The sequence below is a fragment of the Myxine glutinosa genome, chromosome 2 (assembly GCF_964187855.1).
Source record: "Myxine glutinosa chromosome 2, kmMyxGlut1.1, whole genome shotgun sequence".
In the NCBI taxonomy this organism is placed as follows: Eukaryota; Metazoa; Chordata; class Myxini; order Myxiniformes; family Myxinidae; genus Myxine; species Myxine glutinosa.
This window is the reverse complement of record NC_136262.1, coordinates 150,209,017-150,353,195: the sequence shown is the minus strand read 5'-3', so window position 1 is coordinate 150,353,195 and position 144,179 is coordinate 150,209,017. Positions and strand designations below refer to the sequence as shown.

The 144,179-nt window shown below is 46.0% G+C and overlaps 4 protein-coding genes across 14 annotated transcripts in view; 2 read left to right on the top strand and 2 right to left on the bottom strand.

Moving 5' to 3' along the window:
• The window catches only part of LOC144890668 (uncharacterized), a 42,505-nt gene extending 42,325 nt beyond the window's left edge, over positions 1 to 180 (top strand). For both annotated transcript variants that reach the window (XM_078771807.1, XM_078771808.1), the window contains one exon: positions 1 to 180. This exon is cut by the window's left edge and continues 8,104 nt beyond it. The gene's annotated coding sequence lies outside the window, so the exon portion shown is untranslated.
• A 31,717-nt stretch (positions 181 to 31,897) lies between these two features.
• On the bottom strand, positions 31,898 to 35,153 carry LOC144890918 (uncharacterized). The gene is made up of 2 exons (XM_078772813.1): positions 33,514 to 35,153; positions 31,898 to 32,887 (listed from the first exon to the last, which is right to left on the bottom strand). Exons 1-2 carry the CDS (start codon positions 35,134 to 35,136, stop codon positions 32,030 to 32,032), a joined length of 2,481 nt encoding a protein of 826 aa, XP_078628939.1. The 5' UTR covers positions 35,137 to 35,153; the 3' UTR covers positions 31,898 to 32,029.
• A 3,529-nt stretch (positions 35,154 to 38,682) lies between these two features.
• CHMP3 (charged multivesicular body protein 3) lies at positions 38,683 to 59,422 on the top strand. 2 transcript variants are annotated; one of them, XM_068104920.1, is made up of 6 exons: positions 38,683 to 38,804; positions 47,243 to 47,303; positions 51,253 to 51,432; positions 51,629 to 51,750; positions 56,250 to 56,367; positions 58,980 to 59,422. In XM_068104920.1, the coding sequence occupies exons 1-6, from the start codon at positions 38,760 to 38,762 to the stop codon at positions 59,126 to 59,128; spliced, it is 675 nt and encodes a 224-aa protein (XP_067961021.1). In that variant the 5' UTR covers positions 38,683 to 38,759; the 3' UTR covers positions 59,129 to 59,422. The 2 variants fall into 2 exon arrangements, with proteins under 2 accessions (XP_067961021.1, XP_067961022.1); XM_068104921.2 differs by lacking the exon at positions 38,683 to 38,804 and adding an exon at positions 38,890 to 39,071.
• Positions 59,423 to 59,639: 217 nt separating this feature from the next.
• Positions 59,640 to 121,455, bottom strand: LOC137417662 (cyclic AMP-dependent transcription factor ATF-6 alpha-like). 9 transcript variants are annotated; one of them, XM_078771800.1, is made up of 19 exons: positions 121,325 to 121,455; positions 121,142 to 121,234; positions 110,223 to 110,356; positions 108,571 to 108,644; positions 105,945 to 106,032; positions 105,544 to 105,587; positions 99,361 to 99,472; positions 89,992 to 90,306; positions 89,721 to 89,902; positions 65,343 to 65,429; positions 65,103 to 65,201; positions 64,569 to 64,657; positions 64,228 to 64,365; positions 61,881 to 61,988; positions 61,406 to 61,493; positions 61,000 to 61,046; positions 60,721 to 60,823; positions 60,520 to 60,601; positions 59,640 to 60,370 (listed from the first exon to the last, which is right to left on the bottom strand). In XM_078771800.1, exons 3-19 carry the CDS (start codon positions 110,293 to 110,295, stop codon positions 60,186 to 60,188), a joined length of 1,914 nt encoding a protein of 637 aa, XP_078627926.1. In that variant the 5' UTR covers positions 110,296 to 110,356; positions 121,142 to 121,234; positions 121,325 to 121,455; the 3' UTR covers positions 59,640 to 60,185. The 9 variants fall into 9 exon arrangements, with proteins under 9 accessions (XP_078627926.1, XP_078627924.1, XP_078627925.1 ...); XM_078771798.1 differs by having other exon boundaries at positions 89,992 to 90,366; positions 121,325 to 121,406; XM_078771799.1 differs by lacking the exon at positions 121,142 to 121,234 and having other exon boundaries at positions 89,992 to 90,366; positions 121,325 to 121,408.
• Positions 121,456 to 144,179: the final 22,724 nt, after the last annotated feature.

Sequence of the window (144,179 nt, the reverse complement as noted above, 5' to 3'; positions counted from 1 at the left end):
GGAGTTAAGGAAAAGGGCATGCGTGGGGTCTACCAGCGGCAGATTTGATTGGTCATGCTGACGTAAAATACCATATTTTGTCCGAATACCGCTCAATAGAAGTTTTGAATGTGTCAAAAAGGCGATTGGTGTTCAAGTACCGGTGTATAATTCAATTGAAATAAAATTAAAATGTCTGTAGTCCCATTGGCTCTGCCTCCAAAGATATCTTGACACTCCCAAACGATGCACCGCAACCTGACCTCTCCAACATCCTCCAGTCCATACAAGCACTGAAGAGTGTGGCAGCCAGTACACACCCCTGCCAAACTCCAGTAACAACTGGAAATAAGTCAGAGATGGAGCCAGCACACCGCAGCACTCTCAGTACCAGAGTATAGTTCAGAGATCAGATTGATCAGCATTGGTGGCACCCCACAAAGACCAATAATCCTCCAGAGGGCATCCCGATTCACCGAATCAAATGCTTTGCGGAGATCAACGTAGGCTGCAAGCAGCCCCTGACGAAGCGCTCGCTTGCGTTCGGTGAGGACCTGAAGCGCAAGGATACGGTCAATCGTTGACCTCTTTGGTGTAAAGCCCAACTGCTCTGGTCGCTGGTGCTCGAGCAGATGGCGGCGAACCCTCTCAAGAATGATCCAAGCAAAAACCTTGCCCCGGCACCGAGAGTAGCGTCACCCCTCGGTAGTTGTTGCAGTCCTGGTGATCACACTTCTCTTTCCAGAGAGGACAACAAGACCCCTCTTCCAGTCAGTTGGAATGATGCCTGCTGTAATGAAATGGAAGCCTCATTTTGTTGCATCAAGGTGGGCTTTATTTCACTCAATTGATTCTACCTATCCGACACACACATACACGCGAAAATACAGTCATTAATATACTTCAATGAACCAGGATTACATTTCCAAAGTGGGATTATAAGTATAGGATCGTATTTTATCCAAAGCATTCCTTACCCATTCAGACTACGCCGTCTAATCCACCTCGTGCTGTGCAGAGCCCTGACCGCACGTGCGATCACGTGTTAAATACGCTTCCGGGTCAAGCGCCGATGACATCACATACGACATCTTCATAATGATCACATTCCGCCCCACTCGAAAAATTGAACACGATCTTTAAATTACTTCATACTAATACCCTTAAATTACAAATCAATACTAATATTCCCAAGACATGCCATATAACATGACTATATAGCAACATCATCTTTCCATATTAATCAGGAGTAATATTCCTAGCATCATTTGTAACTAGGGCATGCCCGTACTATATATATATCTAAAATTATATCCCCCCCCTCTATTTACATGAAATAGTTTGGTCCATTCGCAAAGCCAAAGCGAACGGCTTGCGAGTACGGTGACAATCCCCCCCCTCTATTTACATGAAATGGTTTGGTCCAAAGCAAACGGCTTGCAAGTACGGTGACAATCCCCCCCCCCCCCCTCTATTTACATGAAATGGTTTGGTCCAAAGCGAACGGCTTGCGGAGTTTGGTAAAGAAATCGCCATAGCGTGCACAAACGCGCAGGAAAGCGAAAGAATCGCAAATTAGTTTTAATTAGTTTTAAAACATAGTTTAACGCCAACATAGCGGCAACATAGTTTGCCAACGTGAAATAAATGAATACGCTCTCAAATGTGCCGTCCGAGGCAGAGTCTGTTCGCCACGTTCGGCACACGTGATAACTCGCTGCTCTCTGATTGGTTGAATCGTTTTTTGGACATAGCTCGGTAAGTAATTGTCCGATTAATATGAAACCTTGAAAAGGCACATCCTCGGGTCCCCAGCAATATACCTGGCAAGTTAAAAGTATATCGGACCCGTGGTTGTCGAGAAACAGCGGTCACAGACACACAGACATACATACAGACATACAGAGATTACTGGAATTATAGATAGATGAGTCTCCTCACAAGTTCAATCGACTAGGCGGTCTGCTCATACGACCACTCCATGTTTGGTATGCTCTTGGTTCGGGCGAACCCTCCACCTCGGTCCTCGAATGTCGAGAGATGGTTCGGGGACGAAGATGCAGGAGATGGTGATACATCTGACAAGATTGGCGAAAAAGTATTCCTACCGCCTTTCTGATTCTTGATCAAGCTCTGCGTTTGTCTATCTATTCCCAACTGAATTTCACTTGGTAAAATTGCCGCGCAGACTTGTTGGCTGTGCTTCCCTGTGATCTCACCACGTGGTGCGAGAATACGAACTGACACCATGGTCTCCCTCCCATCCGCCATTCAAAATGTGCATATTCCTAGTTAGCCTCGAGTTCCACTTCATCTACTAACGGTTCTACTTGCTTTGTCGCACTGACCGACGCAACAAATCAGGTCCAGGTTTGGTTTTTTTTTTGTTGTTTTGGTATCCAAGATCGAAGTTGTGGAAGAGCTAACATTAATCACAAAAAAAAAACTGACATAAAATATATGATAAAGGGAGTGGGAGACGATGGGGAGAGAGGGAAGCGCATAAGTACAACAGTGGAGAACAGGGACATCGGGAGATCTGTGGGAGGGAGAAAGCTTGGGGGGGGGGGGGTGGGTGGGAGAGGTATAAAACACATGGACACTGCAAGGACTTCCAGGAAAGAAGTCGGTATTTCAAAAAAGTGGATCTGGGGTGAATTAACGGGAATATAAATGATCAAGGTTTTGGATGGGGGAAGATAAGAGATGGTGGTGAACAGCTGTTTTAAAGACCTGGAGGGAGGAATGGGATTGAAGAGAGTGAGGGAGTTTGTTCCAGAGGTGGGAGAAAAGAGGATTGAAAGAGTGAAGGTGAGCAGAGAGTCTTGATTTTGGCAGTTTAACCATAAGAGGGTTGCTGACAGATCTTGTGTGACCTGTAGGAATATTTGGGGGACAAAGCTGAGGGAGCAAGGCCGGGGAGGAGTCGGTTGAAGACAAAAAGACCACCAACCTGCCTGCGGCGAGTGAGTGAAAGCCCTCGGAGTTAGCTTCATCGCGGGAGATTCCAATGATTCTGAAAAATCCAGTTAGCCACGATGGTAACGAACGTCTACTAGGACTCCGGCGATGGTATGCAAACAATCTTTCGTGTGTTGTCATATTAGTGGCCGTACACAGTAATGATCGAATTGAATGTTGTGCGTCCGGCAACACAATCTCCCACTGTCCGACAGACAGAGCTCGAGATTTGAGACACAAAGTTACTGCACACCATACGATTCCGTTGTATCGCTCCACCAAACCATTTCTCTGGGGATTATAGCTAGTCGTCCTACTGGAAGCAATGCCTCGTTCTTGGAAAAACTGTTTAATTTCTCGAGACATAAATGCAGTCCCACAATCTGAGTGAATGTTTGAGGGCGTACCAAAAATCATAAACAACTTCGTAAGACATTTTATCACGGTTGTCGTGACAAGTCCTCACATGGGAAGGCGAACAGGCATCGTGAATCCTAATTTTCTCGTTCTTAATTTTCTGGCTATGATGCCCATTAAGTAGTTCCTTGATCATAGATCACTGACAGATAGAGTTAACCAATACAGTACGAATGATAAGTGAGACCTTTTGTGCGTGTGGTGTGTGTATGTCTTTACACCTTACACCGATTCGGTTCTCCTCGGCGGGCACTTTTAACCTGCCGTTACTAGCGAGATGTCTCTGATCCTAATTGTATTTTAAACATAATTCTCAGTATTTAGATGACAGAGTGGAAATTTCAAAATAGTTAAGAAGAAGAAGACGTCTGGCAGAGCACGACACTTGTAAAATCCACCCCTCCCCAACATAAAAAGTTGCCATTGATGCATCAAATTGTCCATTTGATTACGATTAAAATTGATGATCTTAATCAAAGCTCGGGTCAATCGGATTTAAATTAATGATATTTTCAGATGAAAATTGATATTAGAAGTTTGACCTCGGGTTGACCTTTGACCCCAAAAAGTTTGTTTTCCAATTCCATGACAACACAGTTGCTCTTTAATTTCAAGTTAATAGGATGAAAATTGATGATTGTTCAGATGAAAAGTGATGATTTTAGAAACTGTATGACCTTGAGTTGACCTTAAAATAGTTCGTTTCCAAATTCAATGAGGCAGTTTGCAATTGCTGTTTGATTTTGAAATCAAGCGGATGAAAAATGACATATGACATATGAAAAATGACATATCATAGGTTCATGTGGCCGGGAACCAGGTCAATGTGGGGTTCATGGTGCCGAGAACCAGGTCAATGTGGGGTTCATGGTTCCGAGAACCAGGTCAATGTGGGGTTCATGGTGCCGAGAACCAGGTCAATGTGGGGTCATGGTGCCGAGAACCAGGTCAATGTGGGGTCATGGTGCCGAGAACCAGGTCAATGTGGGGTGCATGGTGCCGAGAACCAGGTCAATGTGGGCTGCATGGTGCCGAGAACCAGGTCAATGTGGGGTCATGGTGCTGAGAACCAGGTCAATGTGGGGTCATGGTGCCGAGAACCAGGTCAATGTGGGGTCATGGTGCCGAAAACCAGGTCAATGTGGGGTCATGGTGCCGAGAACCAGGTCAATGTGGGGTTCATGGTGCCGAGAACCAGGTCAATGTGGGGTCATGGTGCCGATAACCAGGTCAATGTGGGGTTCATGGTGCCGAGAACCAGGTCAATGTGGGGTTCATGGTGCCGAGAACCAGGTCAATGTGGGGTTCATGGTGCCGAGAACCAGGTCAATGTGGGATCATGGGGCCGAGAACCAGGTCAATGTGGGGTCATGGTGCCGAGAACCAGGTCAATGTGGGGTCATGGTGCCGAGAACCAGGTCAATGTGGGGTCATGGTGCCAAAAACCAGGTCAATGTGGGGTCATGGTGCCGAGAACCAGGTCAATGTGGGGTTCATGGTGCCGAGAACCAGGTCAATGTGGGGTCATGGTGCCAATAACCAGGTCAATGTGGGGTTCATGGTGCCGATAACCAGGTCAATGTGGGGTTCATGGTGCCGAGAACCAGGTCAATGTGGGGTTCATGGTGCCGAGAACCAGGTCAATGTGGGGTCATGGGGCCGAGAACCAGGTCAATGTGGGGTTCATGGTGCCGAGAACCAGGTCAATGTGGGGTTCATGGTGCCGAGAACCAGGTCAATGTGGGGGCATGGTGCCGATAACCAGGTCAATGTGGGGTTCATGGTGCCGAGAACCAGGTCAATGTGGGGTTCATGGTTCCGAGAACCAGGTCAATGTGGGGTTCATGGTGCCGAGAACCAGGTCAATGTGGGTCATGGTGCCGAGAACCAGGTCAATGTGGGGTCATGGTGCCGAGAATCAGGTCAATGTGGGGTGCATGGTGCTGAGAACCAGGTCAATGTGGGGTGCATGGTGCCGAGAACCAGGTCAATGTGGGGTCATGGTGCTGAGAACCAGGTCAATGTGGGGTCATGGTGCTGAGAACCAGGTCAATGTGGGGTCATGGTGCCGAGAACCAGGTCAATGTGGGGTCATGGTGCCGAGAACCAGGTCAATGTGAGGTCATGGTGCCGAGAACCAGGTCAATGTGGGGTTCATGGTGCCAAGAACCAGGTCAATGTGGGGTCATGGTGCCGAGAACCAGGTCAATGTGGGGTTCATGGTGCCGAGAACCAGGTCAATGTGGGGTTCATGGTGCCGAGAACCAGGTCAATGTGGGGTCATGGTGCCGAGAACCAGGTCAATGTGGGGTGCATGGTGCCGAGAACCCGGTCAATGTGGGGTCATGGTGCCGAGAACCAGGTCAATGTGAGGCCACGGTACCGAGAACCAGGTAAATGTGGGGTCACGGTGCCGAGAACCATGACCATCTCTCCGAGAGATGGCTGAGAACCATCTCTCCGTTCTCAGGACCGAACTCTCTTATCTGTCTCCCTCTTCCAAATCCTGGTGGCGTCTGGTCAAATCTGCTTCTGGTGTTTGTTCCCCCTCCATCCCCTCCCTCTAGACTGGTTCAATTTCCAGCAAATGTGATTGCATGAGGCATTTTTGAGGAAAAGCAAACAAATAGGTTTTTCTTAAAGGGAATTTTGTGCTGAATATGAATATCTTGTTTGTGTTCCCCAAAATTGCCTAATTTGGTCATTAATTAAGGTCAAAGGTCAATAAGTGCAAAATTCAAGTTTTCACAGAAATTGTTTTATTTTTAATATTGAATACAGTGGTAAAAAAGATTTTCCAATATCTATCATATTAAGCCATACATTGCATGTCAAAGATTTGAGTTTAATGGAAAATGTGAAAGATTTTCACTTCTATGGAGAATATCTCCGTAACGGTTGACCTTTCTACGGAGTGCCATGTCAGTCGATTTCCCTTTGATGTTTCATGTCAAAATGCACCAGTGAAAAGAATATATGGCATAGCATCATTGTCTAGGTTCAGGGGAATGAGACTTTGTTGTTTGTTTTGCGAAATTTGCATAATTAGCCACCAATTAGGGTCAAGGGTTAATTAATACAAAATGCGAATTTTTATGAAATTTTCGTAAGGTCCTATTTGACGTCCCCTAGATGAATTTACAAGAATTTTCTACATATCATTCAAATTAAACGTCATATGTGCCGAATATTCAAATTAAATGAAAAATATGATAGGAATTCTTGATTCTATCGCCAATATCTCAATAACGGTTCAATTGCCAATATCTCAATAACAGTTCAATTTTGGTCGCATGGATTTGTCTCTTTTCCAACTTAGGCCACCAAAACTGATTTTGGTTTCCTCTCTATATATGACAACAATATATCTAACAATATATTAGAAAGGAATATGTCACCTTTTTTATATTTCTATATTTATATTTCACCCCCTTAAACCAACACTGATGAAGTGTCAAATAACCGTATTGTGGCAATATCCTAGCATTGGCGTTATTTAGTCTTGTTTTTGCATGTTACAGTCACTGCATTTGCATGCGTCCGTACACTTCAAATCCCATTTCTTGCACGAACACCTATCACTGGTGTGCAACCCCTTGGTACAGCCACACTGTACAATGTCCTTGCATGCTTTTGGGATCGGGGGTAAAGATGTGAGCACCCGTGAGAGAAGACCATCAGCCAGCTTCCATCCAGCAGAGTCCATTGGGGAAGGAATTACTGGGTTTGGATTGCACGCTTCTCTCCATATGAAGCTCTGGTAATTTGCACGCTGTATATGGTGATGTGCAGCATCACTGGATGGTGGCATTGATTCTGGTGCCTGACATTTACTGAACAGCTTTACACGGGCCTGGTCACAGTTCTTGGATGATGTCTTATATATGCGACATATAAATCTCTCAGCATCATTGGACACTTCATTGGACAGACTCAGAGACTTGCCAAGACCCCTTTGTAGATGATGGTGTTCCAAGAATACATCCCATGTTGACTTCTTTGAGTGTCCAGAGAAGTATGATACCGTATCACACCCTGTGATTGCATGGAATGCTGGGATTGTTTCAAATGTGTGGTCATCGAGGGCGAGTTGTTTCCTGATATCATGAACTGGAACATACTTCGGTTTCTTAGAGGTGCCAGCCTTGAGCCATAACTGTGAGCAAACCATCTTGTCAAAATGCGCTAGAAGTAGAACAAGGATATCCGTATCATGGGCTGACACCACAATAGTTGGTGCATCACTTTGAATACAGTGGAGTATAATTCGGGTATCCGCTGCTTCATTATTGCCTTCCAACAACTCCATGTTCATGTCAGGATCAGTACTTTGCACATCTGTCTCGCTAACGAACCCTCCACCCACAACAACTGTCTTCTCACTTGGAGCGGATGCAATGAGTGCATTGGACAGAAAAAGAGAAAGGTCTCTCTTGTTGTCAGTGGATGCCAGGAAGTCTGTCCATTTGCTTGGGAGGGGGACATCTCGATTTTCAATCAATCGTTGAATTGGCCTGGACTTTTTTGTCCGTTTTTCCCTTGTTCCAGTTTTGATTGAGAGCTCTTGGTATCGATCGAAAGTCACATCAATCCTATCATATGCTCTACCTTGCTTGAAAATTAGTTTGACAAACACATCAGCATAATCGCCAAAGGTTTTCACATCACATGGCTTTCCCAATGACATAATCGTGGCTTGTCCATCTATGATAAGACAAGCAGGTTTTCTGGGGGTGTCACATCTTTCGTCAACACATCAAATAGAATGGATTTGGTACCGGTCCGTAGTGAGCCAGATGTGTCGGCAATGCTCACTGGTACGTTCATCAATTCATGGTTTAAGATCTTGCTCAAATCAACTGGTCTACCCGCCCGATATGCTGTGATGAGTCTCTGCGTAAAGTTCCTGTCAGCTTTCAAAGTTTCCATCTTTCCTTTGGAAGTGTTTGTCGCTGTGTGCACTTCATCCAAGGATGAAAAAGTAAGAGGTTTTACCTTTGGCAACTTATCCCTGAAATCGACCTTCGCATCAATACACCTGTCTTTTACGAAGGTGTCCAACTGGTTCTGCCCCAGCTGCTTTGCATTCAACAGTGACTTCTCTATTTCAATGGTGGCCATGTCCTTTGTGGCAATATTCAGAAGGGGTTTGGGCTGATCTACAGTGTCTACATGCAACACTTTGAACCTCATCAAGACATTCAAAATGTTTGCTTCGTCATTGTTGTCTCGTGAAATTCTAGCTGATGTTGCTTCATTCGGGGTCCACTCAGTATCCAAACCAACATTCATCATCTCGTATGTCTGATTTGAAATGCTTGCTCTTTGGTTGTATGACAACGTCCACCTTGCAAGGGCCATATTTGTTTTAGTTATCCCTACAATGCCACCACTTCTCTTTCCAATACCATTGAGCCATTCCAAGCTGTGATCAGGGGACACCTGATTGAATCTTTGGTTCGATCCCTTCACCACGAAATTGCCTTGTTGAAACTCCGCCCTCTATCTCCTGTGGTAACTGCTTCATCTGAGATAAGTACACACATCCCCATCTTGCATAATTGGTGTGATCATATGTGTGGAAAAACGACATCATTTCACGAAATGCTGCAAGGTGGAGTTCCCATATTCCGTCACGCTGTGCTCTGATGAAAGAGAGTAAGACAGACACCATACTCATGTAATCCCACCAGTACTTGAAGTTTTTGTCGTTTTGCTTGGTCTCCGTGAAAACAGCCACATGCTGTCGAAATTCTGGGGAATGTGTGATCGCCAGAAGAGTATTGTGGTCTTCAGTCTCAATGGCTTTGACCAGTTCTTGGGATATTTCAGTGTCTTTGTCCTCAATATACCTTCGTACCTGTGGAATCAATAATTGCCAAAGAGCTTGCCAGGTTAACTTATGTGCCTTAACTGCCTTAGCATACGCTTTGCCATCTTTTACCTTTTCAGCTGTGTTTGGACCAAGAAGCCCACTTTCAACCCACAGTTCTACTAATCCAATGTCTCCCGTATGCTGTCCAATAACTTTCAAAAAGATCATGGAGGTATGGAAGCCACCTCGCCTTGGTATCAAAGTGTCCTTGAATTCTGGGACTGTCCATTTCAATTCCATCAGCTGTGGGAACAAGCCCTGATCCACTGTGACTACAGCGTAGTTATTCCCCAGGGACCTGGCAACATGAAGTGCCCTCAGCACAAGGGTGTTCAGGGTTGACAATTCATGAGCTAGAGCAAGAATGATGGGCATGTAACCAATTGTACTTTTTAATGGTTCGTCATGGCTGGGGTTTGATTGGTTGAAACTTGTCCATGAAGGCTTTTGCTCAACGTCCTGACGAGTAAGCAGAAATGCCATGTCACGTGCATAACCAGCTTCGAGGTTGTTTTGATATTCTTCTGTTGGATGAAACCAATTTATTTCTACGTCACCGAAGTCTGGACGAGTGCCACCTCTGGTAGCATTAGTTTCGTGAATTTCTTCCAATGATGCTGGAATCTTTAGAGTCGTAGTCTTTGATGGTTGAATATTCTCAAGTGCACTGTCGCCAGCAGGTCCCCTCTGCCATGCATCAAGTTGGGTTGCATGAAATGTGTTTTTACCATCCAAGGTACAATCATTAATGTCAAGATTGTCCGCAGAAAAATGAACAAACCTACCAGCAACCAAATTTGTTGGAACTACTGCCCCAGATTGTGGATCAAGTTGTTGTAATGTGGTCTCTGCCATCGCTGTATCAAACTGAAGAATCCTGCTGTAACTAACAATGTGACAAGCATTGTGGAATAGGTTGACAAGTTTCGTTGATCGTGTTGCTTGATGCAAAGTAAGACCTAAACCAACATGCTTAGGTGGGGCTTTCTTGTCGCCCTAAACGCCATAAACCATGTCTTGCCCAATGCTAAGGACTCTTGCCTTCTTGATTGCATCGACTTCGTTGCTGTCATGATCATTAAAATCCTGATCAATATGATTCTGGCCACCAAGTAAGATATTAACAAACATATTTACAGATGGAGGGATACTAGCTACTTCAGCTTTTTCAGTGACATTTGCACCCTTGAAGGCTGGGTGTGACAATATATCACTTCGAAGTTTCAGTGCTACATGAACTATGGACCTAAACTCATCATCATCTGGTTTGAAAATAGGAATAGTTTCTTGGACAGGCTCATTTACTGTCTCTGACACAGGTACATGATAGAATATTGTTGGAACTAAGAGGGTTTGTCTCTCGGATGGTATTGCATTGCGCATGACTACAAATTCATAACTGTTACTAACAAACCTCACTAAAGTATCTTTGAAAGTTGTAATCCTGCTAAGAAACGACAATGGTATTTCGCAGTTTGCTTCGCTGGAAAGATCTTTGTATCTTTCAAGCACAGAGGAAAGTTCAAGAACATGACCTTTCACGGCAGAATGTTTCAGTTCTTGACAGCCAAACTATGGCCAGTCAGTCGATTTGTTATCACTTTTGGCTCTATTAGCATCTCTATAGAATTTATTCAGGCAGTTTGAATGATAATATCCTTCAGCTGCAACCAAGTCATTTGTATCTGCAATGCGTACAAATACCTCATGAACATATTTTGCATTATTATATATGTTTGAACTCATATTCATAGTAGATACGTTACTCGTTGTCTTCTTGCTTTTTGGGTCTTGACAGAAAATGCATAACTTCCAGTCCATTTTGTTACAACAGCTGCGCAAGTATCGTTCTGGTCTACCTTCATCAGTAGGCCTACTGTTCATTACACGCTGTTCATTGGATAGTTTAGCATTAATATTGTTCTTATGTGTGTACTTTGAATAACACACTCTGTGCCACTTGAGTTCTGGCGCAGGTTCTGAATTTTCTGCGAAGACCGATGTCAGCCTGTCAACGGCAGCCCTGTAGTCATCATTCCGTAGCTTCTTCCTCATCTCCGTTGCTTCTTTTACGGTAGTTAAGCCCCGTTCGGTCTGGTTAAACGGCTCATCTTCAGCTCGACCACTCAGCTGACATATGATACACAGCTCAAAGGATACCTCTCTCTGGCGCTTCAGGCTTATAACTGGTTCCATAGTAATTCACCTTTGGAGAAAAAAAGAAGAAGCCAGAATTTAGAAGCCAGGAAAACCATTTCACTAGTGCATTGACATATCAAAGGTAGAAGGGGTTAAGCCCATATGGTAATGCATGAAAAGTTCAACTGTTACGGAGATATTGTCTTCAGAAGCAAACATTTCTTTCACATTTTCCATTAAATTCAAATCTTTGACATACGATATATGGCTTAATATGATAGATACTCGATAAACTTTTTCACCACTGTATTGGATATTAAAAATAAAATAATTTCTGTGAAAACTTGAATTTTGCACTTATTGACCTTTGACCTTAATTAATGACCTAATTAGGCAATTTTGGGAAGCACAAACAAGATATTCATATTCAGCACGAAAATCCCTTTCAGAAAAACCTATTTGTTTGCTTTTCCTCAAAAATGCCTCATGCAGCTTAAATAAGCACATTTTTGAATTTCTTGCCTAGACTACTCACCTCAAATGGCCACACGGCTGACTCCACACGTGAAAAAGCTGAATGCCTCAACTCTGTGTTTGCCTCTAAATCTTGTGTCCCAAACCCATCCCTCTCTGTACCCACCGTACCCAGTCGTACCCAGCTGCTCCTGGACTCTGTGTCCTTTCCTCCTGACAAGGTGGAAAAGTTTCTGTCAACCCTCGACTCTGATTCTGCAACTGGACCTGACGGCATCAGCCCACGGGTCCTAAAATCCTGTTCTTCCGCTCTTTCACTCCCTCTCTCTGTTCTCTTCACCCTCTCTTTTGCTCAAGGTCATCTTCCATCTGCTTGGAAATCTGCCAACATCACCGCTTTGCACAAAAAGGTGCAAAAACAGATCCCAGCAACTACAGACCAATCAGCCTGCTCCCAATTATCAGTAAAGTCATGGAATCCATCATTGCCTCGGATATGAAATCTTTCCTCTTCTCCAATGGCTTGATTCTGATCATCAATTTGGTTTCAGACCAGGTCACTCTACTCTGGACATGCTGCTTCTGCTGTCTCAACAATGGATGGAGGTCCTCAATGCCAAACAGGAAATCAGAGCCGTCTCCCTTGACATATCATGTGCCTTCGATACGGTCTGGCACCCAGCTCTGCTCACCAAACTCTCCTCCGATGGTATCCATGGAAATCTCCATGCATGGCTTGCGGACTTCCTCTCTGGTCATAGTCAACGTGTGGCCCTGAATGGATTTCTCTCATCTCCCCTTCCTGTTCAGGCTGGAGTTCCCCAAGGCAGTGTTCTGGGCCCTGTGCTTTTTCTGGTCTTTATCAATGATCTCTCCGACTCTCTGGAAAATCCTCTCTATCTCTCTGCTGATGACTCCACTCTCTGCCGCTCCATACCTCTTTCCTCAGATCGGCAGTCTGCAGCTTCCTCACTCTCTGCAGACCTGGACAAAATCACAGACTGGTCAAACAAGTGGAACATGTCTTTCAATCCTGACAAATCTCACACTCTTACTATGTCTCTCCGAAAAGATCGACTGGACAACCCTCCCATCTACTTTCTCAACAATCCTCTCCAAGAAGTTCTGTCGCTCAAGCTTTTGGGTCTCACTATCTGCCATGATCTTTCTTGGGAAAACCACATTTCCAGGCTGGCCTCCAAAGCCAGTCGCCGACTGGGCATCCTCCGTCGTGCGAAGTCCTTCCTCGGTACACCTGAGCTCCTCACCACATACAAGGCTTTCATCCGCAGCTCACTGGAATACTGTTCTCCCCTATGGGCCGGTGTTCCTGCCTCACACCTAGCTCGGCTTCACGCTGTTGAAACCAAAGCTTTCAGAATTATTGGAATCTCCCGCGATGAAGCTATCTCTGAGGGCCTTTCACTCACTCACCGCAGGCAGGTAGGTGGTCTTTCTGTCTTCTTCCGACTCCTCTCCGGCCTTGCACCCCCAGCTCTCTCTGTGCTCTGTCCCCCAAATATTCCTACAGGTCGCACAAGATCTGCCAGCAACCCTCTGATGGTTAAACTGCCGAAATCTCGGCTGTCTGCTCACCTTCACTCTTTCATTCCTCTTTTCTCCCGCCTCTGGAACAAACTCCCTCACTCCCTTCAATCCCATGCCTCCCTCCAGGTCTTTAAAACAGCTGTTCACCACCATCTCTTATCTTCCCCCATCCAAAACCTTGATCTTTTCTACCCCCGCTAATTCACCCCAGATCCACCTTGTTTGAAATTCCAACTTCTTTCCTGGAAGTCCTGGCAGTGTCCATATGTTTTATACCTCTCCCACCCCCCCTTCCCATGCCCCCCCTTCCCATGCCCCACTCCCCCAAAGCCCTCTCCCTCTCACAGATCTCTTGATGTCTCCATGTCTCTCGGTCCCTGCTCTCAAATGTTGTGTTTGTGTCCTTCCCCCTCTCTCCCCATCTTGTCTACCGCTCCCGGTGTTATATGTTTTATGTGTCGGTTTGTCTTTCTGTGTGATTAATTTTCGCTCTTTCACGAGCCTCGATCTTGTATACAAAAAAAGAAAAAAGAAAAAAAAAGCGCAATCAATCCTAGCAAGGCTTGTCACCGCGCGTCTCTCCCTCTCGTAACTCAACTCCCGAACTCAACAAGCGCCTCTCCCATAACTCAACTCAATTCAGCGCATCTCCTCTCGTACACATTCAGCAGAGGACCCCGGCTCATAACTGAGGTGGGGGCCTCGCGCAAAGGGTTATATTGCCACGCCCAGCGAACCCTCTGGAATGTCCAGCCACACCCTGTCAGGCGATGTCGCCTCAGCCCTGATTGGCTGTTGAGGGCTTACCGGCTCCGCCTTTGACAGCTGCTTGATGTGGCCACACCCCCACTCTTGCGCTCCGCCCCCTTTTCGGGCCTTACCTCTTGGCATTTGGGCTGGTTCGAGCGGAAGCCCAACGAGTTCGCCCAACGAGGTCGATTTGGAGTGAGGCTGCAAATGGACGAATGGGGCCTACTCTTATTTGTTTTACACAACGCAGATGCAACTATTGGGAATGGCCTTATCCTAAACACATACTATGAAATAACTAACGTCCTAAGGTGACCTACGTGTTGCTTGTGGCCTAAGTATGGGGTCCAACCTTTAACCTTTAATGGTGTTACCTGTGTGGGTTCTCAAAACCGCAACAATATATATATATATATATAAAAAGTTGGACAGATTGGGAATAGACAAGGTTGTTTGGAATGGCTAAGAAGAGGTAAGCTCAACTGGGATGGAGAATGAGTCATTAATGATGCCCAAGACCAAGGACACCAACACCAATGGCTTGAAGTAAATGGTGGGATTGATTCAATGGGACAAGTGTAGATTCCTTCCTTGCAAGTGCTGCTTCATCAGGACGAAGATTACCGCACTGCAGTTCTGCGCAGGTAGAAACAGAAAGTACGAACGACCTCCCATCGGGACGTAAAACACTCATGTCAGAGCAGCTGTGCACCCAAAGGCACATCTGCAAAAGTCTCAATATTCTAGTTCCAGAAAAACAATAATTGAAAACAATAAACATGGAAGTAATGCTCACGTATGACAGAATGTTCATATCAAGCGTGAACATGGAAAACAAAACATTGCGACTGACCGGATACACACAGCGCCTTCAGAAAGTATTCACACCCCTTGACTTTTTCACATTTTGCTGTTACAGCCCAAATTTAAAATGGATTAAATTGAGATTTTTAGGCACTGATCTACACGTAATACCCCATAATGAGAAAGTGAAAACATGTTTTTGGAGTTTAAATTTTTTTTATTGGTGTTTGCAGGTCATCTCTTTTTTACAAGTTGCAGGGATGAAGTACGGCAAAGAATGAAAACAAGCCCGAAGAAATCTCAGAAGTTTAGCACAACAAGCTCACTGTTCATATTCCAGAACAAGGAAGGGAGTCAAGACACTCTAACTTTATCCCTGCAAAATCCATGCAGTGCAACAGTTACTGGAGCCAGATAAAGAGAAACGTGTAGCCTCCTGTGAGTGGCTCCAGAGAATGGTAAGGGAACAAGACAATGTTTGGATGTTATGCTTACCCTGCGTGAAGCGAAAAGTGGGGTTAAGCAATCGGTTTAGTACGTGTGCTGTATATGTGCTGTGTGCCGTACTTGTCTGCATTTTATAAATTCATTTTCTCGGCAACCGTTTGTTCGATTGACATGAATTTTTTTTACCGTAGGAGCGCCTCTGCCTGTAGATTTTTTTTGCTGATAATTATGACGTCATAGGTCACGTGGTACGGACGCCATCTTGGAAAAACGTTACACCTCCATATCTCAAACCGTTTAATGGCAAAAATTGAAACATGGCTCATTGTCAAGTACACCCCATGGGGAATAAGATATTGTTGTGGTTTTGAGAACCCACACTTGTAAATATGACATTATTAAAGGGTTAAAGGTAGCACCCCATAGTTAGGCCACAAGCAACACGTAGGTCACCATAGGACTTCAGTTATTTCATTAGTATGTGTATAGATAAGGCCATGTTCCCAATAGTTGAATCTGTGTTGTGTCAATCAAATAAGGAGTAGGTCCCCATCCATCCATTTTGGCAGCCTCCCTCTCCAAGCGACGCCATTAAGCGCGCCCTCCAGTCTGTGCCCCATGGCCCCTCCCAATTTGGTACACTCCTCGGCCAGCAGCAGCAGCCTTCGCTGCCCGTGAGCTTGCTCAACGCCACCAGAAGCCACGAGGTGAGGCCCAGAAAAAGGGGGGGCAGAGCGCCAGGAAGAAGGTGTGGCCACGTCACCCAGCCGTCAAAGGCGGGGCCAGTAAGCGATGACCAGCCAACCAGGGCTGAGGTAAGATCGCCTGCTAGGCATGGCTTTTGGGCTCGCGGAGCGATCGCTGCTTGAGTTATAAAAGTGCGAACGCAAAGCCCTTTCACAGGACTTATACAGCAGCGCTCGTGAAAGAGGACTTACCCGGAGAACTCGCGAGTAAAAGGACTGGTTTGAAATGTGCATTGAGAAGGACTTATGAGAAGCATTGGTGTTGAAAGAGCTTGTTGGAAGCGCGCTTGTGAAAGGACTCTTGTTGGAACATTGTGCTAAAGCAGGACATTGGAGAGAGGGGCCGTTTGGCACGAGTGTGTACTTATTACATACGCCGCTAGGACACCAGCCTTCCCCCCGTTATATAATTGTCCGTTCGCGTTCCACTATACGCGGAGCTGCCTGCCGGGTTTCGTCCGCTGGACCGGAGCCTGGATCGGAGCCTGGACCGGAGCCGGGCTGGAGCCTGGGCGCGCTGGTGACCATCAACCATCTACAATCCCCGTGTGAGTGTGTATGTGAGACGGGCCCGTTTGTCTGGGGAATAGAGTAAGACTGTTTAAGGCTGCCCTGTGTGCTTCTTCTTCCTCTTCCTATCCTGTACATTTCTTTCGTTTCCTCTTCTCCTTCTTGTAAATTGTTAATAAATTGCTTTGTTCTTCCTATTTTCTGGGTTTCCTCTCCATCCGATCGCATCAGTGTTTTCTCCATTGGGTAAATGTGGCACGATCGGAACCGCCATAATTGGGTTTAGTCATTTGTTAACAGCTCGGATCGCGGATTGCTATCCGCTCGGCATTTTCCATCATATCCGTGGTTCGAGCGGGAGTTATTCCCTCGTTTCCGGTCGGCGTTAGTAATTAGGTAGTCGTGAACCCCTAGGCCTAACAAACCCTACCTAACGCCGCGCCGGGAAGGACGTTATAACTTCCAGGACTCGCGTCGGCAAGATAAAAGGACAAGGGGATTAACCCCCCCTTGATAAGGGGAGAGCCGACGTTCGAGATCCGTAACAATATGTTGCTGACGATGTCATCGGTGCCTTCATTATGACGTCACAATTCGACAAGTACAACGCTTGATCTGTTCAGTATGAAAAAAAAAATTCCTCTGCAACTGTTAGTTCTATGGACACGAAATTTTCAGAATATGAGCGGCTTCTCCTGTGGATTTTAAAAATGATAATTATGACGTCATATGTCACGTGGCACAGGCGCCATCTTGGGAAAAATAAAAACAATTCCACCTCCATATCTCTGAAACTGCCCCATGGAAAAAATTGAATCAAGGCTCATTGTCAAGTACTCCCCTTGGGGAATAAGATATGTTAATGAGGACATCATAATTAAGGTACAGATGCCGTCATAATTCGACAAGTACAATGCTTTAATTGATCAGTATGAATTTTTTTTCTCTGTAATTCTTGGTCTGATTGACACTAAATTTTCACCATAGGAGCGCCTCCTCCTGTGGAATATTTTAATGATAATTATAACATCATAGGTCACGTGATACAGGCGCCATCTTGGAAAAACTTCGCACCTCTATATCTCTGAAACCACTCAATGGAGAAAATTGAGACCTGGCTCTTTGTCAACTACTCCCCATGGGGAAAAAGATAGATTAATGATTATGTCATCGGTAACTTCGTTATGACGTCATAATTCAACAAGTACAACACTTATCCAATAATTATGATTTTTTTCTCAGCAAATGTTGATCTGATGGACACGAAATTTTCACCATAGGAGCCCCTCCTCCTGTAAAATATTTTAATGATAATCATGACGTCATAGGTCATGTGGTACAGGCACCATCTTGGAAAACCGAAAAACGTTGCACGTGGCTCATTGTAAAGAACTCCATATGGGAAATAGGTGTTGTTAACGATGACGTCATTGGTGTCATAGTTATGACGTCAGTCAACAGGGGCAATGCTTAGTCTGATCAGGTTGAAATTTATTGAGCGTGATCTATGCAACAATTACATTAGTGAATATAAATTTATGATGTCATTGCTCACGTGGTTTGGCAGTCAATTTGGATCAAAGAAAAAAAAGAAACGTTCAAAAACAGAAGAGTTTGCTTGCACCATGTTGACTGCGCAGGGTAAGTATTCTATGAATACCATCTAGTTTTACATTATGTTTTCGGGTTGTCCGTCCATCCGTACGGGCTAAACTTCGTTTTTCTCAGCAACCACATGTCCGATTGAGACGAAACTTTCAGGGTAGGAGTGACACCCAGACAACAACAACAACATGCATTTTAAGGCCATTTTCCCTGCTAGAGCGGGGGTTAGCCTTGCGGTCCCCATGACAATCTTCTCCATTTTGCCCTATTTTCTGCATCTCTCCTTGTTAACCCCCTTGCCCGCATTTCTTCTTCCACCATCTTTAGCCAAGTCTTTCTCGGTCTTCCCCGTCCTCTACTTCCTTCTACATTAACTTCCATCACTCTTCTCAACCAGTCACTTTCATCCTTCCTCAATACATGACCAAACCATCTCAACCTGTTCCTCTTCACAGCATCAATCACAGGCAATATTCCCATCATCTTTCGCAATTCATCATTTTTCTTCCTCTCTCTCAACGATACTCCGCACATCCATCGAACCATTCGCATTTCCACCCTTTCCAGCCTTCGTTGCTGCTCTACGTTCATTACCCATGTCTCGCTCCCATAAATCATAACACTTCTCACACATGCAGCATACACCTTTCCCTTCAGCTTCAGCGACACTCTCCTCCTCATCAGCACGCCACTCAGTTCCCGAAACTTCTTCCATGCACATCTCACTCGAGCAACCGTTGCCGAGTCTGATCCACCTTCTCCATTCAGCATGTCTCCGAGGTAGCAAAATGTTTTCACACCTTCCAGCTTAACGCCGTCTCCAAGATCCAACTCAACATTTCCTCCATCTGCAGCTCCCTCTGTGTACACCTTACATTTGAATGTAGCTGCCACACTGGTAAATGACCCTCTCAGACCACTACATTTTTGATGAACCCACTCAGCACACATTGTACATTGAATGGAGTTCACTCCGACACCCTTCCTGCACACAGCACACGGCCACTTCCCAGTTCTTTCCACCTCACCACATGCTTTACCACTTGCCATCACCTTCGTCTTTCTGATATTCACCTTCAGACCTTTTGTCTCCATACATTCCTTCCACTTGTTCATCTTTTCCTTCAGTCCATCCATACTTTCCGCAATCAACACCAGATCATCTGCATACAACAACTCCCACGGTAAACCCTCCTTTACGTTCTGAGCCAGCATCTCCATCACAGCTACAAATAGTAGTGGACTTAGTACCGACCCCTGATGCACTCCCACCTTCACCTCAAACTCACCACTGTTCCCGTCCTTCGTCCTTACAGCTGTGCGCGCTCTTTTGTACATTGCCGTCACTACTCTAATCAACCATTCCTCCACTCCTAACTTCCTGTGTCGCCATGCAGAATGGCGGAGTGACACAATAAGGAGTGACACCCATGCAGAATGTTATTATTACAATTGTGACGTGATAGGTCACGTAGGCAGCCATCTTGGATTAAAAGCAAATAATAAAAAATATATTCATCGGAAACCGCTGAATGGACAAATTTCAAACTTGTCAAGTACTCCCAATGGGGAACAAAAGCATGATAATTATGACATCATAGGTGATGTGGTATACCAGCCAAAAATGTTTATTTAAATAAATCTCTTCTCTGAAACTGCTTCACCAATCGATGTGAAACCTGTCATGGCTGGTGAAAGTATGATAATTGAAAACAGCTGAAGGGATTTAAATCAAACTTGTTTATTTTTAGGACAGTGAACGATGGCATTCATCCGTTGTGGGACTATGCGGAGACATATTGGCGACACAGTCGCAATGTTCTAGTTATTATTATTATGTAGTACGATGCTACGCGCATGACTTGCTTACCAAGAAGGGAAGCGGACAACGCAGGTAACAAGAAAGAGTCTTTATTGGAAGAGCTCCACTGTAGCACTACGGAGCTCGGGGCTGCGAGGCCCGTGTATATCCCGAGGCCACGCCTACCCCTCGGGCATGGCCGACGCCCACGTGGTGCGCGGGATGATGCCATCACGCCAGTGAGCTTTCGTGTCCGCCACATGCGCCCCCCCAGAATTCCCGCGCACCTGGAGGGTCAAATTTGCGGGGCAAACGGATGACCCGGCCGAAGCGCCCCCTGGCGACTGGCGGCGTCCGGGGTGCAGGGATGCCAGCTGGGATGCCTCCGGCTGTACCCGGGATGGGTGCAGGACCGGGGGGCGGCGTTCCGGCGGGGCTGGGCGGTGCCGGGGGTCCACTCGAAGGGGGGCGGCACCGACGCGGGGGCCGAGCGACCGGCGGTGGGTGGTCCACGTCGAGGTGGGCCGGCTTGAGGCGATCCGCTGAGACGCGGTCAGGCGTACCGCCGATGTCCAAGGTGAAATGTTTCACCCCGGTCTCCAGCACGCGGAAAGGCCCGTCGTACGGGGGCCGCAGTGGCGTCCGGTGGGCGTCGTGCTGGACGAAGACATACTCCGCGGTGCGAAGCTCCGGGGCGACGTGCGTAGGTGGGTGCCCGTGGTGCGCCGTCGGCACCGGGGCGAACCTCTGGGCAGTCTCCTGCAGTGCGGAACGCTCCTGCGCCGCGGACCATGGTGCCTTGGGGCCGGGGAGGAACTCGCCCGGCACCCGCAGCGGTTGTCCGAAGACCAACTCTGCCGCGGATGCGCTGCGCGCAGGTCGTCCTTGGGCGCCGTCCGAAGGCCCAGCAGGACCCAGTGGAGCCTGTCGACCCAGCCGCCGTCACGGAGGGTGGCCCGGAGCGCGGCCTTCAACGAGCGGTGGAAGCGCTCGCACAGGCCGTTGGCCTGGGGGTGGTAGGCCGTGGTTCGGTGCAGCTGGACCCCGAGCCCCCGCGCGACCGCCCCCCAGAGCTCCGAGGTGAACTGGGGGCCGCGGTCGGACGAGATGTCCGAGGGGGCGCCGAACCGGGCGACCCAGGTGGCGATGAACGCCTGCGCGACGTCCGCTGCCGTCGTCGCCGCCAAAGGCACGGCCTCCGGCCACCGGGTGGTGCGGTCCACCATTGTGAGGACATGGGTGAAACCCCGCAAGGGGGGCAGAGGTCCCACCAGGTGCACGTGAACGTGGTCGAACCTACGTTCCGGCACCGTAAACGGGGCCAACGGGGCCTGGGTGTGGCGGTGCACCTTCGCGCGCTGGCACGCGAGGCACGTCCTGGTCCAACCGTGGACGGCCTTCCGGAGGCCATGCCAGATGAACTTGTCGGCGACTAACCTCAGGGAGGCCCTCGTGCCCGGGTGGGACAGGCCGTGGATGGCGTCAAAAACCCGGCGCTGCCAGCCCGCGGGCACGACGGGGCGGGGCCGCCCAAGGGAGACGTTGCACAAGAGGACCGTGCCCGCGCGGCCGAACGGCACCTCGGCGACGCGGAGGCCCGTGATGGCGGACCGCAAGGCCTGGACGGCGGGGTCGGCGGTCTGGTCCGCCGCCATCTGGGCATAGTCGATGCCGAGGTGGACTGCGTGGACGACGGACCGGGAAAGGCAATCCGCCACTTGGTTGTCCTTCCCCGTGACGTGCCGGATGTCCGTCGTGTACTCGGACACGGCCGAGAGGTGACGCTGCTGCCGGGCCGACCACGGCTCGGCGACCTTGGCCATTGCGAAGACCAGGGGCTTGTGGTCGACGAAGGCCGTGAACGCACGGCCCTCAAGAAGATGGCGGAAGTGCCTGACCGCCAGGTGAAGCCCGAGCAACTCGCGGTCGAAGGTACTATAGTGGCGTTCGGGTGGGCGAAGCTGCCGGCTGAAGAACGCCAGCGGTTGCCAAGCACCACGCACCCATTGCTCGTGCACCGCGCCCACCGCGTAATCCGACGCGTCGGTGGTGAGGGCGATCGGTGCATCGGGCGCCGGGTGCGCGAGCATGGTGGCGTTAGCCAAGGCGAGCTTCGCGCCCGCGAACGCCGCGTCCATCTGCTCGGTCCAAGCAACGTCACCTTTGCCCGGCTTCCCCCGGAGGGCCTCGTGCAGGGGGCGCAGGAGCTGGGCGATGCGGGGCAGGAACCGATGGTAGAGGTTCACCATGCCCAGGAACTCCTGGAGCCCCCTGATCGTGCGGGGGCGCGGAAACCCCTTCACCGCCTCCACCTTGGCCGGCAGGGGGACGGCCCCGTGCCTGGTGACGCGGTGCCCCAAAAAGTCGATTTCGGCGATGCCGAACCGGCACTTGGCGGGGTTCATGATGAGGCCATGCTGGCCCAGGCGCTCGAAGAGCGTGCGGAGATGGCGGAGATGCTCTTCGCGGGACGCGCTTGCGACGAGGATGTCGTCCAGGTAGACGTAGACAAATTCCAAGTCGCGCAAGACGCTGTCCGTTAACCGCTGGAACGCCTGAGCTGCATTTTTCAGCCCGAAGGGCATCCGAAGGAACTCGAACAGGCCGAATGGCATGATGACCGCCGTCTTCGGGATGTCCTCCGGCCTGACGGGGACCTGGTGGTATCCGCGTATGAGGTCCACCTTCGAGAAGAAGGACATATTCGCCAAACGGGCGGAAAAGTCCTGAATGTGGGGGACGGGGTAGCGGTCGGGGGTGGTGGCGTCATTGAGACGGCGATAGTCCCCGCACGGTCGCCATCCCCCGCCGGGCTTTGGCACGATGTGGAGCGGTGACGCCCAAGCACTCTCGGAGCGCCGCACGATGCCGAGCTGCTCCAGCGTAGCGAACTCTGCCTTAGCTACCGCGAGCTTCGTTGGCTCGAGGCGGCGTGCCCGGGCGTAGACCGGTGGCCCGGCGGTGGGATGTGGTGTTCCACCCCGTGCTTGACGGTCCCCGCCGAGAAGGTGGGCCGCGTGAGGGCCGGGAAGCTGGCGAGGAGGCGGGCGAACTCGTCCGCTGCCGGAAGCGTACAGATCAACCTCGCCGGCACCGAACCGTTCAGCAAGCCGCTTGGCGAGCCGCTCGGTGAGCTGCTCAACGAGCTAGGCAGCGCGCAAGCGAGCGAGCTGAATAGTCCGTGGGCTGAGTAGGGTTTACATGCACCCCCCCCCCCCCCCCACAACTTAACTTCCCGGGTATGTCCATGTACTCCCCACCCTAGGGGTTAGGAAAAACCATGTTAACAGAAAAAAAACTCATTCCCAAGGTACCTCCCACGCATATTTTGATGTTACCCCCCCTGTGTCAGTGATTTCCGAAAATTAGGGGTAGGCGAAATTCAAATGGCCATAACGTTTTACCTCGTCATCCTATGGTTGCATATGACCCCTCAAAATGTTTGTCATGGGACACTCTTTACAATGATATGTGTTATATGCAAATGAGGTCACTAATGAGGTCACCAGAGGTCAAACTATGAGGGAATGAGTTTTTTTCTGTTAACATGGTTTTTCCTAACCCCTAGGGTGGGGGGTACATAGACATACCCGGGAAGTTAAGTTGTGGGGGGGGGGAGGGGGGGGTGCATGTAAACCCTACTCAGCCCACGGACTAGAACGTTTCAGCCTGGATGAGGCGTCTGTGCTTTACGTCGACCAACAGCCCATTTGCACACAGGAAGTCCACGCCAAGCAATGCCATGGGCACGTCGGCGGTGACGAATGACCACCGGAAAACTTGCCCTCCGAACCGCAGGGAGAGGCAACGTTTGCCATATGTGCGTACGGACGTACCGTTGGCGGCAAGCAGCGCGGGGCCCCGGCCCGCAGTTTGCTTGTCCGACTTACCGGCAGGGACGACGCTCACCTGCGCTGCTGTGTCGCATAGGTAATGGTGCCCGGACAAGGTGTCCTTGATGAATAGTAGGCTGTTTGACCGGCCGGCGCTCAGGGACGCTACCGAGCGCCGGCCCGGGCATTTCCCGACCTGCTGAAGGAGCACGGCGGGCGACACTGCCGAGCCTCGTGGCCGAACTTGGTGTGAAACCGGCACCAGGCTTGCGGTTTTTTCCGCGGTGGCGGAGGTGGGCGTGGCGTGGCGGCCGCCACGAGGCGCCCCTCGGAGTAGGGGTGGTCACCCGCAGGAGGTTCAGCGGCCATGCGGTGCGTCGCGTAGTAGGGGTGGTCACCCACAGGAGGTTCAGCGGCCACGCGGTGCGTCGCGTAGTAGGGGTGGTCACCCGCAGCAGTGTCGGGCTCGGAGTAGGGGCGTGCAGCCGCAGCCGCCGCAGCCCCGGGAGCCGCGACGGCCGCACCGAAACTCACCCGCGTGGCCAAAGCCGCAAAGAACTTGTCGGCCTCGGCAGCGAGAGCTCGGGGTTCCGTTATCATGGAACCGGCCAACGCGAGGCGTACTCGTGCCGGCAGCTGGCGTCGAAATAGCGCTCGGAATAGAAAATCCGGGGTTTCGTCGCCCAGCAGCGACAGCATATGGTCCATTCGGACCGACGGTCGCGTGTCGCCGAGCTCGGGGAGGTCCAGGAGGCGGTCGGCTCTTGCGTCCTGCGTGAGGCCGAACGTGGCGAGGAGGAGACGCTTGATCGCCTCGTACCTGTGGTCGGCTGGTGGGTTCCTCAGGACAGACACGACGCGGGCGGCTGTGCCGGGCCCGAGGGAGGCGACCACGTGGAAGTACATGGTCTCGTCGCTCGTGATGCGCCGAAGCCGAAATTGGGCCTCGGCCTGAACGAACCAGACCTCGGCCTGAGCCTCCCAGAACTCAGGGAGTTTGACCACAATTGCGTTGTTTACCATTGCTATGGCGTGTTCGGTTGGTCAGCTACGGCTGAGCCAACATCGGGGTCACCAATGTAGTGCGATGCTACGCGCACGACTTGCTAACCAAGAAGGGAAGCGGATAACGCAGGTAACAAGAAAGAGTCTTTATTGGAAGAGCTCCACTGTAGCACTACGGAGCTCGGGGCTGCGAGCCCCGTGTATATCCCGAGGCCACGCCTACCCCTCGGGCGTGGCCGACGCCCACGTGGTGCGTGGGATGATGCCATCACGCCAGTGAGCTTTCGTGTCCGCCACAATTACACACTTTTATTTAACTTCATCTGAACTTTGTTTGTTTGTCCTGTAGCGGCTACCGCTGGGTATACACAATCGCCTTGCACCTACCGAGGACGCGGAGCGATCACCATGCCGGGCTCGCCCAGGACGCCCGGGCATGCCCGCTCTCGACTTGCCAGGCCTCGTCCGGGACACCCGGGCATGCCCGCTCTCGGCTTGCCAGGCCTCGTCCAGGACGCCCGGGCACGCCCCCTCTCGCCTTTCCCGGGCAAACGCTCCGGGATAATGTGTATATATATTGCTGCCCGATAAACGGGCTTTTCAGAGTACCCGAGTTGATTTGACACAATAAAGAAACTCGGACGAATTCCAGCTTTTTGTCGCGTCCATTCTTTCGATTTACGTTGGAGCATAGCTCCTACATTGGTGACCCGACATGGACACGGCAGTTGCCCTCAAACTGCCTACCTTCTGGGAGGCTCACGCGGCTGTTTGGTTCGCCCAGGCGGACTCCCGGTTCACTCTGCGAGGCATCACGGCCGATGACACCCGCTTCCACCATGTGGTAGCAGCACTCGGCTCAGCCACCGCGGCCCGCGCCCTGAGCCTCCTCGAGCGCCCGCCAGCCGCTGACAAATACGACGCGATTAAAAAGCTCCTCCTCGACGCTTTCGCCCTCTCATCAGCGGAACGCGCACGGCACCTGCTCGACCTGCCCGAGCTCGGCGACACGCGCCCGTCCGAGCGAATGGACTACATGCTTTCGCTGCTCGGCGAGCACTCTCCGGCATTCCTGTTCCGGGAGCTGTTCCTCCATCAGCTGCCTAGCCCGGTACGCCTCGCCCTGGCAAGCACGACGATCACGGATCCCCGCGCCCTTGCCAGGGAAGCCGACAAGATCTCCGCGGCAGGCCAACGCATTGGAGCAGCGACCTGGAGCCCACCGCCATCCGAAGCAACGCCAATGGCGCCCGAGCACCCGGCACGGTCGATGACCGAACTGCCGACGCAATTGGCGGCCGCTACGCCGCGCCGACCACCTCCAGCACGACGACCGGAGCCGCCACCTGACCAGGCGTGGTGTTATTATCATGCCAGGTTCGGACAGAAGGCCCGGACATGCCGACCCCCGTCCACCTTCGGCAAGCCGGGAAACGCCCGGGCCGGCGTTCATTACCAGCCATGAGCGCCGGCCACACGGGCAACTTACTTTTCATCACGGACAAAGCATCCGGACGGCGCTTCCTGTGTGACACCGGCGCCCAACTGAGAGTCATACCCGCCTCCGATCAGGACAGGCAGTCCGCGGTTTGCGGCCCCTCCTTGGATGCAGCCAACGGATCGGCCATCCGCACCTTCGGCCCGCGCAACGTCACCCTCTGCTTCGGCGGCCAACGCTTTAATTGGACTTTTGTAACCGCAAGCGTGCCCATGGCTCTGCTAGGCGCCGACTTCCTCTGCGCACACGGACTGCTGGTGGACATCCAACGGCGTCGCCTCATCAACGCCGAGACCTTCAGCTCCCTGGCATGCGCATTGAGCAGCTCCGCTCCGACCGAGCTGGCATGCGCCCTCCCAGCGGCGAATGAGTTTGCTCGCCTGCTCACGGAGTTCCCGGCCCTCACACGGCTGACGTTTTCGGCCGTAGCAGTACGACATGGGATCGAGCACCACATACCAACCACGGGCCCGCCGGTCTACGCCAGAGCCCGCCGCCTCGACCCAGCCAAGCTCGCCGTGGCCAAAGCCGAGTTCGACGTTTTGGAACACCTCGGCATTGTGCGGCGCTCCGATAGCGCGTGGGCTTCGCCACTACACATCGTCCCAAAACCAGGGGGCGGCTGGCGCCCATGTGCCTTAACGACGCTACCACCCCCGACAGGTATCCGATCCCGCACATCCAAGACTTCTCTGCCCGTTTGGCAGGACGGGTCATTTTTTCAAAGATCGATTAAATACGGGGATATCACCAGGTACCTGTCAGGGCGGCCGACATCCCAAAAACGGCCGTCATCACGCCGTTCGGCTTATTCAAATTCCTGCGAATGCCGTTTGGCCTCAAGAACGCGGCTCAGGCGTTCCAGCGCTTGATGGACGGCGTGCTGCGCGACCTGCCGTTCCTCTTCGTTTACCTGGACGATATCCTCGTCGCCAGCACGTCCCGGGCCGAGCACCTCCTCCACCTCCGAACACTGTTCGGGCGCCTCAGCGAGCACGGCCTCATCGTCAACCCGGCCAAATGCCACTTCGGCACGACGGCCGTTGATTTTTTGGGCCACCACATCACCAAGAACGGGGCCGTGCCGCTGCCAACCAAGGTCGAGGCCATCACCACGTTTCCGCGTCCCCGCTCCATAAAGGCCCTGCAGGAATTCCTGGGAATGGTGAATTTCTATCACTGCTTCGTGCCCCGCGCTGCTCAACTCATGCGGCCCCTTTATGAAGCCCTCCGGGGCAAGCCAGCCAAGCACGACGTCGTCTGGTCCGCAGCAATGGACGCGGCCTTTAAAAGCTCAAAGCGGGCCCTCACCGACGCAACACTGCTCGCTCACCCGGTGCTCAACACTCCCATCGCCCTCACCACGGATGCCTCCGACTACGCGGTGGGCGCCGTACATGAGCAATGGGTGAACGGGGTTTGGCAGCCACTGGCTTTTTTCAGCCGGCAACTCCGGCCGAACGAGCTCAAATATAGCACGTTTGACCGTGAGCTCCTCGGTCTACACCTGGCCGTTCGCCATTTCCACCACCTCCTGGAGGGCCGACCCTTCACGGCGTTCGTCGACCACAAGCCGTTGGTTTACGCAGTGGCCAAGGTCACGGAGCCGTCGTCGGCCCGCCAACAGCGCCACCTCTCCGCCGTGTCGGAGTTTACCACGGACATCCGGCACGTCGCCGGCAAAGACAACGCCGTGGCCGACTGTCTTTCTCGGGCCAGCGCGAACGCGGTCCACCTCGGCGTGGACTTCGCGCTTATGGCGGCGGACCAAACCACCGACACCACGGTGCAAGCCCCCCGGGCGGCGGACACGGGCCTCCGCCTGGCCGACATCCCCTTCGCGGACACTGTCCTGTCTCCCAAGGCCAGCCTCGCCCCATCGTGCCCGTTACCTGGCAACGCCGCATCTTCGCCTCCCTCCACGGCCTTTCCCACCCGGGCCGGAAAGCTTCCCAGAAGCTGGTGTCGGCGCGATTCGTCTGGCACGGCCTTCGACGGGACGTCCGCGATTGGACGAGCACCTGCACAGCCTGCCAACAGGCCAAGGTCCACCGACACACCCAGGCCCCGCTGGCACCTTTCACCGTGCCCGAACGACGTTTCGACCACGTCAATGTGGACCTGGTGGGCCCCTCCCCCCATCACGGGGTTTCACACACCTGCTCACCATGGTGGACAGGACCACCAGGTGGCCGGAGGCCGTTCCCCTCGTCTCCACCACCACCGCCGACGTGGCGCAGGCTTTCATCGCCACCTGGGTCGCCCGCTTCGGCGCACCGGCGGACATCTCATCGGACCGCGGACCGCAGTTCACCTCCGAGCTGTGGGGCGCGGTCGCCTGCAACCTGGGGGTCAAGCTCCACCGTACTACGGCCTACCACCCCCAAGCCAACGGGTTGTGCGAGCGATTCCACCGCTCCATGAAGGCCGCGCTCATGGCCGGCCTTCAGGACGGCGGTTGGGCCGACCGGCTGCCGTGGGTCCTTTTGGGCCTCCGCACGGCCCCCAATGAGGACCCCCGGGCGTCCACCGCCGAGCTTGTCTACGGCCAGGCGCTACGTGTCCCGGGCGAATTCGTGCCCGACGCTACCAGTCCCTGGTCCGCAGCTCACCAGCGCTCGGACCTCCAGGAGACCGCCCGACGGTTTGCCCCCGTGCCAACGTCCCAACACGGTGACCCCCAGTCCTACGTCCCCCCAGCGCTTCGCACAGCGGAGTACGTTTTTGTGCGTCATGACGCACATCGGGGGCCACTCCGGCCGCCGTACGACGGGCCCTTCCGGGTCCTGTGACGGGACGACAAGTCGTTCGTCATCGACATCGGCAGCAGGTCGGACCGGATTGCGGTGGACCACCTCAAGCCGGCGCACGTGGACATCGACCAACCGCCACGGTTGGCCCTTCCGCCGCGGCGAGGCCGCCCCCCGTCCACGGTACCCCCCACTCGACCGCCCACCACCACACCGGACCCCCCCCCCCCACGACCCGCCAGGGGTCGCTTCGGCCGGGTCATCAGGACCCCCCTTAAATTGACCCTGCCGGTGCAAGTCGATTCTGGGGGGACGTGTGTAGCGGCTACCGCTGGGTATACACAATCGCCTTGCACCTACCGAGGACGCGGAGCGATCACCATGCCGGGCTCGCCCAGGACGCCCCCGGCATGCCCGCTCTCGACTTGCCAGGCCTCGTCCGGGACGCCCGGGCATGCCCACTCTCGACTTGCCAGGCCTCGTCCAGGACGCCCGGGCACGCCCCCTCTCGCCTTTCCCGGGCAAACGCTCCGGGATAATGTGTATATATATATATTGCTGCCCGATAAACGGGCTTTTCAGAGTACCCGAGTTGATTTGACACAATAAAGAAACTCGGACGAATTCCAGCTTTTTGTCGCGTCCATTCTTTCGCTTTACGTTGGAGCATAGCTCCTACAGTCCCATTTTAAAATCTTTGAGCCATTCGTTTTCACGGTTCCATACGTCCTAGAGAGCTGAAATTCGGCCCACGGTCCTCTTTTCTGGTACATTTTCATCTATCAAAATTTAAGAAACTAGGGCGTGCCCGCACGTACGTGCTTGCCCGTACGTGCGTGCAAAAAAACATGCGTGCAAACAACAACAACAAAAAAAAACTTTGAAACCACGTGGCAGTAACGACCACAGAACCCCCCCCCCCGCTCCATTTACTTGAAATGGTTTGGTCCATTCGCAAAGCCAAAGCGAACGGCTTGCGAGTACGGTGACCATACCTTGGGAACCACTTGTCCGATTAATTTCAAACCTTGAAAAGGCACATCCTCGGGTCCACAGCAATATACCTGGCAAGTTTCAAGTATATCGGACCGGTAGTTGTCGAGAAACAGCGGTCGCATACAGACAGACACACACACACACACACACACAGAGATTGCTGGAATTATATAGAGACTAGGGCATGCCCGTACGTGGGTGCAATGCCCGTACGTGGGTACGTGGGTACGTGGGTGCGAGTACGGTGACAATCCCCCCCCTCTATTTACATGAAATGGTTTGGTTCATGAAATGTTTTGGTCCATTCGCAACGCCAAAGCGAACGGCGAACGCTTTACATTAAATGGTTTGGTCCATGAAATGTTTTGGTCCATTCGCAACGCCAAAGCGAACGGCGAACGGCTTGCGAGTACAGTGACAATCCCCCCCCTCTATTTACATGAAATGGTTTTAATTAGTTTTAAAACATAGTTTAACGCCAACATAGCGGCAACATAGTTTGCCAACGTGAAATAAATGAATACGCTCTCAAATGTGCCGTCCGAGGCAGAGTGTGTTCGCCACGTTCGGCACACGCGATAGCTCGCTGCTCTCTGATTGGTTGAATCGTTTTTTGGACATAGCTCGGTAAGTAATTGTCCGATTAATATGAAACCTTGAAAAGGCACATCCTCGGGTCCCCAGCAATATACCTGGCAAGTTTAAAGTATATCGGACCCGTGGTTGTCGAGAAACAGCGGTCACAGACAAACAAACAAACGTACAAACAAACACACATACAGAGATTACTGGAATTATAGATAGACTAGGGCATGCCCGTACTATATATAAGCTAGGACGTGCCCGTACGTGGGTGCCCGTTCCTTGCCAAAAAAAAAAAAAAAAAAAAATTTGTGTAGGGGTGTGTGTGTGTAAACATCCTAGGGCGTGCCCGTACGTGGGTGCAAAAAAACATGCGTGCAAACAACAACAACAAAAAAAAACTTTGAAACCACGTGGCAGTAACGACCACAGAACCCCCCCCCCTCTATTTACATGAATGGTTTGGTCCATTCGCAACGACCACAGAACCCCCCCCTCTATTTACATGCAATGGTTTGGTCCATTCGCAACGCCAAAGCGAACGGCGAACGGCTAAATCGCCATAGCTCGGTAAGTACTTGTCCGATTAATTTCAAACCTTGAAAAGGCACATCCTCGGGTCCCCAGCAATATACCTGGCAAGTTTAAAGTATATCGGACCCGTGGTTGTCGAGAAACAGCGGTCACAGACAAACAAACAAACGTACAAACGTACAAACGTACAAACAAACACACAGAGATTACTGGAATTATAGATAGACTAGGGCATGCCCGTATAGTGCAGCGGCATAGCAAACCAATTGTGCATTTTGTGATGGAAGCACCAAATTTGGCAGAATGATAGAATATTATATGGAGAACATTTTCAGATATGGAACCACTTTGGAATTCACCCCAATGTGGCCGCCATATTGGATTTCAAAATGGCGGCTTAAAAATCTTTAATTACAAATATTTCTGGTTCTATACCAGCTACAGCCTTGATTTTAGTGTCTGGATGTACAAACTTGAGGTCAAGGAATTGAATGGTTCTACTTAGAAGTTGATTTACTGACGCCATATTGGATTCCAAGATGGCGGCTTCCGAAAATCTGCTGACCGATATCTCTGGTTCTATGCCAGCTAGATACTTGATTCTGGTGTCTAGATGTACATTTCTGAGGTCAATGAATTGAATGGTTGTATTGAAATATGTTTTAATGCACATAAGCAACTGATAATCCCATATTACGTACATTGTATACACACGTTCAGCAAGAGAACTAGCGAGCGTATTGCATCAAGTCATGCCAAGTGTCACAGTTCCAACTCAATGTGAGCAGTCACCATCACAGGCACACAGTGCTGTGCATTTCAGAGCCGCTTTCTTGCACTTGCATCTCCCACTGCAACCGTTTTCGCACCCACAACAGATGAGTTCATAGCAGGATTTGGCAGCTTCTGGTAGTGTTGTCCACAGAGGATCGAACTGTCCGTCATTGTCCACCCACCCCCAGTCGCATGGTGATGGGAGATAGCAGTGTGGGACAAGAGACTGTCCCCAACAATGTCCACCCTGGTAAGTTGCTCTCTTCACGTGTTGTACTAGGGCGGCCTGTGTTGGAGGTATTGCTTCAATGGATCGAGATTTCTTTGCAAAGAGTTTCTTTCTTGCCAGATTCACCTCAGAACATGTGCATGTGCGGTCGTACAGAAGCACTACGTATCTCTCCAGGGTTGCCAGTGTATCCTCAGAGATCTCACTTGGTGCAGATGCCAGGTCCAGGAATGCATTGGTCACTTCTGGAAAAGTTTCCCATACTGCCCATGCTGTTTTCTTGCCACGACCTGCAAAGCTCGAGACGGTATCACACCCTGTGATTGCATGGAAGATTGGCAGTGCCTTGGCTTTGTCTGGTCCCAGGGTAGCAGACAGCTCGTGTGCTGCTATGTAGCGGAAGTTCTTTCCGGTTCCAAGCGCTAACCAGAGTTCGTCCACTACCTCATTAAGCTCCTGGGCCATCCACACAGCGAGAACCACCACATCTGTGTCCACGGTGCGGATGAGTACTCTGCGGTGTCCAGATTTCATAGCAGCTGCTGCGTGGAGCATCATGCGCGTGTCTGCTTCCTCGTGATTGCACGGGGCCAAAGCGGCTGTGTCTGCACATGGTGGTACAGCAATGACCTGTTGGTGTAAGCATGAACAATACCGTGATGTAAATTAAATGTGAATTCCTTTGGTGTAGGTGGTCACGAATAAAACCTGACATGAATCTGCATAACATTTATTAATTTATTTCAGTACATTATTTCAAGTACATAAATACAGGGCAATTATTATTATTATTATTATTATTATTATTGTTATTTACTTGGCATCAAACACATGAAATCATACAATATGACATTGCACATATAACAGTAGCCTGTTCATGTACACTCCCCCAAGATGCCAGGAAAGAAAAAAGCAATTCAAGAACACTATGGCCAATAGGCCTTTCTTAACAATTTGAGGGAGTGTACCGTGGACAGCTAAAGATTATATATACAATACAAAATATTATTCCGAATAGATAATACAAATCGGGATTATATAATCAAAATTAAATTATATGAAAAGAATACACATATGTGGGTAAGAATTTACTCTACAACAGCATAAATCAATAATACATTGTATAATATGTACTGAAACCACAGAAGATTGTACACACACTCTCAAACACACAAGCAGGCACGCACCCACTCTCACCACCCAGACACATACACACACTTTCACTAACACACACTAACATACATCATGCACATTACCTGTTCACCGTCAGTAGCAATCAGCTGTTTGTCTGGCACATCGATGGACTCCGTGACCTGCTTAGACAGAAAGCTGAAGAGTTCCTCCTTGTTCTCGTCGACACGGAGGAAACTGTGCCAGTTGCCTGGTAGGAGGGCAGAGCCAGTGACACGTCTGCGTATTCCCTTGCCTCTGTTGGTCCTTGCAGTTGCCTTCAGGCTGCCTGACTTTGCATAGCGGTCCCACACTAGATCGAGACGAGATCGATGTTGAAGCTGTGACATAATGTATGGAACGAATACTTTTGTGGCATAGTCAAGAAATGTTTTGGTCTGGCCTGGGCTCAGCATTTGAACTATTACAGCTCCATCGAGGATCACAGAAGATACTTGTGGTGGGTCCGACTTTGTTTCGACAAGCTGTTCTAAGGGCTGCAACAAGTCAGCTTTGGAACCAAAGCGGAGCTGTCCATTTTGCGAGAGTGCTGGCGGATGTGCGCTGTTCTCATGTTTGAAGAACTGCTCGAGACCCCCATCTCTGGTTTGGCATGCGATGTATAGTCTGGAGAAGAGCTCTGAATCACTCTTTGCAGAGGCTACTTGTTGTTTGCTCTTCTGGGCAGCTTTGACCTTGATGGATGAAAACAACGGGAGTTTGTTGCGTTTGATGACATCATTGAGTGGCTTGGATCTGTCTGCCAGACGTTCCTTCGCAAATGAATGGAACTGATCTCTCCCAATCTGTACAGCTGTACGCACAGTATCTACAACAGCTGGGCCCAAGATCTCCAGTGTGCCCAGGACCAGCAAATCTGTGCTTTCTTCTTCAAAGGGGCTGCCCATCTCTTCGATGACTGTTGTCAGTGCACGGACATCTTGGACGAACTTCTTCTGCACACTGTCGGTTTGCTCATGGTGGTGGGTGTGCTCTCCCCTTTGGCGCAGTTGCTGTGAGGTCTCAAATTCTGTGATGACCCGAGCAACTTCGGGGCCAGCCACCATCCACCGTCGAAGGGCACTTGGATTTTCAGTTAGGCCCACTGCCCCGCCATCGCCTTTGACCGTGGCATTGTTTTGTTCATGAGCCTGGTCTAGGGAGATGGCGGAGAAAGCATGCCTAGTCTTCTTGGATGTGAAGTGCCCCGCATGGAACTTGGCAGCAACATCTGGGTGTTTCTCTGCAATGCCAACCATGTCCCTGATGTGGACTGGTAACCAGCGAGCATAGTGGATATGGTCCAATGCAGCGAACCATGTAGCTAGCTCTGGTAGGGTGTCCATGTACAGCGTGAAGTTGGACTCTCTCAGTGAACATATGTAGAGGAGTATACAGAGCTCCAGGTTAAGTACAGTGGCCCAGTACTGAAACTGTGGACATGCCGCTGCTCTCTGGTCACACCATGCCTCGAACTCCAATGGTTCCTCATCTCTTGCAGTTGCTCTTTCGTTGTATATGTCATATGCACGATGCTGCAGTATGTGTAGGGCAGCAACAGTTACTTGGTGGGCGCGTCTTGTACGGCTGACGTGAGCTGCACGCAAGAAGGAGCCTGCTGTGCCAGCTGTTGCTATCTCTGCCTGAACCAATGCCTGTGTCCAACCGCTGTCTTGCAGCCAGTCTCCTGCTGTCTTCAAAGCTGCCATCTCTGTGTGTAGACCACCCAGCATGACCACAAAGAGATCTTCACCATGTGTGTCTGGCCAGTTCTATTGCACCTGCTTGGCGATCGCATAAAGTGGTTGGTCCAGTGTGACGACGGGTATCTGTCCAGGGTTTAGCTCATTGATCGCTGCTTTCACGACATCCATGGCATGGCGGATCATTGGCACTGAGTGGGCTTGGTCATGGAAGAGGGGAAGCAAGGCAGTGGGTGTGACTGTGATACTAGTATCCTTGGCCGATTGGTTCTCTGCGTGATGTGCAGCCCAAGAAATGTTTCCTGGATTCTGTGTGTCACCACTGTCACATGCATCCTTCACAGTCTGGAGCCACCTCTTCTCTTTATCCAGTTCAGCTTGTGCAGGATTCCTCTGCAGCGACGCCTGGGTTCCAGCTGGTACAGGGTGGCTTTTGGCAAGTGAACTAAATGGTTGTACATCTGTGTAATACCGTGGAAGGTCCTCCACAGTCTTGACATTTGAGACACCCCCGATGATGACAATACCTCGGTCTGTGCCTTGATTGTCATAGTCTGGATGTTGTATCAATGAAATACCAGTTCCGTGGAAGGAGTCGTGTGCTGTCGTGGAACTGGGATTGTGGTCTATATTATCCACAGCTGATGTGGTGAACACTCCACCGCGGAGCTTTGGGGGACAGACCACCTTCTCCGCCCGAAAGCGCTGACAGACCCCGTTCCCCAGCTCTGCAGAGATCCGTAGCACTCTATCATAGGCAATGCTGATCCCTAGTCCAGATAATGTGTCAACCAGTTCCCTCTTTCTCGTATGGGCTTGAAGCATCAAGCCAAGATATATTGGCAAAGGAGTCTCTTGACTAATGCTGCGTCGTACGTCTGTGCCTGCACCTCTCCTCTCATGCTTCACACTGTTGTATTTGAGAAGTTGAGCTATTGTCACAGACGCCGATGCTGATGACTGACATGCCTGATCTTTGATGCCTGCGCCCTCTAAAATCATGGAGACCATTGTCAGCAGCAGTTGTGGCACAGACTCTTCTTGACATTTGTTTGAGAAGGACCCATTGAAAGGCTGAGATGACTGGAACATATCCTTCCTTATAATCCCTGCAGCTCGTGCCAGGTGCACAACATCACTGTCAATATCATGTTGACATGCCTTGGCTAATGCACTGCCAATGTCTTCCTGAAACACCAGCAGGACATCTCTTCCCTGCCTGTGCTCCTGCAGATCAGGGAAGTGTGCCAGGATACGCTCCTTGAGTCTGGTTGTATGGACTCGTGTTTCCAGCACAACTCCGAACTGTTCCATTCTCATTGTGTAGAGCTTGGTGAGGTCTGCCATCTTGAATACAGGAGCAGTGTCTTCTTCTTTAGCAGTTTCCTCTATGTACGTTACCAGTTCAGCAAGGACTATTGCTGAAATGACATCTACCGTGCTCTGGCTTTGCTCAGCAAGCTTTTTTGCTGCCCTCACGCGGTTGTATAGGGATGTCAAACATTTCTTATGGTACTTGGCCTCTCTTGCGACCATGTCCCCAGCACTCAGTTGGGCTAACAAAGTGGTATCCTGAAGAAACTCTGCAGCCTTGCGAACGTGTTTATCTAGTTCCAATGTCGCTGCTTGATGAAACTCCAAACCAAGCTCTTGCTGGCAGAAGAAGCACAAATTGTCGCATATGCTATCAACACAAGCTGCCTGAGACCTAGTAAGCTTGTACTTATCTGTGATTGTACTGGGGATAGGGCTTCCCTCTGAATGACTTCTCTTCTGTACCCGCTGTAGCTTGGTAGTGTTATATTTCACCCTGCATGACTTGTGCCACTTGGCTTGGTGGGCAGCTAGAGTGGCAGCTATCCCTTGGCCTTCATCCAGTCGTTGCAAGTCCACGTCTTGTGGCAGCTTGCCTAGTTTATTGAATGCTGATAGATTGTCTTCAAGTGTCTTGTATCCAGCACCTGCATCAGTTCTTTTCGTGACAGCAGGACACTGTAGGGACTCTCCTATATCAACTTGACACAGAACACAGAGTTCCCAGTCCAGTGGCGTCTTTGGCGTTGAAGTTACATGCTTGGTAACATGAACTAACTTGAACTGCTTCGACATGATTGAAACCTGGATGGAGCAAACAAACAAAAAAGTCGTTTAATTAGGGGTTAATCAACGGACCAGCATGTTTTATCTACAGGACAATACATGACCCCCCCTGAAATTTGACACCAAATGACCTCTTTTAGGGGTATTTTTGGCCGAAATTTTCAAACTTTTCACTCCCCAGACCCCTAGATGTTCCCTTGAGCTCAGAATCGCCGCTGTAATGTGTCTACTGATGTTAGAAAAGATATAGGGTGAATGGGGCAATAATTGTGCCTGTAGGATTTGTTTCCGCCACCCCCCCTAAGGGTTACAGATTTTTAAAGCCGCCATTTTTAAATCCAATATGGCGGCGACCTTGGGTGAATTTCAAAGTGGTTCCATATCTGAAAATGTTCTAAATATAACATTCTATCATTGTGCCAAATTTGGTGCTTCCATCACAAAATGCACAATTCTTCTTAAATTTTTGCTATGCCGCTGCACTAGTACTATATCTATATCTAAAATTATATCCCCCCCCTCTATTTACATGAAATGGTTTGGTCCAAAGCGAACGGCTTGCGAGTGGTGACAATCCCCCCCCTCTATTTACATGCAATGGTTTGGTCCAAAGCGAACGGCTTCCGGAGTTTGGTAAAGAAATCGCCATCGCGTGCACAAACGCGCAGGAAAGCGAATGAATCGCAAATTCGTTTTTATTAGTTGTAAAACGTAGTTTAACGCCAACATAGTTTGCAAACGTGAAATAAATGAATACGCTCTCAAATGTGCCATCCGAGGCAGAGTGTGCCCGCCACGTTCGGCACACGCGATCGTTCGCTGCTCTCTGATTGGTTGAATCGTTTTTTGGACATAGCTCGGTAAGTAATTGTCCGATTAATATGAAACCTTGAAAAGGCACATCCTCGGGTCCCCAGCAATATACCTGGCAAGTTAAAAGTATATCGGACCCGTGGTTGTCGAGAAACAGCGGTCACAGACAAACAAACGTACAGACAGACAGACAGAGATTACTGGAATTATAGATATATAAAGAGAAAAATCAAAAAATAAAAATAAATAAATACGTTTTAAAACTTAAAAAAAAAAAAATTCAGTGTGTAGCCCTAAAACATGTTTTTTCGTTTACCTGTTTACAGACGAAGCATGGTTTCATCTTTACGAGCATGTAAATTCACCAAACACTCGTTTATGGTGTTTGGTGTGCTCCAAGTTCACACACTGCCTTGCAATCCTCTATCCTCTTGGGGTGTCTCCAAAATATATTGCTAACGTAACTTGTATCTTCCTTTTCCATCGTTTTCCATCCCGAGCAAGTACCGGATATGATAAAGTAAATGTGCATTTAAACGAGATTTTAGGATACGCGCCTATATTTACCATCAGAAAGTGGTTTAAAAAATCCTTAAAACAACAACAACACGAGCGATCGACAGTCTACCGGAAGTTAGTTTTATCTTAGCGTCATGCGAGCAATGAGCCAATGAGGAGCCAGTGCGGATGAGAACTTGTGTGGACTGTGGTAAAATATGGGTCTGTTTGGGAAGCACCATCAGCAGCCGCCGAAAGAACTTGTGAGATGGCATTTCTATTTTTATTTATGTTCATAACGTGACGTTAGTCTCTAAATTCGGACTTGTACGGCGACGTGTTCTGTTTACTGTGCCGATGTTAGTTGTTATGTTTGACGTTAAAGATCTCACGGGGTCCTTCACGAAGAGTAGGCGAGCTATCACCGGCACCACGAACAAATTACGAATTCCTCCACTAACTGACTTCGTCGAACGTCAGGCTGGGCCAGCCGGTTCGTGAAAGACTCGACAGACAAACGTTTTCATGAGGTGGGAGTAATTACTAATTGTGTCCGTCAAAGACTCGTGCAAACGGTAAAATGCGTTGCGGTATTTCTCCATCGAGGTATTTCTTAAATTGGTTTTCGATTAGTCTGAAGCGACATGTTGTGGTTCGTGGATTGCTTCAGACCTGTCCTTGCCGTCGTCAATGGCCGTGTCTTGTCCTGTGTGACAACAGGGACAAGTACCAGGACAAGCACCTGTACCGGTACTGTCCCCGTTGTGGAACCAACTATCCTTGATCCTTGTGGAACCCTTTCTTGTGGAACCAACTTTCCTTGTGGGACCCTTCCTTGTGGGACCCTTCCTTGTGGGACCCTTTCTTGTGGGACCCTTTCTTGTGGGACCCTTTCTTGTGGGACCCTTTCTTGTGGGACCCTTTCTTGTGGGACCCTTTCTTGTGGGACCCTTTCTTGTGGGACCCTTTCTTGTGGGACCCTTTCTTGTGGGACCAACTACCCTTGATCCACCCTTCCTTGTGGAACCAACTACCCTTGATTGTGCTGCTCTCTTCAGTGGAGAAATCGCAGCACCGTACTCTAAATTCACCGAGTATCGTAATGTGTACAAGTTGTGCCCCAGCATCGCGATTCCTTCAGTGACTTACATTCTGCATTCTTGTGTTTGTGCTTGAAGACCGAATATGTTATGTATAGGGGGGGGCCTGGGGCATCAGTCACTTCAAGTTTTTGAAAAAGTTTGATTTTTGGTACCATTTTGAAGCTTAGGGTCTAAGTAAGAATTTTGGTCCGAGTGGACAAAGATCACATGGAGTCTTCATACATTCCCGCCATTTTCCAAGATGGCCGCCATCAAAATCTAATACTGACAATATCTCGGAAACTAATCAACCTAGAAACATGAATTTGGTGTCTATACCTAGGTTTTCATGGTCAAGGAATCAAATAAAACCATTTCTGACTACATCAGAGTATTTATTTGTCCCGAAATGGTAAATTGCACAACAAACGTTATAGCAGAATTTAGCAGAATTATGCATGTTAACAATTAAGCACATACGAACGTAAATTCTATAAAATACCATGAATATAAACCGAACATTCTATTTTCATTGTTCTTAGTGATATTTGATTGATTAGGTAAGTGCAACTAAAAAATCATTACTCATTCTCACAACCATCATGGTCATTTAGTTGGGACATGTGCACTTGCATAAACGTGAGCACTTCAAGTCAGCTTTTTTGCACTTGCATGACGAGCAAGGTTTTGTGCACGCGCATTTTACGTCTAGATCAAACACATCCCTGGCAAGGGGCAACGTGGTCCAGATGGGAACCAGTTGGCCATCTTTTTCCATCCATCCATGATTGCTTGGGCTTGGGACTAGTGCCAGTGGCTCGTGCGCTGTAGTCCAGATGCTCGCCTGGAAGACACTCCTTTTGAGATGTTGGTCCAGCGCATCACTTGTAGGGGGTATTCTTTCCACATCCCTAGTCCTGTGACAGAAAACCCTCATTCGAACAAGGTCAACGTTGGTGTCATCAGTGATAGGTTCGTTGGAGTACATTTTGCAAACAAAGTGACTCACCACTTCCCTCAACTCTGGCGATGTAAGAAACGGGGTGCTAGCAATTGTCGCAAACTCACTCAAGAGGGGTGGAACCTCATCTTTCCGCTTGAAGCAGTATCGCTTGCCCTTGAATTTGAAAGCTGACGTGCTGTCTGATCCAGTGAATGCATGAAAGAGAGCCAAGGCTTTGCACGTTGTCACACCCAAACTTGAGGCAATGTTGTTGAGGGAGATCATTTTGACTGTCTTTCCTGCTTTGAAAGAAATCCAGATATCTGACTCCGGATTCACCGCCTTGATGTGGTGGAAGTTACACAGAAGTATTACGACAACGTCTGTGTCGCCAGTATAGACCATTCCCAGTGATGAATATTGGAGGGCATGAAGAAGATGTACCAGGACACGAGTGTCTGCCTCCTCATGATTACATCGTCCCATGGGCGGTCCATTCCCTGCATTGAGGACTTGGTCACCAGAAGTGATATAAACCTGTTTGCCATCTTGGAATGGTGTTTGCACAATGCTTGTTGACAGGAATGAGAAGAGCTCTTTTTTATTTTCGGCATTAGCCAAAAAGTTTTGCCAGTTTCCAGGCACTTTGGCAGAACCAGATACTCGCTGTCGTGTGCCTGTTCCTCGCTTTTCTCTTGTGGTCGCTTTGATTGACATTGTGCGATACTGATCCCATACAATATCCACTCTCGCTGCTCTTTTCAACTCATGCTGGATTCTTGGGCAGAATACTTTGGTGAAATATTCATCAAATGTTTTGCCTTGGACAGTTGTGCCAGGAAGAGAGTGGATCAGTGCACCACCATCAATAACGATGACCCCATAATCATCTGGTGCGACGAGCTCCTCATCCGCGGATAGTCCGGTACTTGCACTTGCTTCCATAATGCACGCCAATAAATCTGACTTGGTGCAAGAGTTGATGGACCCATCAGAAGCCAGTGCATCTGGTGATGAGGAGGATTCGTGACGGAAAAATTCCTCCAAATTTCCACCCCGGCTATCAACCATAATGAATGCTTGTCCATACAGCTCTGTATGTTGTTTGAAGTGCTGCACCTTCTTCTGAAGTGCTGTCTTTTTTCGAGTTTTCTCCTCATGGAACAGCAGCAAGTTGTTTTTCTTGATCGGAGCTGCCAGAGGTACATCATTTGAGTCCATGTACATCTCATGCTGTCCCAACCTTTCCGTCATCATATCTGTCAAATCTTGGAGAGCAAAGATTCTACGTCCTCCAGCAATTTCTTCACTGACGAATTGTAGTAGCTCATTTTCTACTGTGATTTCAGTGTCTTGGGTGACTTGACCTTGTTTTGTACTGATTAGCATTTCATAATGCCGACGGTTTTTTTTTTTTTTTTTTTTTTTTTTTTTTTGTATACAAGGTCGAGGCTCGTGAAAGAGCGAACATTAATCACACAGAAAGACAAACCGACACATAAAACATATAACATAGGGAGCGGTAGACAAGATGGGGAGAGAGGGGGAAGGACACAAACACAACATTTGAGAGCAGGGACCGAGAGACATGGAGACATCGAGAGATCTGAGAGAGGGCGAGGGCTTTGGGGGGGGGGGGGGGGCGTGGGAAGGGGGCGGTGGGAGAGGTATAAAACATATGGACACTGCCAGGACTTCCAGGAAAGAAGTTGGAATTCCAAACAAGGTGGATCTGGGGTGAATTAGCGGGGGTAGAAAAGATCAAGGTTTTGGATGGGGGAAGATAAGAGATGGTGGTGAACAGCTGTTTTAAAGACCTGGAGGGAGGAGTGGGATTGAAGGGAGTGAGGGAGTTTGTTCCAGAGGCGGGAGAAAAGAGGAATGAAAGAGTGAAGGTGAGCAGAGAGCCGAGATTTCGGCAGTTTAACCATCAGAGGGTTGCTGGCAGATCTTGTGCGACCTGTAGGAATATTTGGGGGACAGAGCACAGAGAGAGCTGGGGGTGCAAGGCCGGAGAGGAGTCGGTAGAAGACAGAAAGACCACCTACCTGCCTGCGGTGAGTGAGTGAAAGGCCCTCAGAGATAGCTTCATCGCGGGAGATTCCAATAATTCTGAAAGCTTTGGTTTCAACAGCGTGAAGCCGAGCTAGGTGTGAGGCAGGAGCACCGGCCCATAGGGGAGAACAGTATTCCATTGAGCTGCGGATGAAAGCCTTGTATGTGGTGAGGAGCTCAGGTGTGCCGAGGAAGGACTTCGCACGACGGAGGATGCCCAGTCGGCGACTGGCTTTGGAGGCCAGCTTGGAAATGTGGTTTTCCCAAGAAAGATCATGGCAGATAGTGAGACCCAAAATCTTGAGCGACAGAACTTCTTGGAGAGGATTGTTGAGAAAGTAGATGGGAGGGTTGTCCAGTCGATCTTTTCGGAGAGACATAGTAAGAGTGTGAGATTTGTCAGGATTGAAAGACATGTTCCACTTGTTTGACCAGTCTGTGATTTTGTCCAGGTCTTCAGAGAGTGAGGAGGCAGCAGACTGCCGATCTGAGGGAAGAGGAATGGAGCGGCAGAGAGTGGAGTCATCAGCAAGGAGATAGAGAGGATTTTCGAGAGAGTCAGAGAGATCATTGATGAAGACCAGAAAAAGCACGGGGCCCAGAACACTGCCTTGGGGAACTCCAGCCTGAACAGGAAGAGGAGATGAGAGAAACCCATTCAGGGCCACACGTTGACGACGACTAGAGAGGAAGTCCGCCAGCCATGCGTGGAGATTTCCATGGATACCAAAGGAGGAGAGTTTGGTGAGCAGAGCGGGGTGCCAGACCGTGTCGAAGGCACATGATATGTCGAGGGAGACAGCTCTAATTTCCTGTTTGGCATTGAGGACCTCCATCCATTGTTGAGACAGCAGAAGCAGCATGTCCAGAGTAGAGTGACCTGGTCTGAAACCAAATTGATGATCAGAGATCAAGCCATTGGAGAAGAGGAAAGATTTCATATCCGAAGCAATGATGGATTCCATGACTTTGCTGATAATTGGGAGAAGGCTGATTGGTCTGTAGTTGCTAGGATCTGTTTTTGCACCTTTTTTGTGCAAAGCGGTGATGTTGGCTGATTTCCAAGCAGATGGCAGTTGACCTTGAGCAAAAGAGAGGGTGAAGAGAACAGAGAGAGGGTGAGATAGAGCAGCAGAGCAGGATTTTAGGACCCGTGGGCTGATGCCGTCGGGTCCAGTTGCAGAATCAGAGTCGAGGGTTGACAGAAGCTTTTCCACCTTGTCAGGAGGAAAGGACACGGAGTCCAGGAGCAGCAGGGTACGACTGGGTATGGTGGGTACAGAGAGGGATGGGTTTGGGACACAAGATTTAGAGGCAAACACAGAGTTGAGGCATTCAGCTTTTTCACGTGCGGAGTCAGCTGTGTAGCCGTTTGAGGTAAGGGAGGGGATGGAGGGGGAACAAACACCAGAAACGGATTTGACCAGACGCCACCAGGATTTGGAAGAGGGAGACAGATAAGAGAGTTCGGTCTTGAGAACGGAGAGATATTGTTTCCTGGCTCTCCTGAGGGTGGACACACACTTGTTTCGGGCTTTGTGAAAGGAAATGAGATTTCCTTCCGTTGGATTTGCTTTCCAGGAGACGAAGGCAAGTTGTTTCTGGGCAACAGCCTCACCACAAGATTCCGTGTACCATGGACGGGAGGAAGGGTATGACAACTGAAGACGAGATGGGATAAATCTGTGCATGAGAGAGAGCAATTTACTTTGGAAGAATTCCCAGGATGAGTTGATGTCAGAGGTGGTAGAGATGGGAGACCAGTCCAGATGATTGATGGCTGCTTGAAGACCGTGCCAGTTGGCCTGAGTGAAATGCCAGACTCGTCGACGCTGAGCAGGCTCCCTGAGGATGGTCAGAGAGATGTCCACTTTAACAAGGACATGATCAGATGATCCGATCGGAGCAGAAGAAGAGCAGCAGACATTTTCAGGGAAAATTGAATTGAATTTAGTGAATTGAATTTAGTGTAGCAATATCGATGATAGTTAGCTTCAATAGCTACCAGATCTCCTTCTGCAAGCCATGCTACAATGCGATCCTCTCCCAATGAAACTGCTTTGTCATGGATGTTCTCGGTGAGGGAAACTTTTTGGAATGAATGGTCATCTTTACTCGTTTCTTCATTACAGAAGAGACATAAATTTCGATTAGTTTCTGTGCTAGATCTTCTTGGTCGTTTTCGTAGAGGTGGCAAGCCTTTGGAAGAACGTGTTTTTGCCCGGTCAAGTGCTGATCCCTTGTACAACTGACGACATGTTTTGTGCCAGGATGCTCGATTTGCTTGCATAGATCCTTCATCTGGAAGTTCCAAGTTTGGGTGAGGTGCAGCATCAACATCTCGGAATTGATTTACAAGGCTGATAATATCTTTGTATGCCTCCGCCCTACGTACACCAACTGGGTTGTCAAGAGGACAGACAAGTTCTTCGTTTGTTTTTTCTTGGCAGAGGACACACAACTCACAGTTCGTTGTCTCAGCCATCACACTAGCCTGGAACGAAAAGAAAATACATGTAAGTATATAATAACCAAGCATAATCAAGTATACATGGACATAACATAACACAAAAATCTGACAAGTAGGGATTCAGCAGAAGCAGTTGCACATACATATGAATTATCCAAACCGATTTCCAAATATACAAAATGTATTCATGTGTGCTGACTTATATAACACAATGGCTATTGTATTTAGATATTTGGATACATACTGATATATCAACAGATATATAATGCGACTAGAAAATGTGCTAATGAGTTCGTGTACTGCACAGATATTCCAGCAAACAACCTAAGCTGATTCCATGATCACAAAGGATAAATGTGAGATCCTAATTGCCATGGTTATTTTTCTACTTTTGGGGAACAGAGATACACCTACTGATTTAGAGACATAACTGTTTGCTTCCCTGGCCATAAAATTCTAGGCATGGACACCAACAGCATGACTGAAGGTTTAGTGGTTTTGGAAGTATAGCCGATATAGGATTTTGGTGGCGGCCATCTTGAATTTTACCATTTCGGGACAAATAAATACTCTGATGTAGTCAGAAATGGTTTTATTTGATTCCTTGACCATGAAAACCTAGGTATAGACACCAAATTCATGTTTCTAGGTTGATTAGTTTCCGAGATATTGTCAGTATTAGATTTTGATGGTGGCCATCTTGGAAAATGGCGGGAATGTATGAAGACTCCATGTGATCTTTGTCCACTCGGACCAAAATTGTTACTTAGACCCTAAGCTTCGACCTGGTACCAAAAACTAAACTTTTTCAAAAACTTGAAGTGAAAATGAAAATTTGTTCATGGTGGGAACCCCACTAGTAGTGATTTGTGTTCAATGACTTGTATTCTAGCACTTAGCAGGTGAAATGTACTCATGAGTGTTACCATCTTCTGGATTTGGTAACGTGCACTTGGCCACAAAGTCTCTTATTAAGTTGTTGTGGTATGAAGTGGTTGTGCCTTTCATGTGTTAGTTAGTGATGCAAGTTCCAGTGTTATTTAGTGATGCAAGTTCCAGTGTTATTTAGTGATGCAAGTTCCAGTGTTATTTAGTGATGCAAGTTCCAGTGTTATTTAGTGATGCAAGTTCCAGTGTTATTTAGTGATGCAAGTTCCAGTGTTATTTAGTGATGCAAGTTCCAGTGTTATTTAGTGATGCAAGTTCCAGTGTTAGTTAGTGATGCAAGTTCCAGTGTTAGTTAGTGATGCAAGTTCCAGTGTTATTTAGTGATGCAAGTTCCAGTGTTATTTAGTGATGCAAGTTCCAGTGTTATTTAGTGATGCAAGTTCCAGTGTTAGTTAGTGATGCAAGTTCCAGTGTTAGTTAGTGATGCAAGTTCCAGTGTTAGTTAGTGATGCAAGTTCCAGTGTTAGTTAGTGATGCAAGTTCCAGTGTTATTTAGTGATGCAAGTTCCAGTGTTATTTAGTGATGCAAGTTCCAGTGTTATTTAGTGATGCAAGTTCCAGTGTTATTTAGTGATGCAAGTTCCAGTGTTATTTAGTGATGCAAGTTCCAGTGTTATTTAGTGATGCAAGTTCCAGTGTTAGTTAGTGATGCAAGTTCCAGTGTTATTTAGTGATGCAAGTTCCAGTGTTAGTTAGTGATGCAAGTTCCAGTGTTAGTTACTGATGCAAGTTCCAGTGTTATTTAGTGATGCAAGTTCCAGTGTTATTTAGTGATGCAAGTTCCAGTGTTATTTAGTGATGCAAGTTCCAGTGTTATTTAGTGATGCAAGTTCCAGTGTTATTTAGTGATGCAAGTTCCAGTGTTATTTAGTGATGCAAGTTCCAGTGTTATTTAGTGATGCAAGTTCCAGTGTTATTTAGTGATGCAAGTTCCAGTGTTATTTAGTGATGCAAGTTCCAGTGTTATTTAGTGATGCAAGTTCCAGTGTTATTTAGTGATGCAAGTTCCAGTGTTATTTAGTGATGCAAGTTCCAGTGTTATTTAGTGATGCAAGTTCCAGTGTTAGTTAGTGATGCAAGTTCCAGTGTTATTTAGTGATGCAAGTTCCAGTGTTAGTTAGTGATGCAAGTTCCAGTGTTATTTATCTGAGGTGTTGTAAAAATAATAGTTGCTTTTAAAAGGTAAATGATGCACTTGCACAGGTGGCCGAATGGACGCAGAAGCTGCGACGTGAGATGAGAGGCTTGGACCGTCAAATCAGAGGTAAGTTGATGCTGCTGCCCTTAAAATACCTTTTTTTACTTGGCATGCAAAAAGGGCAAACGCCTCTCCATTTAGTATCAACATTTCTCAACCAAATGTTGAGAGAGGGATGCTAACCGACGTGAAAAAAATAGAAAATAGGTGAAATAGGTGAAACGACATTTTGCGTGTGAACCTTCAAAGAAAGAGCCCTCTTGTTTTGAAGCACGGCTTGCGCTCGGAACATTGCTTCATTATTTTAAACTATCATTTGACGCTGGGAAGGATACAATTTAAATAATGATAATTAAAAATTAAAATACAGCGCAGCAGTCCTTGATAAATTAGAACGGCCCTCAGTCGATAAAGGGCGAAGCTTCGCGCGCTCATTCTGAACAAAAATCATTAACTGAACACGCTACTGTTATGACCCAGTGCTGTTATTTCCCATTTACCCGTATTATCCGTGCAGCTTATTATGTTACATACATTGCCTTCATTTGTAGTTTTATTGATTATTTATTTATTAATCAGGATATTTAACAACCACTTTTGTGCACATTAAGGCTAAATTGCATCAATAAAGGTGGATATGAAAAAAAACCAAGGCAAGCGACATTCCCCATGGCTGGTCGATCATATGTATGGAGTTTCACATCGATCTGTTAAACGGTTCTGGAGAAGAAACATTTTTTTCAACCCAATATGGCCACCAGTCCACGTGACCGATAATGTCATAAATTTAATTATCCACTCTTATTGGGTCATAGATCAGATATATAAAGTTTGAGATTTTTCACATATGGAATTCGAGTCATCCAATTATGGCTGGAATACCACTTCACCGATGGCATCATCGATATTACCCGATATTCCCCAAAGGGCAGTTTGGCATATGCTATATTAAAAAAATTATCTTTCAGCGGTTTCAGAGAAAAATATGTCCAATATTCTTCCGTTAATCCAATATGGCTGCCATACCATGTGACCTACGATGCCAGAGTTATCAATAATATATTCTCCATGGAGAGTCCCTCTAATGTTTAAAGTTTCATATCGATCAGAAAGCGGCTGCAGATACTTTTTTTTTTTAAAAGCAAAAGTTAAATGGACGCACACGAGCACGCACACGCATTCCCAACAAGACAAACACTTAACACTTTATCTTGATTGAAGCACGAACGCCACAAGCCTGGTGACGACACAGGAGGGGTAGGGATTGGGGGACTTGCAAGTTGTAAAATAACTCAAGTGGAGACAGATAAAAGATAACGGGAGAAAATTGAGGGGAACATCGGCGTTGCCAGCACGTCCAACGCAGGTGCGGACAGACGGATCCAGATTGTGGTGAGTGGCTCATCGCCCCAGTGGCCTTTCGGTACTTGTCATTCTTCCAAAGTCGCCAAACCCTCCGGCATGCAATGGCACATCGAGAGACTGATCTTTTCTCTGTTCTTCCACTCTCAACACCTGACCCTTGGTTCTCTTATTAGTCCCCTACCGGTGTACACTGGAGGTTTGGAATTTGCATGCCGTTTTTGGAATTTTTGAATTTGCATGCCGAAACTATAGGTTTGCATGCCGTCCGTCCGTCCGTCCGTCAGTCCGTCACGCAAAGAACAGTTTTCCGAACTTTTTTTTTCTAAAATCTTAATGCTAATGATTTCAAACTTGGTACATGGTTTCCTCATAAGTTACAGATCAAGTTCGAACTTCACGACGTTTCGATCATTTTTGACAAAGTTATGGCACTTTGTTTATTCTCGAGTTCTCCTCAAGCCGCACCGCGCGCCCTCAGCCTCGTCTCGCGAACGTCAACAGCGCGACACAGCGCGCGCTTTCGGGAGGGGCGGAGCCAAGCCGAGCAACATTTATATACATATACACATCGATCATTGATCGTGAACCGGAAAATATAATAAATTACTGATATTTAGCGACTCGAAAGGTTCTTTAACAACTTTTTTCTCGTGCTTCTGCTGACCTGTCTGCAAGGTGTATAAATCGAAGTCCCGAGCGCGAATCACAGGTGAGCCCGTCCTGAGGTAATTAGCGATTGGGAACGATTCAGAACCTGTGGATAAATAACCCTTGGTAATTTCCCCAACAGTTTTCCGGACGACAGACTGCCGGTAGGGGACACGTATCGCAGCGCAATACTCAGAATGCTTGTTTAATATATATTTGTGCATTCTGCCTCCAATGCCAGTAACCGTTGCTTTTGGCATTACCTCACCATAATAAAAGAATGAACATGTGCCAATATTTTCAGCAGTTTGTCAAGTGCTTGCTGTATTTGCTTTGTAGCATTATTAGCAAAGAGGGTTTTTTTAACAAACATTCATACTTGGTTCATTCTTGAAATAATTAGGACTTTGAATCATAAAGTAGAATTTTTCTGCTGCAAACAGTGGTTGTGTTTCACTGGACTTGTGATTTGTTTAATCTATATATTTTACAGGAGGTTGACTATTGAGAGGGTGGCAGCAGCATTTGGGGAAGGGGAGGGGTGGCGGCAGCATTTGGGGAAAGGGAGGGGTGGCGGCAGCATTTGGGGAAAGGGAGAGGTGGCGGCAGCATTTGGGGGAAAGGGAGAGGTGGCGGCAGCATTTGGGGAAAGGGAGAGGTGGCGGCAGCATTTGGGGAAGGGAAGGGGAGAGGTGGCGGCAGCATTTGGGGAAGGGGAGGGGTGGCGGCAGCATTTGGGGAAAGGGAGGGGTGGCGGCAGCATTTGGGGAAAGGGAGGGGTGGCGGCAGCATTTGGGGAAAGGGAGGGGTGGCGGCAGCATTTGGGGAAAGGGAGAGGTGGCGGCAGCATTTGGGGAAAGGGAGGGGTGGCGGCAGCATTTGGGGAAGGGAAGGGGAGAGGTGGCGGCAGCATTTGGGGAAGGGGAGGGGTGGCCGCAGCATTTGGGGAAGGGGAGGGGTGGCGGCAGCATTTGGGGAAAGGGAGAGGTGGCGGCAGCATTTGGGGAAAGGGAGAGGTGGCGGCAGCATTTGGGGAAGGGAAGGGGAGAGGTGGCGGCAGCATTTGGGGAAGGGGAGGGGTGGCGGCAGCATTTGGGGAAAGGGAGGGGTGGCGGCAGCATTTGGGGAAAGGAAGGGGAGAGGTGGCGGCAGCATTTGGGGAAGGGGAGGGGTGGCGGCAGCATTTGGGGAAAGGGAAGGGTGGCGGCAGCATTTGGCGAAAGGGAGAGGTGGCGGCAGCATTTGGGGAAGGGAAGGGGAGAGGTGGCAGCAGCATTTGGGGAAGGGGAGGGGTGGCGGCAGCATTTGGGGAAAGGGAGGGGTGGCGGCAGCATTTGGGGAAAGGGAGGGGTGGCGGCAGCATTTGGGGAAGGGGAGAGGTGGCGGCAGCATTTGGGGAAGGGGAGGGGTGGCGGCAGCATTTGGGGAAAGGGAGGGGTGACGGCAGCATTTGGGGAAAGGGAGAGGTGGCGGCAGCATTTGGGGAAAGGGAGGGGTGGCGGCAGCATTTGGGGAAGAGGAGGAGTGGGGGCAACATTTGGGGAAGAGGAGGGGTGGCGGCAGCATTTGGGGAAGAGGAGAGTGGCGGCGGCATTTGGGGAAGGGGAGGGGTGGCGGCAGCATTTTGGGAAGAGGAGGGATGGCGGCAGCATTTGGGGAAGAGGAGGGGGGGGGCGGCAGCATTTGGGGAAGAGGAGGGGTGGCGGCAGCATTTGGGGAAGAGGGGTGGCGGCGGCAGCATTTGGGGAAGAGGAGGGGTGGCGGCAGCATTTGGGGAAGAGGAGAGTGGCGGCGGCATTTGGGGAAGGGGAGGGGTGGCGGCAGCATTTGGGGAAAGGGAGGGGTGGCGGCAGCATTTGGGGAAAGGGAGGGGTGGCGGCAGCATTTGGGGAAAGGGAGGGGTGGCGGCAGCCTTGCAAACTCCCAGTGATGCATCACTGCCTATTCAGTGATGAATATTTAATCGAAAGCTTCCTCTTTCCCTCCTTGATCAATTTTAAAGGAATTGAGCGTGAGGAGGCTCGAGCTGTTGCCTACCTGCGGGCCACAGCAAAGAATGGAGATCGTGGTGCGGCTGCTGTTTTGGCACGTGAAGTGCACGGTGCACGACGAGCTGTCTCTCGTCTGCACGTCACCAAGGCTCACATCAACTCTGCTACAATGGGCATGAAGAACCAGCTTGGTATGACATGGATTTTGTAACGAGCTAAAGACTTTTAGTAAAAACCTGAGCTTTGTTCAGGTAGCTCGTACTTTGCTTTGGAAGAGTCACGTGTGAGATTCCATGTTTTGGTTTGTGGTGTTCTCTGTATTGGCATATTGGACCTTTGGGTTTGACCTTGGATGCTGAAACGAAAAACCCGTTTGTTTTTCCTCAGCAATGATAAGAGTAACAGGGGAAATCGGGAAAAGTGCAGAAGTCATGGCTGCGGTACAGCAACTGTGCAAGGTTTCTGAGCTGCAAAGCGTCATGGGGGAGATGTCCCGTGAGATGTGCAAGGTTGGTATGGAAACTCCGCCATTGTTACCTCCATTACCGAAAGTGTGCGGAGGTTATGTTTTCACCCCTGTCTGTCTGTTTCTCTGTGAACAGGATATCTCAAAAAGTTGTGGACGGATTCAGACAAAATTTGGTGGAGAGGTTGGGTGTGTGACAAGGACAAAATCATTAGATTTTGGTGAAGATCTGGATCTGGATCCGGATCTGAGAATTTTAAAATAGTTCTTCCCCATTGAGAGACATGGCCAAAAACGATATACAGAACAGAATGATATTTCAAAAAGTTGTGGACAGGTTATGACAAAACTAGGTAGATGAGTGGGGTATGTGACAAGAACAAGGCAATTAGATTATGGTTAAGGTACAGATACAGATCCAGCCTATAAGTAAGATATAAAACGTAATCTGTTCAGTCTGGTGGAGGTAGTCCCCCCTGCTAGAGTGGGGGACCGCAAGGCTAACCCCCACTCTAGCAGGGAAAATGGCCTTAAAATGCCTGTTGTTGTTTGTCGTTTTATGTCTGCTTTGTCGCTCGTTACCGTCTTAAAATATATGCATCTTTTTGTGCTCTGACATGATTTGTCTATTTTGTTATGAATGGAACAGTTCAAGTCAGAAACAAATCTACCTTCATAATAATGAGAAATACATTTTAAAAATACACTTGTAATTTATAGAATTGGTGGCAAAGATAGAAAATAATCGCAGCTTATCTATATTATAATAGGCGTAGGTGATCCGTCTGTCCGGGGGTGTGGCTTAGTCCGTTTGCAGAGTAGCTCCACCTATAGCTCCACCCATTCTTGAAGAGGCTTCATGTAAACAAATATCCACCATTTTATTAACTCGAATAGCTTTGAGGCTTGTTTAGTTAGGCCCGTGCTGTCTTTCTCTCTCACACAGGTTTATTTCAACTCAAATTCGATATATCATTTCATTTTTAACAGTCGCTAACATAGTTTTAGACTCGGTTGAAAAATAACGGGAAGAAAATCCGATGAAAGTGTCCGTTTATAGAACGAAATGAATTCTCAAAGGCCTGTAAAATAAAGCCCATTCATTGAGTCACCGTCACGATTTTATCTCGAATTCACCATCTGATTTAATTTTTATCGATGGTTTTAGACTCGGTGTCAGAAATAATTGAGAACATTCACGCACACACGGGAAAATGCAGAGATATATTTTTTTAAATCGCGCCATGATGATACACGAAAATACACCGCCTAAAATAACAGTCGAGGACAATGTCGACATCTATTAAAAATTCGCTTTTTCTTTTCCGTTAAGATATATAAGATATATTACTTTTCCGTTTGATGACAGTCGTCACAAATACGTCAACAATGATGCCGACATATATTTCTTCGTTCTTATTTCATTCAACATTATTATCCGGAAGTAAAGGTTCACATATGAAAAAACAAACTCCATTTCACGTGTGCATGGATGTGTAATTCACATTTGTAAAATATATAAATTAACAGATGGGAAATTGCTGAGAGATATTTCTTCGTTTTTATTTTATTAGTTACGAGCAGAAGTACCTGGCGTTGCCAGGAGGGAGGAGGGAAGGAGGGAGGAGGGGAGGAGGGAGGGAAGGGCACGTACACTTTAAACATGTATATACATGTGGGATGTGGGATGTGTGTGTGTGTGTGTGTGTGTGTGTGTGTGTGTGTGTGTGTGTGTGTGTGTGTGTGTGTGTGTGTGTGTGTGTGTGTGTGTGTGTGTGTGTGTGTGTGTGTGTGTGTGTGTGTGTGGATGTATATATGTGCATATATATATATACTAGCAGAAGTACCCGGCATTGCCGGGCGGGGGAGGGGAGGGGGAAGGGGAAGGGGGGGGGGAGCCCCTTGGCAGAGCGAGCGATTTTTTTTTTCATAGCGTCATAGCGATTTTTTTTTTTCATAGCGTCATAGCGTTCATAGCGTTCGTAGCGTTCATATCGTCATAGCGATTTTTTTTTCATAGCGTCATATCGTTCATAGCGTCATCACGTGATCGCTCTGAGCGAATCAGCGCCCACCTGCTCTGATTCCGTTGACTCCGTGCGCTGAGGTAAATATGAATAAAAAATATGGATCGTCAAATATTTTGAGTTCGGCCATGTTCGTCCCAGGCTCACTGGCCATGTCTATGCCAAATATCAAGCACGTAAGCCTCTCCGTTTAGGAGTCTATCGGTAACATTACACACACACACACACACACACACACAAACTGTTTTATATATATATATATATATATATATATATATATATATATATATATATATAGATATGTGTGTGTATATATATATATATACAGTATATATATATATATATATATATATATATATATATATATATATATATGTGTGTGTGTGTGTGTGTGTGTGTGTGTGTGTGTGTGTGTGTGTCTGTGAATAAGAGAGAGACAAAATTGTGAGGAACAAATGAAAAAACAAGGTGTGTGTGTGTGCGTGCGTGCGTGCGCACGCCGCACGCACATGCATTCACATGTTATCAGAAGTAAATACATTGTGTAGATTACATCATTTGTGCATCTGATAAATTGGCAGTAACCATTTTGTGAAACTGAATGTGCAGGTGCAGCATCTAACTCAATATGTCGAAATGTCACACACGTCCATGCCCGTGGGATTCCCACGGGTGACCCCACTAGTCTTATTATAATTCACCAAATGTCCGTCTGTCCGTTTGAAGGTACCGCAAAAACAGCTGAACCGATCGCAACGATATTTTGGGTGGGTAATTCTGGGACCTCTGGGAGTAAAATAGTCTATTTAGTTTTCCCAATTTTTCCAAACACGATGGAATAATATTTACCGATATGAACAGTGATGTGGCCTTTATTGAAATTCTACAAATACTGTTTAGATTTTGATGACAATTATGAACCTGCTGCGAATGTGGAAGTGGACAAATGACGATGCGCGGGTTTGATAATATCCCAATACAAACGTCATTCAATCGTAATGTTAAATCGTTAAACGTTAATCATGTAAATCGTTTTGTTAAATTATCAATGGATGATTGGAATTGAGTGAATACAATTACGATTTTGAATTCGTAATTGTATTCACCCACCCGTATGAAACTTCACATCAGGATTTAAATATTTGTTTTTATTTTTTTTTTTTTTATTTTTTGTAAAATAAGTTTTTTTTTATATTGATGTTATTTCATTTGTGATTGGAGTTATGCTGTTTGGAATGAAAAGAGATATCGAGTTCAAGTGAATGATGAAATGCCGTGATGGTTTCTACTTTCTAAACGTGAAATTCACGGATCGCCATATGCAGATTCGCCACGGACCCACGATCGATGTTTCTATACGTGAACGTACCCATTTGTTTGCGAACGGGTAGGTTTTTCATGGAAGTCCTTCACGAACTTGCTGTCCATGTCTGACGTGCGACTGAAGGTGCTACAGGAATGTGGAATTTATTGGTTTCATGCTTTAGCATTCGCTGTTTCTGCATTGTCTGTTTGCTTCTGGCCTCTCACCCGTGCGTAGCACGGGTACCTCACTCGTTTTTATAATATATGTTTTACATACTGTATTTTAGAGACTCGATCTGCAACACTTTCTGTAAATCCAACAAGTCTGGTTGGCAGCAAATACAATTTTCCTACCCGATTGATTTATCGGTTTTGCTAATGTTGTACATTGCCAAAAACAATGGATTATTTGATAAGGAACTTTCCTCTTCAACAAGCCTTGCACCATTTAAAAGTTTATTTGTGTGCGAATCCTGGTCGGATATATTGGTCTTCTTTGGGTGACATTTACCAGCAAAATTAAGATCCAGTGTCCATGAATGTGGATGTTAGCATCCAGTGTCCATTAATGTGGATGATGTTAGCATGCAGTGTCCATGAATGTGGATGATGTTAGCATCCAGTGTCCATGATTGTGGATGATGTTAACATCCAGTGTCCATGAATGTGGATGCTTTTTCACATCCAGTGTCCATGATTGCGTGTTAAGATTACTAATACTTCTCACAGTAATATAAAATATATATATAATACCACTACGACACGGAAGGAGCACCCAACCAACAACCGCAGCCAGCACAATAGCAGGAAAAACAATAAGTACGTGTTCTAAAAGATCCTCTTTCATGGGTTGAACTCTATTTTATATCCTCATTGATTCTCACAGATAGACATGCAATACCTTTTCGAAGGGGAACATTCTGTCTTTTGATTAAACTCATCGGCGAAGTGAAGGCCAAGAACGCCCAGTCGTACCTAAAATGAAGCAACTCAGTCACACGCGAGATGCTTTCCCCTCATCGAGTCGGGTCGAGCTGAGCCGAGTTCTCCGTCTGTTGAAACTGAAGTTTTAGAAATTATAAACTCATCCAGGATGTTCCCAACAATAAGCGCCGCATCTCCTTGGGAGCTTGTGCTTTTGTGCTTGCTCTGTTCATCCGTGTCTTCATAAAATTTAGTTGTAATGACTTTTCGTGTCTGTCTTCACCAGGCTGGCATTATAGAGGAAATGATGGACGATACGATATCCGGCCTGGTTGGAGATGAGGATGAAATTGATGAAGATGTGGATGAAGAGGTTGAAAAGATTTTGTTTGAACTGACTGCAGGTCTGTATGCTTTTACTCTCAATATTCCTCCATCACGTATTTTTCTTCGTATTTTTTTCCGCTGAATCCGCTTGCTCTGTTGACCATTTATCACTTCACTTCCTGCTTTTATTTGAGTACTTTTCCCTCCCGTTTTCCCAGATTGCTTCAACAGTTGTTGTTGGTCTTCATTATCGAGTAATAGTAAACTGCAGTTGGTGGGAGCTCTGGAGTGGTTATTCATTTTTAGTCCACCTGGAACGTAGTTCCGGGGAGCTTATGTGATGGCTCGTCGTCCGTCTGTAAACACTTGAAACGTCTTCTCCGAAACCGCTGATGGGATTGCGACCAACTTATATTTGTTGTGTTGTGACTAAAGTTTGTCCATGGCGTTAAAAGAAAGAAAAAAAAATCAGGGGTCAAAGTGGATCCAGGTTTGACCCCCCCGCCGCCCCCCCCCCCAAAATAGGAATTTGTTGTTGTGTCTGAAACTACACACACAATATTTTGATGAAACTTTACCACAACAATCATCACCCGTGATGTACCAGAGTTTGGTTTGGGAGGGTTGGGGGGGTCCAGGTTTCCACCAAAACTCAAATGTTTGTTTGGCCGATCGAAACAAAAGATAGCCGAGAACAAGGCACATCCATATTTTACATCATATCCTATGACTTACATCTTAGCATTTCTCTACTGTCCTCCGCTATACTAAGGTGTCCGGGACTTCTGGTGTCCCAAACTGTGTGGGAGTCAAACATCTGTGGGCTCCATTCCGACCTAACAGATATCTCACTCTCCCAATCAGTACACAGAACACATCCCTCATGCTCTTTCCTCTCCTCACCCCTCCTGCTCTTTCCTCTCCTTACCCCTCCCCCTTGGATCTTGTTCTCCCCCCCACCTGCTCCCATTCTTCATCATACCACTACCCAGTCTCATCTACCTTCCCCATGGCCTCATCTTCTCTCATCGTTTCCCCTTCCTCTCAACACTTCCCTCTCACCCTCCCTTTCAAATCAGATGCCTCTTCCCTCCTCAAAGCAAACTTATCTTCCCCCTCAAATCTCCTCACCCTTCTCCCTCTAATCCGTGTCCCCTCTCCCCCTCCATTTTCAAAGTAACTCCCCCCCCCCCCTCACATCCACAAAGCTGTCTCCTTCCCCCACCCTCTATCTTCCAACTCATTCCTCCACCTCCAATCTTTTCCTTCCTTCTGCCCTCTCTCATATTACTCTTCACTGTGCCTCATCCCATCACCATCTAGCATTTTGTTCTCCTTCCCCTCATCCTGCCCTCTCTTCTAGCTCTTCTGCAATCTCCTACTCATTGTCAACAGCTCTCGCTACCTCCCCCTCTCCTCCATCTTACTCTCTCCTTCCCCTCCCCTCTCTTCGACCCAAAGCCTTCTGCCTTCCCTCTTAATGGTGTGGACCTCAACCATCCGGGGCCTTCGCTCTAACCTGACCTCTCCATACAGGTTTCAACCGACAAACCAGACAATTTGCTTAACAAACTCCTCCTTTTGGACGACTGACTCCTCTGTATATATCCCAGGTTGCTCACTCCTCCGGTATGATGGACCTGAGCTAGAGATGGGGTTTTTAATCAAAAACTCTTCCTCACTCTCCCTGCACTGCCCTCTCTCCACCACACCACCTGGAGTACCTCTGGCTACGGCTTCCCCTTCGCTCCCACCTTTTGTTCATCTGTGTGCTGCAGCACCCTCCAAACAGTGATTACTCCATCTACGTCTCGCTGTGTGACAACATGGACCAACTTATATCCACTCATCCCAACTCTCTCTTCTTCATATGTGGTGACTTCAACTGTCATCATGCCAGTTGGCTGGGTGTGGGTTCATCTCACACCAGCAGCCATGGCATCTCAGCAAAGGACTTCTGCGACTCACTGGGACTGACTCGATCTGTCAATTTCCCGACCCGGACCGCAGTCAATGGCACATCATCTCTTCTTGACTTGGTTATGACAAACTTCCCTGCAAATATCTGCTGCTCTTCTTCTGCTCCAATCAGTTAAACTGATCATGTGCTTGTTAAAGTGGACATCTCTCTGGCCATTATCAGAGAGCCTCCTCAGCGTCGAGGAGTCTGGCATTTCACTCAGGCTGACTGGCACGGTCTTCAAGTAACCATCAATCATCTAGACTGGTCTCCCATCTCTACTGTCTGTTTATACTGTCAGGTGAACCCCCATCGGTGACAATAGCCTGCCTTGGTGACTCAAAGCCATACAGTAACGCAGATCCGGCAGTGGGTCTTAGAACGACTGCACCAGTCACCCACTTCAAACAGGGCAACTGGAACAAACTGGACGACCATAACAACAACATGCATTTTAAGGCCATTTTCCCTGCTAGAGCGGGGGTTAGCCTTGCGGTCCTTGTGGTGTTATGGACGACCATAACAATATTTCGTATTATTTATTTATTTAAAATGCTCGTGGTTAGTTTAATCACCGTCATATTATTTGTCCTCAAGTCTAGTTCGTAACACATCACAGTAAAGCTCAAGTGTATATATATATATAACTGTTTGAACCCTGTCAGCTTGAATGAAAAATGGCAAAGGAAGTTTTTTTTTTTTTTTTTTTTTTTTTTTTTTTTTCATTAGGTGCATTGGGAAAAGCTCCTGCAACAGTGACAGAACCGTTACCAGTAGCAGCAGCTGCAGGGAAGCATGCAGTACAAGAGCCAGAAGAGGAAGAGGAAGAGGAAGACGTGGAAATTATGAAGCACAGACTGGCAGCTTTGAGGAGTTAAACGTGTCAGTGAGTTGTGCGGATGTAAGAAAATGAGGAACGTGAACCGTTTATACAAAATATTATACCGAGGTCAGGTTCAAGTAATGGTTTCATCGTAAATATCTTGGTTGTTGTTTTAGTAGTAGAGATCTATCATAATCGCTTACCATCCAATTTATCATTTATTAACCATCTCAAGAAAGATGTAAAAAAGAATAGGGAAATGTTAAACATTTGTTTTTGGTGGTGGTGGTGGTGGTGTTTTTGAAAATGTAAAGGAGAGAAAAGCTTTGATAAAGTGAATTTTCATTGACCTCTTTCTGTTAAGTCTTGGTTCATTGAAGTAAATGGGATGGAGAGGGTGCACGGGTTAGGAGGAAACAGGAAGTGGGTGAGGAATGTTTGCTGTTGGCGAGGTTCGCTCCAACGGATGCACAAGATTTGTAAATAAAGCCGCGGTGCATTGTTGCTGCGGACGCCAAGTACCGGTAGGAGTGTATTCCGTGTTGAACGGCTCGGGTCAAAAGATGTTGCACTTTCACTGTTTTAATGTCATCATGAAGAGAATGTTGCCGTGAAGTATAAATTCTATAAATGTAACAAAACAAAAAAAAAGGCAATCAAAATATCTCTATACAATACAATTGTGTTTGTTCCCATCAGAATCCCACATCCACATTACAGAGACCCCGTGGTGCAAATCCCACGTTTATCCACTGCCTATCAGTCTCCTGAATGAATGTGCAAACTTATCCACAATCACGAGAAAGAGAACCCAAGGTTTGTAATCTGGAACGAGCAAACAAATAATAATTTATTACAATACAGTATTCATAAACTCCGACAGTGTATCGACACCAGCGCCAAATATGTTTGAGCGGCTTGGATTATAAAGATATTAAACAAATGGGACATGCCACAAGGTCATTTCATGAAAGTTTCCTGTTCTGAACCCATCAGGAGGCTAGTGTGACGTCACGAGCTTCAAATTAAAGCTGCTGCTTCACCCAAAACAGTTCCGTGACGTCACGGCCTACGTTAACCATTTCCATCTCTATCTACGGAGTCTAACCAAGCTAGAGGCCTTCCTCTCTTCTAATCTCACCCCAAACTCCACCACCAGCGGTCTCTCCCTCCGCGGCGGCACCGCGAAGCGATGCCGGCACGGAGGCGGATCGCACAAAGAGAAGGCGAGCGTCGGTGACTTCGCATTCCACACGCACCATGGGCTCGTACGGAGGTGCAGTTGGTGGACGAGAGGCTGCAGAGAAATGGAGAATCCATACAAAGTTAAAAGGGAAATACATCAGAATACCATCAAGGCTGAGATTTTGATGATGTATTTGGCTCGGCCTGCAGTGTACGATCTCCAAATCCTAAAGTCAGCCATGTTGGTTTGTCACTTCTCACCGTTTCTTGAAGCAGGAACCATTATCGCCATACGAGGGCGGCGAGTTTTGTTATGCGAGGAGGCAGGAAGCAGTAAATGGTCCTGAGGAATGAGGGAAGATAAGGAATCAAAAGTAGGAAAGCAAAATGCATCGGGGAGAGGCCTGGATGCGTATACCGAGCGAGATGAGAAAAGTGGAGATTTAATCCCGATTGACATACCCTGTGAAAGGACACAAAGTAGAAGGTGTCCGACTCTGTCCCAACAAGGTCAAGAAAGTCATAATGACTGCTACCTGAGCCTTGGTACACTTGTAGCTGGGTCCTAAATAAAATAGGAACGGGGAGGAAATGGGGGCAGTGGGATGTAAAAGGTGGAATAAAAGTGCCATGATTGTATTTTGTGTTTCAATGATCAATTTTATTGGGGGGGGGAAAAAAAAACCGCACAAGGAGAATAAAATAAAATATTCAACAAGATTTAAAAGGGAAGTGTTTTACCTTTCAGAAGTATGCACGCTGTTAAAGTATTTCCTCATCACCTTCCGCTGTGTGAAAAGTAAAGGAAGTTGATTTACAACCGGGATCATCAAAAGAGCTCATTCTTAATGACAATTACCTTCAGGTGGTCCATAAAAGTACAAAACAGATACACGACACACAACCAAGGGCTGGGAGCCTATCCACAAGGGGGAACATGACCCTGACCCCCTCAACCCCCAAATCCCCCCACCCACCCCATCAAATGTGGAGGCAGTGGAAAATTGACATTTTAGTGGAAATCTGGTACACTAATTAACGCACCAATTAATTAATTAATCAATCAACGCACGAATTAACTGTTTGATTAATTAATTAAACGCACTAATTATGCTGTGGAAATGCTGAATGGGTTAAATGCAAGTACCATGGGATGTCGGAAAGGACGCCTGTTTTCCGTCTGGTTCCTCCTCTTATCCTGCTGCGCTGCCAAGCCACGCAACACACCCGCCACTCTGTGTCGAATGGAAACCAGGGATGGAAAAGGGCACGGAAATAGTGCAATCACATTAAACCACGTAGAAACAGCAATTGCTACGTTATAGTCTGTTCAACATATTGGTGGAGATGAATATCTGGATGGAGCGGGTCATCTCGGGCAGTCATCTCGGGCAGTGGATGGGAATGAGGTGGAGTTGGAGGTTGAGGAGGAGGAAGCGTGTGTTACGGAGGAGAAAGAGCAGGTGCTACGCAAATTTGAAATGCACGTGGTTGTGAAGAAGAGGAGGGTTGTTGGTTGTGAAGAAGAGGAGGGTTGTTGGTTGTGCGAGTGGTTGTGTGGACACCTCAATGTGAACGGTAGTGCCTCAACAAATCGGTGCAAGTGGTCATGCGAGAGATACCTGAGAGAGTGCGAGTGGTTGTGGGGAGGACATGCTGCTGGAGGAATGACCAGCGATAACTTCTCTTCCACATGCCTTTTTGGTGCTCTGTGAACCACCAAGCCCCTCCTGGTAAGGCAAAAACACAAACGTCACAAAAATAACAAACTTTAAAAAAAGTAAACGTGATGTCATAGGTCACACGGTACGGGCGCCATTTTGGAAAAAAATAATAAAATCTTTCGACCATCTCTGAAACCAAACATCTCTGAAGGAAAAAATTGAAACATGGCTCATTGTAAAGCACTGCACATGGGGAATAAGTGTTGTTAACAATGACGTCATAGGTCACATGGTGGCAGCCATATTGGAATGAACATAACTTTAAAAATCATCTTCTCCAGAACAGATGATGAAAGTTTGATGTGAAAGTTCATGCACATAATCTATTGAACTTAGAGACTATAGGGTATAGGGTGATCATGAATAAATCATCGGTCATATGCTCTGGCGGGTATGATGCGATTCTGGCAGGTCTTTTGAAGACTAAACCATTCAAAATCAACTCCCCCTGAACGACTGGACAGATCAAGTGGAAACTTCACACACGTTCCCCAAACCTTGGGGATACCAGGGTGTTCACAAATAAATCATAGGTCACTTGGTCTGACAGTCATGTTGGATCAAATAAAACGAAATAAAGAAGTAATTATTTATCTGAAACCAACATAAGGATTGAAGTCAAACTTTGCAAGCACGATCTAGTCGTCAAGTGGCGTACATGATAAAAATTTCAACATGATCGGTCGCACGGTCTGGCAGCCAGAATTTTATATTTTTTATTTTAAGAAGAAAAAGAAGAGGACATCATGGGCCACATGTCCGATGAAAGCGGGGTTGTATCAAAGCGGGGCAGCTTGGAACCCGGTCATAACTACCCACAGTTATAAAGTGGCCCATCATAGGTGGCCTATCATAGGAGGCCCATCTAATTATCCTCGCCACGGAGAGGGTATTGCATTCGGAGAGGGTATTGCATTCGAGTCAGTTTGTTTGTCCACACAAAATAAATATGATTTTCTCTGCAACTGTTGGTTCGATTGACAGGAAATCTTCACCATAGGTGCACCACCACCTGTAGCATTTTAAAATGATAATTATGACATCATAGGTCACGTGGTACGGGCGCCATCTTGGAGAAATTTTGCACCTCTATCTACAAAAGCACTGCATAGAAAAAAATTGAGACATGGCTCATTGTAAAGAACTCTCCATGCGGAAAGACATATGTTAATGATGATGTCAGGTGCCTCTATTATGACGTCATAATTCGACAAGTACAAAACTTCATCCCATAAATATGAAATTTGTTGAGCGCAATCTTGGGATAAATTGGTGGAGAGAAAAAATAAAATAATGAGGACGTCATCGGTCACATGGTTCGGCCGCCATATTTGTTTTAACACAAAAGCATTAAAAACCACTAAAAACATGGCTTGGCGAGGGTCTGCAATCTCCGATAGCTCTTTCTTGTTATTATTTGCATCACTGCCGGACCAAATTCTCATACTGGTGGTGATGTTGCATACTATGTCAGGAATTCCCTTTCCATAATCCGGGCTCCCCCTCCGATCACTATGTAATAATATCTGGATCACTGACGCTCTCCATAGTAACGCCTTGTTGATGTATAACACCCTCCCAACTGTGATGACTGCAAAATGTTCTAAGCCAACTCTCAGAGTTGCAATAGCCAGACATCGTCGACAGCCGGAGGAATTGTCATAGGCAGGGACAAATACCACCCACCATGTGCTCCAATTGGAGCAATTTTCTCACAAAAAAAAAATAAATCAGCAACGGTAGCATAAGTCCGGCTATTGCAAGTCTCCTTATTGAGATACCACTCCCTTTTTCTCTTTTTGGTAAAGTCGTACATTTTTTGGCCTTGCTAACGAGGGAAATTGTGAACATTGAAGACATTTTTGTGACCCCGGGGCAAAGGTCAGGGAAGGCAAGCATCCCTTTGGTATAGAATAAAGGTGAACTACAATGAAATGCAAAATAAATAGATGTGGCTACATCTCAGCTTACATTTTAGACCAAAATCATCTTATGTGTCAAAGGTTAGAGCAAAACGTATTGAGACAACAAAGGTAGCATTATTGGTCAAACATGCAGCACCAACACACCTGACATCTTGCTACCGTAAACCGTTAAACAAACCAAAATGAATGTGCCAGATGTCATCAAAATCTGAGGATGTCGAGAACATCACCAGCCGATTTGACGTGGAACGCCCAAAAAATTTATCCACCGCAGCAGTAGGGAAGGAGAAATACGAGAACGGTTGCTCCACACTTCACACCTGTAATCTTCATCTGAAGAGGATGACCGGACGATGCTTTCCACAATGTTTTGTCCATCTTCTGAGGAATAACCCAGTAATCGGCGTCCTGGGTGGAGAACCATGACCTCCGACCTGGAACCACCCGGATCAATCAATCTGAAAATGGAAAGGTGACCAAATTTATTGGAAAGGTAACTAGACGGCATGTGGAAAGGTACAAGGTATAGAGACGACTTGATGATGATCACACACGGTGAGGATAAAGCATTCAGAAGGGTGATGCGTAGTAAAAAAAGGAACGTAAGGCAAAAGGAAGAGGATAAGGCAGAATTAGTCACATTATGTTGGAGGTGACCCACCCAAACGGTTTACACGTGATGAGAACACAGAGCAGGAAGACTGCCAGACAAACACCTTTCTTCATACTGCCTTCTTTCAATTGCCCATTCTGTAAATAAATAAACCCGCCAAAAAGGTTACACATGCCCGGAATACAATATTTCCAATAAAAAGGCTTCCGAAGCAATACCCTGCACAGTAGGCCTCATTTAACATTCTGGAACGATTTAAAGACGTGTGGTGCATAACCAGTCATTTTGATCCGAAAAAATAAATAAAAAAAATAACCCGACCGTCTTGCGCAGCGGACAGGCCAATAAGGCCTATTTGTACCTACTGTGACTTCGCCCTTTGACATTTTGACCCAATTTTAGTGTTCTCCATATTGTCAAAATTAAGGTTTGTTGAGAATTTGATGACAAAAGCTCAAATATTAAACAAGTTATGGCCTGGACAGACACACCCGTCTCCTGCCGTGTAGGCGGATGGGCTGACAACACACCGAGTGCGGATCCTAACCCAAGAAAAGCGATACAGGATTTTCAAATGCTCACAGAAGCTGTAAGAGAATGCAGTTGTTGGCGAAGACGGACATTTTCATCTCTCAGCGCCACATTTTCAGAAAGTGCAGTTTGCAATTGGTTCTCCAAGCCCTGCAAGGAGATGCAAGGATGAAGCACGGCAGCGGAAAGGAAGTGCAGTTGCGAGATCACCGGTGGCATGGGAATGTGTGACGGTAGCAATGGAGGAAAGCAGTAATACCGGTGGCATAACAACACAGATTTGGACCGTACCTGCAAATATTCTTTCTTTTTACGCCGGGAAAGACAGGCCGACTCACGGTTCTTTATCATCCGCTGCTGCCTCTTGATGAACCGAGGCTTTGATGAGAGACGGAGCAACAATTACAACGCTAAATTAGCAGGGCAGATCAACGAAAACAGAAATCGTGCACACATCTCGATTTGATTACAAACGTCAAACGATTAAACAAAACTTTTCATGAACACTAAAGTTCCATATATTGCTATATTCATATGTTCCATATTTTGCCTTTTGTCTATGAAACAATATAAAGAGCTGAGGCTTTGAGTTAAACTTTACAGACAATTTAAGGTAATTTGGCCCCTCGTTTTTGGCCCCATCACTCAATGGTGAAGAATCACTTAAACATTCTACTAGCTGGATCCGGATCCGGATCTCTTCACCAAAATCTAATTGCTTCTTCCTTGTCTCACACACAACCGGTCCAAGTTTCGTCCAAATCCATCAATGACTTTTTTAGTTATCCTGCTTTGTATAGTTTCGGCCCTATCTCCCAATGGTGAAGAATCACTTAAAAATTAAATAATTCTCATATCCGAATCGATATTCAGATCTGCACCAAAATCGAATCTATTTGTCCTTGTCAGACACCCAACCGGTCCACCAAGTTTCGTCCAAATCCGTCCACAACTTTTTGAGATATCCCGCTATATATAATTTTTGGTCCTATCTCCCAATGGTGAAAAATCACTTTAAAATTCTAGTATCCGGATCCGGCATCCAAACCTGTCCACAACCTTTTGAGATATTTTGTTCACAAACGGACAGATAGGGGTGAAAACATAACCTCCATCCACCTTTGGAGGTGGAGGTAACAAGACAACATTTAACAACGTAGAAAGGAGAAGTAGTCTTGCTCATGGAGTCTGGTGTTGATCTGCGTTGGCAGAGAGGTAGAAAAATGGATGAAATCAACAGGATGTTGAAAAAAAACAAAAATGCTCCAGCAAAGCATAAACGCCCAAAACGTCAGCTTCGCCTTGCATCCAACGGCGGTTAATTTACCTCGATAAACGTTCTGTGGACTCCATCCATTGAGCATTCAACACTGCAGCGCCTGAGTGGAGTATATAGATTATAATAGATAAAAAATAATCGATGTTAAAGTACGTCTGCGTAGACACACTCGGATTACAATCGCCTCTTCTTCATCAGTGTGGCATGGATTCCCTCCACGAGTTGAGCTGGTAGCCTGGTAATCTGTCTCCCGTGGTCCTATATCAAACAGAACCTCTTCACTGGAGTGGTCACTGTGAACCGATGAATCACTGTGAACTGCCACACTACACTTTCTGATCTACGCGAGGGTACTGATCAGTAGGGGGTGCTTTCTGCAAAGGTTATGATCAGTAGGGGGTGCCAGCCATTTATTGCTAAAAAAAAAAGGCCTCTATTAATCTGTGAAGGCCTACTAATACAGTGTTGTAGCAGCTGACACGGTTTTCAGCAGTGGGAAATTGTCTTCCATTGACGAACTCAAACAGGAAGTTATATTTTAACTCGAATATTATATTTAGTGGTTACAATCCAATCCTCTTAAAAGCATAATGGATGCCCAAGTAGGATAGATGTGGTTATGTGGTCCTGCAGGATATATGTGTCTAAACCTCCATATGTGTCTATGGTTATGTGGTTATGATGCTGGGTGGTTATGTGGTCAAATCTACCACCCACACAATCCCGAATTTAGCAACGGACTATTGAAAGACTATACGCCATCTGACGGGAAAGCCCAAATAGTCTTTACTTTGGTTTTCGGCATACAGAAAACTCCAATGAAAATCTGTCGCTGCAACTGGTTTGTCCATCAAATAAGATCGGCCGAGCAATTTCACCCAAAAACAAGCCGGATGTGGTTTTCATTGAAGATGAGCACAAATGGATAAATAACAAAGGAATGATTGAAGGGGTCAAGAGGGAGGGGAGGAGAGTGGGGGTTTAGACACAAATGGACGTGAAGGGATTCACAATTATCATGTAATATATTTTTTGACCCATTCTGTTTCCATTCAAATTTTTTTGATTTACAGTTTAAATTTGAATGGCACGAGTTGTTCCCGAATGGTATTGATTGGTGGTTTCGGTGTCCCCCCCCCCCTTTTTTCCCTTATATAAGGGAGGGTATAGAATTGTTTTTCTTTACTCTTGAGAAAGGTCAGTGGATGCACGTTTATCCGTGTTGCTGATCGAAACGTCGAGCAGTTGTTTATTTTGCTCATTAAAGGTTGGAGAACGAAAGATGGATTCAATTGATATATATATCACGGACAGATACAGGTGGCGACATGATCAGGTGCTGGCGGTGGTGGTGCAGATGGTGCAACAAGAGGCGCTGAGGTCTAGAGAGAGAAGACTGGAGAAGGAGACTGATGGGGGAGAGGTGTGGTTTGTCAAGGAGGGCCAAGTGGTAAGAGGTGGAAAGAGGAGGAGGAGGTGGAAAGCAAGAGGGCTGTCAGATGCTTGTGATTGGCAGGTGGTGGCTGACCTAAAGCCACAATTGGTATTCCCTGAGGAGATCTGTGTGACAAGGTTGCGGCCTGACATTGTCATTTGGTCAGGTGCAACAAGACAGGTCATCTTAGGGGAATTGTCTGTACCTTGGGAAGAGAACATGGAGGAGGTGCACGAGAGGAAGAGAGGAAAGTATAGTGAGCTGGAGGCAGAGTGCCGGGAGAAGGGTTGGCGAGTTTCGTGTCAGCCATTTGAGGTGGGGTGTAGAGGGTATATTGGAAATTCCTTTTCTGCATTTCTTGCTCGGCTTGGAGTGTGTGGGACAGAAAGAAGGAGGATGTGTGACAAGGTGGCCCAGGTTGCCTTGAAAGGCTCATTTTGGATTTGGAGGAAGTTTATGGAGGCATGTCGAACGGTGTAGGTTGAGGTTACGGAATAGAAATGGAGGTGTGTGTGTGTGTGTATGTGTGTGTGTGTGTGTGTGTGTGTGTGTGTTGCAGGAGTGGGTCATGAGTGGGTGTGGTTTGGCATGAATGATTTTGCATGTTTGCATGAGTGGTGCATGTTGGTAAGGGTAGGTGGTTGGTTGTGTGTGGTTGTTTTTTTGTTTGTTTGTTTTTACTATTATTATTTCTTATTTTGTGTATGTGAGTGAGTGAGTGGGTGAGAGTGTGTGTTTTTGCATGAATGAATTTTTGCATGAGTGTGTGTGTTTTTGTATGTTGAGTGGTGTAGGTTGTAAGGGTAGGTGGTTGGTTGGTGTTGTGTGTGTATGTGTGTGGATGTGTGTATGAATGATCTGGTGTGTTTTGTTGGTGAGTGGTGAAGGGTATAAAGGTGGGTGTTTGAGTGTTCCACCATGTTTGTTTGGTGCTGTGGATTCTGGATGTGGTGTTGTAGTCTGCGTTCGCATTGGCTGGGGTGGGGGTATGTACGCATCCAGGTGTAGTTGCTGCATGTGGATGTGTATGTGCCCCTGCTGGCCCACATTAGCTGACCGTATGGAGGTTGAAGGGCCGAAACGAGATGATGCTGAGGACCCGGTCAGTGCGGCACACTTGTGACCAGGTGTGTTTTGAACTATATATATATATATATATATATATATATATATATATATATATATATATATATATATATATTGTTGCGGTTTTGAGAACCCACACAGGTAACATCATTAGAGGTTAAAGGTTGCACCCCATAGTTAGGCCACATGCAACACGTAGGTCACCTTAGAACGTTAGTTATTTCTTAGTATATGTGAGATAAGGCCATTTCCAATAGTTATCATCTGTGTTGTGTAAAACTAATAAGAGTAGGCCCCGTCCATTCTGCAGCCCTCCCTCCAATCGACTCCATTGAGCACTATCCAGTCTGCACCCCATGCCCCATTGCGCCCATCCAGTCTGCACCCCATTGCCCCTCGCAGTTTGTTACGCATTGGGCCGGCAGCGTTAGCTGCCAGTTGCTCGCTCAAACCACCCAAATGCCATGAGGTAAGGCCCGAAAAGGGGGCGGAGCGCGAGGTCGGGGGTGTGGCCACGTCAAGCAGACATCAAGGGCGGAGCCGGTAAGACCCCATCAACCAACCAGGGCTCGAGTGGGCATGGCTAAGGGGCGTGGTGAGTGCGCATCTCCCAGATTTGAGAGGGTTCGCAAAGCGGCGCTATATAACCGCCAGCGCAAAGCCCTCTGAAGGACTCGTGTTAAAGGATTGTCACGTTTGGCATTCGTGCAGAAGGACCTTTGTGGAAGGTGCCAGTATTGAAGGACTTACGTGGTATTGGAGGACTTGCACGATTGCGTTTTACCAAGAGGACTGAACGGCACTCAATATATGAGAAGGACTCGCGTGCATACGGCAGTGGCAAAGAACTTGGACTTGGTGGGAGCGCATAGCATTGTCGGAGCGGCGCATTGCGGCGGACTTGGGGAAGTGGCGCATTGTACCAAGTTAGACCGGGAGCGAGTATAAGGCGCCGGTACAACTATTACATACGCCAGTATAATCGCCAGCTTACCGATCCCCCGCTGTATAATTGTCCGATCCGCGCCACGGACATGGGACGATCTTGCCATCTACCATCACCAGCTGCTTCGTGGTACGAGTCGGGGACCGGAGCGAGCTGTGGACGCCATCGGTGGACCCTCAACCCGACCATCTACAACCCCGTGTGAGTGAGTCTGAGAGTGAATCTGAGTGTGAATGGGCCCGTGTCCAGGGGATAAGTAGAAGACTGTACAAGGCTGCCCTGTGTATCTGCTTCTTCCTCTTCCCTGTACATTGCTTTTTCTTCTTTTCCTCTTCTTATTTATACAAAGTGTAATAAATTACCTGTTATTCCTGTTTTCCTCTTAATTCGACCGTCTTAGTGATTTCTCCATTGGGTAAGCGTGGCACGACTAGGGACCGCTCCAATCGGGTTTAGTACCTGTTAACGGCCCGAATCGCGGCGCGCTAATCGCTCGGCGTGTCCACTGAAACCGCGGTTCGGGTGGGGTTATTTCCTTGCTTCACGGCCGGTGTTAGTACTTAGGTAATAAGACTAATTCGGCTTACAACCCTATTTTAGACCGACCGGAAGGAACGTGATAGCCCCGGGATCGCGTCGGCTAGTAAAAAGCCAAGGGGATTAATCCCCCCTTGATAAGGGGGAGGCCGATGTCTGAGATCCGCAACAATATATTATATATATATATATATATATATATATATATATATATATATATATATATATATATATATATATATATATACATACATACATACATACATACATATATATATATACATACATATATACATATACATATACATACATACACATACATACACATACATACACACATACATACATATATATATATATATATATATATATCTATATTGTTTATATATATATATATATATATATATATATATATATATATACATATATATATATATATATATATATATATATATATATATCTATCTATATTGTTGCGGATATGGGATTTGGCCTCCATCCATATCCGCTTGTAAATATTCCCCTATTTCCCCAATACTCCCCAACTATCCCCAATCCCCCATTCCCTAGTCCCATTGTCTGTAAACAACACTCTGTAGACCCGACCTCCCCCTTTTTCCCCCATTAAATGTCGCATCCAGGTCCACCGCCTCTCACGTAGACAACTATAGGACATCTTGCTAGTTATTCTTAGTCTATGTCAGTTAAGGACTCGTTTCCATTAATTCTGACTCTTCGTTGCACCAGAATGTGATTGTATGGCACCGTTAGAAAGTTTAGGACCTCCCAATACCTCCCCGCAGCTCTTCCTCATGGTACAACAACAACAACAACAACAGCGGCGGCGGCGCGGGGAGTGTGCGTCCTCACTCCGGCTTGGTTAGCCGCCATTGAACATGTGCTCCGACGGGGTTACCACGCAGGGGCTCGCTGTCAGCTCCTCGTCAAGGGCGGAGCCCGGTAACCCCCCGCACCCAATGGAGGCGGCGGACCGATTCCATCTGGGGCGGAGCTAACGAGCCGAGGGCATGTCACTCCCCGCTGGACATGCGCAGGAAGAGGGAGGTGACGTCAGATGCGCCTCAGCTTGGAGAGAAAAGGACGCCACCTCCGAGCGCGACAATACCTCCCCGCATCTCTGGACCGGACCGTGTGGATTCTGCCCCTGAGCCAAGGTGCACCTTGAGCTATCGACTGCCTGTCCTTCCCAGCCATCAATCCCCGTGTAAGTCAGTCTTGTCCCGTTTGTCTGTGGTCTGTCGGGGATAGATAAGACTGTGTCTAAGTGCCCATCTTTGCTGTGCTTTACCTCTTACCGTGTAATCTACCCGTTTCTGCATCACCAATATTATATCCTCCTCCGGAGGTCTTGAGAACTGTACCCCTTGTGTCGTTGCATTAATCCCAGCCGTTGTGTCCTTTCCTTCATTGATTTAGCGTAGCGCGATTCGGCCAACGTTCGAGTGGAATCGGGCGGGATAGGGTTCTAATCGGGGAGTAACTGTGCGGACGCGGTAATACCAAACCGCTCGGTAAACTAACATCTAACACCGCGTCTGTAACAATATATATATACATACATACATATATACATATATACATACATATATACATACATACATATATACATATTATATATATATATATATACATACATACATACATATATACATACATACATACATATATACATACATACATACATATATACATACATATATACATACACCACAAGGTAGGCTGGGAGAGGAAGGGGGAGGAGCTGCCGAATCCTGGGCGTGCCCGCCCATCGTCATCAAGGGTGGAGCCAGAGGGCCCGTGCTGATCAATCAGGGCCGAGGCGAGGTCACCGATGGGCGTGTCCTGGAGGCCGGCGGCTTGATTTGCCCGCGGGGTTATAAAAAGGGCGCGCGGAAGCCTCTGAGAGAAGTGCGCGAGAGTGATGAGAAAGAGTCGAAGGAGGGTTGCGTAAAAGAGACAAGTGTCAAGAACGAGTTGCGCTCCACCAGCAGGTTGGCTCCACCAGCAGTTTGGCTCCACCAGCAGTTTGGCTCCACCAGCAGTTCGGCTCCACCAGCATTTCGGCTCCACCAGCAGTTCGGCTCCACCAGTCGTTTTGACTCCACCAGGAGCTTCGACCCGTTACCCCGCGGGAACCAGATTGCAGTGGCACCGGTGGCCATCAAGCTCCAGCCAGCTCCGTGCCTTCCTCCCCTTCTCTGCCATCCCAAACCATTCCAGTCCTTCCATTCCTGCCTGCAAATTCCCCATTCGTGTGAGTCTGTCTTTGTTTGTTCTGTCCAGGGTATTAATTAAGACTGTAATAGGTAAGCTAGAATTTTCACTGTGTCTTTCTGGTCCGTCCCTCTTTCTGTCTTTATATTGTTATCCTTCCTACTTCCTTGGTTTCTTGGTTTCTTTGGTCCTGTAAATAGTAATAAATAATAATCGTATTTAAAACCTTTTTTTGTCCTTCTTCTTCTTCACATCCGCGTCGTCGTGGTCTCTTCCCAATTGAATATCTGTGGCACGATTTGGCCAACGTTCAGAATCGGGCCTAGTCATTGTTAACGGGTCGGGCCGCGGCGCCATCCGCTCGGCAAATTAACATCTTATCCGCGGTTAGGGTTAGACACCGCGACACCATAACAATTGGTGTCTGGGAGTGAGATTCGGGTCCCGAACCCAATTTTTTATAACATAAAAAAAAAAATTTGGTCAAAATTTGGAGCGGCCGAAATTTTGTTATAACATCCCAAATTGAAAATCGTGCCATGGATAGTCAAGGCGGCGGGATGCCGGTGGGGGAACTAGAAGAGGGGTTAGGGGTAACCCAGGACCAGAGGGAGGAAATGGAGGAGAGCAATGGTGAGGTGGTTGAGGAGGTGTCAGGTGCACAAAATGGCGCCCTCGCGCACGTGGTTACAGCGGCACCAAATTTAGCAGTGCCCGTGACCATAGCAGTGCCGCAAATGGACTGGGGCCTATTCATGCTGCAAATGCGGGCCCTCATGGAAGAGAACAGGGGGCTGGGAGACCAAATTGGGGCAATGAGGGACGAAGCGAGGGGTACTAGTGAGCAATTGGGAGCAATGAGGGACAAAGCGAGGGGTACTAGTGAGCAATTAAGAGACGGGTTAAACAATATGGGAAATAAATTTGAGAGTTTAGACAATAAATTTGAGGGGTTAGACAATAATTTTAAGGGGTTGGACAATAAATTTGAGGGGTTAGACAACGGGATAAAAGAGGTAAAGAATGGGTTAACGGGGCTAGAAGATAGGATGGAAGACAAATTGCAGGCAATAGGGGAGCAATCCACCCGGGAAATTAAACAAATGGGAGAGCAGATAGAGGAGGTGAAAATCGGGTTAGACGCTAAATTGGATGCTCAGAGAAATGAATTGGAACAGATGAGGGTGGCATCCACCAAAGAGATGGGAGAAATGGGAGAGGAGATCAGACGAGGTGTAAGCGAGGAGGTCTCGGGGGTATGCGAGGAGGTAAAGCAAGGTGAGAAGCATATGGACAAAGAGGGGAGGAATAATACGGCAAAGTTACAAGGGGGCATAGAGGACCTGACGCAGGAGGTGGAACAGCTGACAGTGGGACAGACGGAGTTAGTGGAGCAGGTACAAAAGAACACTGCTGTACTAGGAGGGTTAAAGGCGACACAAAAAGAACTAAAAAATGACTTGATAGCGACAAAGAGGGAATGTCAGATGGTACGTGAGGGACTGACAACGAGGTTGGACGAGGTGACGGAGGCAATGGAGACAAAGGACCGAGAGGTGAGGACGCACATAGAAACGGTCAAGGTGGCGTTAGAGGACGAAATTGAGGAGACGCACCGGGAAATAAAAGAGGTGAAGCAAAAATTAGAGGAGGTGGAAGAGGGGGTGAGTGAAATTAAGAGGAGATGGAGGGAAACTAAGAGGGAGATAAAGGAGGAGGTGATGGAATATGTACAAGGTCGGTGCTCAAATCGTGATGTTGTGCTTGCTAACCAGATAAAGAGTTTGCAGGTGGCGAAGGAGGTGCGGAGACGAGGTGCCGAGGTGAGTGGCGATATAATCGGCAATGTATATGGTGTGAGGGAAGCTTCAGTCGGCTTGGGGGTTGGTTTGGACCCGGGTGTTCGTGAGAGGCCGTTGGTGAAGTGTGCGACAGGTACGGAGTGCGAAGGAGGAGGTGTGCGAGAATGTCTGACTCTGGGGTGTGTGAGGAAAAAGTGCGCGCCGAGGAGTGAGTGTGCTGTCGAGAGTGAGTTGGTCGTAGCGCGTGTGCGGGGGGGCACATGGAAGCGCGTCGTGGGGAGTGTTACAGGGGACGTAACGGAAGCATGCACACCTGTGGTGAGTGTTATGGAGGGTGTAACGGGAGAGTGTGCGCGAGAAAGGTGTGTAACGGACGGGTGCATGAGGAAAGAGTGCGCTGTCAAGAGTAAGGGAGAATGCACACCTGTGGTGAGTGTTACGGAGGGTGCAACGGGAGAGTGTGCGCGAGAAAGGTGTGTAACGGACGGGTGCATGAGTACAGAGTGCGCTGTCAAAAGTAAGGGTGAATGCGCGACCGAGTGTGGTGGTGAAAGTAGTAAGAGTGACACGGAACGTGAGTTGGTTGTGGCAGGTGCGAGAGGATGTACACCTGGAATGGAAGTATGCACACCTGGAATGGTAGAGCGCGTATGGGAATGCACGCTGGAGTTGGTAGTGAGGCACGTGGTTGGATGTGCAAGTGAGAGCACACCTGTGGTTGTCACAGAGGAGGTGACCGAGGAGGGAGCACGAAGAGGTGTGTTGGTGAGGTGTGCGAATGACGAGTGTGTGCAAAGGTGTGCAGTGGTCAGGTGTGTGACAAAGTCTGTAAGCGGAATGAGTGTACCTGGGTGTGTAAGAGAAGGTGCAATGACAAATAGCATGGGAACGGCTGGATGTATGAGCAGGGAACGGCTGGATGTATGAGCAAGGAACGGGCTGCGGGGTGTGAGCATGCAAGTGGAGCATCGACGCTAACCGGGTTAGCGGTTAGAGCGACGTATAGCCGAATCGGGCCCTCGGTGCGTGCCGGGCAGCTTTGCGTGCCGCGGGGATCCGTGGGGATCGTGACCGCGGCGGTTTCGAAAGAACCGCCGTGCGGGATCCACGCCGGGCCGCGCTCTGACCGGCTGCGTCCGTGCTCCGCTATGCGGAGCGGGCGGCCCGGTAGGAAGGGTCGTCATGGCGACCCCTTTTTGTTGAGGCGTTCCGGTAGGGCGAGATCGGGCCATTGGACGGCTCTGTGCCGGGATGGTGCGTGGGATCTCGGCCCGGGTAAACCTCATTCCCTGCACAGAGTGCCGGACGGATCCAGCCGCCGGCACCAAGCAACCTGCATTCATTGCTCGGCTTTACTTAAGCCGAGCTTTAGAAATGAATTGGCGCACCGAGAGGCTCAAGTGAGTAGACGTGTGATGAGGATAGTGTTTTGGACCCGAAATTGAAAAGCAAAATTTGATGATTGGCAAAGGATTGGCAGAGTGATGATTGGCAGATGATTGGTGGAGTGATTGGCAAATTTTTAATTGGCTGGAATTTGGTGTGCAAAATTGGTAGTGAGAGATACCCGATGTGGTGGGATGGCAACTCTGCCATCTCTCACAACGGAGGCAAAGGAGCAATAGATTTATGGGGATGGCAGTGAAAACTAGCCCGGGAGGGTTAGGATATCGTGTGTAGGGATCTAGAGAAGATGACAATAGGTAACGGTAAGGTCTAGGTAGTGACAATGATACCTGTAGTGGGGACGCAGGTAGATTAGTTTGGATTATAATGACGAGGGAGCGCAATAAAGTAAGGGACGACTGGGAAGCGCAAGTTCCAGAGGGGAGTAGTTAGATGAGATGATGCCGTGTGTGTGTGTAAAAATGTATTGTGAATTGTATTGAGGATCGAAAGTGTATTGAGCAGGGTATGAGTAAATGATTGTGATTGTGAGTTGTATTGAGATTGCACAGGTGCGCAACTGAACAGGTGGATGGAGCAGTGTATGAGTGAGTGATAGTGATGTGAGTTGTGCTGACCAAATGGTCCAGGGAGGAAGGAGGGTGCAGGTGGCACCAGGAGTGATTGCACAGGTGTGCAACTACAGGAGGTATGGAGAACAGGTGTATGGAATAAATGGTCTGGAGTATATGGAGTATTGGAATGGATGGTCGTGGAGTGAGTATGGTGGAAACTGTGGAGTGGAGTGGATGGTGCGAAGGTGTGAATGGGGGAACAATGGACCCCCATCACGAATACCCGGGGAGGGTAGTCTAAGAGTTAGGTAGAGGGTATAGGTAAATTGTGGTTGGATATTGGCATCTGTGGTGCGTGGTGGAAGAATGGTACTTGGATGGGTGCATTAGTGTTGTGGAAATGGCTGGGCGTGTAGCCTGTTAGTGTGTGTAGTTGGTTGACACTCCGCCACTGTTAGGATGTCGGCCAGGTGAGGCCGCAGGTGGGCTCTGGGAGCCGGTAGAGTTGTTGTGGATGGGGCCCGTGGATCCGGAGGACGGACCCGGGTAGCCCAGTGCCAGAGGGCACCAAGGGGTGACAGAGCCAGGAGGGGCCTTCCCCAATTAGATAGGTTAGGTCAAGGAGCTAGGTAAGCTCGGGTGGCAACTACAGTGGTGGAGGTGCGCAGGTGGGTAGACCTGCTGGGAGAGCTACACGACTCAGCCTTGAAATTGTGCAAGGGCACAGGGAGTTGCATCGGGGGAGTGAGACCCCAAATTGAGAAGCACCACAGTTTGGTCAATGGGAATTTGGTTCCTAAAACCACATAGAGTAAGATGGCCAATGGTTTGGCAGGGAAAGACCCCGGGTAGTGTAAAAGTGTGTTAATGTCATTTAGAGGATAGTTAGGATTAAGAATCTCCTCGCACCATCTGCATCCACTCACCTGAGGTGATGCTACTCCACACCATGCCATGGATGTTTTGTTATTTTGTTATTTTGATGCAAATGTTTGGATTGTGAGACGCATCATGACGTGGGTGTGACATTGTGCTGATGTTCCATCTCTTCCTCCTTATGAGGATTGATGATGAATTGGGTGATGGCAAATTTTGGTTAGAGGGATTGTGGTGACGAATTTAGTATAGGAGAGATATGGGGAGACGTGACAGTAGTGACGAATTTGTAAAGGTGTAGGTTTTTGTAAATATGGGGTAAGGGCAAGGGTAGAGTAGGTGACAGGGGGGGTGACGTACGGTGGGGACGAGCTTTTCTCCGCTCCGTCTCCATATGCACCTCGCCTTGCATTGCCTTTATTGATGTGTGCCCTCGTGCCCTTACCCCTCGCTCACCTGTCTTTCACCCCCCCCACCCCCCTTGTCTCCCACCCGAGGACTGTGCGCCACTGGGCGCCGAGGGGAGCGTGCGTGAGTCCGCCATTGGGCGCCCGAAACTCTCGCAACCACAGCTGTCTGCATCGATGCACCACCTTATGGACCACATGTCTGTGGCTGAGCACCACTTATGGACCACATGGGTTGGGGCATGGCCCCTCTGCTGGAACCGGCCATGAAGGCCCGAGATCTTGCTGGCGGACCTTGGCCACAGGGCACCTATGCCCCACAGGTGAACCACACTAGTCGGCCCTGTGGGCCATAAATAAATAAAAACGGACACGTTTGGTGCATTTTATTTTATGTGCAAATAGGCCGCCAGCAAAGAAGATGACAACACCTGGAAGATAGCAATAGCCAGCAGAGGGGGCCAAAGAGCAAGACACCACCAAGGGTTTGTTACCTTCGCAAAAGCGGAAGGTTATGTTTTGATCGCTGTGTATTTATTTGTATGTCTGTGTGTGTGTATGTTAATCGCATAACTCAAAAAGTATTCAACCGAATTGCATGAAATTTGGTGGGATGATTGGTTATTATACGGGACACATTTGATTAGATTTTGGGAAACAGATTTGCTCAAATTCTGACTATTTTTAACTCGATCGTATTTCACTCAAAGTTATGAGCGACTGAAGAAGAAGATGTCCATCCAGGACGTCATCACTATAACGCGATCTCCCGCGATCATTTCAACCTCAAAAAAAATTATAATTGCAGATTTGTCAAGAGATGAGGCATATTAACAAACGAATGAAACAGATTTGCTCAAATTCTGACTATTTTTAACTCGATCGTATTTCACTCAAAGTTATGAGCGACTGAAGAAGAGGATGTCCATCCAAGACGTCATCACTATAACGCGATCTCCCGCAATCATTTCAACCTCAAATGAAATTCAAATTGCAGATTTGTCAATCGGGGAGGCATATTAACAGACGAATGAAACAGATTTGCTCAAATTCTGATTTTTAAAAATCGATCGCATTTCACATAAAGTTTCACATCGCATACACTCCCATGCCAAGTACAGAACAGTAGCTGCGGCGAAGGTATGCGCTCTACCGAGTGCCCGGATTCTAGTTGTTTTTATTTTTATTGAACAGTGATGACTGTGCACCGATTGGTGCTTGAGGGTGTATTGGTGCGTTTTTGGGTGCTTCATGGTGCGTCGATGCAGAGCAGACTGTCTTCCCCCCCAAAAGAACGATCACAGGTCCTGGGTTGCGTTTTGTAAATAAAGTAGAGTCATTGTAAATAATGCGCCCCCACCGTAAATGTATAGTTTGAAGACCATTCCGCAATTCGGTTAGCTGTGGGCATGAGTCTGTTAGGTAGGGTGCAATGGAGCAGCGGGACATATTTATTTATGTTTTAAAACTGTCACACTCAGGGTCAGGTTAAATGTAGAGGGAACTACACCTACGTGTCACACTAAAAGTCAAGGTAAGAGGCCCGGGACGTGCCTAAGAGGAGGAGGGTGCAGTGTTGTGGATATGAGGATTGTGTTTTTTATTGTGTTTTTTTTTATTGCTTTATTCTGGACCCTCCTGCCTCCAGTCTGTGTATAAAGGTCAAAGGTCGTTCCGTAGTTATTTCATAAACAATCACGTTAGCCAATCATAGATTTCCTCCTTGTTGGTAGTTATTTCCTTATTCTGTGTATTAGGCTAAGGATTTGTCTTCCATTAATTGACACTCCATTGCACCGAATTCAAATAAATAGATCCCCTTTCATTCCCATTCCCAAAGCCTTTCCTGCCAACCGCATTTGCTGCAGCTGTGGGTTGTTGTTTTCACAGCGACTCCATTAGCCACGAGGTAGGCTGGGAGAGGAAGGGGGAGGAGCTGCCGAATCCTGGGCGTGCCCGCCCATCGTCATCAAGGGTGGAGTCAGAGGGCCCGTGCCGACCAATCAGGGCCAAGGCAAGCTCACCGATGGGCGTGTCCTGGAGGCCGGCGGCTTGATTTGCCCGCGGGGTGATAAAAAGGGCGCGCGGAAGCCTCTGAGAGAAGTGCGCGAGAGTGATGAGAAAGAGTCGAAGGAGGGTTGCGTAAAAGAGACAAGTGTCAAGAAAGAGTTGCGCTCCACCAGCAGGTTGGCTCCACCAGCAGTTTGGCTCCACCAGCAGTTTGGCTCCACCAGCAGTTCGGCTCCACCAGCAGTTCGGCTCCACCAGCAGTTTGGCTCCACCAGCAGTTCGGCTCCACCAGCCGTTTTGACTCCACCAGGAGCTTCGACCCGTTACCCCGCGGGAACCAGATTGCAGTGGCATCGGTGGCCGTCAAGCTCCAGCCAGCTCCGTGCCTTCCTCCCCTTTTCTGCCGTCCCAAAACATTCCAGTCCTTCCATTCCTGCCTGCAAATTCCCCATTCGTGTGAGTCCGTCTTTGTTTGTTCTGTCCAGGGTATTAATTAAGACTGTAATAGGTAAGCTAGAATTTTCACTGTGTCTTTCTGGTCTGTCCCTCTTTCTGTCTTTATTTTGTTATCCTTCCTTCTTCCTTGGTTTCTTTGGTCCTGTAAATAGTAATAAATAATAATCATATTTAAAACCTTTTTTTTGTCCTTCTTCTTCTTCACATCCGCGTCGTCGTTGTCTCTTCCCAATTGAATATCTGTGGCACGATTTGGCCAACGTTCAGAATCGGGCCTAGTCATTGTTAACGGTTCGGGCCGCGGCGCCATCCGCTCGGCAAATTAACATCTTATCCGTGGTCCGTAACAATATATATGTATATACATATATATATATATATATTGTTACAGACGCGGTTTTGGATGTTAGTTTACCGAGCGGTTTGGTATGACCGCGTCTGCACAGTTTACCCGATTCCACTCGAACGTTGGCCAAATCGCGCTATGCTAAATCAATTAAGGAAAGGACACAACGGCTGGGTTAAATGACACGCCACCAGGGGTACAGTTCTCAAGACCTCCGGAGGAGGTTATAATATTTGTATGCAGAACGTTTAGATTACACTGACAAGAGGTACAGCATAGGAAGGTGGGCACTTAATCACGGTCTTATAGTAGCCCCGACAGACCACAGATAAACAGGACAAGACTGACTCACACAGGGATTGATGGCAAGGAAGGGCAGGTAGTCGATGGATAGCACAAGGTGCACCTTGGCTCAGGGACAGGATCCACACGGTCCGGTCCAGATATGCGGGGAGGTATCGTCGCGCTGGAGGTGGCGTCTGTTTCTCTTCAAGCTGGGGGCGCATCTGACGTCACCTCCGGTAAGTCGCTGCGTATATCCAGCGGGGAGTGACACGCCCTCGGCTCATTAGCTCCGCCCCAGATGGAATCGGCCCGCCGCTTCTTATTGGGTGCGAGGGGGTTACCGCGCTCCGCCCTTGACGAGGAGCTGACAGTCAGCCCCTTCGTGGTAACCCCGTCGGAGCACATGGGCAATGGCGGCTAACCAAGCCGGAGTGAGGACGCACACTCCCCGCGCGCTGTTGTTGTAGTTGTTGTTGTTGTTGTAGTTTCATGAGGAAGATGGGAGGAGGTATGGGGAGGTCCTAAACTCACTACTGGTGCCATACAATCACATTCTGGTGCAACGACGAGTCAGAATTAATGGAAACGAGTCCTTAACTGACATAGACTAAGAATAACTAGCAAGATGTCCTATAGTTGTCTACGTGAGATGCGGTGAACCTGGGCACGACATTTAATGGGGGAAAAAGGGGAAGGTCGGTTCTACAGAGTGTTGTTTACAGACAATGGGACTAGGGAATGGGGGATTGGGGATAGTTGGGGAGTATTGGGGAAATAGGGGAATATTTACAAGCGGATATGGATGGAGGCCAAATCCCATATCCGCAACAATATATATATATATATATATATATATATATATATATATATATATATATATATATATATATATATATATATATATATATATATATATACATATACTGTACATATATAATATATATGTATCTATGTATATATATAAAACACAGTTTGTGTGTGCGTGTGTGTGTGTGTGTATGTAATGTTACCGATAGACTCCTAAACGGAGAGGCTCACGTACTTGATATTTGGCACAGACATGGCCATTGAGCCTGGGACGAACATGGCTGACCTAAAAATTTATTTCATAATATGCTTTTACCATATTTTTATCTCAGCGCGAAATATTATGACCGGAATCTGACCGGTCGCAGAGCAGCGCGCTGATTCGCTCAGAGCGATCACGTGATGTTCCCTGCCACCATTAACTCAGTTACGTGTTCGCACGTATTTCAGAGCGAAAAGCAATTGCCTTTTTTCACATTTAAGCGACGAACATTGCCATTCACACCACATAGGTTTTTTTCCCTTTCATCTTTAGATTCATATTTTTTGCCATAACGTTGTAGCGGTTCCCGCTGAATGTACACAATCGCCTTGCACCTGCCAGGACGCGGCCAGGGCGCGATCGCCATGCCGGGCTCGTCCGGAAGGGCCCAGACGCGCCTCTCCTGGGCATGCCCGGACTCGCTGTTCCCGGGCATGCCCGAACCTCCCGGGCACGCCCGGTCTCGTCTTTCCCGGGCATGCCTGCTCTCGCCTTTCCAGGGCTCGCCCAGAGCGCCCGGGCACGCCCAGCCTCGACTTGCCAGGCCGCGTCCAGGACGCCCGGGCATGTCCAGACTCGCCTTTCCAGGGCTCGCCCAGAGCGTCCGGGCATGCCCGCTCTCGCCTTTCCAGGGCTCGCCCAGAGCGCTCGGGCACGCCCAGCCTCGACTTGCCAGGCCGCATTCAGGATGCTCGGGCATGTCCAGACTCGCCTTTCCAGGACTCGCCCTTGACACCCGGGCATGCCCGGTCTCGGTTTTCCCGGGCAAACGCCCCGGCATAAATGTGTATATATATTGCTGCCCGATAAACGGGCTTGTCAGAATACCTGAGCTGTTTTGTTTCATTAAAGCAACTCGGACGAATTCCGTCTTTGGTCGCGTCAATTCTTTCGACTCGCGTTGGAGCGCAGCTCCTTCAACGTAGCGCATTATGGCTCCCTCGAGCTCGAGTTAGCCAATCACCTGGGAGCATGAGGCCACGTTGGCCACGCCCACGACAGAACGCAGAGTTGCAATCGATTGCTCAGAGCGATCACGTGATGTTCCTTGCCGCGCGACTATCTATAGATATCACTCAGATCCCTCACAATCGACCACCACCACCTCCTCCTGCAATACTAAATATCACTCAGATCCCTCAGAATCGACCACCACCCCCTCCTACAATACTAAATATCACCCAGATCCCTTGGAATCGACAACCACCTCCTCCAACAACACTAAATATCACCCAGATCCGTTGGAATCGACCACCACCTCCTCCTCCTGCAATACTAAATATCACTCAGATCCCTCACAATCGACCACCACCACCTCCTCCTGCAATACTAAATATCACTCAGATCCCTCACAATCGACCACCACCACCTCCTACAATACTAAATATCACTCAGATCCCTCACAATCGACCACCACCCCCTCCTACAATACTAAATATCACTCAGATCCCTCACAATCGACCACCACCCCCTCCTACAATACTAAATATCACCCAGATCCCTTGGAATCGACCACCACCCCCTCCTACAACACTAAATATCACCCAGATCCCTTGGAATCGACCACCACCCCCTCCTACAATACTAAATATCACCCAGATCCCTTGGAATCGACCACCACCTCCTCCTGCAATACTAAATATCACCCAGATCCCTTGGAATCGACCACCACCTCCTCCTACAATACTATATATCACTCAGATCCCTTGGAATCGACCACCACCTCCTCCTACAATACTATATATCACTCAGATCCCTTGGAATCGACCACCACCTCCTCCTGCAATACTAAATATCACCCAGATCCCTTGGAATCGACCACCACCCCCTCCTACAATACTATAGATCACTCAGATCCCTTGGAATCGACCACCACCTCCTCCTACAATATTATATATCACTCAGATCCCTTGGAATCGACCACCACCTCCTCCTGCAATACTAAATATCACCCAGATCCCTTGGAATCGACCACCACCCCCTCCTACAATACTAAATATTACCCAGATCCCTTGGAATCGACCACCACCTCCTCCTACAATACTATATATCACTCAGATCCCTTGGAATCGACCACCACCTCCTCCTGCAATACTAAATATCACCCAGATCCCTTGGAATCGACCACCACCCCTCCTACAATACTATATATCACTCAGATCCCTTGGAATCGACCACCACCTCCTCCTACAATATATACATCTATCTATAATTCCAGTAATCTCTGTGTGTATGTTTGTATGTTTGTATGTTTGTATGTATGTATGTATGTTTGTCTGTGACCGCTGTTTCTCGACAACCACGGGTCCGATATACTTGCAACTTGCCAGGTATATTGCTGGGGACCCGAGGATGTGCCTTTTCAAGGTTTGAAATTAATCGGACAAGTAGTTACCGAGCTATGGCGATTTCTTTACCAAACACCGCAAGCCGTTCGCTTTGGACCAAACCATTGCATGTAAATAGAGGGGGGGGTTCTGTGGTCGTTGCGAATGGACCAAACCATTCATGTAAATAGAGGGGGGGGGGGGGGGTTCTGTGGTCGTTACTGCCATGTGGTTTCAAAGTTTTTTTTTGTTGTTGTTGTTTGCACGCATGTTTTTTTGCACCCACGTATGGGCACGCCCTAGGATGTTTACACACACACACCCCTACACAAATTATTATTTTTTTTTTTTTTGGCAAGGAACGGGCACCCACGTACGGGCACGTCCTAGCTTATATATAGTACGGGCATGCCCTAGTATATATAAAACACAGTGTGTGTGTGTGTGTGTGTGTGTAATGTTACCGATAGACTCCTAAACGGAGAGGCTTACGTGCTTGATATTTGGCATTGACATGGCCATTGATCCCTTGACGTCTGAACATGGCCGAACTCAAAATATTTGACGATCCATATTTTTTATTCATATTTACCTCAGCGCATTTCAGCGCACGGAATCAACGGAATCAGAGCAGGTGGGCGCTGATTCGCTCAGAGCGATCACGTGATGACGCTATGAACGCTATGACGCTATGAAAAAAAAAATCGCTATGACGCTATGAAACGCTATGAACGCTATGACGCTATGACGCTATGAAACGCTATGAAGCTATGAACGGTATGAACGATATGACGCTATGAAAAAAAAAATCGCTATTACGCTATTAACGCGATGACGCTATGAACGCTATGAACGATATGACGCTATGAAGCTATGACCGCTATGAAGCTACGAAAAAAAAAAATCGCTATGACGCTATGAAACGCTATGAAAGCGATGACGCTATGAACGATATGACGCTATGAAGCTATGACCGCTATGAACGATATGACGCTATGAAAAAAAAAAATCGCTATGACGCTATGAAACGCTATGAACGATATGAATGCTATGACACTATGAACGCTATGACGCTATGACGCTATGAAAAAAAAAATCGCTATGACGCTATGAAACGCTATGAACGCTATGACGTTATGAACGCTATGACGCTATGAAAAAAAAAATCGCTCGCTTTACCAAGGGGCTCGCTCTCCCCCCTTTTCCCTCCCCTCCCCTTCCCCCTCCCCCCCCCCCCGCCCCCTGCCCTCCCCCGCCCGGCAATGCCGGGTACTTCTGCTAGTATACCTATGTATATATATATATATACATATATATATACATATATATAATTATATATATATATTATTAGGTTTACTCTCCATGAAATGGCTAACCCGCTCTAGCAGGGAAAATGGCCTTAAAATGCATGTTGTTGTTGTTGCGTCTCCATGAAATGGAGAGTAACCTATTTATTATTCCCAAGGTTTTTCTTATTATTATTTTTCTTATTCTTCCACCCTATTTTGCACCTCCGAAAACTTCATAATTAAGTTTCTCAGCAACCGCTGGTTGGATAGACAGAAAATTTTCATCAAATGATCGGCTAGGCTCGTATAATTTTTAATGCTAATTACGACGTAATAGGTCACGTGGTATGGGCGCCATCTTGTAAAACACCTTCAACTTTGCCCCTCTATATCTCCGAAATGGCTAAATGGAAAAATTTGAGGAATGGCTCATTCTAAAGAACTCTGCAATGGGAACAAAAAACGTGTTTATTTAGTATATTAGAAATGCTAACGTTAAGAGGTTAGAATTCGTCAAACACATATTTGCTCCCACGAAAATGATATTTTTTCCCCCAGATCCTTAGTTAAAAAAAAAACTCAGAATGAATTTTTTTTTCAAAGTCATACGTCACATGGTTCAGCTGCCATATTGTTTTTCGTGAAAAACACGAAAACCCCTTTTTCTCCGCAACGGCTGAACAGATCGCGGCCAAACTTGGCAGGCATAATCGCATACCCATGACGAACAAAAAGTTCAGCGATCATGACGTCATGCGTCACATGGTTTCGGAGTTATGACGTTTTTAAGCATAAACCTTTAAAACCTAGCTCCTCCCTCATTTGTGATCCAATCGAGGGGAATCTTCACAGATCTGTTCAGCATGTCAGTCTACTAAAATGTCCTTTTGGAATTTGCAATAGGTCACATAGTTTGGCAGATATCGTTAATTAAACGGAAATATAAAAAAAATGGATATCTCTTGAATGGCTTCATTGGTCGACGTGAAACTTCATACTATAGTAGAAGTCATGAAGAGTAACATGTGTGCAAAATTTCAAGATGATTGGGTGTACGGTCTGGAAGCTAGAAGTTGTTATTGCATGAAGAAGAAGAGTCTTCCACTGTGGCAATTAATTAATTTAGCACATATACAGACCTGGTGGACCTGGTAACCTGGTGTTGGTTTAGCGGCTAGGGTGCCAGCTGAGGATCCGAGGATCCTGGGTTCGAATCCCTGTCGATCGCTGAATTAACGCCAGGGGGTTGACTCAGCCTGTCATCCTTCCGAGGTCGGCTAATTGAGTACCAGTTCACTGGTAATTCCCTGTTTGTCGTAAAAGGCGACAAACAGGGTTGGCGGCAGGAAGGGCATCCGGCCATAAAACATTGCTTCAAAAAGGGGACCAACAAAAAACAACAACAACCACGGTGCCCGAAAAAGGCCAACCCCCGCTTTGCGAGGAAAAATGGCCTCTAAAGGTGGTTTTTATATACAGACGCGAAGGCATTGTTCGACACGATCTCACGGGGTAATTTTAACCTCAAATAAAATTCTAATTTAAGATTTGTCAATGCCTGAAGTATATTAACAAACCAATAAAACAGATTTGGCAAAATTCCAACATTTTTTGCAAGATCGCATTTCACACAGCAGAGTTTCAGTTCACAGCAAAGGTGACTGCAATATTTGAGTGAAATGAAGTGAGCATCGATTTCATAAATATCGTGGTTAGAGATATAACTTTATAAGTGCTATGTTGCCAATATTCTTTTAAATATATTGATATGAAATAAGTTCACACTTTTGTTGTACATGTGGATTAAAAAAGGCTTCACCTTTAGAGCAGTGTATTTTAGAGGAGCATCTGCAGCAATGTTCCTTGTTTATTTTTTATTTTTTAATAAAGACATTTTCTGTTATTGTTATGCTGCAAAAGTGTGTGTTATGGTTAGACGTTACAGACAATGTTACGTTAGATACGTATAAAGGTTTAAAAATCTGTTTTTCCTTTAAATTATATATGAACAATTACCTCAGTGAATCGCAATTCGCATTATTATTCATTGATGAACTTACAAACACTTAGGTGAATTTTAAACGTGACCAGCATGTGCAGAAGAATGAGTGGTCACATTAGCTTGTACGACCTAAAATGAGCGTGCTAGATAGTGCAATGCTGGGATATTTGGACCACTTTTACATGTACACCTGAGGAAAAAACAAATGTTTTTTGTGTCTCAAAATTATATTTTACGTCCCACATGCATAAAAATATACACACTTGTAATATAATATACACTTGCCTCAATTTTGACGTCATAATAATATCTCAATCGTCTCAATAATATCAATCTCAATCTAATATCAATCTAATGTCTCAATCGTCTCAATAATATCCATATATATAATATATCTGTGCAGTGTCTGTCTTGTCCTGTGTTGTGTTGTCCTGTGTTGTGTTGTCCTGTGTTGTCACTGAACTACTTTCTACAAGTATGTGTGTATGGGGATGTGTGTGTGTGTGTGTATGTGGGGATGTGTATGTGTGTGTGGGGTGTGTATGAGGGAGGGGTGGAGGGGGGGGGGGGGGGAGGGTGATGTGTGTGTGTGTGTGTGTGAATATGGAATGTGTGTGTGTGTGTGTGTGTGCGTGTGGGTGTGTGTGTGTGTGTATTGTGCTATTGTGTGTGCGTATTGTGTGTGTGTGTGGAGGGGGGATGTGTGTGTGTGGGGGGGGGGGGGGGGGGGGAGGATGTGTGTGTGTGTGTGTGTGTGTGTGTGGAAGGGGGGGATGTGTGTGTGTGTGTGGGGGTGTGTGTGTGGGGATGTGTGTGTGTGGGGGGGGGGATGTGTGTGTGGGGGGGGATGTGTGTGTGGGGGGGGATGTGTGTGTGGGGGGGGGGGGGGGATGTGTGTGTGTGGGGATGTGTGTGTGGGGGGATGTGTGTGTGGGGTTGTGTGTGAGTGTGTGTGTATTGAGGGGGGGGGGGGGGGGTTGGTGATGTGCATTTGTGTGGATATGTGTGTGCGTGTGGGGGTGGGGGGGGGTGGTGTTTGTGTGGGGGGTAGGGAGGATGTGTGTGTGTGTGTGTGTATATGTGTGTGTGTGTGTGTGTGTGTGTGTGTGTATCGGGATTGTATCCAAGGGGGTTGTGTCAAAGCATGTCCAATGAAAGTGGGGTTGTATCAAAAGTGGGGTTGTATGAAAGCGGGAAGGCGGAGTAAACCGGTCATCACTGCCAGCAGTTATAAAGTGGCAGTTCTAGTTACTGTTATTATTGTGAATATTATTTTAATTATTATGCCATAATCATTATTGTCATTATGCCATTACCATCAGACAGAATCGATTGATTTATAAAATAATTACTTCAGGTAGGTGTGCAAACCAACAACTCTTCTATACACCGCCCATGGTAAATATACATTTACACGTCCATTTTCCTCCAAAATTTCCTCAAGTGAGTACCAAACAATGCAAGTGACCGTTAGGAATGGGATTATGCATCGACTAACAGCCGTGAGGGTGTCGGGGGCAATTTTGCAATCGCAATTTCAAGCCATGGCCGTAAGAAATCACATACGAGGTCCCAGGATACAAGTCATAAACAATTCATATGAAGTCCGCATATAATGTGATGGTGAGAAAAGTCGGACAGGCAATGGGATCCATCATTCATGTGGAAAGACTCATTTAAGCACCTTTATTAGCTAAAGATAATTGCATTCTAGCTAGTGGTCTATCTAGAGGCCTAGCAAGTTGAGATGGCTCGGGTCCATTAGTCTGTGGGGGACGTGATAAGCATAGAATTCCTCAAGGATGTCGGGTTTCCTCCAAATTTCTTTTAGTTTAGTATAAAACAACAGTAGCGACTGTTTAAAAAGGTAAACATACGTTGGACAGAATTTACTGAATAGTTTGTCGTTGTAATAACTATTTTTTTTACTTCCGGGAGGTGCACCCCACGACAAACTATTTATACACTTTAACACAGAGTTCGTTGAAGGTGGAAAACCCCCTTGGGAGAAGGGGGGGGGGGGGAAATTAAGTCATTACAACCTCTGCCGCATGAAACTTTGTACTCCAGGCAAGTCTGGTTGATATTGGTAAGTAACGACCAAAGGTATCACAGACAGACAGACAGCAAATTGTGTATTTTATTATGAAAAATTGTATTGAAAAATATTATTTATCTGGCTGTCGATCTGCGTTACATCATTTTCAAGTCTGTTCTTTGTCTCGGTGGAGAGCAACACCGTGTATTCGGAGAAATAGTTATGTTCATCGTTCAATGGCCCAACTCATCCCGATCGGTTCCAGCGATGATAAAATACTTACATCGGCCTGTGACGATGTGGTAGAGTGAGTTGCAGGAGAAGGAATAATGGGTTTAGGTGTTGTTGTGAGGGAGGCAGTTGCAATGGTAACTGGATTTGCACAGGAGGGTGTGGAGGAAACCGCTGGCACGGAGTGAATAACCAGGTTGTGTGGAGACTGCGATTCCAGTGCCATGGGAGAAGCTGCACGGCCAGGTGGTAATAATCAGCATGAGCGACTAACGGAGGAAAGAACACAACAAATTAAGTTTTGCTTGGTTTTACGCACTCACCTCCATTGTGTTGTGCTGGTTGTGAGGAAACCGTTTGGATTAGCAAAGTCTTGGTTGCCCTTGTATTCGCTATTACGTCTCCTAATCTCTTCAGTGCTCCCGATGCCGAAAGGGGCGGCACACTTTCCAAAAGCTTGTCTCCTCTCACTGTGGAAATACTTGCGCCAACGTTCAGGTTTGCTGGCACGGCGACCTTTTTCGGTCCATTCGCCGATGGTATTACAATGCCCTTCACTCCATTGGTCCCGTTTGTCCCGTTTGTCATGACAACGCCGTGAGGTGTCAATGCGATGCCTTTTGTGACGTCTCTTGAAACTGTGGCGACAGTAACAGGGTTGCATGCTTTTGCAGTGACGGTGAGTGGAGACAAGGACGCTGTAGCACAAAGAAAAAGAGAACAATTGCCTTTTGTCACAAAGAATCCGACAACATTGCAGTTTTAAAAGTTTTTGTTTCTTTAAATAAACATGGAAAACAGAAAAGGGTAATTTTCAACTAATGAGTTAAATGCTAGTAACAAATTTCAAAGTGGAATATAATCCAAAATATTTATTGTACAAAATCCCACATTTGCATCGGTTCCCAAGGTACACGCACACCTGCTTCCAAAAGCACGGTTAACATTACTTTAATAATCAATTTCGATTTGGTTCAAAATAACCTCGTTGCGAAACCAAACATTTGGCAATCTGGTACCTAAAACATTTACAAATCATGCACAACAAAACAAACAACTTAATGTGGGCCACGCTCAACGCGTTACATTAGCACGTTAAACACAGGGTGCACATTAACACCCATCGAGCACCAAAACGTGTCGGCAAAAATGTATCAAATAAAATCAAAGACCACTTGGACATGAGGTGTGCAGTTGCTGATTGCAGCCCTAATCACCCGTGCTACCACGTGTCCAACCACCTACCGACCCCGAGACACATTGAGACTACACCACAAAGACATGCTTTAAAACATCTCCATACCGCTCAGAAACTACAAAAAACATCCATACCCCATAACCATGGATGCAATCAACAAGTTGGGCCAAACAGTATCCTGGGCACTGCACCCGCACCCATCTACGGCACAAATAAATTACTTCCCAGGTCTGATAGTGTTCACCTTTTCAAACCCCGCTGTGGATACCACCCATAGCTTTCACAGTACAAACAAACTCGACGGCAGCACCAAAGATACCTGCAACATCTGCCAGGCCGCCCCACACACAATTTAACACATTATTATCCCGGTGTGTACCCCGGTTTAGAATAGGTACACCGTATCCCTGCGTATCGTAAGAGGCGACTAAAAGGGTTGGCGTCAGGAAGGGCATCCGGCCAGAAAAAACATTGCCTCAAAAAGAGAACCATGACAATTACAACAACATATGGGCAGGGTACAGCCCGAAGTACCCCGTGGGGGACCCCACTCCCTCTCGTCAAAACTCAAGGTGGGGAACCCGATCGAAGCAAGGGTGGAAATCACTCCATTTATGACGACGAAACGTCTGATGCCCGAAGTGGAGATCGGTTTCTGAGGTTTGGGCCATGGCATGTAGGGACAATGACAGGGAGATCAGGAGAAGTGGTGGAAGTATTGGTCAGAAGAACAGTGGACATATGTTGTGTGCAAGAGACGGGATGGAAGGGAAGTGGTGTGAGAATGGTGAAGGGTAGGCAGGGACAGAAATACAAGTTTGTGTGGCAAGGGTGCCCGGAGGGCGTGAATGGTGTTGGGATCCTGTTTTCTGAGGAGTTTGTAGACAGTGTGGTGAGTGTGACGAGAGTGCGCGATAGGTTGATGATGGTGAAAATGATGATTGGAAAGCTCTTGGTGATCGTCATCTCGGGATATGCTTCGCAGGTTGGTCGGAGCGATGAAGAGAAGGGCAAGTTCTGGTGTGCGATAGAGAAGCTGATGGAAAACGTGAAAGATGAGGAAGTTGTTGTGGTAGGAGGAGACCTAAATGGACATGTGGGAAGGAGTATGGACGGTTTTGAGGGAGTTCATGGGGGTTACGGATATGGTGTGAGAAATGGAGAAGGTAAAAGGATTTTGGAGTTTGCTGATGGAGCTGATTTGTTGATTTGTAATACTCAGTTCCAGAAAGAGGATAATAAGCTTGTTACATACACGTCAGGTGGGTCGACGACATCCGTTGACTACCTGATGGTGCGTAGGCGAGATAGGGGGCACCTCCGGGACACAAAGGTGATCCCAGGGGAGGAGGCTGTTTCACAGCACCACTTGGTTGCCTGCGACATAAGGGTGAAAGGTGCGAGGAGAGCTCGGCGTGTGAAGTACGAACCGAGAATGAAGGTGTGGAGGTTGAAAGAGGTGACAGTAAGGGAGGCATTAAAAGAGAGGCTGAGTAGGGTAGAGGATGATGTGGTCGAGCTTGAAAGTGGTTGGAGGTCAATGAAAGATAGTCTGTTGGGAGCTGTTGGTGAGGTATGTGGATGGACAAAAGGACCACCGAGGCACTCGGAAACATGGTGGTGGGATGATGAAGTTGGAAAGAGGATTGACGAGAACAGGAAGAAGTTGAAGGAGTGGCAGAAGGCGAAAGGTACGGGGGCAGAAAAATCAGAGCATGAAAGTTATAAGGCAGCCAAGAAGGCTGCAAAGAAAGAGGTAGCAATGGCGCATGAGGCATGTAGGAAAATGTTCGGAGAATGCTTGGATTTGGAAGAGGGTCAGAGAGCGGTATTCAGGATTGCAAAGCAGATAGCGAAAGAGAGGTGTGATGTGATGGGGGTGAGTTGCTTGAAGGATGAAGTGGGACAAATCGTTGTGGACCCAGATGGAATTAAAGGAAGATGGAAGAGATATATGGAAATGCTGTTGAATGCAGAGAATGAATGGGATGGCAACATAGAGAGTAACCCAGTTTTAGGACTAGCAGAGAAGATAACTGAGAAGGAAGTTGAGGAAGCGATAAAAGCAATGAAGAGTAGAAAGGTGGGAGGGCCGACGGGAGTTGTGGGAGATATGTTGAAGGCAGCAGGAAGTTGAGGTGTAAAGAGAATGACAGAGATCTGTAATCTGGTGGTGAAAGAAGGCCGCATTCCAGTGGTTTGGGAACTGAGTACCCTCGTCACTCTATACAATGGGAAAGGTGACCCTCTGGACGGTGGCTCGTATCAAGCGATAAAGTTATTGGAGCATGGAATGAAGGTATTTTTGAAAGGGTGTTGGAGAGCAGGATAAGGAAGAAAGTGAAGATTGACGAAATGCAGTTTGGATTTATGCCAGGAAGAGGAACGACAGACGTGCTTTTTATTGTAAGGCAGTTGCAGGAGAATTACATGGAGAAGAGGAAGAAGTTGTTTCTTGGGTTTGTTGATCTGGAGAAAGCATTCGATAGGGTTCCACGCGAAGTATTGACATGGGCATTGAGGAAGTTAGGAGTGGAGGAATGGTTGATCAGAGTAGTGATGGCAATGTACAAAAGAGCGCGCACAGCTGTAAGGACGAAGGACGGGAACAGTGGTGAGTTTGAGGTGAAGGAGGGAGTGCATCAGGGGTCGGTACTAAGTCCACTACTATTTGTAGCTGTGATGGAGGTGCTGGCTCAGAACGTAAAGGAGGGTTTACCGTGGGAGTTGTTGTATGCAGATGATCTGGTGTTGATTGCGGAAAGTATGGATGGACTGAAGAAAAGATGAACAAGTGGAAGGAATGTATGAAGACAAAATGTCTGAAGGTGAATATCGGAAAGACGAAGGTGATGGCAAGTGGTAAAGCATGTGGTGAGGTGGAAAGAACTGGGAAGTGGCCGTGTGCTGTGTGCAGGAAGGGTGTCGGAGTGAACTCCATTCAATGTACAATGTGCGCTGAGTGGGTTCATGAAAAATGTAGTGGTCTGAGAGGGTCATTAACCAGTGTGGCAGCTACATTCAAATGTAAGGTGTGCACAGAGGGAGCTGCAGATGGAGGCAATGTTGAGTTGGATCTTGGAGACGGCGTGAAGCTGGAAGGTGTGAAAACATTTTGCTACGTCGGAGACGTGCTGAATGGAGAAAGTGGATCAGACTCGGCAACGGTTGCTCAAGTGAGATGTGCATGGAAGAAGTTTCGGGAACTGAGTGGCGTGCTGATGAGGAGGGGAGTGTCGTTGAAGCTGAAGGGAAAGGTGTATGCTGCATGTGTGAGAAGGGTTATGATTTATGGGAGCGAGACATGGGTAATGCACGTAGAGCGGCAACCAAGGCTGGAAAGGATGAAAATGCGAATGGTTCGGTGGATGTGTGGAGTATCATTGAGAGAGAGGAAGACAAATGATGAATTGCGAAAGATGATGGGAATGGAGCCTGTGATGGATGCTGTGAAGAGAAACAGTTTGAGATGGTTTGGTCATGTGTTGAGGAAGGATGAAAGTGACTGGTTGAGAAGAGTGATGGAAATGAATGTAGCAGGAAGTAGAGGACGGGGAAGACCGAGAAAGACTTGGCCAAAGATGGTGGAAGAAGAAATGCGGGCAAGGGGGTTAACAAGGGGAGATGCAGAAAATAGGGCAAAATGGAGAAGATTGTCATGGGGACCGCAAGGCTAACCCCCGCTCTAGCAGGGAAAATGGCCCTAAAATGCATGTTGTTGTTGTTGTTGTTGTTGTTGTATGGAAGACTGCGTGGCCCTGGCTCCACAAGGGCAAGAGCACAACATCTTAGACGTCAGGGACCTCTGTCACTCCTGGGAGATCTGTCAGCTATCTCCGTGCCACAGGTCTGTGCGAGCAGAACTGACTAGGGCTAATCAACAACAACAACAACAACAACAACAACAAAATGTGGGTGACGTGTCTTCGTCTTCTTTCGTATGCATCACAAGAATGTGGGGTAGCATCATTGGCTGAGGGTGCAGCTATGCCACTGATGCAATGCCCTCCAAGTCAGGGCAGGAATGCGAAATTTATTCAGGGTGCCTCTTCATGAAGGACACCATGGGATCTTTAACGTCCACTAACTGATGCCGGAATATGTGACGCCCAGTTTAACGCCCATCCGAGTGACGGCATACTCTTCGATGAATCACCCTGCCTGTGAAACACCAGGATGACAGTTTACAGCTGGGCAGAGATTCAAAACCAAGACAGACAACTTACAGAGTGTGCCTCCCGCTAGGCCATCCGACCAGCCCGGCAATGTTTGAAAGGGACGAAAAAAAATGCCACCTGCATGACTAGGTGTGCAAGTTCCTCCAGCAAAAATGGAGAAAAGGTAAATTAATAAAATACAAATTGGGTCAGTTAATCAAATATAATTATCTGTATATCAAAGTGGCCGGGTTCCTCTATCTGCCACGCTCTTTTTGCTGGGAGGTCATTACAGTGATACGTCATTAGTTATTATTACCTGCTGCATTACGGTATTGTACCATATACAAATTATTTTGTTCAACTACCGTTAGCGAAGCCACGAGTTCAATGCTAATAGTACAATGTGTTCCAAAAAGACCTAGACAACTATGGTTGTTAATACAATTAGAACCACAAACGATACAACGATATCCTTAGGTTTATATGATACAGAAACTCATGTTTTGTGCACACCATCAATACACTTCAATGTGAGCTCTGTTTGTCGCGTGCAGGACATCAACGTACACGAGTTCCTGCCATGTTCGACTCAGCATGTTTGCGTCCACCAGTACACATGCATCTGTGATCCGAGAACGAAGATCCTGCAGGTTAGCCATCTTGGTGTTGAAGACAACATCTCTGACAAACCACCACAGAAAAAAATCAGGAGGGGCTATGTTTGGTGATCGTGGGGGCTAGGATGGCTTTATCATTCAGGACGGCTCGAACGATGAAGGCCCAAAGAGGGGGAGGGGAGCGCCATCCTGTTGAAAAATTATATAGGATTGCAGGTCTTCAATCTGTGGGAAGGCGAATCCTTCCAACATGTTCATGTGAATTGTTGAGGTCACTGTATCCTCCGCAAAGAAAAACGGACCCACCAAGTGGAAATGGAAAAGGCAACGCCACACATCGACCTTTGGACAGTCGCAATGTGTTCAATGACCACGTGGGGGTTTTCAGAGCCCCAGATCCTCACATTGTGCCGGTTGACCTTCCCCGATACATGAAATCAAGCTTCGTCTGTGAACATGACATTTTAAGGGTAATCTTCATCATCTTCTATGTGACTGAGCATTTCCAAGGCAAAAACCTTGCGTTTGGTTTGAGTTACCGCATAATCTGCACCTTATAGACATAAAGCTTTAGTCTTTTATGCAAAATTCCATGTACAGTGGTGGTTGGTAGTCCCAGTTCTCTGGATGCAAAATCCTGTGTACAGTGGTGGTTCATAGCTATCCCTGGTGTTGGGCTAGCGGCTAGGGTGCCGGCTTAGGATCCTAGGATCCTGGGTTCGAATCTCGGTCGATCGCCGAATTAATGCCAGGGGGGTTGACTCAGCCTGTCATTCCTTCCGAGGTCGGCTAATTGAGTACCACTTCACTGGTAATTCCCTGTTTGTCGTTGAAGGCGGCAAAAAGGGTTGGCGTCAGGAAGGGCATCCGGCCGTAAAACATTGCTTCAAAAAGGGGACCAAAAAACAACAACTACCACGGTCCCCGAAAAGGCCAACCCCCGCTTTGCGGGGAAAAAATGGCCTCTAAACGGTGGTTAGTGGTGGTTCATAGTCCCAGTTCTCTAGATGCAAAATCCTGTGTACAGTGGTGGTTCATAGTCCCAGTTCTCCAGATGCAAAATCCTGTGTACAGTGGTGGTTGATAGTCCCAGTTCTCTAGATGCAAAATCCTGTGTACAGTGGTGGTTCAATGGTTCATAGTCCCAGTTCTCCGGATGCAAAATCCTATGTACAGTGGTGGTTGATAGTCCCAGTTCTCTTGATGCAAAATCCTGTGTACAGTGGTGGTTGGTAGAACCGGTTCTCTGGATGCAAAATCCTGTGTACAGTGGTAGTTCATAGTCCCAGTTCTCTGGATGCACGTCGGATTGATTTTCTGGAACTTTGGAATGATTCACACACTTGTTCAAAGTCTGCTGCACTTGTCCTTGGTCGACCGGTAATTTTCTTTTTCTGACAATTTACAGTCTCCTTAACCCTCTTGTACCACTCTCTGATACTAGTCGACGAAGGCGGATTCATTTAATACCTTGTACGGAAATTACGCTGAACCTGCGTGTCAGATCTCATCTCGATGAACCATTCGACACACTGAGCTTTCTCCTGTGAAGTCACAATTTTATTTTAAATGAAACCACCAGACCTGAAAATAAAGAAAACTTTGAGTTTCTGTATCATATAAAACAAAGGGTATCATTGTATCATCTGTGGTATTAAATATATCAACAACCAAAGTTGTTCAGGTCTTTTTGGAACATCCTGTATTTATATTATTTGGCTTGTGTTTTTGTGGGTGCAGGTGTTTGTCTTGCATGCACTCTGAAACCACTGGTAGAAGGGATCATGGGTATTGATGGAGAATGACCTGATTCTCGCTCTTTTTTCAAAATGGCTTGATCTCTGATCATCAATTTGGTTTCAGACCAGGTCACTCTACTCTGGACATGCTGCTTCTGCTGTCTCAACAATGGATGGAGGTCCTCAATGCCAAACAGGAAATCAGAGCTGTCTCCCTTGACATATCACGTGCCTTCGATACGGTCTGGCACCCAGCTCTGCTCACCAAACTCTCCTCCTATGGTATCCATGGAAATCTCCATGCATGGCTTGTGGACTTCCTCTCTGGTCGTAGTCAACGTGTGGCCCTGAATGGATTTCTCTCATCTCCCCTTCCTGTTCAGGCTGGAGTTCCCCAAGGCAGTGTTCTGTGCCCTGTGCTTTTTCTGGTCTTTATCAATGATCTCTCCGACTCTCTGGAAAATCCTCTCTATCTCTTTGCTGATGACTCCACTCTCTGCCGCTCCATTCCTCTTCCCTCAGATCGGCAGTCTGCAGCCTCCTCACTCTCTGAAGACTTGGACAAAATCACAGACTGGTCAAACAAGTGGAACATGTCTTTCAATCCTGACAAATCTCACACTCTTACTATGTCTCTCCGAAAAGATCGACTGGACAACCCTCCCATCTACTTTCTCAACAATCCTCTCCAAGAAGTTCTGTCGTTCAAGCTTTTGGGTCTCACTATCTGCCATGATCTTTCTTGGGAAAACCACATTTCCAAGCTGGCCTCCAAAGCCAGTCGCCGACTGGGCATCCTCCGTCGTGCGAAGTCCTTCCTCGGCACACCTGAGCTCCTCACCACATACAAGGCTTTCATCCACAGCTCAATGGAATACTGTTCTCCCCTATGGGCCAGTGCTCCTGCCTCACACCTAGCTCGGCTTCACGCTGTTGAAACCAAAGCTTTCAGAATTATTGGAATCTCCCGCGATGAAGCTATCTCTGAGGGCCTTTCACTCACTCACCGCAGGCAGGTAGGTGGTCTTTCTGTCTTCTACCGACTCCTCTCCGGCCTTGCACCCCCAGCTCTCTCTGTGCACTGTCCCGCAAATATTCCTACAGGTCGCACAAGATCTGCCAGCAACCCTCTGATGGTTAAACTGCCGAAATCTCGGCTCTCTGCTCACCTTCACTCTTTCATTCCTCTTTTCTCCCGCCTCTGGAACAAACTCCCTCACTCCCTTCAATCCCACTCCTCCCTCCAGGTCTTTAAAACAGCTGTTCACCACCATCTCTTATCTTCCCCCATCCAAAACCTCGATCTTTTCTACCCCCGCTAATTCACCCCAGATCCACCTTGTTTGAAATTCCAACTTCTTTCCTGGAAGTCCTGGCAGTGTCCATATGTTTTATACCTCTCACACACCCCCCCCCCCTTCCCATGCCGCCCCCCAAAGCCCTCTCCCTCTCACAGATCTCTCGATGTCTCCATGTCTCTCGGTCCCTGCTCTCAAATGTTGTGTTTGTGTCCTTCCCCCTCTCTCCCCATCTTGCCTACCGCTCCCGATGTTATATGTTTTATGTGTCGGTTTGTCTTTCTGTGTGATTAATGTTCGCTCTTTGACGAGCCTCGATCTTGTATACAAAAAAACAAACAAAAAAAAGTTGGATCTTTAACGTCCACCAACTAATGAAGGAGAAAGGTCCCCAGCTTATATAGTGTGCATCCGAGAGATGGCGCACTGCAAGATCCTGCTCGCGAAGCACTAAGTTGACAGTTTTATCATTAGGCAAAGAGAATCATACCTGCATGGGACTGCTCAAAGGTAAGTGTACCTCTGCACCATTCGGCAGACATTCATCATCCAAAGTTTTATAAACAGACTATATAAGGCAAAAAGAAAAGCATGCCACACAATAAATCGGCAGAATTGTTCGTGCTAGATACAGCTTATAACCCTCAATTAACTAATGGATCACAGATGCACAAAGGTACCATTTGTTGGCTGTAACTCAATCTTCAGATTAGTCGCAGGCTGGGTAATCATGGGAGGTGTGAGCAAATCACCATGGCAATAGGGTGGCGTCAAGGGAGCCTCGGTTTTGATCTGGAAAAGAGGAAGTACATGATGTAGGGCAAGAGAGGGGGGTACATGGAGAAAAACAAGATTGATACAGAACACGAGGTGAGTACCGATTAAGCACATGTAATGCTGGAATCATTTACACGATTATGCCAGATGGAACCATACTGTAAGTAGCTCAACACCTCATCCAGCACAAAGTACACTCATTGATGCAACACCTGGCCTGCCAAACATCAGGATGAGTTTGTAGTTTGGTCAGGAATTTGGACCAGACAGGATATCTCAAAGGTGAGCGAGTACATTACTTCCAAGCTGTTCTGTCAAGCCCCAGCATGTGGCACATGTGGAAAGTTCGTTGATGTGTTTGCAAGTTCTCGGTGACCACGTGGGGGTTTTCTGATCGTCGATGACTGATTGTCGATGCAGTTTTCCATGTTGTCCCACTCAGAATGAACGTTCTAGGTTTGGCATTCCAGTTTTAAATGCTGTTGAAAAGGCTGAGCAGCTACAAGATGTGTGTCACCACATTCCTAAAAACACTTCTGTCTACAAAATAAAATACTGAAAATACACGTAGTGAACAAAAAAATGTAAACACTAGTATAAAGTCACTTAATAGGCCATTGGGCCCCCACGTGTGGCCAGTACGGCTTGTATGTGCCATGGCATTGAGTCCACCAGTGTCTGGAATTATGCAGGAGGGATGCGGTACCATTCTTCCATGAGAAAGTCGATCAACTCACACATGTTTGATAGAGGTGGAAAACGCTGCCTCAGGCATCGTTCCAGAATATTCCATGAATGCTCGATTGGATGCAGATCTGGTGACCGAGAAGGCCATGACATATGGATAACATCAGTGTCATGTTCATCAAACCATTGGGCGACCACACGTGCTCTGTGGATGGAGGCATTGGGAGGTCTCCTCTTGAAGCCGTGCTAGCCATAATTATAGGCAACCAGGCCTGTGCATCATTTTTATACATGATCCTAAGCATGCTGGGATGTTATTTGCTTAATTAACACATCTTTGTGAAAGCCATTGCTTGGTGTCCCTCATTTACCCAGGTATTTCCAATTTTCTTTTCCACTACCACTACCTGTATATTGTTTGGAAGCAGTGCTCAAAACTTCCTGTCCATTGACCCAGATTCACCGACTGTTTCTTTGAGTAGCTTTCACATGACAATAGTCCACTGTACTCTGCTCTGTTTAAAGTGCAACAAAATATTTGGTGATTGAGGGTCAATGGACCGGAAGGAAGTGTGGTTCAGGCTTCTATCATGGTCGTACTCCTTAGCGTTTAGCTAGCCAATAGTTTGAGGAAGAGGAAACCACATGCGGACAACGTTGATAAGTCGTGTGACGTTGCCAGCCTCCAGCGTTACACGCAGAAAGATTGAGGGTAAAGACAGTCGTGGGGTCATGATATCCACCAAAGGTGCGTGAGAGCACAGAGTATCACCACTACAAGCAGGAAGTTGCACTATAGCATCAATTCAAATATTTATACAATTCATTGTGGAGCGGCACTTCAAGTGAGATACACAGCTCATGGAGAGCATTTTGTTTTTCCCTGTACAAGTCACTTGTTTCTAAATTCAAAAAGTTTTGGTAAAGGAAAATCTATTAATATCAAGGACCAATTATGACTGAAATGTCAGATTTTCTGTTTGTGGGCCCCCTTCCCAACTCCAAAGGTACCTTTCGTTTCTTCCTCAAGCTCTATCTGTACCATCTTCCCACAATACTCTTATACTAACACACCCTCCCTCGTTCCCGTCATTTTTATGCCTCTGCGGCTGAAGGCCCAGAGGCATTACGTTTTCGAGTGGTCTGCCCATGCGTCTGTTATAGGATATTTGTTTCCACTCAACTTGTGAACCACGAAAGGGGTTTTGATAAAACTTGGAATTTTGGGTTCAACCTTTACCTTTCCATGTGACCTTTAATTGAGATCAAACCGAACAGTACATAACATCGAGCGCAGGCAGAGCATTTACATCAAATTACATTTTCTAGTTCGGTTTTAATTTGCTCAATTTGTTCAAACCCCTTCTTCCATGTGCAAGTAATATGTGGAAAGCCAGGTATCAATGATTATCACTTGATTACCTTTGGCATCAGCAGAAATTGCAGGAGGTCACTGTCCCTGAAGAAAAATGGTCCTCTCCTTTTTATATTTACACCCTCTATTGTTTGCATAAATGAATACTGGGATAGTTTGCATTATTTTAAGGCACAAAAGCAGGGCTCTCAGATGGTGCATGCAGGAGTGCACAGGTATATTAGCTTCCTCTCAAAGTGCACAGGTAAAAAACACCACAATCTCCTATGATGGGTAAATAAAAGAGGTAGACTGGATTGCAAAAAAGAAAGGAAAAGAAAAAAAAGAATCAGACATCCCTACTCTGTGTCACGTCTTCCATTATTTGGAATGGAGGACTAGAAAACCTTTGCCAAGAAGATTAACCCTTTCTTATTCAGAGCTATACAGAGTTTATGGAAGAGTCACATTTACTTCAACTTTGTATTTATATTTTTTTAATGAAAACCCTGTGCAGGGGTAAAGCTTAAATGTTTTTTTGGTGGTCCACTAACATTTTTGTGTTCGTTATTATCGCCAAATGATTATACTATTATTATAGTTGTTAATATTGTTATGTCGGGAAGGTAAAGGAATATCTAGATCTGTATAGGTAGGTATTCGACTGTCGCGATAGGGAATCTGCCCTGTAATAAGTTCTGTGTGTAATCCGCGGTTTGTCGGTTAAGGAGTGTACCTGTGAACATACCAGGATGTTCGTGTGCTAGGTAGTTATAGGGATTAAATATAGCGTATAGGGATTAAATATAACAGCCTTGTGTGTCACACCTGGTAATCAAACCTTTGTCCCTTATGGCAATGCACACCAACATAAACAATTAGATAGGCCTTTAGTGCAACATTAAATAATCCCTTTCCCTTACCACAACGACTTTGGAAGACGGGCAGGAAGCCAGATCGGGGCACCGCCGATGGTGGCTGCCGCTAGCTGCACCACCTGTTCGCATAGCAACATCGCGTGGGAGGGGCTGTGACCACCCCACAGGGAGGCCTGTGATTAGTTGGCGCGGAAGGCACGAACCTCAGCCAATCAGCGCCGGAGGCACGAGGACGCAACTGAGGAGGAGGGGATTCATTGGAGGAAAGATGCTGGAAAGTTCGGGGAACGACGAGAAGCTTCGGTCTGACGTCACCAGGCGAAGTGATATTAGGGGGCGCTGCACCGATTCGGGAGCTTTTTCTCAGTGACGACATTGAAGCTAGCTCTCTTCGCCCGGTTCGTGCTTGACTTGGATCCTTCTCTTCCCTTGTGGCTTGGATCGTGCTTCGCGCTGCGCTTGGCTTGGATTCCTGTTGGCTCTGTTCCTCTCCTCGACGCTGTTCTCTCCTCCTGCAATCTCTCCGTTCCTGTCTCTTTGTGCCTCATGTTGGAGAATGACCTTGTGTGGAGCTCGCTAGCCTGCGTTGGACGCGTGGTGCTTTTGGTGCATTGGACGCGTGGTGCTTTTGGATTGGTGCTCGGAGGCGGACGGAGGGAGTCGTGTGGGACGACGACGGACAAGACTACAGACGAGATAAGGCTGCACTCACACCCCGCATTTACACGTACATGACGCTTTTTTATATTAATTCATTTTCCCTTGTTCGTTTCTGAAGTCGGTGTGTGGGATCCAAATTTAGAAATTAGATTTATCGTCGCGGTTCCCTGTCCCGATCCTGATTACAAATAAATCCTTGTATTATTTTTCATTCCCTGCAAATCTTGTGTCCGTTTGAGTTCGTTCCCCTTCCAGTTATGCGCTTTTACCGCTTCTTCCTCTTCCCTTCTTCTTCCCGCGCTACATAAGTAAAATCCGTGTTTGATCGTCGCCTCCAGTAGATCCGTTTGGTCCATCCGCGGTCTCTGGTGTTAACCAGAAGGGTCCGCGCGACAATATTCTAGTATTAATTAATATATGCTTTGTTAGAATGTTATCATTGTTTTTGTTATTGCCTTCGCCAGAGGAGAGGGTATTGCATTCGAGTCCATTTGTCTGTTTGTCCACACAGTATAAATATGATTTTCTCTGCAACCGTTTCTCTGCAAAGGCTAACCCCCACTCTAGTAGGGAAAATGGCCTTTAAAATGCATGTTGTGTTGTTGTGTGTGTCTACAACCGTTGGTCTGATTGACAGGAATTTTTCACCATAGGTGCAACTCCACCTGTAGAATTTTTTAAATGATAATTGTGACGTAATAGGTTATGTGGTACTGGTGCCATCTTAGGGGAAAAAAAATACCTAGCACCTCTATATCTCCCAAAGCACTGCATAGAAAAAATTGAGACATGGCTCATTGTAAAGAACTCTCCATGGGGAATAAAATATGTTAATGATGATGTCATAGGTTCTTCCATTATGACGTCATAATTCGACAAGTACAAAACTTCATCTGATCAAGATGAAATTTCTTGAGCGTCATCTAGGGATAAATTGGTGGAGAAAAAAAAATGACCAGTCACACAAAAGCCTTATAAACCACGAGAAACACGTCTTGGTGAGGGTTTGCAATCTCTTATTGCTCTTTCTTGTTTATTTTGCAATTAGAATGCCATGCCGTGGAAGGACCTATTACGCTACTATATACACCATAACATGTCGCACGTTTTAAACAACGCGCACGCGTGCGCACACACACACACACACACACACACACACACACACACACACACACACACACACACACACGCACACACACACACAGGGGTGTAATGCATCACGTACTAGAGCTGTTTAGTGGAATCACCCACGCTCGTGGTGCAAAACCAGAGCATTTGCTATCCATTTAAACCCGCGTGTTACATACCGGGGGTGTTTCCCGGAATAACTGAGTCGAAAGCCTTACGGACTTATCTATGTGGTCGTGGTGCAACCACCTTCACCAAGTCAAGGCCACGGCAGAGTTAGTGAAAGAGAGAAAGAGAGAGAAATAAAAAGAAAGAGAAAGAAAGAGAGAGAAAGAAAGAAAGACAGAGACAAGGGAGAAAGGGCTGATCCATGGGGAACAATCGGCACTCTGGCTGTGACAGCGCTGCCTTGACGAGTCCGGGAAGCATGGTGAAAGATTTGGCCCCCAAATTGCATTGGGGGGGGGGGTGGTGGGGGGGGGTACAACCACTGCAAAGAGGTGTCACAGATAATTGTTGGGGGCATGCTGTTGTTGTTGCATAGCTCCAGATAGTTCTCTCAAACCAGCCCGCAGCACAGAGACAGCCGATCGATCTCACAGGATCGACCCAGAGATCCCCCACATCCAGAATGGAGTACCCGCCTTCACCAAGTCAAGGCCACGACAGAGTTAGAGAACGAGAGAAAGATAGAAAGAGAGAGATATAAAAAGAAAGAGAGACAGACAAGGGAGAAAGGGCTGGTCCATGGGGAACGATCGGCACTCTGACCATGACAGCGCTGCCCGGATTGCATTGTGGGAGAGGAGGAGGGGGTTGGGGGGGGGGGGTTGTCGGTGATGGTAAAGTGTATAGAATATATGAATAATCCAAGGTTGTAGTTATGGTAACGCATATACAAATAAATAATTAAAGGTGGCATGTTGGTGGCGGTGATGGTAAAGTGTACCTGTATATAAATAAATAACCCCGAGTGGGCTGCCGGTCATCTCTTGAAGTTGTAGTTCAGACCTCTGCTGATTTTCTGGGACCCACCTGGGAGACCCCATGATCCGGAATCGAAAAATCGAAGCCTGAGCAATTGTGCGGGCTACTGTCTTGTATCTATGCGTGAGGTTTCAGAACAATTTTTGTGGAGTTATACTGAATAATGGAGGAGTAGCAAAAATATCAAAATGTTAACGGACGGACGGACGACTGGACATTAAAACCCGTTTATACATTCATCTCTTCGAGAATCAAGATGAGATGACCTAAAAATTACCTATTCTGAGAATAGTTTGAGCTATAATAAACATACCAGAAATGGAGGACACGTTACAGTTCAAACGTTACAATAATTTGTATAATAAATTAATAAACAGGCAAATCATACAGACCTGCACTGTAGGGGGAGAGGGAGGTTCACATTTCACTTCCGTTTCTGTGTAGAAGAGAAAAGCAAGTGGTGAGATGTTTCGGTACCGTTGAAACAAAGTTGTCAAACACCCGTTGTAGTAATGGTAGACTTTTCCCCCCATTTGCTTTCATCCAATTAAAAAAGTGAGTTATTGAAGTTTTTTTTGAAAATAAGTTCGACGAAGGGTATTTTCCGAAATGGAATCACGACAACGTCAACTGCAAATCTCCTACGAGGTAATCTATACGTTACATTGGAACTAATTCAGTTTGCTAAACATGCAAGATAATCAAAGTATTAAATGGGTGACGATTCACCTGCAACATTTATATTTTCTCAAATTGGTAATTGTTATTGTTGGAAATCTTTGCTCTTCCTTACCAGCAAATACTTGTTGATAAATTCCAGCCCAAGGCCCGCTCACATCCACTGGAATAGAGTCCAAATCAAACTTGATTTCCTCTCCAAGCTAAAAGAGTAGGTGGATCATGAGATAAATAAGCAGAGGTGGGAGGATTGGGGGTGGAGGTGAGGACAAGGGTGGAGGGTGGTGGCAGTGGACTTGGAATACTCTCCAAAAATAATGTTTAAAGTTGTACGAGAACGAGTTGAGATAAAACTTTCACAACATCCATTCAGCAGATTTCAAGAATCTGAGACATGAAAAAATTCCGATTTTTTTTCCAAATGATGATTCCCAAAACTTTTTTTTTTTTTTTACAAGGTATTGAAGCAAATGTAATTGTTGTGTACCTTCACCTCTCCTCCCAACCTTTCTCCTAGATTGTGGTCAAATACTATACCTGTATGTTACTACCCTGTGCCTACAACTATTTCCCGCATCTCCAACTTGTTTTTCCCAATGCTCCTTACCCAGTACACTTTCACTTTGTGGATGGTCTCAAAATAACAACAAAAAACAACGAGAGACTTCATAGAATACAATATCCTGCAGTGTTCAAGTACAGTATATACAGTAACTAGAATAACATGCAATATGAAGGGAATGTGGTGGGACAGAGGGATGAAAAAACAGGGAGTAAGGCTGGAGGAGAGGTGGTAGAAAGCAGAGAAGCCACTAACCCATGCTGAGAGAACAGCAGGCTCCGGGCCCTGCTTCTTTGTGCGAGACGCCATGATATTGATAGATTTGGATTCCTCAGCATCGAGGAGAGATGGGTATGAAGAGGAGAACCAGCATATAGAGGAGAGCAGTCCTGCAGTGCACTATGGACAGAGGCTTTGCCCCGATGTAGGATGTCAAATCTTCACATGGTTTTGGAAGCCAGCTTTGAATATGGCTGCTCAGGAGATGTTATGGTTGATCGTGAGGCCCAAAGCTTTGAGATACTGAACCTCTTCCTGTGGTTGATTGTGGAAATAGATACTATCTATTGTGGATAGGTGAGCTTGTTCGTCAACCTTCCCAGACAGACTGGGTGAGAATATGATATTTGCCAGGATTGAATGGCATGATACAAGAGTCAGACCAGCACAATCTTTTCTTGTCAGCAGCCACTCTCAGCCTGTCGGTGGGATGTGGCATCATAGCAATAACTTAGTCATCCGCAAAGAGTGAAAGGGGGTTTTCCAGGACATTGAAGCAGTCATAAATGTGAATATGAATATATGAATATGAATGATCGTTTTAAGGTCATTTTCCCCGCTAGAGCAGGGGTTGGCCTTGCGGGCCCCATGACTATCATGGTTCCCTGTTTGAGGCAATGTTTTTATGGCCAGATGCCCTTCCTGACGCCAACCCTTAGTCGCCTCTTACGATGCGCAGGGATACGGTGTACCTATTCTAAACCGGGGTACACACTGGGATCATTCATCCCAGCAAGCTGGTACTCAATTTGCCGACCTCGGAAGGATGACAGGCTGAGTCAACCCCCCTGGTGTTAATTTAACGATCGACCGGGATTCGAACCCAGGATCCTAGGATCCCAAGCCGGCACCCTAACCGCTAAGCCAACACCAGGCTTCATAAATGTACAAGAAGAAAAGGACTGAGCCCATCCTTCTGCCTTGGGGTCATTCCAGCCTCTAGTTGGAGAGGAGATGAAAGGATTCTGTTGAGCGCCATGCAATGACAGCACGAGTGGAGGAAATTAGAAAGCCAGAAAGGAAGTATGGCCATGTTTGTATTGTCTGGGATATTTCCAAAGACGCAGCCATGACCACATTGACATTCAGGGCAGCCATGACCACATTGACATTCAGGGCCTCCATCCATTGTTCGGCCTTCAGCCTTGCCTTGATCAGAGTCAACCGTGAGTCATACGAGGTCAGCTTTTGGAAATTTTTGACACCAGAAAGTTTTACATCCTTAACTGGCAGAGTCGCTCAGATGACATCGACTCTGACCTGACTATAAATAGTTATATTTAAAAAAACCCCCACTTTTAGAGGCCATTTTTCCCTGCAAAGCAGGTGTTGGCCTTTTTCGGGGACCGTGGTTGTTGTTGTTTTTTTTGGTCCCCTTTTTGAAGCAATGTTTTACGGCCGGATGCCCTTCCTGCCGCCAACCCTGTTTGTCGCCTTTTACGACAAGCAGGGAATTACCAGTGAACTGGTACTCAATTAGCCGACCTCGGAAGGATGACAGGCTGAGTCAACCCCCCTGGCGTTAATTCAGCGATCGACCGGGATTCGAACCCAAGATCCTAGGATCCTAAGCTGGCACCCTAGCCGCTAGCCCAACACCAGGGTTATATACTAATAATGAATCATGTCAGCTATGATTCATTCCCTTGTTTGCTGCATCAATCTGCTGCCCTATTGCCCAGTCACCATTTCTTTCACGAGCCTAGATTTTATATCCAAAAAATAAAAACAAAATATATATATATATATATTTTAAGTAAAAAATATATAAATAAATAAAGATTCCTCCAGAGGCTTTGCATAACAAGTATCATTTCACCGACATGTTCTGTACCGAGTCTGCGTTATGCTTGTTAAACCCAACGTTGGGAAGAGAGGACAAGAAGTTTCAAATCTTTACCTCCATCTCTTGGCGGAGCGAATCCAATATCTGATCCAAATCTTCGATTTCCCCACACTCCAACTCTCCCACACCTGTAAAGAAAAGAATAATGCTTTTTAGTCCTTGCTAATGATAAGCAACACAATACACCCGGTAGTGTGCAGATTACTCTATCGAGGAAAGCAGACACGGATGTTAACACTCATAAATTGGTGGTACATCGTCGTGGTGCAAGCGTATCGCCCCAATAACCCCTCTTTACTGTGCGTTAAATAACACCAAGTTAACCCACTTGAAATCGACCACCACGCCATATTGTCTCGTTAAATGTTTCCATGCACTGCTTGCTTACTTGCTTGTATTTTGTACACAATGGCGATGCTCTTGGAGGAGGTAGAACACAGAACGGACTAGACCATAACAGAATGACAAGAACAGTGGGAAGGGTAGTGGAAGGAAGGGACACCAACAGCTGGGTAGAGGGACAAAATAGAGGGAGACGTGGAGGAACAGAAGACCATGATGGGGAAGACACCCCGTAAAGGTTGAGACGCGGGATTGGGTTTACAACACAACTAGCAGCACGGGGATGAAACGACAACAGAACGGGACAGGATCTGGTGCAAAAAACTCGCTTCGAGCTTCGAGACATATTGCATAGCTTTGAAGATGCAGGAAAAAAAACCAACGTCCAACGTGTTCGGACCCGGAACCGGAAGTACCGACGCGGGTCCTCTTGGTATAATCAATACATCGATGTTGGCGGGTGGATTTACAATTTTAACGATTTCAACTGGTAACCGAAAATAATCAACAAGCTGCCAGCATCGATAGTGTAATCGCCGTAAGTCAAGGTATGCTCAGAGAATCAAGATGCACAGAAATCCGGAATGATGGATAAGTGTAGTGATGTCAGAAGTCATATTAACAGATGAAGGGACCAATCAACATGGCGGAAACATTCTTGGTGCATCATCATGTGCTCACAATTACTAACGGAAGTCACACAAGGCCTTTTACTTTTTTTTCTGCCTCTTGATAGGCAAGAACAATGCTCACACAGCTAGACTACAAATATTAACACAGATATTGCGAACACACTTTTAGTTCAGTTGGGATCACTCGGAGTCGAGTCGATGTAACCCAATACTCTTTTACAATCATTAGCCAAGCAGGAGGCTAAATTTGAACACCTGCGGCTGCAGAGTCAGGTGTTGAAAAACAAACAAACATTTCTGACAAAAGATCTTCATGACATTTAAAATTGTGAAAGCATAAATATAACATCACATTTATAATCTTACTAATGCCATACCAGCAACATAATGTATAAGACGAGTTTCCTGACGAGGAACCTAAATGCAAGGGGCGATTCGGCTTATCAAACTCGCACAATGGTTGTCAATCTATGGTTGTTTGTCTGTGCTCTATCCTCTTGCTGAGCATCAAAATCGAGGAAGCAGCACGTACCATTTTTCAAGTCTTTGGTATGACGCGGCCGGTGTTGGGTTCGAACCGCCGACCTTCCAGACTCGAGGCGGATGCTCGAACCTTTACGCCACCGAGTCTGGTATTGTTGAATTTATTTTCAATTCAAACAGTCATTTTAAACAGAAGTACCAGATTCAAAATAAAGTAACACCATCCAGCTCCAGCAGATAACTAATTACCCCAATCATCATCGTCAAGCAAGTTGTCTGCCAGAAATCGGCTGTCCAGGTCTGGCAGACAGTGGGTCGCCATTGCCGGTGTGCTGCCCCCCTCTTCAAGTCTCTGCTTTCCACACTTTCCTTTATGTATTCACCTGCAACAAGAGAAGGCAAAACAGATGTAAACCAAGTTAATTATAAATAACAATTAAGAAAGCCAAGCAAGGCAGCAGGGAGGGAGAAATGAGAAAAAGAAAACATACATTCAATGTAGAGATAGAAATGACGCCAGAGTGAATGATTTCACACAAACTGGGATGGGACATCGGTGTGAGTATTAAAGGAGAGTAATGAGACATCCAAATCATATTTGGATCTCTCACCCACCACAGGTGGATGCAATCTTGTTCCCACGAGACAATACATTCAGAGCCGGTATACCAGGCCGAGATCACCTCAAGTGAAGGCTTCTACATTCAAAACATCGCACCCAATCCTTTTATTTTGTTAAAATGTGATACATTTCTGTATTAGTGGCATATTTTCTTGCCCTAGTAAATATATAATAAACATTTAGATGCTGTTGAGAAATTATGCTGCAAAAAAACAATTTAAGAATGGCACTCGTACAGAGCGCGTAGTTAACTCACCTCACGTCTTAACTCTGAACAAAAATACCATCGTTAACTGAACACGGTACCATATTATGGCCCACTGATATTACGGCCCATATACCTGTATCATCCATGCACCCTATTATGTCAGTTTCTTGGCATGGGTTTGAAATATTGAAAATGTGTGTAAAAGTGGCAAATATATTGAAAATGTGTGTAAAAGTGGCAAATATATTGAAAATGTGTGTAAAAGTGGCAAATATATTGAAAATGTGTGTAAAAGTGGCAAATATATTGTAAAATGTGTGTAAAAGTGGCAAATATATTGAAAATGTGTGTTGGAGGTCTCGCGAGATCTCGGAGACGGTGGGAGGGATTTTCGAAGCTCCACACGGTCTCCACGTTTTTCGAAGTTAAGTCTGTTCACAATTGTATTTTGTCGAAACTGTATTTATCTTTCGGTGTGTGAAGTTATTGTGTGCAACTTTGGTTGTTTCTCGGTGTTTATCTTTCATAAATTGATCGTCTGTTTGCCGTGTCGCGAGCAAGGCCTTTGCCGCGTCGCGAACGATTTGAAATCGAAGTTAAGTGATTGTTCCCATTTGTATTTTCGTTAAAACTGTATTTATTTATGGTGTTGTACGTATATTGTGTCCCGACGAAGATTTTTCGGTGCAAATCTTTCATACCTGTATTGAAAATCGTGTTAATTCGTGTCATGTCTTGAGGCCTTGTACAGTGTGCACTGTACAACCTTGAGGCTTTGTTTTTCTCTCAGCGGTCCGTCGTTTGTGATCCAATAACTTTCGTTCTCTGTATTCCCAGTCTTTTCACCCATAGCCTACTTCCTTGTGTAAATCTCAACTCAAAAAAAAACAAAAAAACAAAACAAAAACATTTCCTTCTCTGTTCTCATTCGTTTATTCATTCTTATTCGTTCGTTCGTTCTTCGACCACGTGTTTCTCCCCCATTTCCCCAGATAGTTTTCACTCATTAACCTTCAATGTTTACACTTTCCCCTCAAGTTATGTATTCCGTCATATTTTATAACACCTTTTTCTTCTTCTTCTTTAAAAGGCTGCTTTCGACTTGCTCACCAAATCAATTCATCCCCAAAAAAATATCCATCTCCTATAGTGCCTTTTTTCTACATTCCCTAAACTCTCCTGCACTCCATCCTCCATCCAGCGTCCTTAAACGTATTTTTAACTCGAAGGTCACAAGAAACTCATTTTGCAATAAATGTTCGTTTCCCATAAATCGTACACTTTCAAAAATCCAATCTCACCCCTCCCCTCCAAATCTTCCCCATAACCCCTCCCCTCCAAATCTTCCCCATCACCCCTCCCCTCCAAATCTTCCCCATCACCCATCCCTTTAAAATCTCCCCCCTTGCCCCCTCCCTCCTAAACTACCCCCTCACCCCTCCCTGCCAAGACGCCCCCTCGCCCCTCCCCTCCTAGACTCCTGCCTCACCCCTCCCCTCCAAATCTCCCCCCATATCCCATCCCTTTCAAATCCCTCCCCTTGTCCCTTCCCTCCCAAACTCCCCCCTCCCCTTCAAATCTCCCCACCCTCATTGCTTCTCAATTTCCCCCCTCTCACTCCCCCTCCTCAAAGCGTCCTCCCCACTTCTTCCCCCTTCAAACTCTCACCTCCATCTCCCCCAACCTTCTGCCTCGCTCTTCCCCCTCCTCAAATAACACCTCATTGTGGCTCACCCAATCACCATCAAACCTTTTGTCCGCCCCATCCTTCCCTTTCTCCGAGCTATTCTGAAATCTCTGACACACCTTCAACAGCTCTCCCTACCTCTTCCACCTCTTCCACATCTTACCCTACCCCTCCTCCCCCCTGTTCTGTATCTGATGCCCCCCCTTCCTCTTCATTAACGGTATGGACCTCAAACATCCGGGGCCTTCGTTCAAACTTAACTGATCTCTCCATACAGGTTGCTTCTGTCAAACCAGACGTGATCTGCTTAACAGAAACTTTCCTCCTTTATGATGTCTCTGATTCCATAGTATCTCTCCCGGGCTACTCCCTCCTCCGGTATGATAGACCTGAGCCTCGTCCTGGAGGCGGGGTTGCTATCTTTATCAAAAACTCTCTTCCTCACTCGCCCTGCACTGCACTCTCTCCACCTCACCCCCAAGAATACCTCTGGCTATGGCTTCCCCTTCGCTCCCACCTCTTGTTCATATGTGTGTTGTACCGTCCACCAAACAGTGATGACTCCATCTACATCTCGCTGTCTGATGATATGGACCAACTTCTATCTACTCATCCCAACTCTCTCTTCCTCATATGTGGTGATTTCAACTGTCATCATGCCAGTTGGCTGGGTGTGGGTACCTCTCTCACCAGCCATGGCTCCTCAGCAAAGGACTTCTGCGACTCACTGGGACTGACACAATCTGTCAATTTCCCGACCCGGATCTCAGTCAACGGAACATCTTCTCTTCTGGACTTGGTTATGACTAACTTCCCTGAAAATGTCTGCTGCTCTTCTTCTGCTCCGATCGGATCATCTGATCATGTCCTTGTTAAAGTGGACATCTCTCTGACCATCCTCAGGGAGCCTGCTCAGCGTCGACGAGTCTGGCATTTCACTCAGGCCAACTGGCACGGTCTTCAAGCAGCCATCAATAATCTGGACTGGTCTCCCATCTCTACCACCTCTGACATCAACTCATCCTGGGAATTCTTCCAAAGTAAATTGCTCTCTCTCATGCACAGATTTATCCCATCTCGTCTTCAGTTGTCATACCCTTCCTCCCGTCCATGGTACACGGAATCTTGTGGTGAGGCTGTTGCCCAGAAACAACTTGCCTTCGTCTCCTGGAAAGCAAATCCAACGGAAGGAAATCTCATTTCCTTTCACAAAGCCCGAAACAAGTGTGTGTCCACCCTCAGGAGAGCCAGGAAACAATATCTCTCCGTTCTCAAGACCGAACTCTCTTATCTGTCTCCCTCTTCCAAATCCTGGTGGCGTCTGGTCAAATCCGTTTCTGGTGTTTGTTCCCCCTCCATCCCCTCCCTTACCTCAAACGGCTACACAGCTGACTCCGCACGTGAAAAAGCTGAATGCCTCAACTCTGTGTTTGCCTCTAAATATTGTGTCCCAAACCCATCCCTCTCTGTACCCACCATACCCAGTCGTACCCTGCTGCTCCTGGACTCCGTGTCCTTTCCTCCTGACAAGGTGGAAAAGTTTCTGTCAACCCTCGACTCTGATTCTGCAACTGGACCCGACGGCATCAGCCCATGGGTCCTAAAATCCTGCTCTGCTGCTCTATCTCACCCTCTCTCTGTTCTCTTCACCCTCTCTTTTGCTCAAGGTCAACTGCCATCTGCTTGGAAATCAGCCAACATCACCGCTTTGCACAAAAAAGGTGCAAAAACAGATCCTAGCAACTACAGACCAATCAGCCTTCTCCCAATTATCAGCAAAGTCATGGAATCCATCATTGCTTCGGATATGAAATCTTTCCTCTTCTCCAATGGCTTGATCTCTGATCATCAATTTGGTTTCAGACCAGGTCACTCTACTCTGGACATGCTGCTTCTGCTGTCTCAACAATGGATGGAGGTCCTCAATGCCAAACAGGAAATTAGAGCTGTCTCCCTCGACATATCAAGTGCCTTCGACACGGTCTGGCACCCCGCTCTGCTCACCAAACTCTCCTCCTTTGGTATCCATGGAAATCTCCACGCATGGCTGGCGGACTTCCTCTCTAGTCGTCGTCAACGTGTGGCCCTGAATGGGTTTCTCTCATCTCCTCTTCCTGTTCAGGCTGGAGTTCCCCAAGGCAGTGTTCTGGGCCCCGTGCTTTTTCTGGTCTTCATCAATGATCTCTCTGACTCTCTCGAAAATCCTCTCTATCTCTTTGCTGATGACTCCACTCTCTGCCGCTCCATTCCTCTTCCCTCAGATCGGCAGTCTGCTGCCTCCTCACTCTCTGAAGACCTGGACAAAATCACAGACTGGTCAAACAAGTGGAACATGTCTTTCAATCCTGACAAATCTCACACTCTTACTATGTCTCTCCGAAAAGATCGACTGGACAACCCTCCCATCTACTTTCTCAACAATCCTCTCCAAGAAGTTCTGTCGCTCAAGATTTTGGGTCTCACTATCTGCCATGATCTTTTTTGGGAAAACCACATTTCCAAGCTGGCCTCCAAAGCCAGTCGCCGACTGGGCATCCTCCGTCGTGCGAAGTCCTTCCTCGGCACACCTGAGCTCCTCACCACATACAAGGCTTTCATCCGCAGCTCAATGGAATACTGTTCTCCCCTATCGGCCGGTGCTCCTGCCTCACACCTAGCTCGGCTTCACGCTGTTGAAACCAAAGCTTTCAGAATTATTGGAATCTCCCGCGATGAAGCTATCTCTGAGGGCCTTTCACTCACTCACCGCAGGCAGGTAGGTGGTCTTTCTGTCTTCTACCGACTCCTCTCCGGCCTTGCACCCCCAGCTCTCTCTGTGCTCTGTCCCCCAAATATTCCTACAGGTCGCACAAGATCTGCCAGCAACCCTCTGATGGTTAAACTGCCGAAATCTCGGCTCTCTGCTCACCTTCACTCTTTCATTCCTCTTTTCTCCCGCCTCTGGAACAAACTCCCTCACTCCCTTCAATCCCACTCCTCCCTCCAGGTCTTTAAAACAGCTGTTCACCACCATCTCTTATCTTCCCCCATCCAAAACCTTGATCTTTTCTACCCCCGCTAATTCACCCCAGATCCACCTTGTTTGAAATTCCAACTTCTTTCCTGGAAGTCCTGGCAGTGTCCATATGTTTTATACCTCTCCCACCGCCCCCTTCCCATGCCCCCCCCCCCCCCAAAGCCCTCGCCCTCTCTCAGATCTCTCGATGTCTCCATGTCTCTCGGTCCCTGCTCTCAAATGTTGTGTTTGTGTCCTTCCCCCTCTCTCCCCATCTTGTCTACCGCTCCCGATGTTATATGTTTTATGTGTCGGTTTGTCTTTCTGTGTGATTAATGTTCGCTCTTTCACGAGCCTCGATCTTGTATACAAAAAAAAAAGAAAAAAAAAGAAAAAAGAAAAAAAAAAGTGGCAAGTCTCTTGTAAAATGTGTGTAAAAGTGGCCAATTAAACTCACTTAAACGTGACGTGATAATTAAATTAAACTATATTTACTCACATTATTATAAGTAATTAATTATTAAATTAATACATTAAATTAAACTTATTAATTAATTAAATTAATTACATTATTAATTAATTAATTAGTTAATTAATTAAATTAATTAAATTAAATTAAATTAAATTAAAGTAATAATTAAATTATAAGTAATTAATTTAATTAAAAATTAAATTAATAATAAAATAAAATAAAATAAATTAAATTAAATTAATTAATTAATTAATTATAAATTAAAGTAAGAAAAAATTAAACGTGATAAATTAAATTCTTCACTCACATCGGGTCGTAGATCAGATATATAAGTTTCGGATTTATCCGATAAGGATTTCAATTCAACCAATCATGGCTGAAATGCCACTTCATCGATGACGTCATAATTATCACCCTATGTACCCCACGAGGAGTCGTTGACATATACCAAGTTTCAATTTTTTTTGGTTCAGCGGTTTCAAAGATGTGCGATTTTTTTTCCCCTTTAATGCAATGTGGCTGCCATACCATGTGACCTATGACGTCGGAGTTAGCAATAAAATATTCTCCATGGGGAGTCGCTCCTATGTTTAAAGTTTTGCATAGATTGGACAAGCAGTTGCAGAGAAAACCATTATTAAAGCGGAAATATATAGATGCAGACACGCATACAGACAGACAAAGACAGAGGATGCAATAGTCTTGCATCCCCTACAGGGCGAGACTAAAAAGGGGACGGGAGACGGCTGTAAAGACTATTTACTGCATGTCACCATAATTTGTTGTTATTGTTGTTGTTGGTTCCGAGTTATCTCTTGGAATAAGACACCAATACTCTACTGCTCTTGAGCCGGAGCATCAAACTTGGGAATCATCTGAGCGGTTTGTAAACTTTGAACTGATGCTGCTGGAGCTCATTTAAAAAAATTAATTATATTCTTTTTGTCATATTTGAGATGGGTTTCCCAATTAGCAACAGCACATATTCTTTGCCGATTAAGAGAATTAGTGCCAGGTGCAGCCACCAGGTTATCCGGAAGGCACTTGTGGTTTGGAAATCCCAAGCTCGTTTCACCTCTCTAAGGCAATGAGATCGAAAGCGATTCCTCGCTACTACTGTATTGATAAATTGTAACTCAGCTTCAGATATGGAAACACAGAAAGACAGAAAAAACAAACAAGTGAAGTCACTTTCAAACAAACTCATTACAATGAAATGCTAAACTGTTTTTGAATGAGAACATTTTTACCTCCTCCACCTAAGCCGTCTGTCTGTCTGTCTGTCTGTTTGTCTGTGTGCGGGAAATCTCAAAAAGTTATGGACAGATTGGGACGAAATTTTGGGGACAGTTTGGGTGTGTGATGACGAGGACGAATTGATTCGACTTTGGTGAAGGTCCGACTCCGGATCCGGATAGAATATTTTTTAATTATTTACGTGATTCTTCACCATTGACTGATAGGGTCAAAAACGATATATGTCATGACATGTCAAAAAGTTGTGGACAAAACTTGGGGAATGAATTGGGCAGGTGAGAAGAACAAGCCGATTCGATTTTGGCTCAGGTCCAGATCAATGGGATACAAAAGGTAAACTGTTCAGCCTGGTGGAGGTATGTAATACCTTCTACCGAGTGTCGTTCAAGCTTGTTGTAATTATCGAATGGTCTGGATTGATCATTGTTTGTTCAGCTCCGAGCATCAAGTCGCAGTAATTCCAAATGACATCAGTGGATGGGATTTCGGGACAGGGCTGATGCAATACTGCGACGTGCTGCGTGTGGCCTTGATTAAATGACATTGTACGAGACCACATTTTGATAATTTAGAGCCTGGATCCTGTATCCAAAAAGACCACACATTCTGACACAGGAGAGGATCAGCTGGAGGTAAACTCTTGCGAAACAATACAATTCCAACAAGTCCGGGCAGGATGACGCAGAGGTAGCAAACTTACCTGTGAGCCACATCACCTGGGTTAGAATAACCAGACTATAAATTGTCGGATGCTTCGTGGGCAGGGAGTTGCACCGCAAGGTGTATCGTTCCTCGGATGTACGTAAAAATTGGGAAAGAACTGAGAACATTTCAGCGGCTACATAGTATTTGGATGGTAAAAGACATCCAATGTGACACCAAAGTTGGACTGCATCGAGTCCTGGTTCTCCCAATCTTGACGTATGGGTCGAAAACGTGGACATTAAAGCAAGAAGAAGAACACGACTTCTTGTTAGCTCACCTGGAAGTTAGTTCCAGGGAGCTTTTGGAATGGGTCCATCAGTCCGTAAACACTTGCAACTTCTCCGAAACTGCTGATGGGATTGTGACCAAACTTGGCTGAAATGATATTTTGGAATGCTGCAACTCAAGTTTGTTCCCGAAATTAAAAAATTGGGGTTTAAGGAGGTCTACCGGGGGTTGAAGTGGTTCCAGGTTTGACCCCCCGCCCCCCTCCGTGTGTGTGTGTACATGTGTGATTTGTGTTGCAGCTTCTGTATGAGCCGGAGACCATGTATAAATAAATAAAACAAACTAGGAACGGAAAGGGTTGTTTTGTGTTTGAAAGACTCAACCTTGGAACATAAGGAAGCGCACACAGAAAATGGAAGGTAATACGTTTGGTAAACAAATGCCAAAAACGGAAACTGCAAAACAAGCAGCTGTAAAAGTTTCAGGTGAACTGCGTATGCAGGACACCTGGTATAAAGGCTCTAGTTATCAAATTTTCACAAAACGTTACAGCTGTGTTATCACGCTCAAATTATTCCGAATGCCAACATGATTTCATGGACCATGTTTACCATGAATCCTAATTACTGGCTTTTTCCATTTGATTGTTTCTCATGATCTTGCAAAATTATAGGTGAAACAGCACCTTCAAATGTGGGTTATCGTGATTGTGATGTCTGTGCTTGCTCTACTTGCTCTACCATGTCCACTCCATTCCCCAATGACAGTGACCGCAGTCAATCAGAACAAAAAAACTGTAATTTGGTTCGGGAGTCAGCGAAAGCCGCCAAACATCGAGGGACGTTTAATATCAACAAACAACAACCACTGGTAACAGACAGGTCATCAATGTTAACATTGAGCCGAGCAACTGTGCACGCATGTCAGTTACTGGGTCGGGATCCGAACATGTCACTTACTTTGAACATGTCAAACATCGTTTCCAGACCAAAGTGACCAAAGTGAACCCTGATCAAACGTGTATCAGACCAGATTTCCAGAAGACTGCATTCTGACCAAACATGGAAAATCATTCATCCCTGTTGGTTCCAAACTTATACCCCCTGTGCCACTGAGGTTGGAGAAGGATCGAACATTTTCCCCACAGTCAGTCACAAAGTTGAACTGGCCAAACATCAATCGGTGAATAAACTATTTATATGTGAAAGGAATTCATTGTAGCCATGACATTATCATCCCCGGAGCAGAGGGTCATCCCGGAAGCAGAGGGTCATCCCAGGAGCAGATGATCATCCCCGGAGCAGAGGGTCATCCCAGGAACAGAGGGTCATCCCCGGAGCAGAGGGTCATCCCAGGAGCAGAGGGTCATCCCAGGAACAGAGGGTCATCCCCAGAGCAGAGGGTCATCCCAGGAGCAGAGGGTCATCCCAGGAGCAGAGGGTCATCCCAGGAGCAGAGGGTCATCCCAGGAACAGAGGGTCATCCCAGGAACAGAGGGTCATCCCAGGAACAGAGGGTCATCCCACGAACAGAGGGTCATCCCACGAACAGAGGGTCATCCCAGGAACCGAGGGTCATCCCAGGAACAGAGGGTCATCCCACGAACAGAGGGTCATCCCAGGAACAGAGGGTCATCCCAGGAACAGAGGGTCATCCCAGGAACAGAGGGTCATCCCAGGAACAGAGGGTCATCCCAGGAACCGAGGGTCATCCCAGGAACAGAGGGTCATCCCAGGAACAGAGGGTCATCCCACGAACAGAGGGTCATCCCACGAACAGAGGGTCATCCCAGGAACAGAGGGTCATCCCAGGAACAGAGGGTCATCCCACGAACAGAGGGTCATCCCAGGAACAGAGGGTCATCCCAGGAACAGAGGGTCATCCCAGGAACAGAGGGTCATCCCAGGAACCGAGGGTCATCCCAGGAACAGAGGGTCATCCCAGGAACAGAGGGTCATCCCACGAACAGAGGGTCATCCCACGAACAGAGGGTCATCCCAGGAACAGAGGGTCATCCCAGGAACAGAGGGTCATCCCACGAACAGAGGGTCATCCCAGGAACAGAGGGTCATCCCAGGAACAGAGGGTCATCCCACGAACAGAGGGTCATCCCACGAACAGAGGGTCATCCCACGAACAGAGGGTCATCCCACGAGCAGAGGGTCATCCCACGAACAGAGGGTCATCCCAGGAACAGAGGGTCATCCCACGAACAGAGGGTCATCCCACGAACAGAGGGTCATCCCACGAACAGAGGGTCATCCCACGAACAGAGGGTCATCCCAGGAACAGAGGGTCATCCCGGCACAGAGGGTCATCCCGGAACAGAGGGTCATCCCATGAACAGAGGGTCATCCCAGGAACCGAGGGTCATCCCAGGAACCGAGGGTCATCCCACGAACAGAGGGTCATCCCAGGAACAGAGGGTCATCCCAGGAACAGAGGGTCATCCCAGGAACAGAGGGTCATCCCAGGAACAGAGGGTCATCCCACGAACAGAGGGTCATCCCACGAACAGAGGGTCATCCCACGAACAGAGGTTCATCCCACGAACAGAGGGTCATCCCACGAACAGAGGGTCATCCCACGAACAGAGGGTCATCCCATGAACAGAGGGTCATCCCATGAACAGAGGGTCATCCCATGAACAGGCCGCTGTACTAGGTAAGACAACCGAACACGTTTGAATGCTTCTTATCCTTTGCATTTCTCACTCATAGATTAACTTGTACATAAGTCGCATTCGTCCTCAGGACAAAGACATTAGTACACATCAATGTACTTCAAAATGAATAACAAAGACTTGTAAATAATGGATATAAATGGACAAACGGACATATGGGATTCGAACCTGGTGTTCCTTAATCATGCCCCATCGGTTCATGACGAGAATGCTAAACGGGGAAACCGATTCATGCAAATTATTCGCTTTCAAATACAGTTTGTGTGTTGCGATTGGTTCGTCATAACAACGACGGACAGTCTCGCGCTTACCGGAAGTTGGCGCTTTAAAAGGCAAGCTTCCGGCATGGAGAAAACCGCACGGGCCGACAGTTAAAAACGTGTCCACACCCGCTCCTCACACACCTGCACATGTGCAGAACACGAACGGAATGTGTTTAACATTTTATTCCTCAAGTAAATTCGTGCTAAAATTTTACGTTTTCACTCACGTACCTGAGAAAGTTCCCGCAGCGCAAGATCCCTCTGCTCGACAAACACGCAGGCTTGTATTGACGCCACGCCCACTTTTGGCGTCATGTTCGCCCCGCCCATTTTGGCATCACGTGACAGCCTTGCTCGCCTCCCCTCTGTACCCGTTGCACCCACTCGTACGTACGTCAGTTAAACGAGAATCGACGAGAAGTTTCACAAATAAAACGTGGATTTTTAATTTATTAACATCGTCATACAATTTTATTTTCGTCTTGGACGATTTATATCTCGTTCGTTTAACCTTTTTAATGATGACGTCATTAACCCTTCCATGTATAAAATGTACTCCAAATGAGTTTGTATTCCCTTGCATGTGTTTTAATTTTAATGGATGTTTGACTAATAAGATCTGCTTTGGAAACACCTGCAGTGAATTAACGTCGGAATATCTTCAATTATTAATTCAACTTCAGAATTCAGTATCGTTCCCCAAAATTGGAACATCTTCAATCATTCCCAGTCCCAAAACTAGAAAGCATCGGAAAATGCATTCTGGGATCCATAACTTTTTGAGATATCCTGCTATGTACCATTATTGGCCCTATCTCCCAACTTAAAAAATCAAATAATTCTCATATCCGAATCCATATTCAGATCTTCACCAAAATCAAATTGAATCGTCCTTGTCACACACCCAACCGGTCCAGCAAGTTTCGTCCGAATCCGTCCATAACTTTTTGAGATATCCTGCTATGTACCATTATTGGCCCTATCTCCCAACTTAAAAAATCAAATAATTCTCATATCCGAATCCATATTCAGATCTTCACCAAAATCGAATCGAATCGTCCTTGTCAGACACCCAAATGGTCCACCAAGTTTTGTCCGAATCCGTCCATAACTTTTTGAGATATTTTCTTCACAGACAAACAGAGACAGGGGTGAAAACATAATCTCCATCCACCTTCGGTGGCGGAGGTCACAAGTTCACGATGTGATGGCTTCTAAGGATTCCTTCTTCGCTTTATGATGTCATGTTGAACTTCATGACGTCATGACTCCGGTTATGAAGTCGCGATTTCCAGCTTGCTTGTGATGTTACCTCGTCACAAAAATCTCTTCTATGTTATTCGTTCAAACTTGGATCGCTTTGTTTTGACTCGAGAGAAGCTTGGATCAAGGACATTAAGAGAATGGATGGAATGATTGGGATGTGCAATAACTACCGTGGGAAACCAGGAGAAGCTGACGTTTCGGGCGTCAACCCTTCCTTGTCTAACTTTTGCCCCGACAAAGTGTTAACGCTCGAAAGGTTATCTTCTTGCTTCGGATAGTTGTTAGCACACTTCAATCTACTTTCGATTGACTCCATTTGTTGTACTACCTGTCCGGTGACCCAAAACGACTCTTACCCTCATTATTAAGACAAGTTCTCCATTCCAGATGAACACAAATGTTTTGATCTTTCTGGTGGGACTTCCTTCGTTCAAAGATCCCATTAATTGTGTCCTCCCGTTGTTATAATTCATTATTTAACCTGCAGTATGATTAAACCTATTGCGTCATGTTTTTAGGATAGCCTCGAGGTATGCACACTTACCTGTACAACCTGTTCAACACTTCAAATGTTTCCTTCATCACTGAGAAAATTCACAAGATGTTCCTTATTTTTCATGTTTTGCCCAAAGGCCAAAGCAGCCCCATGGCAAGGATTACACTTGGTGGTTTACCTTTACCTTCCCAGTGGTAGTCATGGTACGCAGTTGGAATTTTGCCAGTGCCAGAAATCGCTCACCAACTCTTCTCGCCAAACACTATGGGATCTCCAAGATCCACCAACCTTTTCTTGCGCATGGCAAATAGCAGCTCACAAGGCCAAGACCAAATCAGACACTCACATGTCAGCGCTGTCTGTGCTCAAGTGGATTTCCTTGAAGCCTTCAGTCGATTTTCCAAGTTCACAGTTATTCATGATGTGAACATTCCAACTGAGGACATACGTCATATCTGTGGGTAATATCCCATGTGGAATTTCAGTTTCCCTACTGAGGATATGTGTCATATGTGTGGGTAATATCCCATGTGGAATTTCAGTTTCCCCTATTGAGGACATATGTCATTTGTGGGTAATATCCCATGTTGAATGTCAGTTTCCCCTTTTGAGGACATATGTCATTTGTGGGTAATATCCCATGTTGAATTTCAGGTTCCTCTTCTGACGACATGTGTCATATGTGTGGGTAATATCCCATGTTGAATTTCAGTTTCCTCTACTGAGGACATATGTCATATCTGTGGGTAATATCCCATGTTGAATTTCAGTTTCCCCTTCTGAGGACATATGTCATATCTGTGGGTAATATCCGATGTTGAATGTCAGTTTCCCCTGCTGAGGACACATGTCATATCTGTGGGTAATATCCTATGTTGAATTTCAGTTTCCTCTTCTGAGGACACATGTCATATCTGTGGGTAATATCCTATGTTGAATTTCAGTTTCCTCTTCTGAGGACATATGTCATATCTGTGGGTAATATCCCATGTAGAATTTCAGTTTCCCCTTCTGAGGACATATGTCATATCTGTGGGTAATGTCCCATGTTGAATTTCAGTTTCCCATATTGAGGACGTATGTCATTTTTGGGTAATATCCCATGTTGAATGTCAGTTTCCCTTATTGAGGACGTATGTCATTTGTGGGTAATATCCCATGTTGAATTTCATTTTCCTCTATTGAGGACATATGTCATTTGTGGGTAATATCCCATGTTGAATGTCAGTTTCCCCTAATGAGGACATATGTCATTTGTGGGTAATATCCCATGTTGAATTTCATTTTCCTCTGTTGAGGACATATGTCATTTGTGGGTAATATCCCATGTTGAATGTCAGTTTCCCCTATTGAGGACGTATGTCATTTGTGGGTAATATCCCATGTTGAATTTCATTTTCCTCGATTGAGGACATATGTCATTTGTGGGTAATATCCCATGTTGAATGTCAGTTTCCACTAATGAGGACATATGTCATTTGTGGGTAATATCCCATGTTGAATTTCATTTTCCTCTGTTGAGGACATATGTCATTTGTGGGTAATATCCCATGTTGAATGTCAGTTTCCTCTGCTGAGGACATATGTCATATCTGTGGGTAATATCCCATGTTGAATTTCAGTTTCCCCTTCTGAGGACATATGTCATATCTGTGGGTAATATCCTATGTTGAATTTCAGTTTCCTCTCCTGAGGACATATGTCATATCTGTGGGTAATATCCCATGTTGAATTTCAGTTTCCTCTACTGAGGACACATGTCATATCTGTGGGTAATATCCCATGTTGAATTTCAGTTTCCTCTACTGAGGACATATTATGTCATATCTGTGGGTAATATCCCATGTTGAATTTCAGTTTCCTCTACTGAGGACACATGTCATATCTGTGGGTAATATCCTATGTTGAATTTCAGTTTCCTCTGCTGAGGACATATGTCATATCTGTGGGTAATATCCCATGTTGAATTTCAGTTTCCTCTACTGAGGACATATGTCATATCTGTGGGTAATATCCCATGTTGAATTTCAGTTTCCTCTACTGAGGACATATGTCATTTGTGGGTAATATCCCATGTTGAATTTCAGTTTCCTCTGCTGAGGACATATGTCATATCTGTGGGTAATATCCTATGTTGAATTTCAGTTTCCTCTCCTGAGGACATATGTCATATCTGTGGGTAATATCCCATGTTGAATTTCAGTTTCCTCTACTGAGGACATATGTCATATCTGTGGGTAATATCCCATGTTGAATGTCAGTTTCCCCTATTGAAGACACATGTCATATCTGTGGGTAATATCCCATGTTGAATGTCAGTTTCCCCTGTTGAGGACACATATCATATCTATGGCTAATATCCCATGTTGAATATTAGTTTCCCCTATTGAGGACATATGTCATTTGTGGGTAATATCCTATGTTGAATTTCAGTTTCCCCTATTGAGGACACATGTCATATCTGTGGGTAATATCCCATGTTGTATTTCAGTTTCCTCTACTGAGGACATATGTCATTTGTGGGTAATATCCCATGTTGAATTTCAGTTTCCTCTGCTGAGGACATATGTCATATCTGTGGGTAATATCCTATGTTGAATTTCAGTTTCCCCTATTGAGGACACTTGTCATATCTGTGGGTAATATCCCATGTTGAATTTCAGTTTCCTCTACTGAGGACATGTGTCATATCTGTGGGTAATAACCCATGTTGAATGTCAGTTTCCCCTATTGAGGACATATGTCATTTAATAGTAATAATAATAATAATAATAAAGGAGTCTTATATAGCCCCATGAAGCAGAGTAAACTACCCTCATGGCGCTTTACATTATCATGCGAACGCACACACACCGCACACACACACACACAAACATACACATACACACACACACAGACACACCTTCACTCTTGCCCTATTCCTCTCCCTCCCCATTCAAAACCCACAGATGTGTACTCCCCCTCCTCCTCCCCTCCCTCCCCCGCACATGTACACAGACATACTCTCGATCTCTGTCCCACCTCAAACCAAAGGGAAAACAGGACTTAGACTTTGAAAGACTTGTGAAACAGATAGGTTTTGAGGGAGGTTTTAAAGGCAGGAAGAGAGTCAACATGTCGAACAGGGGAAGGCAAGTCATTCCAGAGCAGAGGTGCAGCAAAGGAAAAGGATTTCTCGCCAAACGACTTGGTGCTGGTGCGCGGCGGCTCTAAGGTCATGGAGTCGTCGCTTGAACGAAGCCGTCGCCGAGGTTCATAGAGAGTGAGCAAATCGGAGAGATAGTGAGGTCCCGCTCCACACAATGATTTATAACATAGTGTGCAAATTTTGTATTGCACACGAGCAGAGACAGGCAGCCAGTGTAAAGATTCAAGGAGCGGAGTAACATGGTCAGACTTCTTCGCCTTACAGACAAGACGAGCGGCAGAGTTTTGAACCTTTTGTAACTTATCCAAGGGAAACTGAGGGCAGCCAGCACACAAAGAATTACAATAGTCTAGCCTTGAGAGGACAAGGGCACAGACCAGAGTTAGAGCAGCTTGAGGAGTAAGAAAGTGGCGAATGGATGCGATCTTTCGCAGCTGAAAGTATGCTGATTTGCAAGTTTGAAGTACTTGCTTGGAAAATGTCATGTTACAGTCGAAAACCACACCAAGGTTCTTGGCTGACGAAACAAAGTTTACATCGGTTTCACCAACATGAATAGTGGTAGGAAGTGAACATTGTAGAGGACATCTGTGCGATCTGTGGGTAATATCCCATGTTGAATGTCCCATTGTACTATTTCTGGGTGGCAACTCCTCTGAAATTAATCATTGTGACCTGAGGAACATTGATGTAAAATGTGGCACTTTTTTCCACCCGGTAACGGTATTTCCAATGTATTTCATTTAGCCACCTTACCAAGAGGCTCAGCATAGCCAAACCATTATGTAATTCTGATATTTTCTTTACTTTGTCTCTTTTAGGTTTTTTTGGGGCAGGGCATTTTGACTCATTGACTAATTTGGGTCACTCCACATCTCAAGCTAAAGTAATGAAAGAAAAACATCAACATGAAGCATAACAAGAGGCAGAATTTCACCACAATGAGCAACGGATTAGAATGTCTGATGCAAGAGAAAGGGAAACATCAGAACAAAGGGAAAGTCAAGTGCCAGAATTTTTTTTTATCCCTGAGTGAAAGCATTTCATGGAATAAATTCGAAAGTCCAATCCTGTTTTCAGATGACTTGGTTTGGAGCTTCAAAAGATGCAAGCCCAACTGGCGAGACTGTTTCTCGCCACCGGATCTCAACCCTCTCTATTCCTCATCCACCATCCGAATATACCAACACACACACACCTCCTCACCTGGCTCAACTGGTCCGACATGTGCGTTAAAATTGGCGGCGATGCATAGCATCACCTCAAGCTCAACCATATGTCCTCTCCAGTGTGTCCTTGAAATCCCATCCTTCTGCCTCAGTCCTTCCCGTATGTGGCCCACACGTCGCCATAACATACATCAGTTGTTGACGGAATGCACATTGATCATGGCTGTGAAACACCAGGATGACAGTTTATAGCTGCTTTGACCCCAATTGTTTGGTCATGACGAAACACAAGACGAACTCTTTACTTCACCAATCGTGAAAGGACATTCCTTTGTCCTCCGCTTGTACTCCAATATGGCCACGGGTTCAGGTGTGCGCACAAATTGCGGACATCACGAAAGACCCTCCATCGGCCAGGGTACTAGCAGACAAAAGCTTGTTTTTGAAAGGATCAGGCGACCTTTAACACCCACAAGTGAAAGCTAGTAGACAGAACAGCCAACATATCGTCCCCCCTGGAGGATGATGTACTCACCGATTCCAGTCTTGTGCCCACTGCCACCTCAGTCTCTCCCATTTCTACCTCTATGCTTTAGTGCACCTCCTGAGCCACTTTCCCTCTTTCACCTGCATCTCTCATGCATCAGTGTGTTATTGACATTCTGTCTCAACTTCACCCCACTTTGTGTGGATCGACCCTTTGACCTTCTTTGTTCCATGCTTCCGCAATACTCAATTCCTGTGTTGAAATAACCCATCAGCATGCCAAGTTATAATTACACTAGGAATTGCAGGTTACCCCCAATGGCCAGAACACTACGTCACATTGGGGTCACGTCAATGGCCTGAAAATCTAGACATCTTGCTAGCCAATTCCTAATTTAATTAATCCATGGTGGAATTGTGTTTATACTATTTGGACCAAGCAGCGTTATTTAAACCATAAATTCTGACGTTGGTTGCCAAGTAACATGTCACATTAAAACCTACAATCTGCAGGTTGAAATTGCACGGTTCTGCATGGTATTTTTCCAAATTTGATTGAGTACAGAGTACAAAAGCTTGTACTGTATTTGGAAAAAGAAAACGAAAAAAAGGAAAAAAAGTTACCTTTATACCCTTGAAATACTCAATTTTAAAGCAGTGAATCCATTAAAAATGAAGAACAACCTTTATAACTCACCATATTTAATTGTGAAGAGTTCTATAGGGTAATTCTAGAGGGTTCTGAAGGGTAATTCTCGAAGGTTCTAAAGGGTAATTCTAGAGGGTTCTAAAGCGTAATTCTAGAGGGTTCTAAAGGGTAATTCGAGAGGGTTCTAAAGGGCAATTCTCGAGGGTTCTAAAGGGTAATTCTAGAGGGTTCTTAAGGGCAATTCTCGAAGGTTCTAAAGGGTAATTCTAGAGCAGGGGTTGTTAACCTGTGGTCCATGGACCCCTTTGGGGTCCGTGGATGGGCTTCAGGGGGTCCGTGAACCAGGCAGAAATGGGCAGGCACCTGGAAACACTGCAGAACTCTTTCGATGGTTACTTCTGCTCAAATGACCTTAAAGTTGAAACGTGGATTCATAATCCTTTCCTTGCTGATATAAACTGTATTAATGATGTAGACCTTGCCAAAGATGACCTCATTGACCTGAGGACAAAGGAAATTATATGACATGAGTTCAACTCGAAGAGTCTTGGAGAATTTTGGTGTTCCTTGACACAGGCCTACCCTCGTCTGGCAAAGCGAACGGTGGGAGCTCTGATTCTGTTTGCAACCACAAATCTTTGTGAGTCAAGATTTTCAGCACTTGTTACCATCAAAACGAAAAGTAGAAATCGATTGGATGTCAAACATGACATGCGTGTTGCCTTGTCAAAGACCACTCTCCAATTTCATCTTCTTATTGAAGCCAAACAACAACAGCCTTCTCACTGAAATGTACTTTTGAGCAGAATTGAAGTTTATTTTTTGTTTAATTTGCACAATTTGGATATATTTCATTTTATTCAGGGAATGGTCATTGATTTTTGCATGAAAAAAGTGAAATATATTCTTTGTAAAGATTGTTTTTTATTCTGATTATGACGGTATGTGAAGGAAATAATTTTCCGATGCAATAAAATTTATTCATTGTATCCAAAATTTTGTGTTCATGTGCTTGTCTGCATTTTTCTGGGGAGGGGTCTGCAGCTTGCACCAGATTCTCAAAGGACTCCATGACTCAAAAAAGGTAAGGAACACCTGCGCCAAACCAACACATCCACCAAACCAACACATCCTCCAAACCAACGCATCCTCCAAACCAACGCATCCGCCAAAGCCACGCATTCGCCAAAGCCACGCATTCGCCAAACCCATGCATCCGCCAAACCCACGCATCCGCCAAACCCACCCATCTGCCAAACCAAGGCATCCACTCAACAAATACATCCACCAAACCAACGCATCCGCCAAACCAAGACATCCACTCAACGAACACATCCGCCAACCCCACGCATTCGCCAAACCCACTCATTCGCCAAACCCACGCATTCGCCCAACCAACGCATGCGCCAAACCAAGACATCTTATCATCATCTAACTTATCGCACTTGTGTTAGTGTTGCCAAACCTCTTTTCGCACTTGTGCTTGTGTTGAAAAGCACTTTCCGCACTTGAGCTCGTGTTGCAGAACAACTTTCCGCACTTGTGCTGGTATTGAGTACCACTTTTTGCACTTGTGTTAGTGTTGCAAAACCACTTTCCACACTTGTACTGGCGTTGAATACCACTTTCCGCACTTGAGCTAGTGTTGCAGAACCACTTTCGCACTTGTGTTAGTGTAGCAAAACCACTTTTTTCACTTGTGCTCATGTTGAAAACCACTTTCCACATTTGTGTTAGTGTTGCAAACCACTTTCCGTACTCGTGCTACTGTTAAAAAACACTTTTCACACTTGTGTTAGTGTTGCAAAACCACTTCTCGCACTTGTGTTAGTGTTGCAAAACCATTTTCCGCACTTGTGCTGGTGTTGAAAACCACTTTCCGCACTTGAGCTAGTGTTGCAGAACTACTTTCTGCAATTGGGTTGGTGTTGCAAAACCACTTATTGCACTTGTGCTTGTGTTGAAAACTACTTTCCACACTTGTGTTAGTGTTGCAAACCACTTTCCGCAATCGTGCTAGTGTTGTAAACCATTATTCGCATTTGTGTTGGTGTTGCAAAAACCAATTTCCACACTTATGCTGGCATTGAAAACCACTTTCCGCACTTGAGCTCGTGTTGAAAACCACATTCCACACGAGTGTTAGTGTTGCAAACCACTTTCCGCACTCGTGCTAGTGTTCTAACCCATTATTCGCATTTGTGTTGGTGTTGCAAAAACCAATTTCCACACTTATGCTGGCGTTGAAAACCACTTTCCGCACTCGTGCTCGTGTTGAAGACGACTTTTCGCATTTGGGTTGGTGTTGCGAAACCACTTATCGCACTTGTGCTCGTGTTGAAAACCACTTTTCACACGAGTGTTAGTGTAACAAAACCACTTTTTGCACTTGCGCTAGTGTTGAAAACCACAACTCGCATTTGTCTTAGTGTTGCAAAACCAATTTTCACACGTGTGCTGGCATTGAAAACCACTTTCCGCACTTGTTCTAGTTTTGAAAACCACTTTTCGCAAATGGGTTAGTGTTGCAAAACCACTTATCGCAATTGTGCTCATGTTGAAAACCACTTTCCACACTTATGTTCGTGTTGCAAACCAATTTCCGCACTCGTGCTACTGTTGGAAACCACTTTTCACACTTGTGTTAGTGTTGCAAAAGCACTTTTCGCACTTGTGTTAGTGTGGCAAAACCATTTTCCGCACTTGTGCTGGCATTGAAAACCACTTTCTGCACTTGAGCTAGTGCTGCAGAACGACTTTCCACACTTGGGCTGGCATTGAAAACCACTTTCCGCACTCGTGCTCGTGTTGAAAACGACTTTTCGCAATTGGGTTAGTGTTGCAAAACCACTTATGGCACTTGTTTGTGCTCGTGTTGAAAACCACTTTCCACACTTGTGTTAGTGTTGCCAACCACTTTCCGCACTCGTGCTCGTGTTGCAAACCATTATTCGCATTTGTGTTAGTGTTGCAAAAACCAATATCCACACTTCTGCTGCCGTTGAAAACTACTTTCAGCACTCGTGCTAGTGTTGAAAACCACTTTTCCTATTTGGGTGAGTATTGCAAAACCACTTTCCGCGCCCGGGCTGTTGTTGAAAACCACGAATCACACATGTGTTAGTGTTGCAAAACCACTTTTCGCACTCGTGCTTGTGTTGCAAAACCTCTTTTCGCACTTGTGTTATTGTTGCAAAAAACACTTTCCGCGCTGAAGCTGGTGTTGAAAACCACTTATCACACTTGTGTTCGTGTTGCAAAACCACTTTTCACACTTGTGTTATTGTTGCAAAAACCACTTTCCGCACTCGTACTGGCATTGAAAACTACTTAGCGCACTTGTGTTGGTGTAGCAAAACCACTTTCGCACTTGTGTTAGTGTTGCAAAACCACTTTTGCACTTGTGTTAGTGTTGCAAAACCACTTTTCGCACTTGTGCTAGTGTTGCAAATCCACTTTTCTCACTTGCGCCAGTGTTGTAAACCACAATTCGCATTGTGTTGGTGTTGCAAAACCACTTATCGCACTTGTGCCCATGTTGAAAACCACTTTCCACACTTGTGTTAGTGTTGCAAAACCATTTTTCACACTTGTGTTATTGTTGCAAAAACCACTTTTCGCACTCGCATTGTCATTGAAAACAACTCATCGCACTTGTGTTAGTGTTGCCAAACCACTTTTCGCACTTGAGCTAGTGTTGCAGAACCACTTTCGCACTTGTGTTCGTGTAGCAAAACCACTTTTTGCACTTGCGCAAGTGTTGAAAACCACACCTCGCATTTGTCTTAGTGTTGCAAAACCAATTTCCACACGTGTGCTGGCATTGAAAACCACTTTCTGCAATTGTGCCAGTTTTGAAAACCACTTATCGCATTGTGCTCATGTTGAAAACCACTTTCCACACTTATGTTAGTGTTGCAAACAACTTTCCGCACTTGTGCTGGAATTGAATGCCACTTTTGGCACATGTGTAAGTGTTGGAAAACCACTTTCCACAATTGTGCTGGCGTTGAATACCACTTTCTGCACTTGAGCTCGTGTTGCAGAACTACTTTCCGGACTTGTGCTGGCATTGAAAACCACTTCCTGCACTCGAGGTCGTATTGAAAACGACTTTTCGCAATTGGGTTAGTGTTGCAAAACCACTTTTCGCACTTGTGTTAGTGTTGCAAATCCATTTTTCTCACTTGTGCCCATGTTGAAAACCACTTTCCACACTTGTGTTAGTGTTGCAAAACCACTTTTCACACTTGTGTTATTGTTGCAACAACCACTTTTCGCACTTGTACGGGCTTTGAAAGCCACTTATCGCACTTGTGTTAGTGTTGCCAAACCACTTTTCGCACTTGTGCTTGTGTTGAAAAGCACATTCCGCACTTGTGCTCGTGTTGCAGACCAACTTTCCGCACTTGTGCTGGTATTGAATACCACTTTTTGCACATGTGTAAGTGCTGCAAAACCACTTCCAACACTTAAGCTGGTGTTGAATACAAACTTTCCGCAATTGAGCTAGTGTTGCAGAACCACTTTCGCACTTGTGTTCGTGAAGCAAAACCACTTTTTGCACTTGCGCAAGTGTTGAAAACCACAACTCGCATTTGTCTTAGTGTTGCAAAACCAATTTCCACACGTGTGCTGGCAATGAAAACCACTTTCTGCACTAGTGCTAGTTTTGAAAACCACTTATCGCAATGGTGCCCATGTTGAAAACCACTTTCCACACTTGTGTTAGTGTTGCAAACCACTTTTCGCACTCGTACTGGCATTGAAAACCACTTAACGCACTTGTGTTAGTGTTGCCAAACCACTTTCACATTTGTGTTAGTGTTGCAAGATCACTTTTCGCACTTGTGTTAGTGTTGCAAAACCACTTTTTGCACTTGTGTTAGTGTTGCAAAAGCATTTTCCGCACTTGTGCTGGTGTTGCAGAACTACTTTCCGCACTTGTGCTGGCATGGAAAACCACTTTCTGCACTTGTGTTAGTGTTACAAAACCACTGTCCACACTTGTGCTGGCATTGAAAACCACTTTTCACACATGTGCTCATATTGCAAAACAACTTTCTGGACTTGTGCTGGCGTTGAAAACCACTTTTTGCACTTCTGCTGGTGTTGAAAATCATTTTTCGCACTACTGTTAGTGTTCAAAACCACTTTTTGCACTTGTGTTAGTGTTGCAAAACCACTTTTCGCACTTGTGCTGGTGTTGAAAGCCACTCTCTGCACTTGAGCCAGTGTTGCAAAACCACTTTCCACACTTGCGCTCGTGTTGAAAACAACGTTCTACACTTGTGCCTGTGTTGCAAAACCACTTTCCGCACTTGTGCCAGTGTTGAAAACCACTTTTTACAATTGTGTTAGTGTTGAAAACCACTTCGCACTTGTGTTAGTGTTGCAAAACCACTTTCTACACGAGTGTTAGTGTAACAAAACCACTTTTTGCACTTGCGCTAGTGTTAGACAACACTAACACAAGTGCAAAAAGTGGTTTTTCCACACTAATACAAGTGCAAAAGTGGTTTCCTGCACCAACACAAGTGTGAAAAGTGGTTTTTCAACACTAACACAAGTGCGAAAAGTGGTTTTTCAACACTAACACAAGTGCGAAAAGTGGTTTTTCAACACTAACACAAGTGCGAAAAGTGGTTTTTCAACACTAACACAAGTGCGAAAAGTGTTTTTTCCACATTAATACAAGTGCAAAAGTGGTTTCCTGCACCAACACAAGTGCGAAAAGTGGTTTTTCAACACTAACACAAGTGCGAAAAGTGGTTTTTCAACACTAACACAAGTGCGAAAAGTGGTTTTTCCACACTAATACAAGTGCAAAAGTGGTTTCCTGCACCAACACAAGTGCGAAAAGTGTTTTTTCAACACTAACACAAGTGCGAAAAGTGGTTTTTCAACACTAACACAAGTGCGAAAAGTGGTTTTTCAACACTAACACAAGTGCGAAAAGTGTTTTTTCCACACTAATACAAGTGCAAAAGTGGTTTCCTGCACCAACACAAGTGCGAAAAGTGGTTTTTCAACACTAACACAAGTGCGAAAAGTGGTTTTTCAACACTATCACAAGTGCGAAAAGTGGTTTTTCAACACTAACACAAGTGCGAAAAGTGGTTTTTCAACACTAACACAAGTGCGAAAAGTGGTTTTTCAACACTAACCAAGTGCGAAAAGTGTTTTTTCCACACTTATACAAGTGCAAAAGTGGTTTCCTGCACCAACACAAGTGCGAAAAGTGGTTTTTCAACACTAACCCAAGTGCGAAAAGTGGTTTTTCAACACTAACACAGGTGCGAAAAGTGGTTTTTCCACACTAATACAAGTGCAAAAGTGGTTTCCTGCACCAACACAAGTGTGAAAAGTGGTTTTTCAACACTAACACAAGTGCGAAAAGTGGTTTTTCAACACTAACACAAGTGCGAAAAGTGGTTTTTCAACACTAACACAAGTGCGAAAAGTGTTTTTTCCACACTAATACAAGTGCAAAAGTGGTTTCCTGCACCAACACAAGTGCGAAAAGTGGTTTTTCAACACTAACACAAGTGCGAAAAGTGGTTTTTCAACACTAACACAAGTGCAAAAAGTGTTTTTTCCACACTAATACAAGTGCAAAAGTGGTTTCCTGCACCAACACAAGTGTGAAAAGTGGTTTTTCAACACTAACACAAGTGCGAAAAGTGGTTTTTCAACACTAACACAAGTGCGAAAAGTGGTTTTTCAACACTAACACAAGTGCGAAAAGTGGTTTTTCAACACTAACACAAGTGCGAAAAGTGGTTTTTCAACACTAACACAAGTGCGAAAAGTGTTTTTTCCACACTAATACAAGTGCAAAAGTGGTTTCCTGCACCAACACAAGTGCGAAATGTGGTTTTTCAACACTAACACAAGTGCGAAAAGTGGTTTTTCAACACTAACACAGTGCGAAAAGTGGTTTTTCAACACTAACACAAGTGCGAAAAGTGGTTTTTCCACACTAATACAAGTGCAAAAGTGGTTTCCTGCACCAACACAAGTGCAAAAAGTGGTTTTTCAACACTAACACAAGTGCGAAAAGTGCTTTTTCAACACTATCACAAGTGCAAAAAGTGTTTTTTCCACACTAATACAAGTGCAAAAGTGGTTTCCTGCACCAACACAAGTGCGAAAAGTGGTTTTTCAACACTAACACAAGTGCGAAAAGTGGTTTTTCAACACTAACTCAAGTGCGAAAAGTGGTTTTTCCACACTAATACAAGTGCAAAAGTGGTTTCCTGCACCAACACAAGTGCGAAAAGTGGTCTTTCAACACTAACACAAGTTCGAAAAGTGGTTTTTCAACACTATCACAAGTGCAAAAAGTGTTTTTTCCACACTAATACAAGTGCAAAAGTGGTTTCCTGCACCAACACAAGTGCGAAAAGTGGTTTTTCAACACTAACACAAGTGCCAAAAGTGGTTTTTCAACACTAACACAAGTGCGAAAAGTGGTTTTTCAACACTAACAAAAGTGCGAAAAGTGTTTTTTCCACACTAATACAAGTGCAAAAGTGGTTTCCTGCACCAACACAAGTGCGAAAAGTGGTTTTTCAACACTAACACAAGTGCGAAGTGGTTTTTCAACACTAACACAAGTGCGAAAAGTGGTTTTTCCACACTAATACAAGTGCAAAAGTGGTTTCCTGCACCAACACAAGTGCGAAAAGTGGTTTTTCAACACTAACACAAGTGCGAAAAGTGGTTTTTCAACACTAACACAAGTGCGAAAAGTGGTTTTTCAACACTAACACAAGTGCGAAAAGTGTTTTTTCCACACTAATACAAGTGCAAAAGTGGTTTCCTGCACCAACACAAGAGCGAAATGTGGTTTTTCAACACTAACACAAGTGCGAAAAGTGGTTTTTCAACACTAACACAAGTGCGAAAAGTGGGTTTTCAACACTAACACAAGTGCGAAAAGTGGTTTTTCCACACTAATACAAGTGCAAAAGTGGTTTCATGCACCAACACAAGTGCAAAAAGTGGTTTTTCAACAGTAACACAAGTGCAAAAAGTGCTTTTTCAACACTATCACAAGTGAAAAAAGTGTTTTTTCCACACTAATACAAGTGCAAAAGTGGTTTCCTGCACCAACACAAGTGCGAAAAGTGTTTTTTCAACACTAACACAAGTGCGAAAAGTGGTTTTTCAACACTAACTCAAGTGCGAAAAGTGGTTTTTCCACACTAATACAAGTGCAAAAGTGGTTTCCTGCACCAACACAAGTGCGAAAAGTGGTTTTTCAACACTAACACAAGTTCGAAAAGTGGTTTTTCAACACTATCACAAGTGCAAAAAGTGTTTTTTCCACACTAATACAAGTGCAAAAGTGGTTTCCTGCACCAACACAAGTGCGAAAAGTGGTTTTTCAACACTAACACAAGTGCCAAAAGTGGTTTTTCAACACTAACACAAGTGCGAAAAGTGGTTTTTCAACACTAACAAAAGTGCGAAGTGTTTTTTCCACACTAATACAAGTGCAAAAGTGGTTTCCTGCACCAACACAAGTGCGAAAAGTGGTTTTTCAACACTAACACAAGTGCGAAAAGTGGTTTTTCAACACTAACACAAGTGCGAAAAGTGGTTTTTCCACACTAATACAAGTGCAAAAGTGGTTTCCTGCACCAACACAAGTGCAAAAAGTGGTTTTTCAACACTAACACAAGTGCGAAAAGTGGTTTTTCAACACTAACACAAGTGCGAAAAGTGGTTTTTCAACACTAACACAAGTGCGAAAAGTGGTTTTTCCACACTAATACAAGTGCAAAAGTGGTTTCCTGCACCAACACAAGTGCGAAAAGTGGTTTTTCAACACTAACACAAGTGCGAAAAGTGTTTTTCCCACACTAATACAAGTGCAAAAGTGGTTTCCTGCACCAACACAAGTGTGAAAAGTGGTTTTTCAACACTAACACAAGTGCGAAAAGTGGTTTTTCAACACTAACACAAGTGCGAAAAGTGGTTTTTCAACACTAACACAGTGCGAAAAGTGGTTTTTCCACACTAATACAAGTGCAGAAGTGGTTTCCTGCACCAACACAAGTGCGAAAAGTGGTTTTTCCACACTAATACAAGTGCAAAAGTGGTTTCCTGCACCAACACAAGTGCGAAAAGTGGTTTTTCAACATTAACACAAGTGCGAAAAGTGGTTTTTCCACACTAATAGAAGTGCAAATGTGGTTTCCTGCACCAACACAAGTGCGAAAAGTGGTTTTTCAACACTAACCCAAGTGCGAAAAGTGGTTTTTCAACACTAACACAAGTGCGAAAAGTGGTTTTTCCACACTAATACAAGTGCAAAAGTGGTTTCCTGCACCAACACAAGTGTGAAAAGTGGTTTTTCAACACTAACACAAGTGCGAAAAGTGGTTTTTCAACACTAACACAAGTGCGAAAAGTGGTTTTTCAACACTAACACAAGTGCGAAAAGTGGTTTTTCAACACTAACACAAGTGCGAAAAGTGGTTTTTCAACACTAACACAAGTGCAAAAAGTGTTTTTTCCACACTATTACAAGTGCAAAAGTGGTTTCCTGCACCAACACAAGTGCGAAATGTGGTTTTTCAACACTAACACAAGTGCGAAAAGTGGTTTTTCAACACTAACACAGTGCGAAAAGTGGTTTTTCAACACTAACACAAGTGCAAAAAGTGGTTTTTCCACACTAATACAAGTGCAAAAGTGGTTTCCTGCACCAACACAAGTGCAAAAAGTGGTTTTTCAACACTAACACAAGTGCGAAAAGTACTTTTTCAACACTATCACAAGTGCAAAAAGTGTTTTTTCCACACTAATACAAGTGCAAAAGTGGTTTCCTGCACCAACACAAGTGCGAAAAGTGGTTTTTCAACACTAACACAAGTGCGAAAAGTGGTTTTTCAACACTAACTCAAGTGCGAAAAGTGGTTTTTCCACACTAATACAAGTGCAAAAGTGGTTTCCTGCACCAACACAAGTGCGAAAAGTGGTTTTTCAACACTAACACAAGTTCGAAAAGTGGTTTTTCAACACTATCACAAGTGCAAAAAGTGTTTTTCCACACTAATACAAGTGCAAAAGTGGTTTCCTGCACCAACACAAGTGCAATAAGTGGTTTTTCAACACTAACACAAGTGCCAAAAGTGGTTTTTCAACACTAACACAAGTGCGAAAAGTGGTTTTTCAACACTAACAAAAGTGCGAAAAGTGTTTTTTCCACACTAATACAAGTGCAAAAGTGGTTTCCTGCACCAACACAAGTGCGAAAAGTGGTTTTTCAACACTAACACAAGTGCGAAAAGTGTTTTTTCAACACTAACACAAGTGCGAAAAGTGGTTTTTCAACACTTACACAAGTGCGAAAAGTGTTTTTTCCACACTAATACAAGTGCAAAAGTGGTTTCCTGCACCAACACAAGAGCGAAATGTGGTTTTTCAACACTAACACAAGTGCGAAAAGTGGTTTTTCAACACTAACACAAGTGCGAAAAGTGGTTTTTCAACACTAACACAAGTGCGAAAAGTGGTTTTTCCACACTAATACAAGTGCAAAAGTGGTTTCCTGCACCAACACAAGTGCAAAAAGTGGTTTTTCAACAGTAACACAAGTGCAAAAAGTGCTTTTTCAACACTATCACAAGTGAAAAAAGTGTTTTTTCCACACTAATACAAGTGCAAAAGTGGTTTCCTGCACCAACACAAGTGCGAAAAGTGGTTTTTCAACACTAACACAAGTGCGAAAAGTGGTTTTTCAACACTAACACAAGTGCGAAAAGTGGTTTTTCCACACTAATACAAGTGCAAAAGTGGTTTCCTGCACCAACACAAGTGCGAAAAGTGTTTTTTCAACACTAACAGAAGTGCGAAAAGTGGTTTTTCAACACTAACACAAGTGCGAAAAGTGGTTTTTCAACAATAACACAAGTGCGAAAAGTGTTTTTTCCACACTAATGCAAGTGCAAAAGTGGTTTCCTGCACCAACACAAGTGCGAAAAGTGGTTTTTCAACACTAACACAAGTGCGAAAAGTGGTTTTTCAACACTAACACAAGTGCGAAAAGTGGTTTTTCAACACTAACACAAGTGCGAAAAGTGGTTTTTCAACACTAACCAAGTGCGAAAAGTGTTTTTTCCACACTTATACAAGTGCAAAAGTGGTTTCCTGCACCAACACAAGTGCGAAAAGTGGTTTTTCAACACTAACCCAAGTGCGAAAAGTGGTTTTTCAACACTAACACAAGTGCGAAAAGTGGTTTTTCCACACTAATACAAGTGCAAAAGTGGTTTCCTGCACCAACACAAGTGTGAAAAGTGGTTTTTCAACACTAACTCAAGTGCGAAAAGTGTTTTTTCCACACTAATACAAGTGCAAAAGTGGTTTCCTGCACCAATACAAGTGCGAAAAGTGGTTTTTCAACACTAACACAAGTGCGAAAAGTGGTTTTTCCACACTAATACAAGTGCAAAAGTGGTTTCCTGCACCAACACAAGTGTGAAAAGTGGTTTTTCAACACTAACTCAAGTGCGAAAAGTGTTTTTTCAACACTAACACAAGTGCGAAAAGTGGTTTTTCAACACTAACACAAATGCGAAAAGTGTTTTTTCCACACTAATACAAGTGCAAAAGTGGTTTCCTGCACCAACACAAGTGTGAAAAGTGGTTTTTCAACACTAACACAAGTGCGAAAAGTGGTTTTTCAACACTAACACAAGTGCAAAAAGTGTTTTTTCCACACTAATACAAGTGCAAAAGTGGTTTCCTGCACCAACACAAGTGTGAAAAGTGGTTTTTCAACACTAACACAAGTGCGAAAAGTGGTTTTTCAACACTAACACAAGTGCGAAAAGTGGTTTTTCAACACTAACACAAGTGCGAAAAGTCGTTTTTCAACACTAACACAAGTGCGAAAAGTGTTTTTTCCACACTAATACAAGTGCAAAAGTGGTTTCCTGCACCAACACAAGTGCAAAAAGTGGTTTTTCAACAGTAACACAAGTGCGAAAAGTGGTTTTTCAACACTAACACAAGTGCGAAAAGTCGTTTTTCAACACTAACACAAGTGCGAAAAGTGTTTTTTCCACACTAATACAAGTGCAAAAGTGGTTTCCTGCACCAACACAAGTGCGAAATGTGGTTTTTCAACACTAACACAAGTGCGAAAAGTGGTTTTTCAACACTAACACAAGTGCGAAAAGTGGTTTTTCAACACTAACACAAGTGTGAAAAGTGGTTTTTCCACACTAATACAAGTGCAAAAGTGGTTTCCTGCACCAACACAAGTGCAAAAAGTGGTTTTTCAACACTAACACAAGTGCGAAAAGTGCTTTTTCAACACTATCACAAGTGCAAAAAGTGTTTTTTCCACACTAATACAAGTGCAAAAGTGGTTTCCTGCACCAACACAAGTGCGAAAAGTGGTTTTTCAACACTAACACAAGTGCGAAAAGTGGTTTTTCAACACTAACTCAAGTGCGAAAAGTGGTTTTTCCACACTAATACAAGTGCAAAAGTGGTTTCCTGCACCAACACAAGTGCGAAAAGTGGTTTTTCAACACTAACACAAGTTCGAAAAGTGGTTTTTCAACACTATCACAAGTGCAAAAAGTGTTTTTTCCACACTAATACAAGTGCAAAAGTGGTTTCCTGCACCAACACAAGTGCGAAAAGTGGTTTTTCAACACTAACACAAGTGCGAAAAGTGGTTTTTCAACACTAACAAAAGTGCGAAAAGTGTTTTTTCCACACTAATACAAGTGCAAAAGTGGTTTCCTGCACCAATACAAGTGCGAAAAGTGGTTTTTCAACACTAACACTAGTGCGAAAAGTGGGTTTTCAACACTAACACAAGTGCGAAAAGTGGTTTTTCCACACTAATACAAGTGCAAAAGTGGTTTCCTGCACCAACACAAGTGCGAAAAGTGGTTTTTCAACACTAACACAAGTGCGAAAAGTGGTTTTTCAACACTAACACAAGTGCGAAAAGTGGTTTTTCAACACTAACACAAGTGCGAAAAGTGTTTTTTCCACACTAATACAAGTGCAAAAGTGGTTTCCTGCACCAACACAAGTGCGAAATGTGGTTTTTCAACACTAACACAAGTGCGAAAAGTGGTTTTTCAACACTAACACAAGTGCGAAAAGTGGTTTTTCAACACTAACACAAGTGCGAAAAGTGGTTTTTCCACACTAATACAAGTGCAAAAGTGGTTTCCTGCACCAACACAAGTGCAAAAAGTGGTTTTTCAACACTAACACAAGTGCAAAAAGTGCTTTTTCAACACTATCACAAGTGCAAAAAGTGTTTTTTCCACACTAATACAAGTGCAAAAGTGGTTTCCTGCACCAACACAAGTGCGAAAAGTGGTTTTTCAACACTAACACAAGTGCGAAAGTGGTTTTTCAACACTAACTCAAGTGCGAAAAGTGGTTTTTCCACACTAATACAAGTGCAAAAGTGGTTTCCTGCACCAACACAAGTGCGAAAAGTGGTTTTTCAACACTAACACAAGTTCGAAAAGTGGTTTTTCAACACTATCACAAGTGCAAAAAGTGTTTTTTCCACACTAATACAAGTGCAAAAGTGGTTTCCTGCACCAACACAAGTGCGAAAAGTGGTTTTTCAACACTAACACAAGTACCAAAAGTGGTTTTTCAACACTAACACAAGTGCGAAAAGTGGTTTTTCAACACTAACAAAAGTGCGAAAAGTGTTTTTTCCACACTAATACAAGTGCAAAAGTGGTTTCCTGCACCAATACAAGTGCGAAAAGTGGTTTTTCAACACTAACACAAGTGCGAAAAGTGGGTTTTCAACACTAACACAAGTGCGAAAAGTGGTTTTTCCACACTAATACAAGTGCAAAAGTGGTTTCCTGCACCAACACATGTGCGAAAAGTGGTTTTTCAACACTAACACAAGTGCAAAAAGTGGTTTTTCAACACTAACACAAGTGCGAAAAGTGGTTTTTCAACACTAACACAAGTGCGAAAAGTGTTTTTTCCACACTAATACAAGTGCAAAAGTGGTTTCCTGCACCAACACAAGTGCGAAATGTGGTTTTTCAACACTAACACAAGTGCGAAAAGTGGTTTTTCAACACTAACACAAGTGCGAAAAGTGGTTTTTCAACACTAACACAAGTGCGAAAAGTGGTTTTTCCACACTAATACAAGTGCAAAAGTGGTTTCCTGCACCAACACAAGTGCAAAAAGTGGTTTTTCAACACTAACACAAGTGCAAAAAGTGCTTTTTCAACACTATCACAAGTGCAAAAAGTGTTTTTTCCACACTAATACAAGTGCAAAAGTGGTTTCCTGCACCAACACAAGTGCGAAAAGTGGTTTTTCAACACTAACACAAGTGCGAAAAGTTGTTTTTCAACACTAACTCAAGTGCGAAAAGTGGTTTTTCCACACTAATACAAGTGCAAAAGTGGTTTCCTGCACCAACACAAGTGCGAAAAGTGGTTTTTCAACACTAACACAAGTTCGAAAAGTGGTTTTTCAACACTATCACAAGTGCAAAAAGTGTTTTTTCCACACTAATACAAGTGCAAAAGTGGTTTCCTGCACCAACACAAGTGCGAAAAGTGGTTTTTCAACACTAACACAAGTGCCAAAAGTGGTTTTTCAACACTAACACAAGTGCGAAAAGTGGTTTTTCAACACTAACAAAAGTGCGAAAAGTGTTTTTTCCACACTAATACAAGTGCAAAAGTGGTTTCCTGCACCAACACGAGTGCGAAAAGTGGTTTTTCAACACTAACACAAGTGCGAAAAGTGGTTTTTCAACACTAACACAAGTGCGAAAAGTGGTTTTTCCACACTAATACAAGTGCAAAAGTGGTTTCCTGCACCAACACAAGTGCGAAAAGTGGTTTTTCAACACTAACACAAGTGCGAAAAGTGGTTTTTCAACAATAACACAAGTGCGAAAAGTGGTTTTTCAACGCTAACACAAGTGCGAAAAGTGGTTTTTCCACACTAATACAAGTGCAAAAGTGGTTTCCTGCACCAACACAAGTGCGAAAAGTGGTTTTTCAACACTAACACAAGTGCGAAAAGTGTTTTTTCCACACTAATACAAGTGCAAAAGTGGTTTCCTGCACCAACACAAGTGCGAAAAGTGGTTTTTCAACACTAACACAAGTGCGAAAAGTGGTTTTTCAACACTAACACAAGTGCGAAAAGTGGTTTTTCAACACTAACACAAGTGCGGAAAGTGGTTTTTCAACACTAACACAAGTGCGAAAAGTGGTTTTTCCACAGTAATACAAGTGCAAAAGTGGTTTCCTGCACCAACACAAGTGCGAAAAATGGTTTTTCCACACTAATACAAGTGCAAAAGTGGTTTCCTGCACCAACACGTGCGAAAAGTGGTTTTTCAACATTAACACAAGTGCAAAAAGTGGTTTTTCCACACTAATAGAAGTGCAAAAGTGGTTTCCTGCACCAACACAAGTGCGAAAAGTGGTTTTTCAACACTAACCCAAGTGCGAAAAGTGGTTTTTCCACACTAATACAAGTGCAAAAGTGGTTTCCTGCACCAACACAAGTGCGAAATGTGGTTTTTCAACACTAACACAAGTGCGAAAAGTGGTTTTTCAACACTAACACAAGTGCGAAAAGTGTTTTTTCCACACTAATACAAGTGCAAAAGTGGTTTCCTGCACCAACACAAGTGCGAAATGTGGTTTTTCAACACTAACACAAGTGCGAAAAGTGGTTTTTCAACACTAACACAAGTGCGAAAAGTGGTTTTTCAACACTAACACAAGTGTGAAAAGTGGTTTTTCCACACTAATACAAGTGCAAAAGTGGTTTCCTGCACCAACACAAGTGCAAAAAGTGGTTTTTCAACACTAACACAA

Bases quoted from the DNA above. Each gene is read 5' to 3' on its own strand.
- LOC144890918 (XM_078772813.1), bottom strand. From the start codon at position 35,136: ATGGCAGCTTTGAAGACAGCAGGAGACTGGCTGCAAGACAGCGGTTGG. The intron at 32,888-33,513 runs GTAATGTGCATG...TTACACCAACAG, and splicing joins TTGCTACTGACGGTGAACAG to GTCATTGCTGTACCACCATG.
- CHMP3 (XM_068104920.1), top strand. From the start codon at position 38,760: ATGGGTCTGTTTGGGAAGCACCATCAGCAGCCGCCGAAAGAACTT. The intron at 51,433-51,628 runs GTATGACATGGA...GTTTTTCCTCAG, and splicing joins GGGCATGAAGAACCAGCTTG to CAATGATAAGAGTAACAGGG. The intron at 51,751-56,249 runs GTTGGTATGGAA...TGTCTTCACCAG, and splicing joins TGTCCCGTGAGATGTGCAAG to GCTGGCATTATAGAGGAAAT.
- LOC137417662 (XM_078771799.1), bottom strand. From the start codon at position 110,295: ATGGCGACCCACTGTCTGCCAGACCTGGACAGCCGATTTCTGGCAGAC. The intron at 61,494-61,880 runs GTATCTCTCGCA...CATTCGACACAG, and splicing joins AACCACTCGCACTCTCTCAG to AGTGGCGGGTGTGTTGCGTG. The intron at 61,047-61,405 runs GTACTTGCATTT...CTTTTCACACAG, and splicing joins GTCCTTTCCGACATCCCATG to CGGAAGGTGATGAGGAAATA.